Source organism: Nipponia nippon, unplaced genomic scaffold (genome assembly GCF_047370975.1).
Source record: "Nipponia nippon isolate SJK-2023a ecotype South Korea unplaced genomic scaffold, ASM4737097v1 scaffold_8, whole genome shotgun sequence".
In the NCBI taxonomy this organism is placed as follows: Eukaryota; Metazoa; Chordata; class Aves; order Pelecaniformes; family Threskiornithidae; genus Nipponia; species Nipponia nippon.
This window is the reverse complement of record NW_028262402.1, coordinates 37164905-37305091: the sequence shown is the minus strand read 5'-3', so window position 1 is coordinate 37305091 and position 140187 is coordinate 37164905. Positions and strand designations below refer to the sequence as shown.

Here is a 140187-nt window from a genome sequence, read left to right as displayed (position 1 = left end):
AAAGTTAAGAACTGGACATAAGACGTGTGGCACAGGTATGTCTCTCCACAGGCCTCTACATTATCTGTTCTTGAAAGGTGTCAGTTCCAAATCCCATACATATGCCTCTGAAATAATTTCATTACCCATAGTTATCAAACAAACCCAGCCCTGGTCCCATATCAAGAAACAAGTAGTAAAATAATAGAAGAAGGAAAAGAGGGAAGAGTGAATCAAAAGTAAAAATGTACTGTGGCAATAATTAGCAGAGATTGTTCAGCAGAGCTGTACAGAAGAAAGTGTGCAGAAGAAAGTGTACAGAAGAAAGCACAGAAATCAAAATAAATGCCAAATAAAGGGAAAAGAAAAAAAAAATTCCTAAAGAAATAAGCTGCAGAGAAGACAAAAATGGCAAAACACTCCGGAAGACTTTAAAAGTAAGGAACATGGTATTAGAGAAAACCTGGATACAATGAAAGATTAAATATTTATAAAGAGATGAAAAACAGTATGTAGAGCAGGTATGGGTCTTCATAAATCTCTACTGTCCAAATTCTGGTTTTGCTGAAGTCAGTTGTAGAAGTCTCAGAGGAGAATAAATAAGCTAAATGACAGTAAGCCTACATTTGCATTTTGGTTTGGATCAGGAGTGCACTTCTGAAATTATGTTCCTGATCATCCCCACTTACCTTCTTTGGTTCACATGGAAGAGTGACACAGGGGAGCAAAACCAGGTGCCTTTTCAATGACACTAAGACAGAAGACATACACTCGGCCTATGTCTGGTATGATCCAACCACTAATAACCATTCAGCTCTTAGAAGCAGACTATGGCTAGTCTGAAGGAACTCCCCTCTGAAAGTGTACTATGTGGGCGGTTGGTTCTCATCTTCTCACAGTGTCCTTTGGCAACACAGGACTGCACATCCAGTCCTACCAGGCTATGTGGCCTGCAACTGCAAGCACAAGCAAAGAATGACTTTGAAATATAACCAGAGGAAAGAGAAAACCCAACATAAATAGAAGGGTGTAGGAGAAGGATCAACTTGACCCTTGCATGCATATATGTATTTTTCTTTATAATGCCTAAAATATTTTAATACTGTTCTCAGCAATATTGTAAATCTATTTGAGTTCTTGTTTGACAGAGTCATTCTCTTATTTACAGGTAAAAGAAAGCAGGCAATGGTCTTGTTTTGTCAATTTAAATGTTTCACTGTGATCAAAATGTAGCATCTAGCAGTGACTTTAAGTTCTCATTTTTTCAAAAGCCTTGAGTCAGAGAAGTATTTGCATGTGTATATTACACATGAGAGAGAGTGAGAGAGAGAGAGCAAAGAGCAAAAGAAGGCAAAGACTATCATTCAACCAAGATGAAACACTCAACTTTTTCATCAGAGCCAAGTATAGCTTTGGTTTAATCTGATGACACACTGAAGCTGTTCCTAAGAGATGCCAATGTAAAGAGATACACTTTTGGCATCTAATAAGTTTAAGGAATTCAATATGTGTGTGTTTGCCTAAAGCACTTGAGATATGCTTGAAGGACGCAAACAAAGGCTTAATAAATTGCATAGTCTGGTTTACCTTAAAAGAACTAGTTCACAGTGCATGGCAAAGTGTCCAGCCCAGAATAATTTCAGAATATGATCCCATTTGTTCCTCAACCACCTGGTTACTAATTCAGAGTAAAGGTCAGGAACGGATTTCTTTCATGATGTACAGACTATTAGTACTAATACAATCTCTCTGTGAATACAAGAAATGTCCTTTCATGATTAAGAGTGTTTGTAACTCTGTTCATGGTATTAAAGACCCCATCTTTGCTATGTCTTTGCATTTTATCTGCACATGTGTACGGTGGCTTGTGATCACTCAGTATGGGCAGGAATAAATGAGGACTTAAGCTCTGCAAATATTACACAATTAATTAAGGAGGCCCTTTCTTTGTGGGCTTGAATCACTATCATGTTACTCCTGTTACACGTCAAAGCAGCACCATTGAAATTTGATGGGATGAAACAGAAGAAGAGCAATAGTTGATCCCTATGTAAATTTTGCTTATAATGTTAGTGAAGTTGCAGTCAACATTTCACAGAGAATAAAAATTAACAGGAGAAATGAACTTGCTGCACTTTCTTTCAAAGCCACTGAAAACTGACTGCTATATTCACCAACAATTACTAAATTTATATTTTATGTTTGGATTGAAACAATATTTTTCATATAGTTCTCCAAGGAAGTGGGTGCTTGAGTAAATAATGTACAACAATATCCCAGCAGATTTGAATGGGACTATTTCTTTTTCCAGTGAACTACCTTTCTACCCCCTTACACTAATGAATGCATACCTTTAATTTTCATGAAAGTATGACCAAGGAGATGCTTTTGCAGTCTTCTTGGAAAGCTATCTGTTTCAGGCAATTTTATACCATATAGAAAAGCAAGTCCTAGAAACTTGGGGTCCTTAAAGCCATTGTCTTGCCACCACCAAGGCCATCCATGCCCCCTCCCCTGCCCCTGACACACTATTTTTTTTAAGGGGGGGGAAGCTGTTGAATGTCAAGAGCAAGATAAAGGGACCCTCGGGCTATTTCACTCAAAACAATGAAGCTGTAAGGAATTCTCATTCTCTCTCAAGAAAGAAAATTATTGATAATCCTCAACTGCCAGATATCCAGGTCTTAAGACAGACAAGAGAAGATATGGAAAAAATATTTAGAGTAAGAAAGGCATCTGGCTTGGATAAGGAGTGAAAATTCCCTGATGAAGTAGGTTTTAGGAAGGAATTTGAAAGATGTGAGAGCTTGGCAGGCAAAAGGGCTCGGGGGGAAGAGAGTGGGATATTCCATCTAGGACACAAAAGATAAGCACAGAAAAGGTAAGCGCAAGAAAAAGAGGGAGAAAAGAAGGAACCAACAGCAGAAGTATAAGGAGTCTGACAAGGAATGAAAGCAAAACTAAGGATCACCTTGAGATTCTGAAAGATCTCACTGTAAGATCTCATTATAATTCTGTAAGAGTTAACATGAAGGGCTTTAATAGATGAAGTGTCCTTCCCCAGCACCTCCATCATCATGTTTGCTGTCAGATCGTATTTGTCCTGCCTGATCCTTCTGCTCTCCCTCTTCTCATTCAAGTCATGCTCCAGTTCTCTTGGTGTTAATGTTGTTTTCCATCTATTGCCCTACTGAAAAGTCAGATTTAAATAACTCCTTATTAGGAAATGTCCACTTTAAAATAAAGTAGCAAAAAAAGAGTCTCTGAAAATTTCGGAATAATAGTTCCCTGTGAACTTAGTGGGAGGCCCTAAGGACTGAATTATAACCTTTGCTATGCTGAGAGAAAAACAGTGGCTTGATGAATATACTGGTCTGGAAACAAAAGTTAAAGATCTGGAAGCACAACATAAACTGACTCAGTCAAATAAAATGCTATATATTCTTGTAGGAAGGACATAAATCACTTGTTGCATGAAAAATTGGACAGGCATAAAGATCCAATAAACAGAACTGAGTATTGGGTGGTTTGACTGTTGAAAATCTGACTTGTGAAACAGTCCTCAAAGGGCAGCAACAAAGATGATTCATGCACAGTATAATAAACTGGTTGTGCAAGAGGAAGAGACCACAGCTGCTTGTACGCATTACTAGCAGGCGTTGCAGAGAGATTTGGGAGAATTATTAACCAAAATACAATAAGGTTGTCCTTGATGGGAGTAGAATAGAAGTAGCTAACTCTTCCAAGACAAATTATTAGTACTGAGGGTTGTTTAGAAGCAAGCAAGCTAGAAAATACAGCAGCAACAAGAGGGTTTGCTTTATTATTTTAGTTTATATCCTCATATTGCTTATAGTTTTATGTGGAGTTTAAGATTATGACTAAATAATAGCTTGACAAATACAGATGCTCAATATATCCCAATCCAAGATGGCTGTGGACATAAAGAGCAATTTGACAAACTCCAACAAGCATTTCAAGTTATTAAACAAACCACTGCAACTGGGCACCATCCTCTCACTGTTAGTGCAGAAAAATCCCTTAGCACCAGTATCTCTTTGATGGACTGTTAAGAAGCTTTGATAATATAGCATGATCCATACAGCACAAATCCAGCTGTGGCAAACAGAATAACGCCTTTGTATCACCATACCTTGCCAAATGGTACAAGCTGTCAAGGCCTTACCTATGGGCTCCTTGCAGGTGGCGACTCCAGTAATATGGATTCTATATTCTTTCTGAATATAGCTCCTTATTACACATAGTAACCATGCTTAGGACCGAGGAGCACACCTTGTCGTGACAGCAAGAATAAGACTGGCAAAATTTGAGCAAGATTAGAGATTTATTGCCCTTGGAAGTAAAGAATGTCTGACAGGCTAATAAGTGAACCAAGTGAGAACAAGCAACACTGCCCACAAGTAACTATATCCAAGAAGCAAGAAAGACTTTGTATGAGTGTGAAGGAAGAAATTTGTCATGTGAACATTGTATTTGGACTATAAATATTTCCCATGCATCGACACATCAACACTTATTTTAGAACTCATTATGGAAAAACAGCATGTATTGCTAAGCGCCGTGCGTACTAGAAAGTTGACTCTTACACAAAGAATCTTTGACCCTGCTTATCCACTCTGTTGACGGAAATCTTCAAAAGACATAAGATTCTGTGGCCTTTTCCATCTCCAGAAATCCTCAAGGAAAAGAATCCATGCAAGTTATCTTCTATAAACCCTCATCATCAATCATCAGAGCACTTATTTTCAGCACAATGCATGGGACCTCATATAGCACATTGGTCAAGTTCAAACTGCAGGGAAAAATGCCAATGCATACATTTGGACAATGAATGAACACAAGAAAATTATAATCTGTCTACAGATATTTATCCAGCAGAGGAGTATGATGCATATATATACAGTAAACACTCATTGTAAATTTCTTATTCAATATTAATATACTAATTATTATTCAATATTCTTAACCTATTGTTTTCTCCTAGTGGGGAATTTCCAGGGAAAAATGGTCTTCCATGTCTTCTATGTGTACTAAGTCAAAATTTTTTAATGTCCTGAGCAATAAAGGGGTTCTGTTTGTTGAATATGGGAGGCCTTGGGCATAGGTTAACTACAGCTAGCAGAAGGAATGCAAAGTCACAGCTCCACATATCCATGTGTCATGAGGGAGATTCAGTCTGAAGGTGGAAGGAGATACAAGCATTCACCATTAATGTTGTTGTGGCTGTAGCAGTCTAAAGGCAAAACAACATAATTAGAAAGAGGTGAGACCTCTTACAAGACCAAGTTAAATAGCAGAACAACAAAGAAGCTCTTGGGTACAAAGTACGTTCTCCATGTCACGTGCTGATTGCTTGTTCTCAGGCTTGATCACAAATGAGGGGGAAAAATCACAGTCAAAGTAACAGTAAGGAAGTAGAGGAGAGGAGCACTCCCAGCTCACATGCCCAAATTCCATCTCAGCCAAAAAAAACCCACAAAAAAACCAAACATATAGCTTCTTTGTTAGTCTCCCCATATGGCATCTAATGTTCAATGGGAAAAGCAGTAAGGTTTCTACTACTTCAACCTACCTCTCTTGATGCACATACTTCCCTGTGCTCCATGGCTACCTCTTTGTTAACACTTATATAAAGGAGGTGTCAAATATGAAATTAGCTTTCTATGTTGAATGCCGTAATAAATAATTTCAATATGATTGAGAAATACAATTGTGGAGTTATTTACATGAACAATTAGCCATGGTATTGGAGAAATGGGTAAAAAAAACAGTCCTCTCTACAGAGCTAAAGAAACTTCACAGCCTAATAAACAGCAAGTTTCATATCTTGTATTTTGCTCATTTGCTGAGGAAAAGCTTAGGTTTCATTATGTTTCTCTCTAGACCTCAGCAAACAGACAGAAGCAAACAACTGGTGGCATTAACACTAAGGAGAGGTCAGTCTCCATGAGAAAGTATCCTGGGAACATAAACCTTACGCTCAGCAAAGCAAGGTGTGTGTTTCATTCACAATGTTTCCTCAGCCTCCACTGTAGCACTGTACTCCTCTTCAGAGAGATCTGAACTATCACTAACAAAAGGAAAAATATTCATGGATTACACTATTCACCGACACAACACAGATCATATCTGACGATATGTCGCTATCTCAGGAATCACCTACTAGTGTTTTCTTTTCTGTGTGTGATCTACTAGCTACCACTAAACAAGGCAGCCCTTGCAAAACCTTCAGCATTTTATCTGTCACTTTTCCCTGCCTCTGTGAATATGTAGGCTGAATAGTTAACCTCCACTGGCTTATTCACTCCTTGAAACTGGGCTACTTAAGTATGTGGCTTTATGAGCACTGCAAGACACTTTATAAACTTTATTTAGCCAAATGACTAATTTTTATGAGATGTATTTGTTGCACACATTTACTGCCTATTTGCTTCATTCTTAACTTCTTCTGTGAATACTTTGCTTACAAAAAACTACATTTAAGTACTAATCCTGTGCAAGTGATATACAAATAAGAGCCTATATGTAAGTCATTGTATTATAAAGTACATTTACAAGAACAGAACACGGCAAAATTTTGTTTCATAAAAGGAAATAATGAAAATTAAAAACTTTGACATACTGGACATATAGGAAGAAAAACATATATGCCTTCCCCTTCACACCAAACATACCTGTTCAGATCAAGGTCATAGCAGTTTCACTGTCTCCTTCTGTGCCTACTTCCCTAGCACACAAGCAGCGGCCTGGGAGGAGAGTAGGGTGAGTCAGTTTGACTCAGATTTTTGTGTGGTTTTATGTCACTTTTGCAGCTGGAGAGGAGATTCACAGCTCATTCGGAGTTCCTTCATGTCATATGAAGAACTGTATGTGAGAAGCTAGCTGTGTATTAAAGTGATCGATTCCTAACAGACTGAAACTTTCCATAACCACCAAATCTAGCAGAGTCTGACATCTTTCTTGATTGTTAAATCAAGCAGTCAGCACTGTCAATGCTGGCACTGATGACAAAGACCAACCTGAACACTCTATGGCTTGTACAAAAATTTGTCTCATCCATGAAGAGACTTTCTAAACTGAAGATTTCTCGGGGTGCCAGCTGTCACTAGCATTAATTTTGACAGCTCCAGATATCCATGTGATTCAGGTAAACATTGTCTCTAAGCATTGTTATGCTCTGAACGGAAGAACCAGTTATTCACTGTGGTCGGGTGCTTTACTGCCTCAGGGCTGCTTGCGTGACGTTACTGCTTTAGCTTCCAAAAGCATGTTTTATCTGAAAGATGCATTTTAGGTCTTTAATTTTTAAACAAACCAAATGGACATCTTTAAAACTAATCTTTCTCTTGAATGCTGCATAGAATAAATTATTTTGAAGGTGAGACTTTTAATAATGGTATTCAACCAGGGAAATGTATAACAAATGAGAGGACAGAAAAAAGAGCACACCAGTTGAGAGAATCCAGAAACAAGTTAAATATTTAAAACTAAAATTCTCATTGTATAAATAAGACATTACATGATTAAACAGAAAATATCTGTTTACTTTTTCATCGTTTTGCTCTCTGTGAGAAAACTTGCTGCTCTAAAGTACTGATGCACAAATCTGTGAATGTGCATGGTAGTGGACTACAACCACCTAGCAAAATCCATAATGCCAAGGTCAAATCTTGTTTGTAATAATCAGATGAAGGCAGAGGGACTCCAGTGAATAAGGTGGACACTATTTTATCTCCCCAGTCCTTTATGGCCTTAAAAAGTAAAGCTTGAAAAAACAATCAGGAGCAAAGATACAAAGTAAATTAAGAATCCTTACCGAGAAGGGAGAAAATATATATGCCCACAGAAAATATATGCTAGCAGAAAAGTCAATAGGGATTTGATGCAGAAAAACACACTGAACCTTTTGCAGAGACAGAAAGAGAACGTCTCATATTACGTAATAGGCTGGAAAATTAAGGCAATTATGATATTTCAACATTTTTAAGAATGAACTTTTGGTTACAGCATTTGAAAGTGACAATAAATTAAACATTCCTCCCCATGACATTTTTCGGCCATCATCTAAAAAGTCCAGCTCCTAAGCTTTATAGCTCTGCCTTAGATATTTTCTTAAGGAATACATATCCCAGAAAGCTAGAGATCAGCATATAGATGAAGAATTTAGAATTGAGAACAAAGTTACGTAGAACAAACTTGGCATAATGGACAGATTCAGTGAATTCATAGTTAAGATTAGACTTAAAATAAATACAAGTACATAAGGCAGAAGAGCCACAGTGTGGCCCTCAAACATCAGTAATATTTATAGTGATACTCTGTAGTTAGCAAAGGAGAAGAAGGCATTTGAGAACCTATGTAGCCAGGTTAGAGGAACTAATTTATTTAATTTATGTCTCAGTTTTTTATATTTTCTCCCTTCTTGTCAATACTTAAGAAATAGCTGCATAAAAAAGTGGAGTCATTCACAGATAACTTACTAATGGGTAGGATGCCATTCAGCTCAATCTTTGATGTAGTTATTAATGTGGATCTCAAGAAGGCTTTGAACAATGGTTTATCTGTGAAATCTGATTCTACTGCTATGACATTTGTGACAGATGGGTCTTGTTTTCTCTTCACAGTAAATACATTTTTCCTTCGCCATAATGCAATACAAACACTTCCTCAACAACAACAAAAATATATCTATATATGAAGAAAAATCATCTGTCAAAAGAATACCTGCAGAAGGATTTATTTAAAGGAAATGTTCCTAGTCTCAAGGAGGTGATGGCACAACATTACTTTAACTTGCCTCATCTGTCAATGAAATAAGAAACACATGAATGAACAACGATACAGTTACTGCAGAACCAGGAAGGATCCTATTTTAACCTAGGATTGAGATATTCTTTATTCCATTATCTGCCTGGAAGAAAATCATTCTTTTTATGCCACAATCTCATATAAATTATGTGTAGAGCTACACTACAATTGAGTTAAAATATTTAAAAACAAAAAAACAACTTTTTTTTTTTTTAAATTTACTCTTCATTGAAATCCTTCGTAGAACACACCTGTGAACTCCTAGGAGATTGACAAAATAGCATAAAAGTTACCCTGCTCAGGGCTGCAGTCTAACTGGAAGGCACTGTGCTGTCCACGAACATTTCCAGGAGGTGTCCTGACCTCTCAGTATCCAAGCGGGCATATTAAGAACACTGAATTGAAATCTGCAAACCTTGTATGCTAAGCACTGAGCTAACAGTGGCAAAACAGTCAAGAGTAATGGGGCGACTGAACATAGCACAGGCTAGGGGCCAGCTTCCTGCATTTGTAGGGAATAGCCCCTATAATCACTAGCCTCTGGACTCATTCTGGCTCTGTCTCTGGCACAAGCACACTTTGTTACAAGTGAAACAGGAAAAAAGGAGAAAGTGCCATCTACAGAGGAGGCTGCTGTATCGGCATTTCTTGGAGAGAGAAAAGACACTGGGAAAAGTCTGGTACCACAGGTTTGAAGCTGAAGACCTGCACAACAAAATCCATTCACCACCAGGACCCTAGGATAGATAAAGGGGAGCAATGGCCTGACTGTTCACACACTGTTAGTCATGCTCTGCAACACTTACAGGGTTAAAGCTGGTAGGGTTTAAGCTGGAATCTGAGTTTGTTAATCAGATTTAGACATATACTTGGTGACCTGGCTTTTGGCACTTGTAACAATCAAGTTTTAAGCAGGTCTATGCATGCCCTAGTAGGCATTTGGGTACAAGGGTAGCTTTGCTAGTGGAAAGATGTTTTCAGAGAAAGTTAGGCAAGGCAACAAGAAAGGGAATTTTTTTAATTCTGTCATTTTGAATATACAGAATGAAACTGGAAGTTAAACGCCTGTCTTTGTGGATTCAGCTACTGCTCCTATCTCCCAGATAGGTGCAGCTGACACAGGAAAAGTATCCACTAATTCCTTGACCATCCAGCAGACAGGTCTCAACTGAGTCACTTTGGATGGCCCTGTATTTGTTTGTAGACTAACCCTAGAAAGAGAAGCCAAACTAAAAGAGCAGTTTCAAGCAGCAGTCTCCTGCAGCCTTGCTGGGACATAACCAAAGTTCACCACATGTGCAGAGACAGTACCATGACTTGAAACGTAGCATGAGCTATGTATTGCACATCATGTGCTTTGGCACATCATAAAAAACACCACAGAAAAATAATCCTACATAAGTAATAAAATATTGCTAGCAATGAATACAGTGAAGAAAATTATCCTCATGATGGTGGTTTTGTATTCATACTTCCCTGGAGTTAGCTTTCCTTGTTTCTTGCTGTGAGATTCCTACACTATTTTAGTTTGCCTGTGACTCTTAGATGAACTTACTCTACATTGCGCAGTGGTAGCTAGAGTGAAGGTGATATTTATGTTTTCTAGCGCAATGCTAGAGGTTGTCTAGGGAGAGTATTGTTTGCTGCTATACATTTATTTGCTGTGGTTAACTGAAATACAAAGTGGGGATTGGATATACCACTGCTGTGCACAGAACCTGGCTGCCTCTGCCTTAGATTGTGTTGGAAATAAGATCCTTCCTGCACCTTCACACCTGTTTTGTGTTAGAAACCAGAAAGGTGTAGTCTGAGGTATTCTTGATCCTGTTCATTCATGATGTGGAAAAGAAGGGATAGGTACCTGTGACCTCCTGCAACGGATGTCTCAGCATTTGAAACTGTGTTGTACTTACCTAGATGAGCAATTTATGCAAGGCAGGACCATCTGTCCCTCCGCCCTATTGTGTCAAGAGCTTATAAAGGCTGTGGCTTTTTCTTTAATCATATCTCTGCATGTGATATCTCATTATTGTGGTGTTTGGACCATTACAGATGCTCCATGGTATGGAGTACTGCTGGATTCTTTGCAGACCTGTTTGCTACCTGCATTGAGGGAATAACAATTTAGAGTTTGTCCAAACATCTTTGCTTTACAAAAACTTTTCCCAGATTATTCTAGATAATGTTTTTCTACCTGAATATTATATCTATGCATTTATCCAGCAAAATGAAAATCATTACTCAGTTACTTTAAACAAGACACGTAAGACAGAGGGTATTACTTTTCCTTCCCAAATAGAGGCTCCTGAAATGAAAACTCCTTTGATGAGTTTGCAGTTTGCCTTTTCTATGTACTTATAAATAATATTTAAAGCTGACTTTTAGAACAAGCATTATATATTGTCATGTTCGAAATGAGAGAATAGATGGACTATTTTGATCTGCAAAATACCTATGGGGCAGACTATAAGACTCAGCAATGCTGCTTTTAAAAACAGAAGCCAGGAGACTTATTCCCAAGCAGTTATATTACCAGTTATTATATCTGAAAAGCACACAAATGTTGGAAAGATTATTTTTTTCACTGAATTTTCCCATGCACTATTTCAGATGGGCTATTAAATTCCTTTTCCCTTTTAGATAGTCACAACACAACAAAGTTTGTACGATTGGCATTAGTCCAAACATCGCATCAGCAAACTTCCTAGTTGATCTGAAACTCTACTAGCAGCCTAAGTTCTGTCAGCTTTTACGGGATCAAACAGTAAGGATTTTTCCTTTCCTAAGGCAGTTGCTCACATGGATGCAGGGCAATATCTTATGTTGTTCTGACCTCTGCTGGAGAAAAGGCCAAGGCACATGTTTTGGTTTTTTTTTTTTTTTTAAGGAAAAAAGGAAAGGAGAGGAAAGGAGAGGAAAGGAAAGGAGAGGAAAGGAGAGGAAAGGAGAGGAGAGGAAAGGAGAGGAAAGGAGAGGAAAGGAGAGGAGAGGAGAGGAGAGGAGAGGAGAGGAGAGGAGAGGAGAGGAGAGGAGAGGAGAGGAGAGGAGAGGAGAGGAGAGGAGAGGAGAGGAGAGGAGAGGAGAGGAGAGGAGAGGAGAGGAGAGGAGAGGAGAGGAGAGGAGAGGAGAGGAGAGGAGAGGAGAGGAGAGGAGAGGAGAGGAGAGGAGAGGAGAGGAGAGGAGAGGAGAGGAGAGGAGAGGAGAGGAGAGGAGAGGAGAGGAGAGGAGAGGAGAGGAGAGGAGAGGAGAGGAGAGGAGAGGAGAGGAGAGGAGAGGAGAGGAGAGGAGAGGAGAGGAGGAGAGGAGAGGAGAGGAGAGGAGAGGAGAGAGGAGAGGAGAGGAGAGGAGAGGAGAGGAGAGGAGAGGAGAGGAGAGGAGAGAGGAGAGGAGAGGAGAGGAGAGGAGAGGAGAGGAGAGGAGAGGAGAGGAGAGGAGAGGAGAGGAGAGGAGAGGAGAGGAGAGGAGAGGAGAGGAGAGGAGAGGAGAGGAGAGGAGAGGAGAGGAGAGGAGAGGAGAGGAGAGGAGAGGAGAGGAGAGGAGGAGAGGAGAGGAGAGGAGAGGAGAGGAGAGGAGAGGAGAGGAGGAGGAGAGGAGAGGAGAGGAGAGGAGAGGAGAGGAGAGGAGAGGAGAGGAGAGGAGAGGAGAGGAGAGGAGAGGAGAGGAGAGGAGAGGAGAGGAGGAGAGGAGAGGAGAGGAGAGGAGAGGAGAGGAGAGGAGAGGAGAGGAGAGGAGAGGAGAGGAGAGGAGAGGAGAGGAGAGGAGAGGAGAGGAGAGGAGAGGAGAGGAGAGGAGAGGAGAGGAGAGGAGAGGAGGAGAGGAGAGGAGAGGAGAGGAGAGGAGAGGAGAGGAGAGGAGAGGAGGAGAGGAGAGGAGAGGAGAGGAGAGGAGAGGAGAGGAGAGGAGAGGAGAGGAGAGGAGAGGAGGAGGGAGAGGAGAGGAGAGGAGAGGAGAGGAGAGGAGAGGAGAGGAGAGGAGAGGAGAGGAGGAGAGGAGAGGAGGAGAGGAGAGGAGAGGAGAGGAGAGGAGAGGAGGAGAGGAGAGGAGAGGAGAGGAGAGGAGAGGGAGAGGAGAGGAGAGGAGAGAGAGGAAAGGAAAGGAAAGGAAAGGAAAGGAAAAGGAAAGGAAAGGAAAGGAAAGGAAAGGAAAGGAAAGGAAAGGAAAGGAAAGTAAAGGAAAGGAAAGGAAAGGAAAGGAAAGGAAAGGAAAGGAAAGGAAAGGAAAGGAAAGGAAAGGAAAGGAAAGGAAAGGAAAGGAAAGGAAAGGAAAGGAAAGGAAAGGAAAACGGCGCTTTTTACTTCACTGTAAGATTTAAAACCATTTCTTATTATGCATTCAGGTAATAGGTTAATTCATTCGTAATGGTTAAGTACTCACACACCTAGATATTCTGTTTACCAGTAGCACTCAAAGATCCTAGTCAGATTTGGACCAGCTCTGCAGTGGCAGCCTCACAAACAGATAAAAAGGCTAAGCTACCCCTAAGAATTTACATATAGCTTAGGACATGATGCAGTCCCTAAGTTTGACAAAGAAAAACAGCTGAAAAGGAAGTGCCTAGGCAGATGAAGGCAACAGTAATAATTTTTTTTTTTCATGAGTTAACTTTAACTTGAATTCAGCAGTTATTAAAGTGAGTACACAAGGCATCCTTCAGTGAACTATTTACTAAATTCATACTTAAATGCTGGATTATGATCCCTGTATCTATAGTTTGTAGTGATAGAGTGAATAGGGTAGAAGCTAACAAGCAAGGTCCACAGCTAGCAAGGAGGAAAGGCAAAGGGCAGGATTTCAGGAGAGAGTTGAAGGTTGAAAGAAAGACAAGGAAGAATTCAGGGACACGATTTCATTAAGTTCAGATACTGATAAGAAACTGTGACATATTTGTCTTTCTTCAGTTAAAGCTGATGAACTACTGAGATAAACTATCTCCTAGTTCAAACACTCTGGAATATAAAAATACAAAAGGGATTTTAACAATCATCTAATTTGATTTAGCTTAGGGGCACCTTCTTATAAAGAAGCAGGCTAAAGGTGGGATTCAAAATGTTAATGAATACCTTTTAGAAAACATTAACATCGTGTTGGAGATATCACATAATCTTTAAAAGTAAATCTGTCCAGCCTGGACTTGCTCATGTAAAGGTCTAAATAACCCTACATATAACCAGTAGCTGTTTTTCTAATGGTATTCTGCAAAATTGCACCATGGAATTGAGTATGGGAAGTATAAGGCAGTGAGGTAAACTCGTATGTTAAGTAAGCAAATATAATTTTAGCCTCTGACTCATTTAAATTCTGCTGTGAACTGTAAAATGAAACCGTAGAAAAAGAGCAAGAACAAGAGTACTGGGGCTTCTCTCAGCTATTCATCAAGACAGGAATGAAATGCTGGATTCTACCATGTGGGAATGACATGGAGAAGATTGCAAACAAAGAAACCACTATCTAGAAAAAAGGAATTTTGAATTGTCAGAGTTTCTTCATCAAAATGCAGTCCAAAAGGAACTTTCTTTGTTGATTAAATCATACACATTGCATACAAAAGAAGGAAAAAAAAAAAAAAAAAAAGAGACCTGCATGAAATTATGTAAACAAGACCCTGAGCCCTGGGAGCTGATCCCATGTGTAGAAGAAGGAGGACTTCTGATGTCAGAAAAAGACTGCCTGGCAGGGCTGCTCTTTCAGCATTGGTTAAATACAGTGCACCTCCCCTCCTGCCTCAGCCGCAGCATGACCATCCCAACAGTAGTGCCACTACTGTAATATGCATAGCCTAACACACAGGGATTGCCAGTCTCATGTTTCACAGAAAGCAGACAGATACGTAGCATGAACAGAGAGAAAACACGAATGTGCCTTCCCTGTCCCAGGTATGGGGCCGAGTTGTGGCGTAAGGGAGTAGCAGCTGCAGGGCTGGGAAAGGGTGGGAAGCCTGTTGCCATGCTGCAAGTAGCAGTGTGGCAGTTTCAGAAAAAACAAATCCTGCCTCTGTTGGGTCAGGGTGATCCCACAGTACCTGGCCAGACCACCTTGTCACTAGAGCAGTGGGACTACAGCCAGGGCTGTCGCTAGAGCTGCACCACCACAACGCTGCACAGAGAAGGGAAAGCAAGTGACTTCCCTGTTCTTGGTAGTACCTATCTGCTCTTCATTGTGCCTGCCGCATCCTTCCACTAAATTATCATTAAAAGCCTCGTGCAAAGCGAAGCCAAACCAGAGACCAAGCAAAGGTTAGAGGCAGCTCTGTACTGACAGTGATGAGTTTGTATTTTCACTGAATGAATCTGCCAGGAGACAGCCCAGCAATAAACACAAGAATGTTCCTTGTGGCTTAGTTTCTTTTAATTTAACTCATCATTCTTCCACATATGAGTGATCAAAGCAGGAGAGAGAGAGACATTTCCTATCTTGATGCTCAGTTTGCTGAATTAGATCAAGCTCCCTCTCTGATTTAAGGCAGTATCTAGAAGACAGGGGCCTGCAAGCTGGTAATCAGCATCCTGATGTGGAGGGGATGGCTGGGGTAGACAGCAGCGGCCTTTACAACACATCTTAATCACAGGTGACTTGGAAAACCCCTGGGAGACAATACTGAAGCAGGAGAGGAAACCAGATGTTAGCACGTAACGTGCTTTGTGTTCTTTATTATAGCTGATGTCCCATTTTCTAAGCTGTCACAGAACCTAGGACGCAGACTGTTTATAAGTAGATAGGTAGATAAATAGTTAGTTAGATAGATTTATTCCTACTCTTGCCTGGTGATGAAAGTAACTTCATATTATACAGGCAGACGGCGGGCACTCAGTTTCTCTGAAAACTGCTATTTATAGTAACTTGTCACCATGTCCCAGAGTATCTCACTTCCAATCCATGCTACGCCACTTTCCTCTCTTTGTGGAAATGACAGAATATTTGCTTTTCACTGTGCAGCAAAGTTAATTTGGGGAGAGGAAATGCCAAGTGCCACAAAGCTTATCTTAGGAGACAAAACTAGTGAGTGTACAGTTTGTGATCTGAGAATACCCATCTGCATGAAGTGAATCCAGCACATGAGAGCAGCAATGGCACAGTGTCCCGATCCAATGTCGGGGGAGGTTTCGATACGATGCCAAGGACAAGATTAAGACGCTGGAATCGGTCAGATGTCGTACAACCTTTTACTTTTATTTGAGGGGAGACGAGAACGGAGGGAGGAGGGAGGGCAAGGGAGGAGAGGAAAAGAATAGGGGAGAGAGAGAGAGAAAGAGGAGTTTATTACCACCACTTCGAGTCCGATGATCTTCCGCTGGGTCTTCGGTGGCCTCAGGCTTCGTCAGAGACCGAGGGGAGAGGGAGAGGGAGAGGGAGAGGGAGAGGGAGAGGGAGAGGGAGAGGGAGAGGGAGGGGCCTTGAAGGTGCAAGAACGGAAGCAGCGGCTTCGCGCACCGCCCCCACCGCGGGGCACGTGTGCTCCTTATATAGGGCTCTCAGGCATGCGCGGATCACAAATGCGTACGTGCCGTTCGCCACGGACGTGCTGCCCCCGCCTCGGCGCTTTTCGCGCCTTTTGTCCCTGCCTCGTCTCTTTTCGCGCCTTTAGTTCCTGCGCAGGCGCACGAGGTTGTTTTTCTCAAAACTGTGGAGAAGAGGGTTTTTCTCGAAGCGCGACGCTGGATGGCGCTATAGCGGCAATGTCGAGACAAAACCGCATTTGGTACCGGTTCTCTACACACAGAGCGAGCTGTCAGTCTGCTTTTGCACACTAGGTAAGACCGAGACTGACCTTGACAAAAAGAAACTGCTTATTAAAAAAAATACACTTCCATATTTTTAGTCTAGTTGTAGCTGGAACACAAGCTGATTTATGGTCCACCAGCATCGTTTCTATGTGTGGCCATCACAAATACCTGAAGGTACCAGGCTGGTGCTATAAACTGGCAATAAGAATATGCCTTTAGAATGGTATAAGAGACTTTAGAGGCTTTCAGCCTTAGCTGTTTACAAGCAATAACAAGGCTTTCAAGGTGTTTGGAAAAATGTTCGCAACGTCTTAAGTATGATTCCTTTAAACAAATGAATGTAGCTTGCAGATTTTCTAAAAACATCCTTTATGCAAGGTATCTGGAGCTGTGGCTCTGTCTGCAGACCAGTCACTGAGTGATTTAAAAAAAAAAAAAAAGAAAAAAGAAGGAAGGAAAAAAAGAAGAAGGGAATGCTCTTGACAAAAAATAGTACGACACTGAGAATACATTTGCTTCATCCTAGCAATAAGGAAGAGAGAAAGAAAGGTAAAGGTTTTGAAATATCACATTTATCTTCAGCTAGCAAGAAATAAATCCCATGTTGATTACAATGAAATTGTGTTTCACTGTAAGGATCGAATTGTTACTTTATATAAGATATGTATTAGACTGATACCATCTTACCAGTGGATATTGGTGTTTTGCTAAACATTTGGCCTTCTTACATTGAGAACCTCTGAAACACATAAATTCTACAACCTAGAATTTATATTGATTGAAAACTATTTGCTCTAAGAACTATGCAATTTAAATATCTCCAATATAACTGTTTTGTTTCCTGCTCCAGTATTTTGAGATAATGGCTTATAAGTATTATTGAATACAGATTACATGCTGGAACTTTTTTCTGATCTAATTCCAAGAAAGAGAGGGAAAAAATATTCTGGTTCTATTTTTTAGGAAGTTCTTTGCAACAGATTAAAAGTTTGAAATATTAAAAGCTCTCCACACAGCCATGGAGAGCTAGCAGGGACACCAACAAAAGAGTCAAATGGTAAGTGATAAACATAATTTACTGCAGACCTCAATAGTTATTGTATGATAGTAATGCACACATGATAAGAATGTATTTAAGCAGGAAATCAGACACAAGTTTTGGAACTATGCCTTTCTTGTGCACTTTCAAAATTAAATAACCAATATTTTTCAAAATGTATGTCACTATGACATTAACTGCACAAAGTAGTATGTACAAATACACAAAACACCTTCCAACAAAAAATGAAGAACAAAAAAAAAACCTCAGAAAAAGTGTGCAATACTCTTTTTTTTTTTTCATTATTTTGCTAGCACTTCAGCAGATGTGGTTCACAGCTTTCTATGATTATAGATGAGTCATGTCTCATCTGCTGAGATGTCATGTCTCAAAGGAAAGAAAAAAATTCTCATGTGGTATACAAGGTCCTTTCTTTAGATCTTCATGTTAGCAGGATAAAGGAACCATACCCGTGAAGTGTAGTTCAGGTGTTCCACAGACATGTAGGGAGCTGATACATATTCCTACCTTGAAATTTTATTAATGCCAAACATATTTCAGCTGTTTACCCTAACCTAAAATCTTCTAATAGTGTAAATACAACACATAATCCACTGAGAATGTTTATACCCAAATATGATACTGGTAGTACATTTGGGTCCGAACCTTAGCAATATTTCTGTTTGCAAGCTGTCAATAGGATCTGTAATTCATGACAGAGTCTCCTCCCACAGCATTTAGTCAATAAGACAAAAACTTACTGTGATAAAAATATCTTGGTTCTGTGGCTTTTGTTAACACAGACATGTGAATTCCCTGGATAACCTTGCTATTTAGGGAAATGGCCACCTGTCATGTACAGTATACATAGGAGCTGTATGTAGGACTTGGTGGCTGCATTTGGTGGAGTACGGACATGGAGAGACAGCTTCTTGCTTGTGGTACTGAATGAAAGAAGCTAAACTAAAAGGGGACAAGAAAGAGGGGGACAAGGATGTGACTTGTTTCTTTTGCTGAGACTGAGGGAGAACAGCTGGCTGGGACCAAGGTGTGGCAGCCTTCCTTCAGAGCCCCTGCTCCTTTCCAAAACAGTTACTGCAGCAGCCAAAGCCCTGCAGTTTCACACAGTCCAGTTTCACTCAAGGAAATATTTCAGTGAGCATCTGACAAGCAACCATGCTGGCATTTGAATCTCACAAACCATTACCATGGCATCCTGGTGACTCTGACCTGGTCTCCCTTCCCTTGTGCACAGCCTTAGCATCACTGTATGAATCAGACGTGTGAGACAGAGCTCATCTGCAGACAGCTGTGGCCCAAGGAGCTGAGTCTCCCACCCCAGTGCTGCAGGGCAGCATCATTGAGCTGTCAGAGGAAGCTCTCTGAGTCTCATGCTGTAGCTTGCAAAGCCCTCTGCACTATGCCCCTCTGGAAGAAGCCTGCTGCTGAAATCACCCCCATGTTCTCTTGAGTCAGCAGGCTGAGCCACAGATGGGCTACCAGGGAGTCGCACCCTTCTGCCTCACTATTTCCTCTGACACAATGCCCTGGAAACACCTTTATTTCCACCCACCAAGTCGAGAAATAAAAAGTGAAAACGTTTGTCCCAGTGGTAGCTGAGGCACCAAAGGGCTGTAGCAGTGTCTCTCTGTGGACTCCCTGTGCTGGGGGAATGAGGACTGCATCATTTTTCTCACAAGATAGGCAGCGGGTGCTTATGTGTTTTGTTTCTCCAAATTATGCTATAGTTAGGTCCCACATCCATAGCGTAACCACAGACCTCAATGGTGAATACTGCTTCCTGATTACCAGGTGATAACTAGGCTCATGAATGCATTAGAGACACTGGCTGATCTGAAATAGATGGAGAAAACAGTGAACTCACTGGAAAGTATGCATGCCACTATTAACCTGACGTTAATAACTTGAAGTACAGCTACCACTGAGTATGCTTATAACTGGGTAGGTAACATCAGTTATACAGCGCAATCACACACAGACATTTTTGTAGTCCAGTCTTTATAGACTGTAAACATCAGGGAAAGCAGGGTTTGCCACATCCACACAGAACCTTCTGTCACGACCCCCAGGTCGTTCTTTAGTTTAGGGAAATAGTGTTTTTCATAGCTTTTTAATAACCTTGGGCATTGGTGTGCCTCAGATTATAATGGCCTTTTCTACAGAAGGTAGGGGAATATTGTTTGTGTCACCATATCATTATATTTGTGTGTGTGTCTGTCTGTTCAGTGATTTCAAGGAATTAATACAGACTGGGTATTACACTGGGTATTACACAGGGCATGGACAGCATAAAGCTCATAGTGAACTCATACAACCTCATTTTTCAACAAACGACAAACAGAGCAGATGTTACCTGCTTTTGAAGTTAATCTCTAGCCATAATGAGTTTAACAGCCTGGTTTTTCACAGAGGACTAGAAAGTGAAACAAAGGATTCAGCACAGATAAAAACTGCACCTAATTTTGTGGGTTTTTTTAAACAATGTAGAGTAATAAAATGCTTCCTTGGATTTAAACCTCTATCAGCTTTACAACAGCTCTAAATTTCCGCAGATCTCCATGGATGTTATTATTTCATGTATTATATTTTTTATTTTCAGGTCCCAGCTACCACAAATCTAGTGTTGAAAAGGATATATTATAAAAAGTCCTATCTCTCACTTGCTGTGAATTCAGTCAAGTCTGGACTTCATTTTCGTCCTTTTGCTTCCTGTTCATCTGAGAGCATTGCACAGTCCCCGGGTAGGACTTTGTCATTTAGTAAAAATATTAAGTAAAAATATTTAATTCAACAGCAAAAAGAAGATTAATAGGAAAAGAGAGATGTATTCAAAAACCATCATTTTACAGTAATTATAATTTTCACAGATCAGTGAGAAATTAAATCTTTGGCAGAGACTTCAAAATATTTTGAAGGTCCCTCTCTACCAGTACACTAATATAGTGAAGTGCACTTTTATTATGGAGAAAATTATACAAAATGCTCAGCCAAATGCTATGAAGACAGCATGTAAGCTGTGCAGAGGAAGATGTGGGACATGGTAAGATGCACTGAGCGCTGATTTCACTGAAAGTAGTTGAAGCAAGATCATTTGCCATGATTTAAATCACAGTAAGTATTATTCCTGCTGTCAATGTATTTGTTATCCATTCAGCACAGTCCAAGACTCAAACAGAGGAGTAGCTGTGTGGGTAAGTGAATGAAGGCCGCTTGAGGTGCTTTTTCAAAAAAAGCAGAGACAAAAAATTTGAACTGAAAGACTCAAAATGTAGGAGAGGTAGAGAAAGGTTGTACAGAAAGGAAATGTGACTTGAAATCTGATCATGGAAAATTATTGTAACAATCTCAAAATTACTTTTACCAAGTAAACAGCATGTTTTCTTAGAGGTGGACTTAGTATAGAACATTGAAATGTATAAGATCACATCTTGTCTGCTAAGTTGATGTTATGTTATCAATAAGATGGCAGGCAATTAAACAGAACTAAGCTAGGAAGCATTGAAAACAGTTTCATGAAATACAGTGATGAAAGACTTAGAATTACCAAAGAATAAGAACAAATATTTCGTTTTCAGTCACAGCGGTCTGATGCTGATCACAGAGCATGAGCAACATCTAGTCTTGCTGTCGTTATTCATGTTGGCTATTACATGCTCATCACAGCATATACAGGTGCATTCTGAGAACACATTTATTGTTGCGAATCAATACAGCATACAGATCTAACAAAAAGTTCCTTAGAATAATTTCAGCTGGTGGAGTCCTTGCTCTGTCTCTCATGATGTAAAGCAATCCCACAGAATGAAATGCTAAGCCTGCTAATAATGAGGAAGCCTTTAATACCCACAGAAAATTTTGAGTCCTAACAGAACAAAGAATCTTTATTAAGATGTGTGTATATAGCATAAATGTCCCTCTACATTTCAGGGAACAAGGCTGCATCAAAACCAGTTTACAACTCCAATTTATTCCAACACCCCTTGAAAAACCCAGGTGGATCACCAATCCTTAAAGCATTTTTAAAATCAGTTTCTTGACTTGTTCTATAAACAAGCTTCCTTTTTCTACGAATATCAGTATTTTCTTATTATGAAATGTTAACAAACAGTGAGCTAAAACCTCTATGCAAGTCAGTGTCTCATGGCAGATCAATCCCAGCTTGTAGAAAAAGTTATCTTAAAAGCATGGAAGCACTAGAGCTTAACTTCAGTAAGACTGCTGACAATCTTACAAGTTTCTGGGCTGAAAACATATGCAGTTTAAAAATTAATCATGTTAGAAAATTTCAAATTAACAGACAGTTTGAATTACTGTACTTTTTCCACATGTCTGAAGTCCATAGATTAGAAATCTTATCTGAGAAATATAAGACAAACAACTTAGACTGCACTTAGCTGTACTTTTTCTAATTTAAAATACAAGACTTGCTGCACCCCAGATGCAGACAGGTCTTGGGATCCAGTCTTAACTCATTTGTTCTTTCCCTTAGTAACAACACGTTTCCAGTCTGTTCACTAGAAAAGACCTTCCCTTGTAGTTATTGCAATACACTTATCTCTTGATTTGATTATCAGTGCTTAGTGTTTACATGCAGAAAAGACATGCTGGTCCTTACTAAAAGTCTGGTTGATCTAATATCTTATCTCCAGCTGGTAGCAGATGTTTATGGAAGCAGTACAAGAGCGAAGTCAAGTATAAAGTGAACTTTCCCTTGGTTTATGCTCCCAGGTTGTGGCAATTGATTTAAAGACTGCTTGAGCTGGAAATTGCATCTGGATCATTGTGTTTTATGGAGATACATCATCTATACTGGTGGGTTTTTGTAAGCTTTTTTCAATAAGTTCCACAATTTAATTACATGGAGGTTGTTTTGTGATGTCACAGACTTGACTTGTACTGAGATATGGTTAAAGTTTTTCTAATGTACCAAATGGACCTCTATTATACAGAAGGCCCCCAACAGGATTATATTTATTTTTTAGTTGACTAATTTTGTTGTTATTAATCTTGTGAGTCTTAAAATAATTACCAAGACCCAAATTCTGGATGAGGAAATAAAACCAGAACATAAAAATAAAGCTGTCTCATTGGAATAAGTAACATCAGCTCACACATGGGCTTGCATCTATCCTATGTTTCCACAAGACCTATCAGACTAAGGACCTGTTCCACCCTGGACTCTGTAGAGGTCAATACAAGTATACAATGATAAATCCACAGAGCAGATTATATACAGCACATATTCTTCTTCAATAGTAAGTGTCTCTGTGCCACAACACAATGATGGTGAGTGGGGGAAATTACTGCATAACTGTTTTATCTCTGTTCCTCAAATATGTTTTTCTTCACAGGAGATACTCTTCACTACTTTGGTTTTTTAAATTTATTTTTAGTCTTTCAGACTGTAATAAAACTATTACTAGCTAGACGTGGTACTGTAATAGGAGTTAAATTTTCTTCATAGCAACAGGCAGAATATTGGTTTTCTTTTACCTTTTTAATACTTTCCCAAAGACTTTAGAGGTAATCATGCAGCTTTTGAAAAGATCATAGTTTTCCCATGTACAGTCTGAAATCTTTGGGTAAGCATATCTGACCTGCAGAAAACAAGCTATATGCAGTGTTTAAATACAACTGACTCATACACTTTGTACAAAGCTATGTTTTCAGTGAACTGTGTTTCTAAGAAAAAGGGAAAGACGTTAGGGATGCACTTCCAGGCTTTTAAGAATATGGTCAACTGAATACAAAATGTTTTTCATTCTTCTAATAAATATCTTCCAATAAATATCCCTAAGTTTAGTAACCTATTGACACAGATAACACATTTTGCATGCCTTCAAATGCAAGACATATGGAATGTTTTCTTTTGAAGCCTCCCATCCTGCAAAAAAAGAAGTGCACGGGTAACTTCTACGCACATGAAGATCTACAACAAACACAGTGGGGTTCTGCACTTGCTGGAGTGTGTTTTGGTTTAGGACTGCTCTTCTGTCCCTCAGCATCCTTTGTCGTATCACAATGTGCTTGAGGCTCCTTATCTGTAGGTGGGAGGACCCCTGGGCATTCCTGGCTGTGCTCCAGGGAAGCGTGGGTTTCCGGGTGGATAGCCCGGCACTCCATACCCCCGGGGCCCTGGTGGCCTTGTCACAGCTATGGATGGGGGAGGAAGATTTCCTCCTCTGCTCTGTGGGGGATAGTGGCTGTTCAGGGCAGGGCCTGGATGCTGGAGTGCCTGAGAGGAGCTGGCTTCTTGCGGCTGGCCTGTCTTCTTCACTTCATTGCCACCCTGTCCTTTCTTGTTGTCTGAAATGTGTTTGGAGAACGGAATTAAAAAATGAACATGCAAACCAGAAGTTCTCTGAGAGGGAAATCCTGCAGCCACCTGTCCACTCCAGAGGGTGGTGGAAAGTCTCGGGCCTCCCCTGCCAACAGCCTGAAATCTGGGGTAATGCACCTTCATGATCTTTGCACCATATTTTCCCTCCAGTCCTTTCTGCAAGACCCCGATGGAGGAAAGTGGAGGCTTTTCCGAAGTAGCTAGATGCACTTAGATATCTTCTGTAAATGACAATGAAGGTAGCATTTTTAAAGTTAAGTGAACAGGTTTTGAGGCTGCAGACACGCCTTGCAGGTGGTTCTTTCAAAGGCAGTCATCTCTAATCTGAGTTTCTCTGCTAGGCTTGAGCCTATACTGGCTGTATGGCATGCATGTATGATGGGGAAAGTCTAGCAGTGTCCAGGGGAAAGGAAACAGCCTGCAAAATCCTTCAGAACAGACTGAAACCTGCCTGACCAAGCTAGGCTTTCTGATAAGGATTGCTACGGTACTGTGTTCTCACTATACCTTCTCCCTGTGAACCTGTCAGAGGACAAACACTGCCCTGAGCAGTCCTGGATCAACAAAGTACAATAGGAAGGTGCAATATTTGGACCTGACTGGTTTGTGATAGGTAAGAGGGCTCACTGATATTCAGATCAGAATTTAAGCGGGGTTTTTTTGCAGGGCTGGGATCTTGCGATTCATTATAGCTCTATTACAGGTTTTTTTGCTTTGGTGTTTCCTGGCGTGGAATAATATTACAGTATATCTTAAATGAGCCAAAGAGAGAAAAATGGACTGGAGATTAGGCTAATACTTGTGATTCAGTATTGTGAATATCTTTCAGGAGATTATGGCAAAGGAAGCAGTCAAGGCAGTGAGGAAGCGTATGGTCTGGCATGCATGAATTCCTCATCCTGAGGAGTTCAAAACAGTCCTTACCTTGGTTTGGAGTGGATTCGTCTTGCTTGCCTCCTTTTTGCTTTGGCTGCGGTGGTTCTGTCTCAAATGGATTTTCCTCTTGTTCATTTGATTTTTGTGCCTTTTGTTTATTTCTTCTTTTATTTTCTTCTGCTTGCTAATGATGGGGAGAGAGAGAGGGCATCTTTCAGTGAGCTGAACGGCTTCTCTTATATTTAGTAAAACCAAAAATCAATAATTCTCTATTCCTTACACTTTGTAGCTTCTTTTTAAGTTCCAAGTTAGCTTCCTTGTAGGACTTGGATGTAGCATTGAGATAATAAATACTCAGGCTAAATTTAAAGAAAAATAATTTCTCGTTAGGTAATGATTTAAATATAAAGACTCTTACAACATTCCTGTAGCAACAACTACAGTTGTGCTAACATAAAGTCTGTATCTTTTCCTTGCTTACCGTGCCTAATCAGTTGTAGTATTTTGACAATTAACAATGTGCTTCCTTACAGTATGAAGAAGGTACTGTTATTCCAGGGGAAAAAAAAAGCTGAAAGAAGTTTTTCAGTCTATTAATACTCTACATTCAATCTTATAGTAGTTAAGGAAGATGTTCCATAAAGCTATGCCTCACTAACTCTATGAAATTAATATTTTTCACCATCCTGATTTAATTAGAGAAATTGTGATATGAAGTCTTTTATTGATGTAAGCAGTAAATAATTAATCTACATATGCTGTTTTCTCTGCTTTGCCTGATTTTGCCTTGTATTTTCCTTCTGTTTTGTTTTCTTTATTTATTTTTACTATTTTTGATTTGGACCATTCCAAGAAAGGAATAGTGCTCAAAAAAAAATCAGTAGGAGTTGACCATGTATTTCAAAGGATAGTCTGGATTCTTTGTTTTTGCTAGTCAAGGGTTAAAATAGAATATGATATTAAGTGAACCTTGGCAAAATTTCACCTCAGAATTTCATTTTGCTCATGTAAAATCCTTCTGCAATTTCTATTGTATTCTGTAATCTTTTCTATATTTATTGGCAGTTCTACAATGCAGGGTTAAATCCCAACTCATCTCTACATAGAATTAACTTTTGGTTCAGCAGTATGCTAAATAATTCAATATATGTATACAACACTTTAAAATGCCTTTATAAAGCAGGACTCAATACGGTGTCTGAGAAAGACTATTCTGGGGTCATTATTCTTTACTAGGTCCTGATTTACAAAAAATCTCTACTAGCCCTATTTCATAAAGTCTCCAACACCCTGTCTCACACTCCTATCCTAACAGCATAGTTTATCAAGGAAAGGCCAAGGCACTGAGGATCAGACTCACTGAAAGTTACTGAGAAATAACTCTGCTTCATGGTGGTCATATTTCTATTGTACTTGCTAAGGATTTATGATGTGCTGTTTTGCCTACTGGACAAGCTGATCAAAGTCACAGCACTTCAGATCCCCTATAGGCTTTTGCATTTTAATAGCTTTGCCATTATTGCGGCAACAACATTTTTGAAAAGCAGTAACAGAACCAAAAAGAAAGCCATTGAACAAAAAAGAGGTGTTACCCTTTGTGCAAAGGCATATTAATTATAATCAAATAAAAGGCTCATGAATTCTTCAAGTCCCTCAACACAGGGCAATCAGCACTGTATTTAATTAGATATTCAGGCAGTGAAGATTCAGAGTGAAAGAAACTTAACAGACCTTAGATTAAGCAAGCTTTGAGTTAATATTCTATACGTACACCATCAGCAATATAAAAGGTAGGATGAGTCCAGGGTTAGAAGCATAACCAAATACCTTCCCAAACCAGGAAGGGAAGTCATGCTCCAGAGTTTCTGATATGACTTCAAACATTCTAGTCTTCCCACTATTAAACAGAAAAGTTGACAATATATCACATACAAATATTATGGCAATCTCAATGCAGTAGTATGAATATATAGGTTAATCACATCACATCAAACCTGGGAAAAAGATGATAAACAATATATTAACATTATTTAAAACTTGACACTCTGAAAGGAATATTATTTAAAATAGTATTTATGTATTTTAAGGGGGAAAATAGACACCAATATTTTTATTGTATTCTGATAGATTTTGCCTGCAGTTACCACCAAGATTACTGCTCAAAGAATCAGTGTACTGACTTGTGAAGTCCACACCACCAACCAAAGAGTGAGGTGCAATTTGAATTTTTATGAAGTCCTGGTGAAAAACTCAAATCCCATCTTTGTGTGATTTATAAGCAAAAAATGGTCTGCTGGCAATTGGTTTCTGTTCAGCACGCTTCAGCCTAATTCTCCTCTCTCTTTGCTGTGTACCAATGCTATAGAAGTCAGTGGCTGTGTTTTAGAAGACTTTTGTTATTGTTACAGCAATCTAATAACCTTCATGTGTAATTGTTCCAGTGCCAGCTTATCTAGGAAGTATTTTCTCCCTAGACCATTAAGTTTTTCTTGCAGGCGCATTTTAATAGATGTTCCAAAAGTCCCTTCCTGTTAATTTTGCTTTTGGCTGTGCCTGACAATATAGAATTTGAAGGTTTTTTACCTGAACAAGACCAGCAAAATGGGTCTTCATGTGTATTGAGACTAATTGGTAGTTTTAGTTTATTAAAAGAATTGTCACCAAATTGCCACCTGATATTCCAGTCATTGAGGTCTCCTGTCACCTCTTTTCAGGTCCTGTAAAGCATTTCTGACAACCAGGTCTTTTTCTTAACTCATTGTTCTCAACGTTTACCCTCTTCCCAGTAATGTAAAAACATTATAGGTAGAACTTGTCTTCAGACCAGTTCTTTCTCTCCACTTCCCCCACCCACCCATTGTAGATCAGATATTCCACTCTGCTCTGCTTATCTTTTCCCCAGCATGCACAAAGCTTCTTCTGTTGCAACTTTGCTAATTCTGTCCTGGCTTCCCTACTCCTGGCAGGTCTCTGTTGTGTTGTATATGTTGCCTTTAATGATGGATTAAAAAAACAAACTAACAAACAAACAAAACCAGAAAAAAAACCCGAAAGAATCAGAATTTTCAAAATAGATGAGACACTGAGTTGCCAAGAGGAAAATATTTTCTTTTTTTTAATACAGAGTCATGCAATACCAGTATTTATCCACTGGCTTCTCAACAGTAGCGTTACCTATATTCAGGTTGAATGAACCTTGATTAGTTTCAAGTTCTCCCCCATTAAAAGTTACACTGAAGATTTCACATTTTTTGTGAAGAACAAAGTATCTTTGCATTTGACAGAGAAAAAGTTGCAGGCACTATTTCTTTTGCATTTTTAACAGTAATATTACCATTTTAGTGATATCCAATTCAATAACTGCAGCTACTCAGATCTGACTCCAGATGTCTCCCTCTGTACTTTCGTTGCTATGACTCAAATAAAAACATCTTACTTTGCATCACTTGCTTCGTTATCATTGTTTCCGTAAATTCAAGCAATTTTCTGTCTCATCAGAATTTTTGGCATGTCATGCAATTCTCCCTCTTAGGTGACTGTGACTATGGCAGGTGGCTAGAAACAATCTCCCAGGTATTTTGCCTTTGGCCAAAGTTAATGCGACAAGACTTCTGCTCCTTTACAAAGTGCACTGGGGTTTGGGCAGATATCATTTTACTCACAACAGTAATGCATTATTCAAACCTTTCATTGGAATCAGGATGTCTCTTTTACTATTCTCCTACTCTTGCTTTGCTAATATTTTGTTCAAAACCAAAGACTAAAGTCTTTTAAAAATTTTAATTTCATATGTTGGCTGTTGTTGTGCACTCATTGTAGTTGTATGCCATGCTACCTGGCAAGTAAGGATAATGAAAATGGTCCCAGACTTTCCAGGTAATGTGCACATGAGGAGAAAGTGCAGCAACATCTAAGCTAGCTTGAATGCAAGGCACATGTTTGCACAGGCAACGCAGGCATAAGTTTTTAAAGGGACTAATGGACATAGAGATCTTGAAGACTTCAGAAACAGAATCAGCTTCACAGTGGTACTACAGATGCATGAAATACTGTGACAGCTGGAGGAAGTCACAGCAGTCAGAGACTGCACCACTGTATGTTTAGCATACCTCCATATGTTCTGATACGCCACTCCTACAGAGCGTATGCAGACATTTCCTGAAAGCCTTCACTCTCAAGCCAGGAGACCAGAGATGCATAACAGGTCACTGCTCTACTCCTTAAGAATAATTTCTGGCTTAATTACAGCAGTAATGACATTTTTTTTGCATTACAACTAACTAAAAGTAAAGATTTTCTGTTCTACACTTCAGATAAAACTTTCTGAAGAATTACTCAGTTTTCTACGATTCCATCTTCAGGAAGTATCTACAATGAGAAATGTGACACAATTAAACACTCAGCGTATCACGTGCTAACACTTATTATAGAAGATCTTTTTCATGAATGCATCATTCACTGTGATGTGATGAGGTAGTTCATTACATCAATAGAAAAGATGGATGTAAAATGCAAAAAACCTGAAAGGACCACAGTCAAAAGATGGTGGGATGGAGACAATGGTATACACAGCAGGCAGTGTGGAGAGAAAGAGAATGAAAAGCAGCATGGCCATGTAGAAGTTATTGGATCTGGAAGCCTTGAAGACCCTCTCTTGGGGGACATTGCAGCACATGACTGCCCAGCACTGCAGGTACATTGAAGTGTGGAGGCGGAACACGTTGATTGCTGGGAGACATGGAGCATAAAAAGATCCCATCCTTGAAAAGAAACAAAGAAAAAAATAACTACTTTGTTGTAGGACCTCTGTCTTCCTAGATATGCCACCCATTCCCTATGTCAATGTGCTTTGCAGCCATACACACTGTGCATTCAGAAATGAAGTTCATAAAACCGTCTTTATATTTTTTTACTGGTCTTGTCTCTTCAGTCTTGCTTTAAGGAGAACTGGAGGCATATGGAGAGGATTCTTCATATAAACTTTTTGTTTCAAAGTTACAAAGCCCTCTTTCTCTGCAAATTAAATTATAACCTGATGAAATGTTATCCACTCTTACTTTGTCCCTTTAGTTCATGTAGCAACTCACTTGTGTTGTACAAAAAATGATAGCCCTAAAGCTAGGTATTACCAAAATAATCTAGTTTATTCTTTATTATTTTTCTTAATATATTAGCACTATTTTAGGAAGAATATTTTTGCTTAGTTTACATTTATTTTACTTCTATTACCATGGTTATTTAGAGCTTCATTGCAACAAACTGTTTATTGATTCTGCTAAATATTGTTTTTTCCTTATTATGTACGGTTGCATGGTTACGGCAATGAAACAGTTGGGACCGTTTTATTTTTATCGCACCTTGTTTCTTGTGCCATGCTGACTGAAGAGCAATTATTTTCATTTGCCTGGACAATGATACAGAATGCAAGAGATCAGGAATCTACTTTTTCCTTAATGATTGTCCAGGTGACCAAGGCTGAGCTGCTTTGCATCTGAGTGCCTCAGTTTTTCTATTTAAAAAATAAAAAATAGATCTACATGGTTGGAAAGACCGTCCCAGTACAGAAATATTATGACAGACTCTATTATATTAATATTTCTCCTTCCTCTTTTCATATATCTTCAATGAAAAGATAAAGGGGTTGCTAGTCTACGATTGAAGGGAAAGAACACCTCATGGCCCTGTTCCATACCCTCATGGAAATCAGTTGCAAAATAATACTCCTCAATTTCAACAAGTTCAGAATCTGGGTAACTTATGGCTGTTATCGTAATATTTCAGTATAACATTTATTATATAGTAGACAAATTCTTGCCAAAGCTTATTAATACAAAGACTTGCAAATGATTTACATCCCACTTGCTTTGTGAAAACACAGAGAAAGAAAGTTTTCCTAAACGCATGGTGTCTCTCTCATACACAAAAATAAATGCACACATATATACCTCTTGAATCCTTTCTAGCTCTGTGATAGCACCAGCTCACCAGCTGCACCTGAAACTCTTTTTTATTCTGTTTCAGACAAGCACAAGCATGTGCAACAGAAGTTGTAAAGCTCAGATAAAACAGGAACCAATTTATCCTATGTATGTACTAATGATAAACATAGTTTTGGCAGTGTATGTTTATTATAAATAAAGTTTTTAGAGATAAGTTTTTTATAAGATGAGTTTTTTACTCATCTGATGTACATAGTTCAGTTTAAATCATCAGACATTATTTTGAAAAACATTACAGCTCTCATGCCTTACTTGACCCTGTAAATATCAATTAGCATGGAAATGTGGTCCCAACCCTTCAATACATAGCAAGCCGAAAGATGCTGTATCTAATAGGACCACAAAAGCACAAGTCACAGTTTCTGTGCCAGAATGTGTATATTGGGGCATGGCAGATTAGAAGCGTACAGAGTGTGTACATGAAATGAAGTATAAAAATGGTAGGTATATTTAGAAGTTTTCTTAGAGAATAATCAGGAATCAACTTCTACACCCAGTCCTCAACATCTCACAGGTAGAGAATGATTTCCAGACTATCTTCCAAAGCGTTAATTACAGCAATGGAAATTATTAGTGCCATCAATTGTGTACAAAATTCCAAGCAGAGTTTATGCTGCAGCCTCATCATTTTGATGAACAGGAGCCCGAGAAATGTTTCTTATCAGAACTTAGAATGCCAATCCTAAGGCAGATAGCAAGACGCCAGTTGCAAAGCTAAGCTGCTTTTCTAAGGTGCAGTACACAACATAGATGCCTCACATGCCATCAGCAGGGCTGGACTCCCTCCAGCCACACTCTTACAGCATGCCATCATTAGGTGGCCATAGGTGGTGCAATATAACCTCCTCCTGAGCAAGCCCACAGTGCTGTTGTCAGGGCCCTCAGTGCATCCCCCCAACAGGGTTTGATTGTGGGGGCTGCAAGATATTTACAGCCTCTTTCTTTGCCATATTTCTGTGGCATTTGTTTGACATGCACACAACACACAACCTTTGGGCTTTACAGAAGTGAGGGTTTTCTCCAAGCAAAAGGTCTGATCAGCGAAGTCATATTAAAGGTGAAGAATTAACTTTGAGAAGTCAACAGTGCTTGAGGAGGACAGTTCCTGAGGGACACTGAGCATCTTGCATGAGGACTCTACATACTAGTATTCTTTACCTCTCATGTAAAGTCCAAAAATGGGATGAAACATAGACCTCTTCTCCTCTGGAACTAAGGACTAATACTGCAGCAGTAGCATTTTATGCACATTCACATGCCTGCACAGACAAGTGTACATACATTTGTTTTAATGCCTTTTTTCACAGGACACGTGGGAAAAGAGTGGTAAGGTATTTTGAAAGGCTGAAATTCAAAGCTATACAGGCCAGGTGGTTGCTCTAGCAAGCAGACAGTCAACAAAAAGATAAGACTCATCTACACAGCTTTTTACTGGTTGGTCTTACTAGCTCATTGCAAAATCCTAATGCACCTAGTCCCATAATCTTAGCCCAGAACTAGTTTTGAAGCAGTCCCATTGATTGCAGTGTACCAGAGTTTGCTATATATGCATTACACTTCCATCAAACTAGAGCCATGGGACAGTATCAGCATTTCAGAAGAATCTTCCACAGATACAGCTAAATCCTATAGTCCTGCGATGCAACATGCTTTGCCACACCTACCAGATCATGCCTTGGTTAAAGATCAGTCCCAGCACATTTCCACTTATATCAAACTCAGAATATGATGGCTGAAAGAAATAATACAGATGCTTTCATTAGGCTTGCACAAAGGGTTTTAAGATGACTTATAGTAGATTAAAACTATTTCCAACAGCAGCAGCATACTGGCATTGTGTTGTAAGGCCTCTTGTTGCACCTTATTAGTGAATCATGAAACAAATTAATATGACTCAAGGACAACAGGCAGACTTTAATACAGCTTGCAGTATTTTACTGAAATTTTTTTTGAGATTTGTTCAGCAGAAGGTGCTAATGCAGAAATAAAAATCATTCTGTGTACTGGGCAAATTTTAAAACAACAATTCATAAATTTTCCATTGGAGTGGCTAGTGGTGGTCATCTAATGTGTCCTCCAATACAGTACAAGCCATGAGGCTGCTGTGATTAATTCCTGGTTGAACTATAACACTATCTTTCATATTTTAGGTTTAATAGTTATGCTGTTGAGGAATTCTTTTTAAGCATTGATAGATGTTGCCAATCATTGTCTTCCCTGCTTAATATGAATATCTTATTTCTAGTTTGAGTGGGTTTGATTCTAATTTTTATTTCAAGGTTCAACCATGGGGTCTCATTATTGCTTTGTCTGCTGAAGAAAGCACAGTATCATATTTTTTTTTTTTCCAGTATAGACGCATAAATACCATAAACCAATAATTCTTTATTCTTATATTTCTGAACTATTCATCTGGCCGTTTCATTCTGTTTTTCCAAATCTTTAATCATTTCCACATCTCTTCTTTTACCCTATTTATTAGTCTCTAATTCATGAATGTTTCCATCTGCAAACACTGAATGCACTGCATTTGAGCGACAATTGAAATACACTCATACATATTAGCTTGTGTGCATATGCACCGGAACAAAACTTTCTGGTAAGAAATTACATGGATGACTAATAGAGAGAGGAAGGGGCAAAAGATACAAAAATAACTATTCCCTTATGGCTGAACCAAGACAAAGTTATTCTATTAAAGTCAGCAAATAAAGTCACAATTTTGAATTGTACTATGTTAGATTGTTGGAATATTTGGAGCCCCTACACTCTTTCTGTGTAGTTTTTTGTATATGTACAGATATATATGTATATGTTTACAACAAACTGCTGTATTTATGTTGCATGTATTTATGAATTTGCTTCTATATGAGGAAAGATTAAATAGATCAGTAGTATTCAACCTGGAAAGCAGTTGACTAAGGAGAGCTGTATAGAGGGACAGAATATCATAAGTGACATGGAGAGATGAGTAGAATCATACAGAATCAAATAATGTGTGACTGTTCTTCATAACATAGGGGCTAGCATTAACAACTAAAATAATTTGAAATTTAATTTTTAAACAAAAAAGGAAGTGTTTTTCCACACAACATGCAAGTTAATCTCTGGAATTCCTTGCCAAAGGATATTTTGGTTGTCAAAAATATTTAGGATATAAAAAAAGTGTAAAAATTAATGGATGATAGGTACCTCATGACCACTAACCACAGAGACACAGGTATAGCTACTTCCTAGGGAAGATTTTAAGCTCAGATATTTCCAGAAATTTAATGATTTCCAGTTTGCAATTCCTCTTCTGACTGTTGTTTTAGGCAGCTTACTGGACCTGAGGACCATAATGGACCGGACCATTATAGCCATTTTTATATACTGCCAAATAAAAATATGAATAATAAATTGGTTTCAGCATCACCTACCAGCAGATGTGTTGTTGACACTTTGAGAACAATAATATATCATGGAAATAAGTGGCCCCTCATTGATGGATAAACATGACACAGCTTCCATTAACAGTGCTGAAGCCCTTGTGTGTGGCCTGTGAGGTTCACTCTTGCTGCTTATAGCCTCTCTCTACATTCTTTACTTTGTATATGGATGAAAGGCTAGAAAGAAGGATGGTATCTGTGCAGCACTTTAGTTCAGACCCTTAATTAAGTTCTTTCCTTTACAGGCTCTGTTCTATTGATTGAATTACTGTATTATATCCCATTGACATCCCTAATGGTAACAAAAAATAAAGAGCAAAAATTAAATCTGAAGTGTTAATGGATGAATGAATTTGTCTTGACTTTACAACTGGCACTCCCAGTTCAAGCCAAGCAGACCTACAGTTCACTGTGTGGCTCCCAACACTGGGAGACTGCAGGGATCTCACAATAAATATGTCTAGTAGCACCATCCAGCTGTTCTGGATACCCAGGGTCATCTCAAATAGCACTAGGCACCTGCGGTTGGGCTGGTCATGCAACAAGAAGTCCTGCATAAAAGGCAGCTGATTCAGAGTAAATAGCAAGACAGAAGAGGCTTTAGGAAGCCCAAAAGGAAGACAAGTCATTCTAGGTGAAAAATCTGTCCTACAGTGCTCAAAATGGCTTTCAGGCTTGCATTCTTTCAGGCTCTTCCATTGATCGTGGATATCCGGAGAGGGAAAAATCCAGGCTATCATTTCAACATCTTTGGAAAATATGATGTCTGAGCTATTTTGTGTCAGACGTAGAGCTGGTTACAGTGATTCATGTGCTCCCCACATCCAGCCTTAGCTATTGCGATGGCTGTTGAACATATGAAAATGTGAGGAAGCTCCAGCTGCAATTTAAGTACAGGAAAATACATGGTTCCACAAGCTGTGCCAGCTCTCTGCCCATGCTGTATTCAAATTCCTGCATGTGATTTTCATATTGCAAGGGTTATAACTTGTTTGTCCACAACCTGGACAGCTGGTAGTCTTTGTCTCCAGCCCTACACCAGTCCTGTTTGAGACAGAACACAGAATTATCAAGCAGAAACCTGAACCTTGCTATAAAGGCTGAAATTTCATAAGAGCCAGCCAATAGCAATGAGATTGCTATACTGGAAAATTGTTTTTTTCTATAGAAAACACCAAAACTTTATCTTCCTCTGGAAAATTATCATTTCCTGAGAGGCTACTTTTAGTAAAACAAGAAATTTGTACATGTACAAAGGTAAAGTTTTGAGAAAAGGAGGACAAAAGGAACAGCTACAATGGGTGCTCATGCAGAGGTACCCAAGATATAGCTTTAAATGACTTTTAGCTCTTTTCCATACCTTTCAGTAAGTACAAAAGAGGTTTCAGGAGCTTCACAAGCTTTGCCAGTACCCTGACTACTACTTAACAGGTGAAAAAGCAGCATCAGATCTTACAGTGTAGATATCTTAGCTGGCTAAGTTAACTTAGCTCAGACCTGTGTAAAACAGTGAAAGTCTCAACTCCCAAGTTAAGAGCTCTACACACACTTATGTGATGGGACTTACTAACTTTATTTCAGCTAAACTAATTCTATCAAAAAAAAAAAAAAAAGATTTCTAGAACGTGTTCTTTCATATTTTTCTCCACAAACACTGTGTGCTAGAAGACCCTATCCAAAATCACATAAAAATCAACGAGATTTTATTCTGTGGAACAGGGAATGAGTCTTCAAATCATAAATGTGTGAAAAATGTGGACCCGGTTTTCTTATACAATCAAATGAAAAAAAAAAAAACAAAAACCAAACATTTCCTAAAGTTACCAAAGTCTAAAGGATATGACAAATATTCAGGCATAAGAAAATTATGAGAAAAACTAACACTATGTTGTCTAGGGATTTTGCAGGTGATAAGTCTAGCCAACTGTTAAGTCTGTACAATTGAAAGAAAAACGTAATTTACTACAAAAATGTGAAGTGTTAATCTGACAAAGACATTTAAAATAGCAAATCAGACACTTACAAATCCATACTCCAAGTCCCAGCACCAGCAGTAATTGAAAAACCTAACGAAGACAGCTCTCAAGAAATCGCCAATTAGAATTGTGATGTATGTTGTCATCGTGTCAGAGACTGTCAGCCGCACAAATTCCTGTTAGAGCAATATTTTCTTTTAAGAATATATTTAAACAATTAATAATTACATAATAATGAAATACTGGACTAGATCCCTAGTTGTGCTTACCCTGCTTCAACATGGGAAAGACTCTACTCCTCTTCTACATTCACTGATTCTGAAAAATGCCAGGAGAAAAACTGCCTTTCATTTGCTAGAGGTATCCTTTACTCTAATTTGTGCTCATATTATCAGATGAGACTTCCAGGGTATGATTAGATTAGGAAAGGCTTCCAGCCAAGGTTGCTACTATAACAGAAATCTGCGCTGATATCTTAAACTGGTTTTGATCCCTTTGACTTTGGAAAGATTTAAAAAAAAAAGAAAAGTGAATGGCTTGCTTTCTCAAGGAGCACCAACTCTCAGTGAATAAGGAGAGGAAAGAAGAAAATCCTAATGGAAATCCTCATTCCTCTACTGTAATTTTAGTAAATCCCACTCAACCCTACTGTAATAGACCTTACCCCAATAGCCCAAAAGACTGTTATTCTCCCTGATCTGAAGTTAAGGAGAAAATTAGTGCAGTGATGAGCACTTGGTGTTCTTAGCTTATTATTCAGCATGAGTGAAAAGAACAGAGGGGCTGTTTTTCCTGCCTGTCTGCTCCCTGCTGGTGATTTATTCAGTCAGGTAGTGAGATTGTCAGAGTGATGGAGCAACAGCAAAAGTTGTGATTCAGTGGTGAATTCATTCTCATGCCCAAAGTAACAACAACAATGGGGTATGATCAAATAGAGGAAACGGGGATGCTAGAAAATTATTTGGAAATGACATTTTATACTAATAGGTCAATACGAATAAATGTTTAACTGAATCAAATAAAATGACTAAGCAGATTTACCATTAAATGACTATTGTTCTTTTGCATTATGTTACTTGGCTAAAGACAGAGATGCCTTCTCAAAAGCATGCTGCTATCTTACACGTATTTCCTTGTTGAGCTACTCCTTTTTTAATCTTTTTTATAGGTCCATTGTAGTCAGAAACTGATATTGCTTGATCAAAATTCTAATCAGAATTACCACATTTATTAGGGGTTGTGATGAATCCAACTTTCCAAAATTGCTAAACAGGTTATGCAAGACAAAGATGGAAAGAGGAAGAGGAAAGTAAATGAAGAGAATAGTGAAAAGGAGAGGGAAAAAAGAAATGCTTTCATGCTGTCGATTACCAGGAGAAAGAATTCCCTACTAGACAGGGTCCAAAGAAACTCAAATAATTTTTTCTCAACCTTTTAGCTGAGGAAAAAGTCCCACTTTTGCTTTTCGTTATGTTTTCCCACCTTAATGCCACTTATTAGAAGAATTAAAGAGGGATTAGATGTCATATCCTGTAACAGACTATGATCTATTTTCAGTTATGAGTTCAAAGCAGTTACATTACCTGTCCTACCATTGTTTCCCAGCACGGCCCTCTGGGGACATCTGCAGGATCCACCTGTATTGGAGGAGCAGTCGAATTTTCTGGAATAGTGCCATTGTACAGACTGGCTTCCCATATTGACATGTTATACTTGACTATCTTTTCTTCTTCCAACTAAGTAAAGAAACAAATTGGGAAAAAGAGACATGAGCTTGTTACCAACTCTCAACATTTTCTACTCCAAAACTCACATTACCAGCTCAGGCATGCACGTGATTCAGAATACAGAAAGAAAAGAACATCTTTCGCTGACATGTCTGTGACTGGCTGGAAATCCTCATCCTTGCCCAGCTACATATTAAAAATAGCGAAGGGAAGTAAATAGCTTGCCTTGAGATTGATTTCATCCATTAGGGCGATAATGAAAGTGTAGAGATTGCCAAGAAAAAGAGCAAAGATTCGTCCCAGCTGCCATCTTAGAGCTATCCGAGGGTGGTAGTTTTCCAGAGAACTGATTACATCAAATAAAGTTGGACAGAACATCCCTAAAAGTGACATAACCATGTTCACCTGAGAGGGGGAAAAGAAAAAAAAAAAGTAGTTTGCAGTGAAATGTTAGAGGCGAGTTCATTTATTATTACTGATTTGGGTGAAGGGTATATTTCCATTACTACTTTTTATTTAGTTTTTGATTTAATGAAAAACAAAATCCACTCTGGGAGTCACAAGATGTTTTCACAAAGGAAGAAAGGGATGAAAAGTCAGTTGTAACCTACTGCAGATAGATATATGAGATCTTTTTTTAATTTTACATTTCACTTAAACATCCAAAATAATCCAATGTTAGTTATTCTGACTAGAACCTACATTTTAACCAAAATTCTACTATCAGAGAACTTAGAAAAACCTATTTCTAGTACTGTTTTATGCTACATCTCTACCACATCTTCCTAATAGACACACAGATGTTCTATAAAATGCATTCCTACAAAAATACTGCACTAAATTAAATTTATCTGAGATCTCAACCAAACTTAATTGTAGATGTCACAAAATCATAGAATCACAGAATATCTCAAGTTGGAAGGGACCCGTAAGGATCATACAGTCCAAATCCCTGCTGCTCGCAGGACTACCTAAAACTAAATCATATGCGTAAGAGCGTCATCCAGACACTCCTTGAACTCTGACAGGCTTGGTGCCATGACCACTTCCCTGGGAACCTGTTGCAGTGACCGACCACCCTCTCAGTGAAGAACCTTTTCCTAATGTCCAATCTGAACTTCCACTCATGCAGCTACATTCCATTTCCTCGTGTCCTACCACTGGTCACCTCCCTTCTGCTGCCCCCTTGAGGAAGTTGTAGACTGTGATGAGGTCACCCCTCAGCCTTCTCTTCTCCAAGCTGAACAAGCCGAGTGACCTCAGCCACTCCTTGTAAGCCTTGCTCTCGAGGCCTTTCACCATCTTGGTCACCCTCCCCTGGACACACTCTAACAGCGTGATGTCCTTCTTCTATTGAGGTGCCCAAAACTGCACACAGTTGCTTGAGGTGGGGCCACACCAGTGCAGCGTGGAGGGGGACAATCACCTCCCTTGACCAACTAGCGATGCTGTGCTTGATGCACCCCAGGACATGGTCATCTCTTTTGGCTGCCAGGGCACACTGTTGACTCATATTCAACGTGCCATCAACCCAAACCCCCAGATCTCTTTCCGCAGGGCTGCTCTCCAGCCTCTTGTCCCCCAGTTTGTACCTATAACCAGGATCACCCTGTCCCAGGTGGAGAATCCGGCACTTGCTCTTGTTAAATTTCATAAGGTTGGTGATCGCCCAGCTCTCTAGTCTATCCAGATCTCATGTTCTCACTGCATAAGCAAATTGGAATCAACGCTGCTTCTTTCTGCCTGATTTTCTTAGAAACCTTTAATAAGACTAACACATCATCTGAGCAGTATGGAAATGGAACAAGTTTACTGAAAGCAAAAAAGTTTTTATAGAAAGTTTGAAATACAACATAGCTTATGAATTCTACAGTCAAGTGAGGCATTCTAGTAATGCAAACACATTCCTAAGTGATTGCTGAAAATTATTTCAAGTCTGCTTGAACTTTTTGGTTCTAATTCATTGTGTCAGCCAAAAATGAAAATAATTTAAAAAGTTTAAGAGTGCAGTTGTTCAATTTCAATTTAAAATAAAATTGCATTACAAAAACTGTGTCTTAGAGGGACTAAAAACAACAAACAAGAAACAGAAAACATTGTCTCAATCTAAGTCACAAAGGTAGTTGGAAAACACAAAGATGTTTATTTGAGATGAATCATATTAAAACAATTAAGTAAAAATAGTAGATTTAGTCACAAAAAAATGTAATTGTTCACAGAACTCTAGTCTTCTGGTTGCTCTGAAACTAGCATTTTTGAGCCATGCTGGAATCCACTTTGCTAGAACTATTATAAATTTTAATAAATTTCTAACTTTCTGTTATCAAGAGAGTTAGGCCTGCTCTTGCTTCTCAGAAACAATATGGCAGCAGAAAGACACTATGACAACAAATAAATTCACTCACAAATACATACATTCCCAAAGTTTAATCTATGAGACTGGTGTTCTTAATGAAAAGAAATAAATGGCTTTTGTTTTACTCTTTCTCTGTTCTTGGTTTTTAATGAGTTCTAGAGCTAATTACTGGATTTTTGCATTTGTAGGCAACCAGTAGCGTATTCTGTGCATGGCTTGTGGTACCCTGTAAGAAGTATGTAGAATTTTTTTAATGATTACAGGAATTCACTGATGTTTACTATGTATTTAGATAGTGTTATCTGTAACTGTGATTACCTTGTTAAAATAACAAGAAGTCACTGTTACCTCATAACACTCAAAAAAGGAACAACCAACCAAAAACTTGTAGTTATCATCCCTTGCAGCACTTGGGTTTATAACTGAAAAAGTGGAATTTATATTTGAATCTCCTGACACCTTTTACTTTATTATATTAACAGCTGTGTTGGGTTTCATACATTAATGCTTTGAATAAATTCTCTCTTATGAAAATTGTGGATATTCCTATTTTTTGGTACCTCTGGAAGGTGATGAGATGTTGGTGATCAAAACATTGGTTATTTTTTCTTCATAATGAACTATGCAAACTTTCTTATCTTAAAGTCTTCGAAGTAACTAACATAGTTTATAACACATATTGTCTCAGTCACCATTAAACCAAAGACTTCATGCCCAATATGGCCCAAGATGGTAAAGCTGCAGGAGTCAACTACAGCCAACACAACCAATCACGAGTTCTTAAAACTCAAACTTATTGTAACAGGCTGTATATCCTGTTTATCTATAGAAATGCTCAGTTCTGTTGTGATACTGCTGAATCTTAAATCAGAATCCTCACTGACTCTGGTGTCTCCTGTCCTCCTGCAACAACAAGTCCCAGGTGCAAATGTGTGCATAAGAGGAGGTGTCCTGGGTCACACCAAAGGTTGGCCTAGCCCAACAGATTCCCAGGGATGAGCAAGAGCAGGGGAAACTTATATGAATAATAAGTCCTAAACTCCAACTATATTCAGTTTGGGTACTTGTTCAGTCAGGTGTGTTTTTTATGTATCCAGTAACCCCCAGGGAATTTCTCTTTCATGCTTTAGATCAGTTTTCCTTCAAACGAATGTAAATTTTGGCATTCATAGCACTGGCACCCACCATCTACCATTCCTTCCCTTTTGCTTTTTCTGAACCTGGCTTCTACTCAATTCATTTGATGTCCCTTAGTTTTCATACTAGAAAACATAGTGAATATGTATTTTGGAAAAAGTATGTCCTTTGAGCAGTTTTAAATATAGTACCTGCTAACTTTATTGAAAGTTTCCTTATTGCTGCATGGGAGAGGCAGGATAGAAGTCACTGCTTTTCTTTCTCTTGAACATTCAATACTTTCTATATTTTTACTGTGTTCTGCCTTTTTTACCACTTAATCTGAAGCAAGCATATTCTTTCTCATTTGCTTTCTATCTGCATTTTTCCATGCCTTGACTATTCATGCTCCCTGTCTCAGGAGCATTTCTAATTCTGGAGAAAAGACATTATTAAGATAAGAGGTGAAATGAGGCACGGAAACTTGCAGAGATGAAAACTGAGAAATTATTACAGCCACAAATGCAATGTTTTACTGAGACAAAATGTAGCACATTGAGTTTTCAAAATCCAAAAACTATAATGGGTTCTATATTTCAAAAAAAAAAAATTCTTCCCCTGTTTTTATCAGTGACAATTTCACTGCTCTGTGTGACTTAAAAACTGTGGAATGATATGCCAGAAGAGGAGCAGCATGCATACATGGTAGAGTTATGACAACCAAAGTGGTCTTATACTCACTATCTGCTGAGTGAATCTCAAAAACCCTCTCTACCCTACTGAGACAGAATTTTCCCTAAGAAAGGAATAACAACCAAGAGGCACCCACTAATTATTAAAATTCTGGTTCAAAACAAAATTGTTTATCTCTCTGTGACATTAACTACTTCACATACCAAGTCCCTGTGTTACTCTCTGAAAGCTAGAAAATTACTGCTTGCACAAGCTTTTCCAGCTGCTATGAATCTGGTAAGAAATCCTGTGACTGCAGTCATATATAATCACCAGCCCCCTGGCATATTAAACTGTGCCAACACAACATTAAATATTGAACACTGACTGCTTGTTGATTAAATGATAAGTTTATTAAGGGTAAGTAGTCTAGCTAAAATAAATCATATCATCCACTAATAATGATTGCAGTAGTTATAGATTTGTCTAGCATCTGCTGCAGAAAGTACTAATAAAGACCTATTTTTCTAGTAGATACAGTTTCATTTTTAAAACAAAATTAAAATTAGAAATTATATTTCATACTAATAAAAGTTGCCTGATGATTTCTAGAATTAAACAGAGCATTTACAACATGGCTTAATAACTTCAGTATAAATGTACTCCATACCGACTACTAGGAATATTAAAGTAAATAGCAGGATATTTTTGGCAAAAGGTTTGTGGCGTTGTTTCAGCTTGCAAGACCTGAAATGGTAAAGCTATACTTTTTTGTTGCTGGAAAAAAAAATTGATGTGTAAAACTCATCTCCTCTTTGCCCAAATGTAGTTATGATTCTGATTCAGAGAAATCCGTGTGTCTCCTCGTAAGTTTTCTCTGCTTTTAAGTAGCTTTATTTTTAAACAGCACAGGAATATATTTGAGAAAACAGGGTACCTCTGTACCAGAAAGATGCTCATGCTGTCTTCTAGCTCTGCAAACTATCTTCTATCAAATGAGGAAGGTTCATTTTGTTCAGCAATTCATTCTATTTCAGAACACTTTAATAAGGGAATCAGTGACATTATTTTCCATTTTACCAAAATTTCCACAGCCATGGGGAAATTGTCACATGGTGCAGAATCATCATTCATCCATGACCAACCACCAGGCCACAGGTATGTATGAGGAGTGATGAGAAGGCTGATAAAATCCCTTAACAGTCCCAGTCTGCCTGTTTCCACTAATTTCCTGCTCTCCATGACACAATAGACAGCTTTATCTGAACTGTGATCTGACAGAACTACGTACTGCCAATATGGAGAGGGAGTTTAAAAATTTACAAGATTATGACAGAGGAAGATAGTCAGAGAGAGAAAGATCTTGTCCACAAAGTCACCAGTGGCACTTAATTAGGCTGTGAGCTTCAGGAACAGATGATATAAAATATATTTACCTTGGATTGCTCCAAGGACACCATAATCACTTGTAAATATTTTTAATCCCTTAATACATCCAGTGCGATGAAAAGAAATTTCTTACAAAAGGAGCTTAATATTTTTATGAAGAATGTCAATTTTTACGTACTGTTGCTTGAATTGTATGTAAGAGCTGCACTTTCATTTGCTCTAAGTAGTATGTTAAGTGTTTATGGTTTTTTTTTCTGATCAAAATCTCTGTTCATTTATTAATGATACAAACACAAGAGAACTTGATCTAGAAAATAATTTAAATGGTTGTTACATAGAAGCCAAATATATTTATGTAATTAAATATTAATATGCAATCAAGGGCAATATTTTGTACCTCACAAATATGTTCATTACCTGTCAATAGGGAAAATTCTTTAGCCAAATAATGGCAATGGTACCTTATCCACTCTCCTTTAGAGACACACCTGCTCCAGATCTTAGTTCTGTGATAGAGTTTCCTTAGCACTATTTTTTGTAAAGCAAACAAAAGTAAAACAATGAATATAAACATGCATGTTTAAGTGCTTTCCAGATTGCAGCATAAGCTGATATAATAGCTTTCAGTAGGACAGTTCTTGTTAGTACAAATCTGTTACCACACCTTTCAACTGAGAAAAAGCTGAATTCCTCCTGAACTGTCTTCATCTGCTAGTCTGTTGTCACACTTAAGAGCCTGTGTTGCTTTAAGTCAAGCAGTTTTGTACATGACTTTTCTTTCCCATCAGATCACAATGTAATAACTTTTATCAAGTAACTTAACCCAATCTCAACAACCCTATTTCTCTGGATTGCAGAGGTGGATTGCTGGAGTTTTTTACATTACTTTCTCAGTCAGGTTTTGGTGTTGAAAATTAAGGACTGACTTTCTTCATTCCATCATAACCCACCCCAGCAGCTTTGTGAAGCTAGCATCTTTTTGCCTTACTTTAAATAGGGTATCTACTTTACACTCCAGCTCAGATGATGAGCTTTAAGGAACAAACAGCTAATTTTACAACATACACAGCAGTGTCTTTGCTAAGAAAGTAAAACCTGCCTAGGTTTCCATATAGCAACACTGACTTCAGGTGCTTGCTGCACACTGTTACAGAAAACACAATCACTATCACTATGCATGTCTATCAGGCAGGGCTGCATCTGCTCTAGAAGAAGGCACGTTAAGCACAAAAAAGGGTATTGGACTCTTGGACTGGGCAGCTGGAACTGGAAGGCATGAGTTTCATCCTGTTGCGGCACTGCCAAGTTGTATCCATGAGGCCCCAAATAACTTTGGATATGCCCACACACCAGTCATCTTTGCTTGGGCCAGTCTCAGAAGGAAAGCAACAGGACAGAAGGCTCCTTAAAGAGATCTTGTGAGTCCATGGAGCGGCTGGAAAACAATCTTAAGAGCACAGAGGAGGAAAGGTAAAGGCCTCAAATGAAAACTAAATACAAAGGGACATTTGAAAGAACCAACCAAGGAATAATGACTTTAATGAAGCAGGAAGCAGAGACACACGAACAATTCTTTTGTTAGACATTTACCACCCACACTCAGAGTATTTAAATTCTCAGGAAAAAAAGGCAACATGCATAGTAGAGGAAAACAGTTTCAAACCACATCTATTTTAGAAATGTGCTAGCACGAACTTCATTTCTTTCCCACCACCCGTAGTTCTCCAGACCTTCCAGGGCAAATTTCTGGGATCTTCTGACAACAAAAAAGATGAGGTAGCCACTCCCAGCAAGCGTGCATAGGGCTAAGAAGTTAGCAAGAACCCTCAGGAATCTAGTCAAGTGAATATTTTCCTCTTTTCGGCTCTCCTGCTCCTCCACGATAGCTTCCTGCACTTGTTGGAAAGAAAAGAATATATGAGCACTTTAATGGTCAAGACCCCACATTTCTTCCCCAGTTGATAGAATTCAGTTAAATAAATTACGAAGATGTGAATGCACACCTCAACGTCATGTTTTGAGATGAGGTTATAGTGCCTCATAAAAACTGTTTTGGACCCTGGTGGACCCTGGGGTTTTGGCTCCCTAGAGTTCACTTTGCCTTTGTTGAGTGTGTCCCCACCGAGTCTCATTACACTTGCACTCCTGTGCCAAAAAGAAACCAGCATGTTCTGTCAGCTTGTGAGGTGCTATGAGGCTGAGTGACCCAGCATGGTAAATGTGATTAGCTGCCAGAAAAGGAACTGTCACACTTTAAAAATGTGCATTTGTGAGAAAAGAGCAAAAAGTTTTATTCTGAAAGCCAGCAATTCAGAAAGAATGAAAAGAGAGTTTAGATGTAGGAATCCAAAAAAAAAAAAAACAAATAGTGCACAGCTTCAGACTGCAGAATAAAACTTTGGCCCCACATTTACCCTTGGCCAGGACTGATAAATATTAAGACTCTGGTCTTAATGTCCAGCTCCTACTTTTGCCAGCAGAAGGAGCTTTTGCTCTGAAGTGTCCTTGTGAAAAGGGAGTTTGGTTACAGCTTCTCACTTTGGTATGGACATCAGTTGCCCAGAGGGGAAGCTGAACTCCTGCATTGTCATAATTACTTTTCATGGCTCTGCTTTTCTTATGACTTGTGTTTGTTACATAAATGAAAGGAGATTGCAGGAGCACTTGAGCAAAACTCCCACGACCTCACCCAAGCCAAGACCTCACCCAAGCCAAGACCTCACCCTTTCTCTCTGAGGTTCCTTGCTCATTTGCAAAGATCACAGCAAAGCTTCATGAGTTTATTTCTCAAAATTAAGTCTCTGTCTCAACTGATTTGAATTCTCCTTCAAATAGCTTTCAGCAACTGGCTTTAGTAGGCAAGCAGGGAAAGCTCACACAGTCTCAGTGCTTTGAGACAGTGTTTCTTCAATATTTGTTTTCCTGGGACCTTTTCTTTCTACTGACTTTGAGTGCAATTATCTTTAATGCCTACAGTTGGAAGGGTGGGCAGGGTGAGGTGGTTTATCAGCTATATCACCACTGCAGAAAGGAAGGGTGTTGTGTGTGATTGGATAGTGCAGCTAGTGTTTGATCCTCCAGCTCCCATGCTGTAGGTTGTCAATGTGGCTGTAAGCCTAGCATCTTCTTTATTACCTGGGAACAACTTGCCGGTGTATTCCCTGTACATTATTACATTGAAAATTAAATTTTCCTTTACATGCTGCACTGGTGTGTCCGAGTGACCCCAGTGCAGAAACACTTTCTTTAACATTCAACAGATAAAATATATCCCCTTCACTGTTTTCACAGCAGTGCATCTTACATCCTGCCTCAGATTCCTCGCACAATAACTCTTGAAACCAACGTACCCTATAAACTGAAAAGAGAATTAAGAACACCTTGTATTGTCCTGCAAACTGGGTTATATTTCACAATTAATGAAAAAATAAAAACTTTATATTAAGCAAGGAAAGTAACCTTTTTTTCTTACCGAAAAGCAAGTATACACTCAAAATTCTGAGGCCAATTCTTCTGACATGATGAACACCCCTTTATAGAGAATCCTAATGTTTTTTCTTATGGTATCTCTTCAGTGTAGCAAGAGAAGATGATAATGTGAGGTTGGCAAAATATCACCAGCATTTTAAAAAAAAGTTTTTCAGACAAGCACCATAGAAAGTGGAGGCCAACAGAGATGAGAAAAAGGAAAAGATTATTTTTACAGTAGAATCATTTTTCTAAAACTAGTACTGCAGTCACAGAGGACACAAAAGATGCCATTAATGCTTTTTCTTCCACAATCAAAAGGAAAAAGTTAAGATGGCAAAGCACAAAGACCCAGACTCAGAAGGGTATAGAGCTGCCAATTCTAGTTTAAGTTTCTAGGCCTCAGGCACAGCTAATACTTGACCTTAGTTCCATCTGATTCACACCAGTGTGAAAGACAAATCAGGTTACCTCTCCTTAGTGAGCTCTATTTTACCTTAAAGCTTGTTGTGATGGAGGCAAACTTATTGTCTGCTGTCTCAGGATTGCCAATCAGGTAGTCCCAGCTTGTGAACATTTTCCAGCTGAAATTAAAACTAGTATCATCCCCACCACCTTCTTCATTTGCATTCCTTGCCATGCTACAAAAGCCAGAAAGACAAAGGAGGACCTTATTAGAACTAGTTCTGCTATGTGAACATGATTTCCAAATTGTTCCTAAATTCTAACATTGTTCTGAAAAGAAAAAATATTATTACTGCAGTCAGATGTGTTATACTAAATCTGGAAAGTTCAGTCTGAAACAAGAAAGGATGGTGATTTTCATATTTAGACAATTTATGAGCTCACAACACACATTTTGACGAGAAAGAATGGATTTATTTCATTAACACCTCAGAGAAACTCTGCTGGATAAGAAACTCAATAGGAAAACAATATCAAGAAGATGTCTCAAATAGAAAGCTGCAGAGCATCCTGAACTTCAATGGATTTATTAGAGACTTCACAAAGAGAACAAAAGAATTCTAAAATAACAAGCCAGAACAATACCTGGTTATGCCATACAAAGGTATCACTAATACAGCTTTCTGTCTTCCCTTTCATCTCATGTGCACTTGTAAACAAGATTTATAACAGTATACAGAAACCTCAAATTATTTTTTCAGTGATTTGACTTAATCTTGACTACTAACTTCTCTGTTTCAAAGTGTTGTCATTCATGTAATAACAGTGGTCTTACTTCTGTATACTTTATCACTTATTTCAAGCCATTAATCATAAGGATTGAATATATTGGTAGGGTATAAACCACTTAGCCTTCAGTATTGTATTGATTTCCTGGTCAGGAAAAGGTAACACTTATTTGAAAGCTCACTAATGCAGCCGAGTTATGTTATTAATATCAATACATTCTACATATCACATTTTTAACAATCCAGTAAAGTACATATTCTCAAATCTAGGAAGATAATAGTAAGTAAATAATACAGAAAAATCATTCTGAGCTGTCATAAACCAATATCAGGGTTGTTTCTTTTGTTTTACTGCTCATATACAGAAAAGAGAGAGATCACAAAAAGTTCTTGGTAGGATCTGCCCTGCTACTGGTTTCTAGACTAACATAATTCCTTCTCAAGGGTTCCTAATGAAATAGTGAACAATCTTGTGGTTGGGTTATCATTTCTTTGACACCAGAAATGTTTCCATTTTGTTATGCACTGGAAGAGCTGCAGAGAGGAGCCCTAAATCTAAATATTTCCCCTAAATAGAATAATAGTGCTTATAATCCCTACTACCTCTTTCACATAGACATTCCCTTTCCCAGTTCTCAGTCAACAGCAGAAAAACGGTAGCACCTCCTGTTGCACTGCTTTTAGTTTCTGTGCCCACTGTGTTTTTTTCTTGAGAAACAACAAAGAGCAGAAGACTGAAAGAACTGCTCATCAGATTATGTAAGTATTGATTGGCACTAGTGTCACGTGGCCAGATGGGAAGTTAACATGTACAATGTATTTTTTCCTCAGGGATATTCCTTTGTTTAGGCCACAAGGATTTTCTGCTAGAAGGAATTTTTTGGGGGGGGTCTGGGTGACAGTCATTGAAACACAATAGTCTGAGACCAAGACTTTTCTAATCTTCACAGCTACATTATCAAAAAATATTTTAAAATATATTTTTGAGCTAAACCAATTACTTTTTTATTGCAGTAGTTTGTTCGTCCTCCAAAAATACATATTTGTAAGTGAAGACTTTTATTTTTCTTCCAAAATGCTTTTTGCCCTATGCAGGAAACCATGTAATATTTGAAAAACAGAACATGAATTAACCTAGTGTTCATGCAAGTGAAAAATACTGACTTCAGCACAAAATAGTGGAAACAGATTAACTGCAGTTTTCTCTATATTCACAGGTGCCCTTGAATCTTGACCTGCAATGCTCTGATTCTTTTCACCGTAGGCATCTTTTAAAGCCACCACTATAGCTAACTGTAATATTGTGGTTGGTAGTCACGTTCCTTGAACCAAGAGTATTAAAGATAATATTCATTGGTGGCCTATCTCCTTAGAAACTATCAGAATTATTACAGTTTATTCCAACAGTGAATTTGGCTATAAAATAATAATTTTATTTCATTTATATTCTGATCCTAAGACAAAATCCAAGTCCAGAATTTGAGAGCCAAAAGCTTAATATATCCCCAGTTGTACCACCTAGACCCTGTTTCACTTGCCCCTATGCTTTCTACTGTTTTAACATTATGTTCTTAACATTATATTAAGCATAGTTTTCACACTGCTGGAAATTATTTTGCATTCCACAGAACGTTAACCTCTTACTATGGCCAGTAGCATTAATTCTTCTACACTACTGTGCACTATAGTCTTGCTGAGAATCATTTACTGCTGACTTACTGCTGACTTTACGGCTGAGTTACACACAGAATTATTTGCCGTATGTTTGTTTCTTTCTTGTCCTCTTCCTTCATAAAAGAATTTAACTCACATAAGGTATCATTAAAGGTAGAACAATGGAATTTCCTGGATGTTAGCTGACATTCTGCTAGATGCAGAGTATAATCAAAAGATGGGCTGACAGCTCTGTTCCTTACTTGATGCATTCATTTTTCATTTTGAAGTTGCAGAAGGGAAGTGTTTTGTTATTTCAGTAAAGATTTTTTCCCACTTCCACAACACTGCAACACAGCTGCTGGTGCAGAACAATAGATAAATAAATACAGGCTGAAGGAATCTTACATGACTTTGACCTTGCACTTGATCTTGCATTGTCCTACCCTTACAATTACTACATTTTTAAAAAGATAGTCTCAGTGGTCAACAGTAGAATTATCCGCTTTTTTGAATGTACTTTATTCCAGAGCTGAGGAGAACTTACGTTCGAATGACAATCATAAAGCTGTAGCCAATAGTCCCAACTCCAACAAGGAAATACGAAAGAGGCATCCTGAACTTGAGCCATCCAATTGTCCTCTGGTTATTGTAATAACCATAGAAGAGTACAGAATACTGTGCAAAGCCCTGAAAAGTCAGTAAAAATTATAATGTCATGTCTGTCACGTAATCAGAAATTGTACCAATAACAATGTACTGAAACATTCATTTCAATGCATTCAAAACAGTTGTAAGCATCACTATAATAAATCTCACAGGATGGAAAATCTCTCCTTTCATTTAGAAAGACTTAAAATATTTCATGTCAACTTTCAAATCTTTTATCTTTAAAACTCTTCATGGGCACTCCGTCTGTGATTTAATGAGTCAAAACTTTTTCATCCACATACTTCTTGTTGTAAAGACAAAAACATTTTGGTTTACAAAATTTATTTTACAAATTACTTGCAGATAAAATGCCAGATTCTTCACTTAATTTTCTAACATTTCTAACATTTACTTGTATAGCCTATTTGATATAAAATTCTCATACACCTTCTCTGTCTAGCAATGTTGTCTGTTGTTCATTGGGTGATCATTCAATATATGTTGCAATAGTTAATTGCATTTTATGGATGATTATTCAGTATGCAGAGTTTTTTAACACTTAGACTCCAAGGCTGTACAAAGTGCAATGTAAGTGTACCTTCTTTCTCAGCAGTTCAAAGTGTATCTCCTTTTCTAAAAATCTTAATGACAATTTCCCTCTCTTCTGTGGGTCGGATTGCTGATTTTTCAAAGTAATTTACTTAGTGCCTTTTGTTAAACGTAAACAAGTCCTGGTATCTGAAATGGTCCAAATAGCTGAAGCTTCCTGATAATCCTCAGATTAGAGTAAGAACTTGCCTCCTAGAAGACTGTATCCAGAGCCTTTACAAGGACAGCTCAGCACATGCACAGTAGTATCAAAGCTCCGGCTGGATGTAATGATCTCAAGTCAAATGCAGAGTATTTTCCCATATAATTGGTAGATAGACCATGCATTATTTTGACACTAATACAGTAAACTGAGGGTTTTGTGAATTAAAAAAGCCATTTACTTCCCTTCTGCTTTTCAGTTGCTCATTTTACTTAAAATAAGTCACATCTTTCTCTTACATATTACTGTAAAACATGCACTTAATTTATTGTACCTCTTACTCTATATGAAATGAGTCACAGTGTTATCCGGAAAACCCGATTCACAATTCTAAGCTGAAAATAAAATATTAATATATGATAAAGAGAAATATTATTCAAAATATCTTGGTTTGGTCATCAACATATCTCATTTTTCTTCATATCAGACTAGCTTTGAGAGATGTTCCTATACATAACAGGTAAGAGTTTGTTTTTTCTGATAAGGGAAATATTGTTATAGAACACCTTTATTACTAATTACTAGTAAAACATCTACACCAGTCAGGACACATTCAAATTCAATAGTATGTCTTTTGCATCTTAATGCTCATTAAAGCATCCTATAATTCCATCTTAGTCCAGGTTTCAATACAGCCTTACAAGGTTCCAGAGAACCTTTTGGATCCCTCAGATTATTAAAATGCTTTTGAAGTTGCTGTGTTCTGCAAAGTCAGAGATAATTCCTCCACTGTGTGTCATTCAGCATGTTGTTTCCTGGGCTTTGCCTATTGCATTTCACCATGTGACCTGAAACATCTTTAGCTGTGTAAAGGTAGGCATGCATGGAAGATCTTTTTCACTCCTTTCTGAGCCTAACATAAAAGAGGGGTGAGATAAGAATATTGGTCAAAAGTTTATTGTAATGAGCCTTGAGAGTCTGATTTTTTTAGGTTTGGATTATTACCTGAACTGTAAAATATACGATGTTAAAACTGAATTCCAACTAAAATATATCAAAATCCAAAACTGTTTCTTTTTGCCGTGTTAGTAAAATGAGTACAATTTCAAGTGCAAAAAAACCAAAAGATATGTTAAGCTCATCTTTTCTTTACTGTCTTAAAGATTGATGGGGTTTGGGGTTTATTTAGCATGAAATAATGTTTGCTGATGTGGGTTTATTTATTTGTAACTTACTTGGTAGCATACAAGAACTGCTAGCAGATGAAAGGTACTATTTCCTGTGATTTTTAGTTAAAGGTGTCATTGTCTTCAGGAAGTATTTGTCAATCTGACATGCCTCAAGAAAATTCTCTTTTCCCCTCAATATTTCAGGGGATCCATCTCTTTAACTGCCCTATTATGTGTTTATTACCTTTGCATTTGCTCCTTTTGTTAACTGCTACTCTGTTATTTACTATAGTTTCTTCCTCAGAGCTGTCAGATCCTGTTTCTGACAGTTATAAACTTCCCCTTTCTTTTCACCTTCTGCCTTCATACATCTTTTCGCAAATACGTTTCTTTTAAAAACTTTGTTCCCATTTCCTGTATAAACTTCTTCTAGTCTCTATTCTCTTTACAAAATCACCAAGTTACTATGCCTTTTTCTCCAATATCTCCCTGATGTTTTGATTTCTCATTTTATAATGTCATCATCATTATCTAACTTCCCAGCTACATGTCTAGATATATTCTTCCTGTCACTCAAAGGTACAACTCCTGATGAACCAGACACAATGTCATTTTATGCAGCAGTCATTGCAAAATGTTACATATGTGGGTTTTTAGAAAGACCTTTCTATCCTTTTGTATCCAGGGAAGGTCCATCACTTTTTGTGGCAAAATAAAGCAGAAGTAATCTGTTCACTTTACATACCTTCATAGTCAAAAGACAGACAAACATTGTAATTTCTACCTATTATTATATTATTTTCTTTAAATTCGGTTGTCTACAGTTAATAAGCCTGAAAGATTTGCTTGTAAAAGAGAAAATGGGTATATCCAGTCAAGTTTTTTCCGACGTTCTGTCATCTTACAACCTGATTCTTCCTCCGCTGATAGCTGATGACTGAAAATAGAGACAAGGAAGGTAAATAAAGGACCAAAATCTGGCATCTTCTGAGTCTCCACATGAAGGTCTTGAGCTACAAACCAAGGGATCCTGTTTGAGATCTGCATGTCACAAGATTAGGGATCTCTCCACACTTTAGCCATGCTAAAAAATGGCAAAATTAATGAGAAGCATAGGCACTGTACCCTTTTTATGCTTTTTCAGGAGAGATAAGATCTGGCCTCCTGTTGGAAAGGGGACAGGTATGAAAATCGGCCTGTGCCCTTCCTGGGATTTCCTGTGTAGAGCTCCACAGCCTGCACAGTTCTGCCCACCAGCATGGGTGGAATGAGACTTCACATGGGTCAAACCTACATGGAGAGGCCAATTTTAGATGAATCGTTCTGCAGACAGCTGAAGAGGCTGAGCTGTAAACTGGAGGAACCTGTATCTGAGTTTAATTTTCCAAGAAATGGGTCTGCTTCCAGCATCATATTCGTGCTTGCTGTTGCTAAAACAACTCAAGTGCTAAAAGACATGTATACGCATAACTCTTTAAAAGTCTTGGTACTTCTTACAGGAGGGAAAGAGTGCAGCAGATTGAGGGAGAAATTACACTTAGTTCGACGGATGCTGCTTCCATTAATCTGAAGGAAAACCTTAACTAGATGGTTGCACCCTTTCACAGGTGAAGACTACCTTTTGATGACATTGACTGCACACCATAGAGAAACCTAACAGCCTTCTAAGCAACATATTTATCATCAGTTGATTTTATGCAAAGTTGTATCATCTTTATATAAAGAGGCCGACTACAGAGACATGCCATGTGCAAAATTAGATAAAACTGTTGTTTTCAGGAAAAAAAGCTGTATGACACAATTAGGAATATACCATTAGCTTCTCAGTACAGGAGGTACACATCCACAGGCTAGACTGGGCATCATATCAATGGTAAAGAATTGAAACATGCTTCTCAATTCAGCCAAAATATCTGCATATTCTATGAGACTGAAAAAACTGAAAGTAGCATTCTTTGTTTTAGAAAAAGCCTACAGAGTACATAATTGGAGTTTCTTTTCTTTTTTCTAATTCACACTGCATCCTCAAACTTGGAACCTTAATCATACAAAAACAGAGGATCAAATTCACCCATAAGAAATGGAAAGTCAGCGCCTAGGGATGTGAATCCAGCTTTGAGACATTTTGCCATATGTTTTTGGGTTGCTACGTATACTGAAATGTGTGTGTGGACATTGAGCTTCATTATAAGTTCTTTTGTCTGAAGGAAACATGTATACTCAGGACTTGTGAAAAAAAAAAAAAGTAAATTAATTCTTTTGCTATTTTTTCCTGAAATATTTCATATTAAGTCTCTGAATATTAAATAATGAAGTAAAACCCCATAATAATCAGAGAGTCATGTGAATATGCAGTATTGCAAGTTTAGGCACTTACACTAAAATCCCAGAGAGTAGCAAAGTTCATAGCACTTGCTTCTTCAGCTCTTGGGACAGTTTTTCTAGGTAAAGAGCCATATGGCTTCCCCATCAAAGCCTGGAACCAAAAAATGAGATCAATTTACGTTTTAAAGCAAAATACCAACAAAGGGAAGGGACAGTGGTCTGTCATTTCTTAGGAAGACTTGTTTTATGCTCCTCAGCTCCCTAGTGAGGATGACCTACTTCTCCACTTCTTTTCATTGCTCCTCACATTAATGATTGAAACTATGCTTAAAGTATGCATTAACAGTCTTTTCTAAATTTGAAGTGATGTTTCACTAGTATCAATGGATTGTCAAACTGTGCCTCTTAAATTCTGTGCTGTTTTTTGCTGGGGTAGAGTTAATTTTCTTCATAGCAGCTAGTATGGGGCTATGTTTTGGATTTGTGCTGGAAACAGTGTTGATAATACAGAGGTGTTTTAGTTACTGCTGAGCAGTGCTTACACACAGCCAAGGCCTTTTCTGCTTTTCACCCCACCCCACCAGCAAGTAGGCTGGGGGTGCACAAGAAGCTGGGAGGGGACACAGCTGGGACAGCTGACCCCAACTGACCAAAGGGCTATTCCATACCATATGATGTCATGTTCAGCATATAAAGCTGAGGGAAGAAGAAGGAAAGGGGGGATGTTGGGAGTGATGGCGTTTGTCTTCCCAAGTAACTGTTACACGTGATGGAGCTCTGCTTTCCTGGAGATGGCTGAACACCTGCCTGCCAATGGGAAGTAGTGAATGAATTCCTTGTTTTCTTTGCATGTGTGCGTGGCTTTTGCTTTCCCTATTAAACTGTCTTTATCTCAACCCATGAGTTTTCTCACTTTTACTCTTCTAATTCTCTCCCCCATCACACTGTGGGGGTCGTGAGCAAGCAGCTCTGTGGTGCTTAGTTGCTGGCTGGGGTTAAACCATGACACATTCAAAGGCAACACAGAAGTCCAAATTCCTCTGATGAGCGGTGTTTTTCTTACAGACAAGACCACAAGATTCATTTTTCTTACATTATGGATTTTATTGGGTTTTTAATTGAAATGTATGGGCAGATGCTAGGGATTTAGTTTTTGGATTCTGAGAGTCTCACTGCTGCTGGCAAGATGCCTGCTCAGCCACACTATATGTCCCCACAGGGTCCTTTCCAGGCTTTACCCTGAAAACTGTTGGGCTTTTTCTCTGCTTTGGCTTCAATGGAAGATGGATGATGCTATTGAAACGCTGTACTAGGAAGCTGCTGGAAATTCCTACCTGACTCTTTCCCATCTGCTTACTAGAAGATAAGTAAGAGGATGAGGAATAATGAAATCAGGGAAATGGCACAATACTTTTAATTCCATGTAGGTCCTCTTTTTAGGAAGAAAATAAGATTGCTCAAAGGAAGTAGAAAAATATTACCTTTCACAGAAGTGATTTCTGCCTGATTTACACCTGGTCTGAGCAGCATTATTAACAGTGATGCTGCACACAGTGAAAAACAGGAGGGGCCTCTCTCGTGACTTTACAGCCCTCTTGGGCCTTATCAGCATGTGAGTATTAAGGCAACTGAAAAGGATCCATGGTGCCTCAGAGACCTGGAATGTATCTTTCTATTGCAATGCACATTTTAGTCAAGATACTCCACTTGGCTGCTTCTTAGTCTCAGTTCCTCTCCTTAGTTCTCCATAGAAAAAAGAGAAGTTTAGCACCATCCCAGACCATGGGAAAACACTTTCAGGACACAACTCTATATACTTTTTTCTGTCGTGTCTGTTTCAAGACATCTGTCTGTAGAGACAACTGTCCACAAAGTACATCTTTACAGCCTTAGTACATCTTGATACTTTCAAATGGAGCATAAAGAGGTTATAAATTTGTTTAAAGGTCCAGTCCAATGAAATCTCACTGCAAAGATAGAAATTCATATAACAGTTCTCAATGATAATTTAAAAGATTCCCACCTCAGGCACCATTACAAGTCCAAAGGTCAGTCCAAAGAGAATCATGTTTATTCCATACATCCAGCGCAAAAATATGAAATAAGATGCTACTGATGAGCCAAAGTGACCTATGAGAACATGAGATGTGAAAAAAGGGCGGATAAGTTAGTCCTCTTATGTTATTTTACTTTAAGATGAAGATGCTCAAAGTTTATTTAAAATAAATAAAATCAGAGCAGGCTTTTCATTTTCTTTATTACCGTAATTCTAATGACTTTTTTCAAGGTTGCATACTAGCATTCACTTACCTGGCAGAGAAAACAGAAACAAAAAATATATCAGTATTATTTATACAGAGTGTTTAGGGTCATCTAAAAGCTGTGATATTTACTAATATTAGATCATCTAGCAGTAGGATTCAAAGCAAATCACACTTTTTTTTTTCTTTTTTGTCTGATGTGGATTGCAAGCATTCTTGACGTGTTAAGCCAGCACCAGCATAGAATTGGGCAATGGGAACAGTCTTTCCAAGGGCATAAGTTACTTGTAAGTGCTGTTATTGGAGTGCTCACCAGAGTTGTTCACCAGGGAAGAACAAAAAGTTCTGCAAGGGTTTGTACCTTTTCTTTCTCTTACTTTGTTATTTATGTGTTCCACCTGCACCCAGGTGTGGAGGCAATCCCATCACCAGGGGCACAAATGAAGCCTTGGATTATACTTGCTCTAGACCCCTGACCCAGACCTGTGCACAGAACTGCAGGGGAAACAGTGAGCACTAGGAGCCTGATTTGACCAACACTCTGCAAATCAGGCCAAACAGAAATAACAGTTCAGATTCAATCCCAGCTTGCTGCAGCACACCTCTGCTGAATATAGGATAGCTGGCAGTCGTGCTCATCTGTCAGAGTTAGCAAAATACCAGATTTCAGTTCTGTTATCAGTCATTCACAGGAAGAAAAGTCACCTTTCAAGAGGTTTTTCACACACAGTCTAGTTCAGGAGTTTGAGACACTCAGATGGCAAATAATGAGACACAAATCTCTGTTCAGAGAGTTTACATTGGTATTTCAACACTGTTTTGCAAGCCTTATAACAGATTCTTCCACTCTGTTTAAATGAGGTTAACATGACTGGTGCTATTTGGGGAATATATATGCATATTTTACTATAACAACAAAATCAGTAGAAAATTTAATACACTTAAACTGGTATAACCAGTATAAACAGAGACCGACTGGTAAGAAGCATTTATCAGGGCTGTGCAAAGGGAGGGACAAGCCATTCTGTCAGGGATTTCAGCATTTCAAAATCTGCTTTATTCTCAGTTCAGAATGAAACCACAATTTTGAAATTTTGCAGGAAGAAGTAGCCAATCTTAGCAGTAGCCTACATACTGGGAGGTCTGGGTAGAGGCATAAAGCAAGAGACCTCGAGTTAGTCAGTCTGTCTGTGATATGCTGATTACTCAATTACAACCCAGCTACAGCCTTTGGGGATGCTATGGACTCAAAAAAATGAAGTGAAGAAAATTAGGAAGATTTGTGATTTCAAGACACTTGTGATACTGTAGACCTCTCCATGCCGCACTAGTTCTTTTGCTCGTATCCTAATATCCCCATTCTTTTGGGAATGGCTTTTTTTCATGCATTAAGTTATAGTTCTTGTATCAGTGATCCTGATGAAATCACATGCCATCTGGAACATCTGTATTAAGGCACTGAATTGGAATTACATGCATCAGTATAGTTATTGCAAGTCACAATGCACAGGCTGCGCATGGGCTTTATTCTTTTTCACCTATGAGGGAAGAACAGAAACCTCTGATAAGTGAAAAGGCTTAGCTGGGGATGAGGATAATTTAGCTATGGATGCCCTTAACTACGTTTCCAGAGTGGGCAGGTCCAAACAGGGGGCAACAGGGAACATCATAGAAAATAGTACAAACAGCCTGCACCAGCTGTGAACAAAAACAGTCCAAGTTTTGCCAGTGTTTTGAATCCACTCTGAGGTGCAACATGTTCCAGGTATGAATGAAAGAGTAATACTTTAAAGTAGACTTTAACCATCTTTTTCTGCATCCACAGCTTCACAATACTATGCATTGGCATGCAGATAGGCATGCATAGTATCAATATCAGCAGTGGAATGAAGGGGCTCACCCTGACGCACACAGCAATGTATGTTTCCCATAGAGTCCTGTTACACAGATATTACTGAATGTCTATTCTGTAAGGAAAAGAAGTGACTCTTTTCTAAATATAAATACTTCATATATTTATCACCTTCTATCTCTCCTAAACATTAAAACCCCAGCAGCAGTTTCACCTATTTCCAACACAACGATGAAGCACAGCAGAGCTTGATGCCTGTCATTTTGGAGATGGGCTCCCTGTGCTAGAAAGTGCACTCCATGTTGATACCTGGTCTTTCTAGATAGCTGGTGACCTGAAAGAGTCAGACCCAGCCGAAGGGGGCTGTGATAAGAAGGGCCCTATTTGTTACAGTGGGGAGCACTATGAAACGAAGCAGAGGTTAAAGATGAGTTTTCTTGCTAGGGCTTAAATGTAGGTAGTACTTTCTTTTTTTCTTCTTCTCTTGATTACTCTATTTCTTTATTCTTTTATTTATTATTAATAAATGGCATTATTGATTATAATTATCACAGAAAGGAAAACTCTTTCAAGAATTTTGGTATCTAAATGTTAACAATCCCCTTGCTGCTGGTCCATAGACCCACCAGAAACGATCCCTGTATAAAGTCTAAATGTGTGGTTAATGCAAGTCTGTAGTTTAGGACACAGTATGAAAAGTTTAAAACAGGGGTGTGTCTTCTCATGCCAATATTAATAATGATTAATAGTGAATAATATTTATTTATTTTCCCTATACTCTTCTGTAGCACATCTAAGGCACAGCAGGGTGACTGTTGAATTATCTGACAATGTGGTCAAGGTCATTCTTGGGTATCTACAAGTGGCCTTGAAATAAAATCAGAGTTGTTTCTTCAAAGCAGACAGGAGAGCTTAGATTCACCTATAACATTAGCTGGTCATCTTAGATTAGTCTGACCTATCCTAAAGGAGCCCTTTGTTTATCGAAAGTATCTTCTTGAAGTCTGTTTAAATTTTCTGATCAAGCTGAAACTATGGTAACAAAAAAAGCTTGATAAAACTTGTGTCTGACACCTTGGGAGTTCCCAGGAATACCAACATAACTCCAGATACAGAGAGTTTGCTCAGTATGAAGCATTTTATTCCCAGGTCTTTTTAGTGTGTAAGTAATGGCCCAAGGAACTTTACAGTTCAGTAGCACTGCCAGGCACATGTGTGCCACTTGCCCCAGTCCAACACATTCTTCATTTGACCACTTTTTTCCTAAAGCTATACTATTTCTGTTGACTTTATGTGAATTTAGCAGTTCTGTTGTTCTCATAAAGTGTGTTTTACTTTAACGTTGCATTTCCCATTATGTTTCCTGCATCAGTTGGCAGTGGTAGTGTGGCACAGCTATGTATCCTTTTCAGTTTGCATGAGAGAAAACTTTCTATGTCATCTAACATTGTTTTACCAGTACAGTATTTCCTTTTAAGTCACAGAAATCTTCCCCAGTAGTACCTAATTGATCTTTTGCCACTATACAGGACTTTAATTCACTTTTCATTTGTAATCTGTCTACAACCCTGGCTACTTTTGAGAATGGAGCAACACCCAACAACACTACAGTATAAGCATCAGGTTTTCTAAAAACAAGCCTCTGTTATATGTTAACTCCTGAACTGCATCATAAAGAAGGAAGATCTCTGCCATGTTACTAATATATGGCTTGATCTCCTTTGCTTTGTTGAACCTCTAGATTTCAAAGTATCGTTATAGTCCTGCACTAATGGTAATTCATAGGGCAAAGATTGTTAGTGCTCTGAAACTGTTTTCTTTTGGACAAGTCATGTTTGGTTGTTCAGATGTGGTTTTTTAGAAGGACTGAAGAATAAACAGTAGTGTTTCTTAGTGGTTAGAAAATTATATTTCCTTCCCGTATTTTCTACTGTAAACAGTTACTGCCTTGTTTGCTTGGGATTTTTTTATAAAGAGCTCACTTTGAGATCAGAAAATACAAACCATCTTCAGGTAAGAGCACAGAGATGATGTACGCTGGGAAGTTAACTGGTTGGAAGCTAACAACTGTAAAGGTTTGTTGAGCATAAACTATTCCCTCACACAAAAATATTTACTCAAATGAAGAGGTTTCCTATACAGAGTAGTCTGCACATATGTGGCAGGCTTTTCTTCCATTCATGCTCCTGCTGCTTACACTTTCTTTTAGCTGGGATCACTCAAGATTCAAACAGAACTTGAAATTTCATAAATTCTTGCCTCTCTTTTATGTGCTATTGAAATGACCTCTTCTTATACCCTGTTAATGCTTATGCTTCTGTGCTTAGTGCCTGCCTTTGGAAAGAAAATACCTTGTAGCATAGTATTAGCAGTGATCATGGAGTATTATAGAAAAGTGTTACCTCTAGTTTCTTGGGGCTAAGAGGTTGCTCATCTAACTATAATCTCACCTGTTGGAAGGAGCAGAAGCTACCCACGAACATTTCATTTTCATATGTATTTACCTGGTGAATGAAATATACGAGATACTGACCTGTGTGTATGCATGTGTTCTGGTGGAAAAATTGTCACAAAAGAAACATCAGTTTAAAAATCCTAAACTGTATAGTGACATGGAAAGCAGTTGTACAGACCCAACTCTGTGGTGGAGAACTAAGCCAGCACAATTTGCATCATCAGATTTCCAAGAGTGGTCCAAACAGCCTACTTGACCTGTCACAATCTGATGTCATTTGCTGCTTGTTTCGCTGTACTGTCTCCTCCAAAAATGAACTGTCATGTAGACAGTCCTCCCTCCGATTTCCTTTATGCAACCATATTTTGCCACATGAGATTGCATCGCATGGGAACTGATGTGACTAAGGACTCAACACAAACAATGCTGTCCAACAACTGGATCTTTTTAAATATTGATCCTGGTTTTCAAGCCTAGTGTTCAACCATTTTCTTCAACCACTCCTCAATATTTTGGGTGGACTGAAGGATCCAGTGGTTACATGCAAAGTGTTGCCTGTGCCAACAAGATTCTCTAAGGTGCTCAATAATGTGCTGCATTTAGCAAGTCTTATGTAAAGTCTTAAGCAACCAAAGACACTTTTCTGCCAAATTCTTTATAGGCAGTATCAGGCACATTCTGTTCATTGTCTGATGTCACGTGTTTATGTCAGTAGTGTTACTGTCATTTTACATGGGGCTGAACTGAGCCTCAAAAGACAAAGCCATTAGTGCTAGGAGTCAAAGGGGAATCAGGTCCTTGCTCAGTTTGGAGCCATCTGGAGACATGTGTCCCCTTGCACAGTTGCTTCTTCTGCTTCTTTAACACAACTGCATGCCTGAAGACAACTGTTAAGAACATTTCACTCCCTGTAGTTCATGCATACAAGCTTGAAGCTGACTCTGTTGAAAAGGTGGCAGCTCCTCCAATATGTTCTGTATTTGGTCTCTGATCAAATCTGGAGATTTTGATCAGCGCTTGATATAAGAAATGGTTTTACAAATGATCTCATACTGACTCTGCTAACCTGAAATTTGGAGAATGCAGGGTAATCCTTGACTTGGCACCAACAGTTTGTTAAATGCCAAGAAACAGAGGATAACTCTTTCCCTTTAACTAAACTTGATACAGTAAGACCAATGTATTACATGTCCTACCTACATATAAATTTAGATAACAATTAGGTTTCTAGAAAAAGTTGAAACAGCAGGTTTTTTGTCTCTGTGACTCAAACTATCTTTATCTCTACTCTTCCCTTATACATATACTAGCTTTTTTCAATTTCAGTTACCCTCACTTCTCCTTTTAAAACCTCTTTTTTTTTTTTCTGGGACTTAGCAGCTTTATCAGCATCATCATTGTGATGACCTTGATCTTAGTACTACAAATTCACTAATATGAGGTAGACACTGAGAGCTACTGCTTGAATTAATCAGAAACAAATAAATTATGACTTAAAATTCTTTTCCTGAGCAATATTTCAGAGCTGTTCCCTTGAAATCAAGCCTTAGAGTTTTGGACCAAACTGTGGTTTAACTGTACTTCTTAAATTACTAATATTCAGACAGAGGATTTTTTCTGCAAGTAAAAGCAATTGCAGCCTGCCTTAGCAATACACTGAACAGAACAAAAATTAATAGAAGAAGAGTAAACTTCACAATCTTACCTTTTGAGGTTATGAAAAGGTACTAGCCGACTGTGATTTTGGGACCTTCCAGGTGAGAGCAAAAAAGTTACTCATTTCAAATGAAAAAAAATAAATAGATATAAAAGTAGGACTGGAGAAATGACCCTGTTCTATTTTTCCATCCTGATTTTATAAGGAAAAAAATGTGTCTGTTGGAAGTTATTACTAACAGAACAACTTATGCCAGGAGTATTCCTTTACAGAAACTTGCAGAAACGTCACTCTCACAAATCCTCAAGATGTCTATTATGTGCCCGGACCAGTAAGAGACCTGTGCATCTTAGTGCTGAGTTTGATTTTAACTACACATATGCAGCAGGTTTCTAAACTCCACCTCAAGTGAGTAGATAATCTGTTCAGCAGTCTGTAGACCACATGTTTAAGGACATTGTATAAGTTGTCCTCAAGGGTTATTTTGCAGTGCAAAACCCCACAAAATTCACAATTTATCGTTTTCTTGTTCTTCTCCTGTTCTGGTTACTGCTTTTTGATGCAACCCACAGCTTCTTCCAAAGGCAACTTCTCTAAAATCAGTTTCCATTGCACTTTCATCTGCATTTCATCAGTGGCAGAACTTCACTCAGGTACCCATGCAGTGAAGGAACATTTGCTTCAAAGAGAGGGCTGCAGTTTAAATTCATCACTGGAACTGAAACACAAAACTGACTTATGCCGAAAACCTACTCTCAAACATACGCATAGTACTAACTACACTGTTTTGTGTATATATTTATATACCTATATATATATACATAGGTATATATTTATGCCTAATATATGGGGACATCCAAGACCAGTATTGTTTTCTCTGTGTTGTATTATATGGTTGAAAATGAGAGAAATAACATGGTTGAAAATGAGAGAAATAACACCAAAATACCTCTTATGTAAGACTCAAGATGATGAAAAAACATCACAGAAATAATTATAGTATAAATACAGACAAAATAAAGTGAAGATAGGCAATAGCTAAATCCCAATTCCACTTTTCTAAGATTAACTTCAACACTGGCTCCTGAACTGTTACCTGTGTATTGAGGATCTTTATCTATAAGATGATTAACACTCTCTCAAGGAAATTTTCAAGTAGCTATAATATCAAGCTCAAGAAATATTAATGAAAAATAAATACTCATTGATTTTACACTACACATTGAACACAGACATGTATTTCTAAAGTATTGAAAAGTAATTTACCATTTTGGCATGCATCAGGAATTAGATACTAGATACTATCCTTTATTTACCTTCCATAAGTACTTACTTTCAATCTCCTTAATTTTCATTTCCCAAGGTATGCAGGCTGTCTTAAAATTCTCAAAATCTCTTTGAAATTTCATCCATTTCTGAAAAGGGTCACAGATTAAAAACCACCATCATCTCAGTGCCCAGATGCACAGTTTCCCCCTGAGCTAATGTAACCCCTTAATCATCTACAGTATCCTTTGGCAGAGCCCACTGCAATAGAAGCACTAGTTTATGAAGAACCATGTCTGCTTGTTTGTCCTGCATAAGTCTCCTACCGACTTTGTGTGAAGTCCCTATTTCTTCCACGAGAAGAATGATAAAATAGTCCCTTCCTTTCATGCCATTCATTTATTTTAGAATTGTTTCTGAGAATTTAATATGTTATTTCCTTTGCTATTCAAAATTCAGATCTGGAACTCAAGCTATGTCATTTAATTACAATTATTCTACCCAGTAGTTTACCTATTGGGTAAGTACAACTTCTGTAATTGAGCTTCCTGTGCCCAGCTGAGTTTGAAAGCCTAATTATTTTTTGTGAACATTAATGCTTATAAGATGTGGGTACACAACTGCTTGCAGAAAATCCAGTCTAACTAAAGATAAACCTGGCCATAGCAAGTAGTCCTGCCAAAAATTCTTAGCATCATTCTGCATCAGCTTTTTAGTTTGGGGCAAGAGTGTGCTTTTGAAGTGAATCTCCCAAACCATCCCAATCTACCACACTTACATTTGCTCTGTAAAGCAGTGTCAGGGGATAAAACTAAGTCAAAAGAGGTACTGGACAAGTGTACTTGAGGAGCATGCTAATCCACATCCACTGCTGTTGGGTGTTTAGTGTTTGGGGCCACACAGGACTTAGCCCAAAGAAAGACCTGCTAGAGCGTATATTGTATGTACACTGGGTCCTCAGCAACCACTGTTCAGCCTTTTGGTCACAATTCTACAGACTCATATTGCTTTCTAGGATATACATGACCTTAGAGCCTTGGCTCAGTGGAGATGCCTACAGTATTTTTGCTGTGGGGCAAAAAGACACTTGTTGATCTTTCACAGAGGGCTGCCTCAAGGCAAAGACTGAGTTTTGGATTCAGTCAACAGAAAAATCCAATGGACACCAAGAGATATTAACTTTCACAAGATATTAAACCCTTGCAAACTCTTGCAAACCAGTTGATTTTTGTTTTGATGCTGGGTCTCAATCAAACTGTGAGCTTGCATTAGAAATCTTTTCATGCAAGAGCTGTGGAAATAAAAGCATTAAAATGCAAAGAAAGACAAGGAACTCTGTTTTGGAATACGCGTACATATAGCAATACTCTGCAAAAGGCTCCCCATTTGCATTACATGAAGTTAGTGAAATAATAAATTTACCTTGGTCATCATCACTTTGTATGCATAGAATTTTTTTCCTTTTCCTTTTCCAAGAGCACCTTCAAACTTTTCAACAAAAAGCTGGGCTTCCCTGGAAAATGAGGGCAAAAGAGAGACATAGATGATGCTACATGAAATTTGATATTGTCTCTACAATAGCAATGTAATTTTTTATATGTTCTGACTCCTCATAGAGTTTTGCATAATCTTGTTCCCTTAGTAATGTTTAGAAAGAAAAGCTCTGAGATTTTGTGTTTCCCTGAAGACTAATCATATGTAGTGTAAACAGAACAAGCAACTTCAGTCATCTGCTCTAATCCAAATGCATTTGGAGTTCTGAGATCTGCCTACATCCAGTTAATGTTATCAAATATTTTTAGTCACAGTGACTTTCTTTTGCAGCTCAGCTGCTGACTGGTTGTGCCACTCACAAACTGTTATTCCTCCTGGTTCCACCTAATATAAATTGTTGTCCAGCTACCTAAGGGAATTTTATTTTCATTTTTTATTTTGGAGATATGTATACACTAAAGCCTTATTACCCCTGTGTCTACCCTTCTCAACACTAGATTTAATTCAACTCTTCAGAATTTCTGCATATATCAACTCTAACTGTACTGTTCTCAGAATCATTTCTTAGAAGTGTAGCTTCAGTGGTCCCCAAAAGACTAAAATTTTGCTTCTAAAGATATGGAATTTAAATAATACCCTGGTGGTACAAATATGAAAGGAAGATTTTTAAATTGTTTTAAAAATGCATAATGTCCATGGATTAAAACAACAAACAGATGAGATCAAGAGCATACTAATATTTCCTCCATTTCATGTAATTTTCATTTATAAGTATGACTTTCATGTGTGTCTCTCTTGAGAAAATGTGCCCTAAAGGCTAAATATCATGATCTAAACCACTGGAAAATAGAGGAAGAATTTTTAGCTGTCAGTGTGTGCACAAGACCGTATAACTATTTTGTCATCGCACTAGATGACTGCAAAGCATTGTATATTGTATTAGGTATTACTCCAAGCACTTGGGAAAAGGTAGACTATTGGGAAAATGTTAATTATGATGCAAGTCTCTCCAGAAGTGCTACAGATAAGTTCACTGAGTAAAATTAATTATCATGCTTATATCTTCTGCTTACATATTTTATGCAAGCAAGCAAAAAGATTGTGTTAAACTGCAGACTCTGACAATGGCATTGGCAGAATAGTGGTGTAGCTGTGATAAAGAAGAATTAAAATTATGTGTAAAGCTATTAGCCATGTCATAATTTCTCTTAACTCATTGTTAAAAATCTCAATATCTTTAAAAGTACTGTGTATTTTTAGTAACTGCAAATGTTTAAGGTGATCTTCATACTATCATTTGAAGACCTATAAAAACCTTTCCCCACTAGATACCCACTGCACCAGTCTCTAGATCATAGTACCAACGTCTCAAACAGCTTTTTGTTTCTATGCTTCCCAAGATGGTGTAAAATTGAGGTACTGAATTTAGCTTTCACTATTTGAGAGCTTTCCCTCTTTGAGAGCCCTCTGAGCACTCTCACCTTCTGAGTGTTCACACCTAAACCAGCTGGTGAGGCATCAGGACCAGTGCCAGTTCACCTGACCTCCCTAGGAGTTTAGCATGTATTTTGCCACCATCTGAGATTCTGTTTTCTTCTTCAAAGACACAGGTTGGCAGAAGCAAAAAGCTACACACAATTACATGACTCCCAAGTGAATCGCTCTTTTTTTTTCTTTTCCCTGTGGCACAAAGCATGCACAGATTCAGATAAAAAAGCTAAAATACCCAGCCACCACCCCAGCCACACATTCCACCTATTCATCACTTCAAAGTGTTCCTCATGGATTGAGTCGGTGTCTTTTTAAGGCTCTAGATCCCTTATTCTCAATTCTGCGCTTCTGGATCACATTTGTATTCTCGATTTTGGAGTCTGATCTTTCTGTACTTCAGCTAACTTTGACACTGATGGAGCCTCCTTTATTTTCCAAACCACTTTGAGCCCTTCAGAGATTTTCTGGTTCAGCACTCACATCTCATTCTTTCATTTTGCTTCTCAAAAAATTCTACTGTTAAATTTCAACCCTCTTAAACAAGTCAGAGAAAAGAGATTCTTTCAGCTTCATGAAACCACTGTCTGTGAGTCCCTTTTAAATCCATGTCCTCAGGATTTAAAATCTTGTTGCACTGTCAGAAGATATAGGGCAATCCCAACAGCAGATGGCAGTTTCCTTGTAAACTCAGCAGTCAGTGCTGGAGCAGTACCATAAAAGCAGCCAGAATCAATAAACTGGACATGTACCAATCTCCCAAGTCAGCATATCATATTCTGGACTTAAGAGGAAAACCTTCTACCACCACTTCTATCACTAGGTAGTTCAAGCATTGGAGCTTGTTCATGAAAAAATACTGAAATCAAAGCCTACAGAGCTGTAGAAAAGCTGTGCTTTCAGTCACTAATTGCATGCAGTTATGCTGCAGAATACGAAGATTTCAAATTGTTGTTTTCAAAGGTTGTCTTGTTTTACAGTGAAGCAGTAGAGTTAGAAATTTAAGGGGATAATATGAAAACAAACTTTAACACATAAAAAATCCTCCATAGCGGGTATGAACACATTTTGTATCTGTAGTTGAACACAAAGAATCTTCACAAACATGTTCTGCTATAAAATTAAGCTAAGCCGAAACAAGAAGGAACTTTCCACAATAAAAGTCATAAAGAGGTTTATTTGAAACTCTTAATTCAAGCCTTCTGTTCACTTGTTTGAAATGTCTTTTACAAAGTTTTCTACAAAAAAATAGTGTTTCTTATTCCTCTCTGCCTTCTGGACTCTCCATCAAGCAATCTTTCAAGTTAGAGTGTTATCAGTATTTAAGACTTTCCTCCAGGACAAACCAAAACATTGCTTTTTGAAGGTGGTGATCCAGATCTCCAGGTTTAATGCTGCTAACTCTCCTGAATGCTTCCCTGGGTTTTACTTTTCCAGTGGCTGAGGATTCCTTTCTCCCTGCATCCCTTCTTCCCCAACACTGCCCATCTCCAATGTGTGCTGGCTACAGAACTGTCATAAACTGCCCCTAAATGTTACTGCTTTATAATCTGTTTTTCTCAGATTTGCACTCCATTGGCCTGCATTGGACTAAGTTCATCATTGTGGCACAAACAAACCAGACGATGATCTGATACCAGTTAAACTTCTTACTGAGTGGTTACACAAGCAGTCAACTGAGTTCCATATGCAAGACTGGAGCACAAAACCATCGGTTCCACGCCTGCACAATATTTGTGATGCTGCTTTCATGTTTCATGAAAGAAGTATGAAGCAATTCCTTTCATTTTTTATATATTGCTTTTCTGTACTTACAAATTTGTTGTATAAATCTTGAAAAAAATCAACTCAGTCCAAATGGTGGACTTACAATATTATTTTAGTTTTCCAGTTACACTGTATTTGCATTCTAGTCTAGTTATGCTGTGATTTTTGGTATTAATAGGACTTTTGGCATTAATGCATATTTTACACTGACCATGACAAGAAGGTGTTTCAAACGTGCATTATAAACTGTGGTTATTAATATTTCCCATTCTTCTGAAGTAATAGCCATAATTGTTGCATAGTTAATAATTGTCACATAGTTAATAAAAAGTAGCACATGCTATATAGCCCAAAGAATTGTGGTCAATAGAGTTAAATCCAGTTGGTGGCTGGTCACAAGTGGTGTTCCCCAGGGCTCAGTATTGGGGCCAGTTCTGTTTAATACCTTTATCAGTGATCTGGACAAGTGGATTGAGTGCACTCTCACTAGCTTTGCAGACGACACCAAGTTGGGTGGGAGTGTTGATCTGCTGGAGGTTAGGAAGGCTCTACAGAGGGATCTGGACAGGCTGAATCAGTGGTCTAAGGCCAGCTGTATGAGATTCAACAAGGCTAAGTGCCACGTCCTGCATTTGGGTCACAACAACCCCATGCAACACTACAGACTTGGGGAGGAGTGGCTGGAGAGCTGCCTGGCGGAAAAGGTCCTGGGGGTGTTGGTTGACAGCCACCTGAATATGAGCCAGCAGTGTGCTCAGGTGGCCAAGAAGGCCAATAGCATTCCGGCTTGTATCAGAAATAGCATGGCCAGCAGGACCAGGGAAGTGATTGTCCCCCTGTACTTAGTACTGGTGAGGCCGCACCTCTGAATACTGTGTTCAGTTTTGGGCCCCTCACTACAAGAAGGACATTGAGGGGTCCAAAGAAGGGCAATGAAGCTGGTAAAGGGTCTGGTGCACAGGTCATACGAGGAGCGGCTGAGGGAGCTGGGTTTGTTTAACCTCGAGAAAAGGAGGCTGAGGGGAGACCTTATACCTACAACTACCTGAAAGGAGGTTGTAGCGAGGCAAAGATCAGTCTCTTCTCCCAAGTAACAAGAGATAGGACAAGAGGAAATATCCTCAAGTTATGCCAGGGGAGGTTTAGATTGGATATTAGGAAAAACTTCTTCACTGAAAGAGTTGTCAAGCATTGGAACAGGCTGCCCAGGGAAGTGGTGGAGACACCATCCTTGGAGATATTTAAAAGAGGTGTACATGTGGCACTTAGGGACATGGTTTAGTGGTGGACTTGGCAGTGTTAAGTTAACAGCTGGACTCCATGATCTTAAGGGTCCTTTCCAACCTAAATGATTCTATGATTTTATGAGTCAATGATTATTATGCAGTTGAAAGAATTGAAATTATTTTTTAAAACAAGAAATTATTTTGTGAAGGGAAAGAGTGAAAGTCTTCTTCAATTCTTGGAATAAATAAAATCAAGTTACCTTTGATGTTCTACAAGCATGTCTTACCTTTTGGTGTGTAGTGGATTTTACCAATAACATTTGAAATAGCATTTTCATTCTGCTAATTTAGAGAGACTAAGTCTTACAAGGGAAACCCACCACATGCAAATATACAGAGGAGTTATTAAGTGCCCCCAGCAGCCTATCTGTTAGCTGCATCCATTAATATTTGCATGACTTACTTAAAGATCTTATTTAATTAGTAGTTAAATGGAAATCTCAATAACAACTTGCTTCTCTGAAAAATTCCCACCAGAGTTGTAATGAAATATCTGAAAAGCAAATTCAGTGCAGAAGCAGAGCTTGAAAGAGGGCCTATGGGTAATGAGGCAGAAACATGTGTGCAGTTATGTGTAAGGAAGTAATACAGAAACCATAACTACCAGATGATTCTGGAGCCATCACATAGAACGTTTTCCTTCTCCCCCTCAGCTTTTCTTCCCTTAGCAACTCTGCAGCAGGTTAGTCCCACTGGGTTACTCCTGGCCTCTGTGATTTGTAGGCTTAGGAGACCTTTCCCTGACTTCTACTTAAGCTTCCTGGCTTTAAAAGTTCAGCAACAACTTGGCACCATTCAGTCAGGGAACAGGCTTGTAATGTCCTTTCCATGTCTGTGAACACATGCTCTGTTTTGTTAAATGTAATCCAATATGTTACTTAATTCACCTTTCAACCCTGATGTCTAAACTATCTCACTGTACATCCTTGCAGACTTTTGCCACGCTTTGTCCTTTCCTTCATTTCTTTTGTGCTAAAAATAAAATGTGAGGACGGGAAGAACTATCAAGCAATAAAAAGTAGTCTTAGAAACCACAACAACAACCAAAACTACATACATATATACATGTATGCATGCCTACTTGGAAGTAATGCAACTTCACTAACATGAGGACGTGTCAAAAGCAATGCAGAGCGACAAAACTGAGCTTTGTAATCACTAGTATCATGTGTTATAGGTAAATTATCTATATCACAAGATAGGCCAAAGTGTGCCCTGTTAGCTAACTGTGAATTTAAAGAAGCTTCAGAGAAACCTTATTAATTGAATTACAGACACAAGGAACTAATAAATGTTGCATGGGGCCAGGCATTATTGTCCCAGAGAAGCCTGAGTTAATTATTAATACTAGGTGTGGAGTTACACCTTCCAAAGTGCTAGGTGTACAGTACTTGGGGCACTTCAGTGTTGCAGAGAGGATGAATTACAGCTCTCAGGGGTTATTGTTAATGAATAGGATTCAAGTGGATTGTTCACATTTTTCAGTAACAGTTCAGGAAGGTTTCAGTCTCCAAGATCTAAAAACTCATTAAAAAGAAATGACATATTAATATTGATCAGACAGGACTTCTCCAAGTCTTAAAAAGATTGACTAAAAACTGACTGCAAAACAACTGTTGTCAGGCACAGCTCACTTGAAAAGCAGTTCAGCAGTAATAATGGGCAAATTATAGTGTTATTTAATACCCAGCTGGCCTCCAGGACCGCCAGTATGTCCACAGTAAGAGAGATGAAATACTGATTCACTGGAGTACAAAGAGCACATCCAAGGACGAGAAATTTCCACCATCCCACACAAGCACCTTATGTATCTTTGGGTTTTGTATACTTATAAAATATTTTGTTTCCAATTCATCTGTCTTGATGGGTAATCTAAGTCCTGTAATAAAATAAATGATGCTAAAAAATAGCGAAAAATCACCACATTATAATCTGTGCCTGGGAGATGAAGGGGAGACTGCCTTGCTCTCCTGTTTTTCTTAGAAAAACCAAAAAGTTGTCATGGCTCTCCCTATGGTCTGTATTTAATTGGAAGTCCTTTAAAAAGCCTAAGCTTGACATTTGACTGCATTTTTTTAATATATTGTCATTTCACTTGTTTTGATAGTTTGCCAACTGGTTTGTGGTACAGCTTTAAAGTGAGGCCACTGTTGGCATATTTCTGGATTCTTGTGCTCAACTATCTGATTATATGGTACCATAATAGGCTTTGCTGGTGGATATAAACTACATAGCTGTTAAAAGTCTCTGATATTTTATAGCACAAAACTTTGGCTATCTAAAGTGTTATGTGCACTAACAAGGGGAGTGAGATTAGTATGCCGGAGACCCTCAGCGGTAAATTAGGATAGCTTTCCCTGGAGGTTTTCCAGTTTGCAACAGCTGAAGCTGTGGCCCGTGAGCTTTATTTTTTGTACCTTTTTCTAATCCAAAAATCTTTTCAATAGTTTATCTCCCCTCTCTAAATTTCAGTCTTGTAAATAATGATTGGTGGTCATTATCATCTGGTGGTTCTTCAGGTAATTTTGTGCTGGCCTGAGTAGGCAATGTCAAGAGGAAATGTGCACAAATTGTCATCTCCCATAGAAAAGGCACAACAACAGTACTCACAAACCATGTAAACCAGTGGAAAGAGAATGACAAGAACAAGAAAACACTTCTGAAAGAGAATATTTGTCTTGGAAATTAGAAAAAGTCTGGACTCCAGCAACACTCATGCTCTCAACCACACAGACCACTATGTCCCCAGCCCACAGACTAATATGTCTACTGCTTAGGGCCTGGGAGAGTGGTAATGCTGTTTCCTGCTTAACATCTTTTCATTCCTCTCCGTAGTTTATTCCTCACTTTTTTCAGATCTCCAGACCTGTAAAGATCTGACTATGATGTCTCAAGGTGATGTTAGAGTCTGACAGTGCTGGTACGGCTTAACTTCAAACTACAGAGGAACACTCTGCAGAAGAGCAGTATCCTCAGTCATGGTTCTTCAGAGAATAATCAAGGGCTGTTTGAAATGCATCTTTCTAGACACAGGGATGTAAATTAGAAATTAAAGCTGATCTAAGTTACCAGTGCGGCTCTGTTAAGAATGCCATTTCAGCAATGAGTATCTCAGCCAGGTTTTGACAGAAGGCATTTCTACAGAACAACTAGTTCTACACCTGTGTTCTAAAGGTACTGTTCATTCATGCATTTTCAGAACAAAAGAATGAAGGAAAAGATTAACTATTTTACAAAGTTGTCACTAGAGCTAAGTAGAAATCATCTTTTCCACCCTATACTTTTTAAGCTATGAAAAAACACTCCCTTGGGAGAAACTGGTTTTGAATCATCAAAGTGAGGGCGTTGTTCAGTCTTGAAAATGCTTAAAAAAATGATTCAACAATTTAAAATTTCTTGTTGCTTTTTTAAAACAAAAAATTTGGTGGAAATTAAATCTTTTCCCAAAAATAGTTTGTTCTGACAAATTAACACTTCTTTTAGAAAAATAATATTTAAAATTATAAGTCCTAATCAACCCTAATATTCACTTTTCAAAATAATATGAAAAAAATATATTTTTTAGTCTTATTTTGTCATGAATATGTAACAAATCCTTGAGCATTCCTGGGGAGCAATTTTTTTCCGTTCTTGGAAAAAAATAAGTGCTAATACAGAACAAACATGGAAGTGGGGTTTGGCTCACAATAAAGAACATTTCTTATAACACTGAGAAGAAATCTGCAATGAAGTAACTCTCCATTGTGGAAGCTGAAAGACAAAGAACAGGGAAATGTCTTCTTCTACCACTAAGAAGATAGGCTTCTTTTTTTCCCGCACACATCCCATGATACTCTAAAACCTGCACAAGGGAAGAAGCAGATGACATAGGGAAATACTTGCTAATAACTTGCTAAAACTGTTGACCAAAAATTTCAACAGCAAAAGACGCTTGTATAAGAGTATTAAAAAGTCACTTGTTATTGATTTACAAGTTTAAGGTACTTGAAGCCACTGTGTGCCCATTTTCCACATGTACAAAAATAATGCCAATCTGTCAGGCTAATGATTCTGGTATAAATCTTAAATAACTTGCTAAAATACAAAACAAATACATAGATACCCTAAAATGTGCTGATATAGACACTCCTGTATTGTTATAACTACAATCATAATACAGCACCCACTGATAAGATATTACCTCTTTTTTGAAGCAGCATAGTAACACCAGGTCTTCCATTGCAACTCAGTTGAACTTAGGTTCCAAAGAGCCAATTACAAAAACAGGACTCTAGAAAACTTAGTCTATGACTGCGTTTTGGTATGTAAATGACTGGGTTTGATTTTTTCAAAGGTGCTGAGTGCTTCCAAATTCCATCATTTTCATCTAAGATGCTAAACACAGATTTAAATGCCTAATTCTCAGCTCACACATTTAAAAATGTGACCAAACATTAGTTTTTACCTTTTATTCTTTATTCCGGCTGTTTGCTGGATTTTTGTGCTTTGTCTGCAGAGATATGCATGACCCTGTGGCAATCTGAATGGGATTGCCTGGAATAGAAGGTGACTATTTTTGGCATCTTATTTGACAGAGAAACATAGTAATAAACATAATTCTTCAGTTAATAAAAGTAGATTCCAAATAAGCTAATCTGAAGAACTGTCATTTGCTCTTGGAATACACATTTTTCTAGGGCAAATAAGCTGGTAATACGCTTCCAAGCCTACTTCAGAAAGGACCATAGCAAAGCATAGGAAAAAAAAACATTGTTGCAAACTGCCATAAGAGCACATTGATGCATATTTTTTACTAAAATAAACCTTCTAATGTCAGCAAATAAAATTGAATTATTTCTAGTCTCCCAGTCTAGATTTTGTAAACATAAGAATTTAAAAGTTGATAAACCAATGGACTTTTAGGCAGAATTGGTGCCCGTGCTGAATGTACAAGGACTACTTGACCAGGAATATTAATAAAGAAATTGTTAAGATAAAAAGGCACATAACAAGGGTGGGATTTTGAAAATTTACTATTGGCTTAAATGAGAAAGCCCACCTTAGAGAATAAAAACAGCGCAATAATTTAGCATTCACTGAGGATGACTAAAACCACTCATCCAGTTACAAACACTTCATAGTAACATAGATTTTTAAGGCCAGAAAGGACTGGTATTCCCACTCCCTCTGCCCTCAAAGGATGACACAGGCTGCAGACATTCATTGAGGGGCTCCTGATTCAAACCCACAACTAGTGGCTGAGCTAAAACATATAATGTAAAAAACTACACATCTGATTTAGAGGCTGCTATCTGTATTTAATCACCATTTACCCTCACTGCAAATATGTTTGCTGGTTGTCCTCAAACACATCCTTTTACGGTGTCATATAAGCAGACTGAGAGAACCAGCTGATGTTAATCATATAATCATAGAATGGTTTGGGTTAGAAGGGACCTTTAAAGGTCATCTAGTCCAACCCCCCTGCAACTGGCAGGGACATCTTCAACTAGATCAGGTTGCTCAGAGCCCCATCCAAGCTGACCTTAAATGTTTCCAGGGATGGGGCATCTACAGCTTCTCTGGGCAACCTGTTCCAGTGTTTCACCACCCTCATCATAAAGATTTTCTTCCTTATATCCAGTCTGAATCTACCCTCTTTTAGTTTAAAACCATTGCCCCTTGTCCTATTGCTAAAGGCCCTATTAAAAAGTCTGTCCCCATCTTTCTTATAGGCCCTCTTTAAGCATTGAAAGGCCGCAATAAGGTCTCCCTGGAGCCTTCTCTTCTCCAAGCTAAACAACCCCAACTCTCTCAGCATTTCCTCGTAGGAGAAGTAAGTGTTCCATCCCTCTGATCATTTTTGTGGCCCTCCTCTGGACTGGCTCCAACAGGTCCATGTCTTTCCTGTACTGAAGACTCCAGAGCTGGATGCAGTACTCCACGTGGGGTCTCACCAGAATGGAGTAGAGGGGCAGAATCACCTCCCTTGACCTGTTGTCCCACTTCTTTTGATGCAGCCCAGGATGCAGTTGGCTTTCTGGGCTGCAAGCACACATTGCCAGCTCATGTCCAGTTTTTCATCCATCAATACTCCCAACTCCTTCTCTGCAGGCCTACTCTCAATCCCTTCATCCCCTAGCCTGTATTGATACTAGGGGTTGCCGCGACTCAGGTGCAGGACCTTGCATTTGGCTTTGTTGAACCTCATGAGGTTCACATGGGCCCACTTCGCGAGCTTGTCTAGGTCCCTCTGAATGGTATCCCATCCCTCAGGCATCAACTGCACCACTCAGCTTGGTGTTGTCTGCAAATTTGCTGAGGGTGCACTTGATCTCACTGTCTCTGTCACTGATGAAGATATTGAAAAGTACTCATCCCAATATGAACCCCTGAGGGACACCACCCATCACTGATCTCCATGTGGACATTGACCACTAACTCTCTGGATGTGACCATCCAGCCAATTCCTTATCAACCAAATAGTCCATCCATCAAATCCATATCTCTCCAATTTACAGAGAAGGATGTTGTGGGTCCTTACAAAGGCCTTACAGAAGTCCAGATAGACCACATTCATAGCTCTTCCCTTGTCCGCTGATGTAGTCACTCCACCATAGAAGGCCACTAGGTTGGTCAGGCAAGACTTGCCCTTAGAAAAGCTATGCTGACTGTCTCAAATTACCTCCCTGTCCTCCACGTGCCTTAGTACAGCTTCTAGGAGGATCTGTTCCATGAACTTCTCAGGCACAGAGGTGTGGCTGACAGGTTGGTAGTTCCAAGGGTCCTCCTTCCTACCCCTTTTAAAAATGGGTGCAATGTTTCCCTTTTTCCAGTCACTCAGGACTTCATCTGACTGCTATGACTTTTCAAATATCATTGAGAGTGGCTTGGCAACTACATCAGCCAGTTCCTTCAGGACTCTGGGATGCATCTTGTCAGGTCCCATAGACTTATAGATGTTCTGGTTCCTCGGGTGAATCTCATATTCTCTAACAGTGGGAGGGACTTTGCTCTCCCAGTTCCTGCCTTGAGGTTCATCCACTTGAGAGGTGTGGGAAGAGAGATTGCCAGTGAAGGCTGAGGTAAAAAAGTTGTTGAATACCTCAGCCTTCTCATCTGTTATTACCTATTTGCAAGTCGTGTTCATCAGGGGGTACACTTTCTTTGACCTTCCTTTTCTGGCTGACATACCTATAGAAGCCCTTCTTATTATTCTTTGTGTCCTTTGCCAAGTTCAGCTCCAGCTGTGCCTTGGCCTTCCTGACTCTATCCCTCCACAACCAGGTAACATCCCTATACTCTTTCCAGGATACCTATCCCTGCTTCCACTGCCTGTGCATTTCCTTCTTGCTCTTTAGTTTGACCAGCAGGTCTTGACTCATCCATGCCAGTCTCTTGCTGTCCTTTTGCTGATTTCTCACCCATAGGGATCAAGAGTTCTCGCGCTCTATGGAAAGTGTCCTTAAAGATCTGCTCCCTTGTTCCTGACGGCAGTTTCCCAGAGGATCCCAGTGACTAATTCCTTGAATGGCTGGAAGTTTTCTTCCCTAAAATTCGGAGTCCTGACTTTACTCTTTGCCTGGCCCATATCAGTCAGGACTTCGAACTCTACCAGTGCATAACCACTGCAGCCCAGGCTGCCTCCAATCTTGACATCTGTGATATGCTCACTTGCCTTGGTCACCAACAGGTCCAGTAATGCACCCCCTCTGGTAGGGCTGTCTATTATCTGGACTAAGAAGTTGTCCTCGATGCAATCCAGCAGTCTCCTGGATTGCCTACAGCTCGCCGTGCTACTTTTCCAGCAGATGTCGGGGTGGTTGAAGTCCCCCAGCAGGACGAGAGCCTGCAAGCGCAATGCCTCCTGCAGCTGGAGTAAGAAGGTTTTGTCAATAGGCTCCCCTTGATTGCATGACCTGTAATAAACGCCAACCACAACATTCCCTTTGTTGCCTTGGTCTCTAATTCCTACCCATAAGCTTTCAACCTGCTCATGGTTATTCTTCAGAGACAGCTCTTCACAATCCATTCTTGATGTAGAGAGCAACCCCTCCATCCCTCCTTCCTCACCTGTGCCTTCTGATCAGCCTATAGCCATCAACAGCAGCACTCCAGTAATGGGATTCATCCCACCAAGTTTCGGTAATGGCACTTGGTGGTCATAGTTTTCTAAGGTCATAGCTTTCTAAGAACACAGTGGCTTCTAACTCCTCCTGTTTGTTGCTCGTGATGCGTGCATTGGCGTAGAGGCACTTCAACTGGGCTCTCAGCCATGTCATCTTTTTAGAGGAACACACATTAATTCCATTTATGTACTTCCCCAGTGTTTCCTTGTTGTCTCCTATTACTCAGGAGCCCCTGGCTTCTCTCTGTAAGACTTCAAGAGTGCTACAGTGTATCCAGCACATCACAGAGCAACAGGCTGAGGGCCCTCGCTAGTACCCTTTCCCTCAAACCTTCATGCTTTGTCCCATGGCTTGTCATGGGTGAACCTGATGGTATCCTGTTGTCCCTTCAAGTCTAGTTTAAAGCTCTGTCAGTCAGTCCCTCTAGCTCATGAGCAAAGACACTTTTCTCCCATTGAGAGAAAAGAATCCCATCCAATACCAGCAGGCCTTGTGCCATGTAGACTATCCCTTTACCGAAAAATCCAAAATTCTGTCCGTGACACCAGCCATGGAGCCATGTATTAATACACTGGATCCATCTGTTTCTTCCAGTATCGCTGCCTGCAACGGGAAGGCCAGAGGAAAAAATTCCCTCTGTTCCAGCTTCCCTTACCAACCATCCCAAAGCCCAGAAGTCTCTTTTGATCACCCTTGGACTACGTGTTGCAACTTCAATGCCATCCACAAGAAAGAGCAATAATGGGTAATAGTCTGAGGGCTGTACCAGGCTAGAAAGTTTCCTAGGAACTAGGAATTGCTAGGAATGCTGGGGTAGAAGAATGGCTATAAAAATAGAAGCTCTGTTCATAGCGAGAATACAATGAATTTTAACTTTATATGCCTGGGGATCCTTCAATTATAGACTATGCAAAATAAAGTAATTGCTATCTGATTATCGAATATGCTTATCTACTTTTTTCTGAAATTTCTCTAACCTTCAAATGTTTCCACTTTACATCTTGTCCTGGTTTCAGCTGGGATAGAGTTAACTTTCTTCCTACTAGCTGGTATAGTGCTGTGTTTTGGATTTAGGATGAGAATAATCTTGATAACACAGTGATGTTTTAGTTGTTGCTAAGTAGTGCTTACACTAGTCAGGGAATTTTCAGCTTCCCATGCTCTGCCAGGTGCACAAGAAGTTGGGAGGGGGCACAGCCAGGACAGGTGACCCAGACTGGCCAAAGGGCTATTCCATACCATATGGCGTCATGCTCAGTATATAAACTGGGGGAGCTGGCCAGTGGGCAGCAATCGCTGCTCGGGGACAGGCTGGGCATCAGTCGGTGGGTGGTGAGCAATTGTATCGTGTATCACTTGCTTTGTATTTAATTATTGCAAAATATGCATGAAAATGCATGAAAACATGAGCTCAGTTTCCAATCAGTTTGCTTTTTCATAAGTTAAAAAAAAAATCTGAGTTTCTTTCCAAAAAGTTAGAATAGAAAGTTAAATCCTCTCTTCCCACCCCAGTAATCTTGAGGTATTCCTGAAATTGCATAATTTTTCTTAAATGAGATATTAAACTTACCAATGGAAGAATTTACCAACATTAACCTAACTGAAGAAAATTAAAGATTTTGCAGGGGGGTGTAATGGAAACTTAAAAAAGAAAAAGATTTGAGTTTTTCATATTTGATTTCAGTTCTACAGAGACAAGAAAGCACTGATCTGCAATGCCATTTACCTCCACTTCCTGTGAAAGCACATCCTGTGAAAGAGAGATCATTTGAAGTTAATTGTATCCATAGGTCTAGAAATAAAGTGAAAGTTCAGAAAAACAGTGCAAAGTGCAAAGTGCAAAACAGGATGGCATATATTCACTATGGAAATCAAACCATACTTCAGGACAGACAACTTCTTTTTCATCTTCCATGGCTTGTTTCGCAGCGTGGCAATTAGTTTCTTTTTTTCTTCTACCTCTTCTTTCAGCTTGGCCAGTTCCTCCTCTGTAATTGGCTCCTCCTCAGAGTCAGAATCAGAGCTTCAAACAAAAGTGGGAACAAAAACCATCACCAAAACTCAGAAAAAACAGAAGTTTTCACTGAAGGACATACTTGGTGTTAATTCTTGTTAACCTTGAGACCTAGATAAATGCCTTCAATGTTGCACAGAAGGGAGGACACAGCTCACTTAGACTTGTTATTAATTTTAGTATGAAAGGCAAAGCCTGCACACAAAGTGCAGAGCTGCAGCTGAACCAGCACTACCCCCAGAGCATCCCATGGAGAGTGGGCAGCACTCTTGGGGAAGCGTCTGACAGCCACTGATTGTTCCTGCAGGAGTAACCAGCCTCCTAAGAGTCCAACCCAAACTCACAATGGGCAAGTAAGGACACTATAACTGCAGCCATAAAAATGAACTTGTTCACCCCACTTCAGTGTGCCACAGGACAGAGAAGAGACACCACAGCTACAGCAAAGACAAGTTTAAACACCAGACAGCCCATCCACTGATCAAGGCAGTAACATTTCAGAGATAGGAAAGATTCAAAGCCACATTGCAGCAGGGCTGTGATGTGTCCCACTACTCAGAGTAAGCAGATGCAATAGTAATGGCATCTCGATGTGTTGTGTTTATAAGCTGAACTTCTTATTCACACACTGGTTTGTAGTATCTTTGGAAAGCATTGCTGATTAAGGCAATGTCCACTCTCCTAAAACCTGCTGTCCTGGTTTCAGCTGGGATAGAGTTAACTTTCGTCTTGGTAGCCGGTATGGGGCTGTGTTTTGGGTTTAGGATGAGAACAATGTCGATGATACACTGATGCTTTGGTTCTTGCTAAGTAGCGCTAAGCTGTTGCTAAATAGGTGCTAAGTGGCGCTCACACTGGTCAAGGACTATTCCATACCATATGACGTCATGCTCAGTATATAAGCTGGGGGAAGAAGAAGGAAGGGGGGGACATTGGGTATGATGGCGTTTGTCTTCCCAAGTAACCGTTACGCGTGATGGAGCCCTGCTTTCCTGGGGATGGCTGAACACCTGCCTGCCCATGGGAAGTAGTGAATAAATTCCTTGTTTTGCTTTGTTTGCGTGCACGGTTTTTTTGCTTTGCCTATTTAACTGTTCTAATTTATTTTATTTCAATTATTAAACTGTTCTTATCTCAACCCACGAGTTTTTTCCCTTTTAGCCTTCCGATTCTCTCCCTCATCCCACTGGTGGGGAGTGAGCGAGCGGCTGCGTGGTGCTTAGTTGCTGGCTGGGGTTAAACCACGACACCTGCATATATATTCTTTTCTGTGAGCAATCTTACAGCTCATATAATGGCATATAGCAAATCCTTAGCAAGAGGTGTCTCTTCTTATGCCACCAAACAGGAAAATGATAAAAAGAAAATCATTAGGCTCCAACTTCCTGCCCTAAAAACCTGACAGTGATGACTACCACTAAGTGAGACCTTAGTAAAAGAAGTTTGATGTGTTTCTGTGTTTCTTGTTGTATTTTCTTTTGTCTTTTCTTTTTTCTGTTTTGAATGTTTGAAAATGTACTGCGCGGGGGGGGGGGGTGTTAAAATAATTTTCTAGTTTGTTTGGGGAACAGTTCATTCAGACTTTATCAAGCAAGCAGTTTTCAGACTGTTTTGCTTATAATTTACCTTTCTGCGAGTTTGATATTCAAAATGTGATGTCAGAACTTAATGGTTCATTACCTAAGTCACCTAATTGTATAGTTTCTATCCTCTGGATAACTAAAGAATTATGAACTTTTTCTTCTACCAAAACAGATAAGACAGCTGTAGAAAGATTTGTGTGACATAAAGATCAAAGGGTTTGTTTGTGTGACATAAAGAACAAAAGGGTTTACCAGCAAGAATATTTATGAAAAGTTTCAAAACAATCAAATGCAATTAACGCAAAATTCTTTTTGCAGTACAGCAAAATACAAATTTCTCATTGGCCATCTACCTTTAGTTTTCAGGAAATACACATCAATATAGCAAAAGCTAAAGGGGATCAGTTTAAAAATTTCAGACACACAGGAGTAAGTTAGCAAAGGAAAGAAAGAGGCTTTCATAGTTATCACATAGCCTACTATTAAAGACTTAAATGCTATTTATTGAAAAGACTGTCACATTAGAAAGTTGAACCCATCAGCCATAAACTTTCAGACTTCATGTGATAAAACACAGTGTCACAGAAAATATAAATCTACAGAAAAAAAAACTGCTACTGAACACGAGATGTGTTCTGGTATTGTGATGAGCAAGTGAAGAACTATATGAAAAGTTAAGCCAAATGGATGAAGGTCAATAAAAAGATTTGTGCATACAATTTTGAGGCATTATAATGGAAAAGAGTCATGTCTTTAAGAAGAACAGAAGGATTAAAGGAGTCTGGTTTTGAGAGAGCTTTAAATTTTTATTTTTTACAATCAGCTGTTTTGCATTTTATGAAGCAGACAGCAACATGCCTAATATTGAGGATTTCCTTTGACAGAAGATTGCTGGATTATGCAAAATTGAAATTTGCAATTTTACGAGACTGCAGTGTGAGTGGTGGGAAATATGAGTGGTAGGTGCTAATGCAGTGAGCTTACTGAGGAAAGGAAGCTAAGCAGAACACAAGAGGTAAAGCAGGGATAATACTAGCTTTTGTGCCCATTGCCCACTACTGCTTTGTCTTTGCAAACACATCTCATCTTTCATTTTTCACTTCCCTTTGGAACCAGAAAATAATAAAAATTCCAAATTTCTTAAACATCTTTAAGAAATCAGTACTTTCAAGAGTGTTTACACTACACAGTCAGATTTATGCAGTTCCAGAAAATTTGTCCTTTAGCTCAAGGAGTTGAACACTATGAGATTCAAACCAGGAAATCAGAATTCTGTCTTCTGCAACCAAAAGTGGTAGCCTTTCATGAAAGGTTTTGATTCATACATTTGAAGGCCAGAAGGTTTCACTGTGACCTTCAGGCTAACACACAGCATAAAGCATCAGTAATTAATTTCACATCAAGCCTCCATCTTCTTTGGCTCAGTTTCAATGCACACAATGCATCTTTTCCTAAGTCAGGAGAGCTCTTGAAATCAATGGCACTTCCTTAAATCACACACATAATGAACTTGCTCATACTATTAATCTGTGGTTTGGTTTTATGCCCATATTGTGCCTCTGTGTTTTGGTTTTTGTTTCATCTCCTCTTTATGTATGTAATCTACTTTTCTCATTATTTTTGTAAAAGCCATTTTATAGAGGTAAAAATTAAGATGAAAATGTTTTCTTGGAGCTTGGTTGTTTTCCTTGTTTCCCTTGTAGGGAAAAGATTGATAGCTCTTTAAGAGTCAAGAATGATGAGTGAATAAATTTGACTACATTCCTTTCTATTTTTTGTGAAAATTCTATTGTTTATTGATAATCCCCGTAACATCCCCCAGCACTTAATGCTCTTCAGCAGTCTTCCTGCTAGCAAAAAGATGCAGTGACTATACTGCCTTAATCTTCCATGTACCTCTGGACTTTTTCATAAGCTTTATACTCTTCAGTAATCCCACTGAAAATCAGTTGCTTTGCTCACATATAGACCTATACAGTAAAAACAGAAATTGCACAGGCTAGGCAGAATATAAGATTCCTTTTCAGAGGATTTGTAGCTCAAGTGACTGCATATGGTTTCTATCCAAGACCAATCAGTCGCAATCAGACAAGCCAGTAAATAATAAAATAGCTTTTCAACCTAGAAATATCACAGATCTTCACAGTGAGACTATAAGGAGCAATTTATCATGAATATTTTTGGGATGATGATTATGAACAGTGTAGAGCAGGGCCTCCTCACACCCTCATTAACAGGTAAGAATCAACGACATCAACAACAAATAGCATCTAAGAGCAGATTTAAAACTTACGCAAAAATAACTCCTTTCACCATGGAATTACCCTGTGAAACTCACTACCACATATTAGCAGAGATCAAAATAATCAGGTTAAAAAAAAAAAAGATTCAACACAGAGTTTACCTAGCATTCCTTTATGTCCTTTATTGTGGAATAATTAGGGCGTAAAGAGGGTTTCCTGATTTAGGTGAAAAATAGTGGGGAGGAAGAGGGTTACAGCACCGGATTGTATTGATTTGTACTGTGACCTAGCCAAAAGGGGCAGTGTTTGTAGAGGTTAGCAAAATCCACAATAACAGCAGCAAATACAATATTATCTCCCTGTGGAATAATACCACATTCAATTGTTCTTTTCTTTTTGTTTCAGTGTTTTTTCATATTTTTTTTCTTTCTCAACGTCTTATTTTACTCTTATCATGCTTTTTCATGCTGAAGTGTCTTGGCAATTAAAAAACTACATCAGCAAGATGTACTTTTAAACAGTATGTAGTATTTCTTGTGATAGATTGTCATGGACTTGCTAGACAGGCTATATTTCTATGCGGCACCCTTCTCTTCTGTCCTGAAGGTTTGCAAATCCTTTATCTGAATCACAGCTGAACTGATTACCAGCCTATTTTCCATTGTTCTTACATTTTTTTTCTTTTAAAATTCTTTTAAAATATTCGTATATATATTACTCTGCAATCTTGTCAGCCGGTCTCCTAAAAGTCTAAAAATATAATATTCTTGAGGTATCTTCCAGTGCATCCTCAGTTTTTCCTCAGATGTTATGCTTATTGCTTCAAGAACAAAGTCTTTATCCAGGTAGCAATTTCTAATTATTTAGCCCAAACATACGTATTTTAATGTTAAGAACTTTGGAAGACAATGAAAAACATTGTGCTCTCATTCAATTTTATATTTTCAGTGGTATTTTTTTAATTAACATTCAATAAATGTTTACAATGGATGACAATAATAGGCAAAGGAACATGGATTGACACATTCATGACTGTTGTTATACAAGTACAGGAAATTGCACAGAGTGGTATAATTGTCACCACAGTGAAGAGCCAGCACAAAGAAAGATTTTAGACATTCTTGTAGTGAAGGGAAATGAAGTAGAAGTATATTGAAATGGGATCATGGACAAATTAATGCAACAGCATGTATTACTGTATTTTTTTCTTTCTTTTGACTCCTGCTGTGCTCTCCAGTGATGCCTTTGGGAACACAAGCAGCTGTAGCAAGTGCTGAATGGGGGAAGGGGAACGTCTCTCCCTCGCCACTGAGATAAGCATGCCTAGCTCCATTTGCCCCATTATACACCATTCCCAGGGGTTGTTTGCTTTCAATAGCACAAGAAGAGACAGGGAGCAAGAGAATGCAGGATGGCAGGAAAATACAAAATAATTTTCTGAAGGGCTCCGTGTCAGTGAGGTCTTCCAAAGACCCCAGATTGCATTAAATGCTTTGGAAAAGTGAATGGTAATATTTCAGAGGAAGTGAGTGGGAGACAGACTGGAAAATCCCTTCTCAGTCCTTGGTTCTGGGTTCTTGAAATTTTGGCACTGATCTTTTATAAAAAGCTGGCTCAAACCTGGCTGGAAAACAAGATCTCAATCTTGTGAAGTGTCAAGATTTTAGTTCTGCACTGGAAATAAAACTAGACCTTGGGTCTTTGGAGGGTTATCAGCTTGTGGTTTGGAGGATTTTAGTTTTGGGGAAAGGAAAAAGCAAGAAAGATTTCACCTGTTCTCACCTCTCTCTGTCAGCCCTCCTCTGTCACTTTGACTCCCTTTCTCCAGAGAATGGCTCATAGACTTATGATATTTAACTACAATAAGGGTGACCCTGGTTTGAATTCCTGTTCTGCCTGACCAGATTTGATCTAATCCTCAGGGTATCAGCAGTCGCAGAAGGGCCTGGCTGATAATTTCCTGAGGTCCCATGCTGAACCTACGACAAACCCCTGACTTTATTCCACCGAAGTGGGTATGGCTTTGTGGAAAGTTGCCATTTCACTCAGCCAGCATTTCCTCACTGCAGGAAAAAAAAGTATCTGTCCAGCTCTAATCAGCTGTAATGAGTAAGGGAGTCATACTGACTTTTGGTATTTCACAGCTACAAATGAAAGCAGATTTTATGTAAGATAACCATCATTTTATATTAAAAATATGTATATAAAAAATAATTTAATGAATTACCCAGATCCTGATTTCTTTTTGTCTTTTTTCTTCTTGTTGGCCTTCTCTTTTTTCCCTTTCTTATCAGGCTTTTGGTCCTGTTTCTTCTCATTTTTGCCTTTCCCACTTTTACCCCCTTTCTCATCTTCCTCGTCTTCATCATCTTCCTTGGATTTCTGATTTGCCTGGTTCTTCCTGGCTTTTGCAGGGTCCCCATCAGAATCACTGCCCTCATTTCCAGCTGCTCGTCCCCGTCCTCTACGGTTTCTGTGCCTGCGATGCCCAGCTCTCCTTGTCCCGTCTTCGTCATCCTCATCCTCCTCACCACTACACCTGGCTCTCCCTCTGGCATGTCCCCTTCTGGTTCTCGGTGTTGCTCTCTTGCCCCCTTTGTCTATCATGGAGGGAAAAAACCACATGAGAGAAGGCAGTATGTTAGAGGGAGACTTTCCTCCTCCTTCATTCATACAGATAATCAGAAAACATCTGAGTGTGGCCTAAAAGTTATCCACGCTACTGACCTGTTTCTTTGACACTTTCTTCATTCTCAGCTGCACTGCCATCTTCATTGTCAACATCACTGCCATCTGTGGAGTGAAAACAAAGGCCAGTGCATATGAAGTGTGAATCATTCGTTAGGAATTCACGGGTTTTAAGAAATTCTTGGCAATTACTGCATTGCACTCTCTTACACCATTTCACAAACCCAGCTTTTGGGAACATGACAAATAGTTTTCAAGAAGTAAGATGAAGATAGAAAAAGTAGTTACGCTTTCCTTCAGCACTCAAATAAGTAAGCCCCAAAGTGATGCCATGAAGAACTCCCTCTCATGGAAGAAATATGTAGGACAGGAGGACCCTCAAAAAGAAACACAATAGCAATATCCTACAATTTGAGGAAAAGAACAAGGAAGATGAAAATGCTTCTCAGGCAATTCTCAGAGATTTTCTAAAACATATGAAAGATAATCACGGGCTGAGATTAAAGAAAATTAAAATAATCATTTTCTGATTTGACTGACTGGAGGGCATGAGGCTTCATAATTGTAGCATGGCTGAAGAGTGCAATCCCAGAAAAAAGAGGAGATGTACTCTCAGTTCCAGCAACCAAATCTCTAAGCATAGTGACAAAAGTTGACCCAGCTCGCTCATATGCTATACCACAGTCCTCTTCTACCACTCAGGAGATGATAAAAGCATTGGAGACTCTACAGAGAGAGACTATTTACAGGAGCAAGTAGTATCTCTGCTCAGAAACATCTTTGGTTTGGGCGGGATCTCTTGTTTAAGTTTTTTAGTCTCAATAAGTTCAATAAGAGATGCTGTCTCTGCTACCCATCAATAACCAGGAAAGTATCCAATTCATTTGCCTGGTACACTCTGAAACTGGGATCATGCATATGTAAAGAAGAAAGAAAAATACTCCTCTCTTTCATACACATTATATCCATCATAATATTTAATTAATACGCTCTCTGCAAATATTGGTATGAACATATTATTTAATGGGTCACTCCTGAAACTGCTAGTGGTATTCACCAGCAATGTTTCTTCAGAAGCAATCCAACTAATAGCTGAGAAGCCAGGAGTTAATAGGCTCTTTTGAGGTATCTTTAAGACACATCAGTGAAATTATAGAAATATGTGGTAGTAGGAGATTAATGAGAAAACTAAGAAATATTATTATGAATAGAAATAGGCAGCTGTCATTCCACTCCTATATACCATGTATGTTCCAGATGTATGTTGTCTAATTTTCCTTCTGTACAGACAGGACAGGTGACATGTCATGATCATGTCATAGTTGCATTTTTCAGGCAAGGAGAAACTACAGTTATCTTTCTTCTTCACTCATCTGTAATACTTTTGAATTTTTCTTTATATTCTTTATATTCTTCTTTATATTCTTTTCTTTATATTCTGTCTTTTTTCACCCATGCCCTAGTTCCCTAGTTCCTTTTATAAATTTTACTAAGCCACTAATGATTCATCAAAAATTTAGACACAAATTGATTTATCTAGGGACTGCTGTAGCTAACTATCAGGCACAACTTCGTAGCTTTACCCACTACCAGGGTCTTGTTTCACTGTGTGCAATGATGGGCAAAGGGTTATTATCCAGAATTTGACAGAAATTTTAAAACTGGGACATATGCTGGGAGTCTAAGTTCCCTCCACAAAACATTTCATTGTAATTACATTTTCTATCATTTCCACAGCATCTGCACAATATTTTTTTTAAGACTATGCAAAATGTTATCAGTGGAATGTGAAAATAAGCGCTCCTTTGTTCTGTTCGGACATATGCCTTCTGCTGCTGACAGTAACAGGATCTCCATTTGACAAAGATCATTACATTGCTATTAAAAGCTTGCAAAGATGAAGACAGACACTTCTAAAGAGACACTTTGCATGCAACAATAGGGCACAGTCTTTTATTGCAGCTAATGCTTTTGCTGATCTCCTCCAGCCAAACAGAAATTCCCAGGGAAGCACTTTAATGGTACAAGATTGGCCTCACTGCAGATTCTGATGAATGCACACAACAAGCAAACAGGTTTATCACATATACTGAAACATGCATTAGCAGTGAAAGTGTATCGTGCTCGAGCTGACATCATATCGACATAGTAGTGAAAGTGACAATGGACTATGCAACACAGAGGCTTAAGCAGGGCAGAAGGTAGCTGTTGGGGTTTAATTAATTCTAATAGCATAAAGGTAACAAATGCACTAGTCTGAATCCAACATTTCAGGTAAAATAAAGTGTTAAACTAATTAATAGATTTCAGGCTGCTTGAAGAAATTACTGGGAACAATGCTAGAGAGTATCTGAATAGTGACTCCTGCATGTTTGTCTTTTTTCATCTAAATGGTCAAGCACATGAGAGATATAGAAAAGGTTTTTAAAGAAATTAAGAAAAAGCATAAAATCAAACAGAAGCATATAAAGCCTAGAAAAAATGAGCAGTGATTACATGAAATTATGCAGCTAGAAGAATAGTGGGTACTACAGACATACCCAAAGAGCATAAATGCAGCTTCAAAAGTTATTTCTGCAAAAATTTAAAATTACAGCTCCAAACTGAACTTCAGAACATTCCTGCCTCCACAGCCCCATGCTCATAACGAGATGAAACGTGTTAATATGATGAATGTTGGGGGTTTGTCCTTCTCATTCTGGTGAGAATAACAGATCTCTCCAAGGTCTTGGGGTATGAAAGCATTGTACAAGAATTTATTTTTAAAAGAAGCTGGAAGCCAAAGAGGACCCTCTGATTCTCCAGTTTCCTCGCACTCTTCTTTATGTCATGAGCTATGTCACTAGCATAAAAGCTGAAGTTCAGGGTAGAACCAAAAGTTATTCACTTGTATCAGCCATGATAGCAGTTGGTGCTGTTTAGGAGGAACAAAGTCACTGAGAAGGAGGGATGAAGGACCTTTACCACCCCTGAGGTCTGTCCTGAACAGCATATATGCATGCATTCATGTAAGATACATAGCCAGCCCACACCACACCCACATTACAGCTATCCCTGGAGAATTGTAATTCAGACAAGCTGTATTAATAATTGTCTTTTTGTGTTTGGGGGTTTTGCATATGTCATTAAAAGACCAATGTTGTTAGTTGGTTGGGTATTTGAGCAATAAGAGAGATAAATAATCATTACAATGTTTAACATTATTTTTATTATTAGAAAGCTGTTTCAGGTCATTAACTCTGTAATACTTTTTAAAGAAGAAAGCAAGAAGCTAGGCAGCTCATAACTCAGCACTTTAGCTGCTTGTGGCAAAACCTGTCTTACTGAATTATTGGAGAAGCACTTCAATGATACACAAATTACATTTTATCGTGACACTAAATCTAAATGCAGTTTAGCACTAAATTTAAATGTTGTTCTATAAACCACAATATAGAGAAACAGTAGAGTGCATTCCTCAGGCACTGTATTATCATCCTATAGGAAAACTGAAGAGCATTTTTGATACTCTGGTTTGTTAAAATAGAAATGCATAATCTTTGATGCAGGAACAAAATCATCACTATGTGTGATCCTTTTAGGTCTATATACTTGTCTTCTGCTTTTTTAAACAGATCTTCATCTAATCCCACTTATCAAAAGTTTAGTGAATCCTCCACTAAAAACTAAGTCTCACTAAAGCACCGTCTAGAATTACTCATTGTTACAGAAAAGGATTGATAGGATCTCATTTCTTCACAGTATTAGTATTCATAGGGCTAATATCAGTTTATTAGGCTTTGAGTCAGCTAACTTGAGTTTATGTTACCAAAAGCAAATTATTGCTCAGCTGTGACGTCTTCCAGGATACATCATCCTGCCCTAAGGATACACATATCATTAGGTATATTGGCAGCTATATTACATAACTCCTCATGCTCTAGGAAATGCAATCACTTTCTGAATTTTTTTTTCCACAGTAGTTTAAGGGAAACTTTCTCATCTTTCTAGACTAAGGGCAGAGAAAGTGTAATCTGAGTAGGCTATCATTTTACTTGAAGTCTTACTTATATTTTAGACTATAGCCATAAATGAGCCCACAAGACTACAGGAGGGTGTCCTGAATATGAGCTCAGGCTAACCTGCAAGTCAGAGACTGCAGTGAAGACAGAACATCAGACAGCTCAGGAAAGAGCTCAAAATGTTGACATGTTGGCTGGTGAGGAAATTAAGGACAGAAAAATAGGTATACAACCATAGGAATTTTTGCTATATGAGGTGGCTATTTAGCAGATTGTGTGGGCTGTTGTACCTTATTTTCCCAAGTTGTTTGTACACCACTTATCAGGGGGTACTACTCAGATTTCATGTTTGGGGTTTTTTTTAAACTTATTTTATACTGACAAAGTTTCATTGATTTTTCACTGTGCGAGGGATAATGATTCTCAGAACTACTCCCTAAAATATGGCCCACTGTTGCAATATTACTGTTCAGATTGCTACTATGTAAAACTGACTGCTGCTAAGCAGTTCTGCATGCTGGTGCCATAAAAAAAAAAAAATCAGTGATCTGAAAAGTAGTCTGAAATTCAAAAACTGCTATCAGAGTTTTTGTATATGTTATAAAATATATTTCTACTATATTAATTAATCATCAAACGAATGAAATGGATCATATGCAGATAGAGCCTTGCAAGCAACTATTGTGTCTTCCTCTGGACTGGCCCATGTTGGACTTTTTTCAGTGCCAGAAAGACGTCAGCCTAGATAGCTAATAAACTGGGTGCCCAACATGTAGAAATATCAGCAATGTGAGATCACGTAAGACTACAAATGCATGTGAAGTATTAGTCAAAAAGAACAGGAAGAGTTGTATAATATTCAATTCTAGGTATTTACATATGTTTCCACACTATTCTTTCTGATCATGTAAATATGAGAGTGTCTCACAACACTTCTGTGAGGATAAATGTCACTAGAAGTAACAGCTGTGAAACACACCAGAAATGGTATACCAAGATCTCACAGAAAGTTTATGGCAAGAGTGAATTGGTGCAGACTTCAACATCTAAGATTTGAGACCTTAATACTATAGACCCCATCCTCTTAGTGTATTTCCAAACAATGAGAAAAACGGCTTGGCCCACCTTGGGCACAGGAGAAGAGGGCTTGAAACACAGAAATTACAAATAAAAATTGCATTTATAGAACAACCGGAACACTTAGGATTTGAGACCATGCTTGATTTTTCTTCTATATTCTTCCTAGTTAGTGTTGCAATTGTTTCTTCCAGTAGACTAAAATAAAAATCACAACCCCCAAAAATATCCTGTCGAGCAATAGCTATGAATTTATGAAATAAAGTAATAATTCCTATTCAGTTACACTCACACTAGCAAATGTAATGCTTTTTTTTCTGCACCTGAATTGGCAAAGTTGTAAATACTAAAGTAGGCAGAATATTTATACTACAATGTCATAAAGCCACTAGTGTCTCGGGAGGCTTATTAGTCTAACATATATGCTGTAGCGTGCAGAATTCTACACTCAAAGAGTTTCTAGAAGTTGCCTGAGGGGCAATAAGCTTTGTCTCTCTGAGATTGCCACTAAAGGGAATTTGCCCAACTAATTTTAGCCCAGTCAACATTTGAAAATTACAGATGAGGACCACAGGGAACAAATGGAATCCATTCAATTCACATCCATAAATTGCTCATTTGTTTTCCACTGGTATGGAAAAATTACAAGTGTTCTACTAAAACAACAGACTGAGCTCGCATAGATCAAGTTGGCACTGTGGCTGGCATTGGGCACATCATCTGATTACACTCTTCTTTCCAGTTTCCTTCTGGTCTGTACTTACACACCACGAGGTTTGAGTGTTGTCTGTCAGTTTGTGGGTCAGGACTTCTCATAGGCAAAGTTCCCCTTCAGGGATAAATAAGTTTATTGCACAATTTCAGGGCAAGAATTTTAGGCCAAAACTGATTTTGTTTTTATAAAACCTACAGAAAGCACAGTAGGAAGATAATTCAGTTAGAACCCCCCAGTATATCATCCTCTTCAAGCAAGCATGAATAAAAGTTTTCAGGACACTGTGTCTTACACTATCTCTGTGGATACACCCACATTTCCCTACCTATGCCAGACAAAGACCTAACCATGTAGTGCTTTGTCCTACCCAGGGCTAGAGATCTGACAAGCTTGCAGGACCCGTTGGTTACTGTAATAAAACAAGGAGAAGCCACATTCGCATTGTGTTTTCATCACACAGTTGGCTTGATGATCAGCAATTTTTCATTTTCTTTGCAGCCTTTACTGCAAGAATTAGGATCAGAATATTAAATGTCCAATGCATTCTGGGAAGTGTGAGACTGCAGTAAACCATACCAATCTGACACTTCCAGGTTCTGAAATGTGATTTACTTAGCTTATTGTCATTCATTCATAGTACTGTTAACATGGGAAGAACACATGTTAATATGGAGAAAACAGTTTCTGTTTCAAGTTACAAATGTAACATTCTTAGTGGATCCGAAGTCCATTGTAATTTTTACTACCTCGTGAGAAGACAGCTCTTTTAAGGTTGATACCGACAGCTAACCAGCTCACCGCAGGTTCTCTTTATTATTTTTAGATGATAATAGGCACTTTCCATCTGATCTCTTTTAAACATCCAGTCTGAAGATTTGTGCCCTAAGTGTTCTTTTCCTGTATGAGAGGCCTACAACAATAAATTCACATTCATGAACTTAGTGTAATGAATCATACATTTCCTACTATCATAGATTTTGCAGAAGATGTTATGAAACAAGAAGACTGGCCAAACCATGTCTTCACTAGAGCTAAAGATATCAAAAAGCAAAAATGTATGGCCCTAGACTGCATTTTTGCAACTGTTGGGGTGGTCCATTCTTTGCAAGAAAATTCCTCAGGACAGTCAGCAATGATGAAGCAAAACCTCCTGTAAAGAAACTGCAACTAGATTAGTGCCTGAGCCCTGTGCTGACCACCTCCAGCCCTTGGAACATTTTAAGTCACAAGTGGACTCAGAACCACATTCTGAAATTGTCTCATAGTTACTTTTAGTGGAGCTCCAGCTTTTTAAGTCTTCTTAAGACTGAGTCTTGAATTTACTCACATGATCTGATACCCAAATAAACTTGTAGCTGTCATTAAGGTAGTTAGACTTTATTATAAATTATGTACAGGATAAATGTTCATGCAAAATGTGTCAAGGAGTGATCATGATTCTGCAACATAAAGATCTCAACCTTCTCCAGTTACAAGATGTGTGGGTTTTGTTCACTGTGGGAATGCTAACCTCTGTACTTTGAATGAATAATAAAGTTACTGAATCAAAAGATAAGTCAATTCAGTCAGATATCTGCAAGTAGAAGGCAGATATTTGCAGTAAACTTAGAATCGTGATATTCTAAGAATTTGTTCATTAGAAATGCTTATAAAAATGTGTATGTTCTATGCTCATTTTGTTTCTTACTCAGATTAAAATTCTGCTGAAGCTGGTAAGTATTTTGCCTATGCTACATTAAATTCTGTGTTTCTCCCATGTTAAAATGAGCTCCATTAGCATGTACTGCTTGAAAATTAAATTGGTCAGTAAAGGGACTTGTAGAAAAAACAGGAGGAAACAAAAACAATGAAGGTGCTCAGACAACAAAAGGAAAGAAAATAGGATGAACTTTTAAAATGAACTACATGTTATATTCTGCCGAAATACTAAGGAGTCCCTTTTGGTGTTTTCTGTGGAAGCAGAACCCATTTTATTACTATTGCATATTACAAGTGTGGATTAAAAATATAGAAAGCACTGTTTAGTAGTACCAGCCCTGGTACTTAGCAAGACCTAATGAATTCATTCAGAAACCAGTCTAGAATAAGGACCCTGGCAATTTTCTTCCATGCTGAAGGTCAGAAATGTCATGCCTGTTCCATAAGAAAAAGATCCATATTTTGGAAAGAGTAGTATTGCCTATGAGAACTGAAAGCACTTCCCAGATCAAAGAGCTGCCTTGCACTTTGCCAGAATAAGCCATGAGGCTTTATCATCCTACAAAAACATTTCTTACATCCAGAACAGTGCGGTATCAGGATAGAAATATCGTTAATCTTATGAATAATGTTTGACAATTGATACCAAATACTGAAAGCAATAAGAAAAGGAGGCATTGCCTTTGTGCAGCTTACAGAAGCCACAAAATACCCTTGTTTTCTTAATCTTCCCTATAAACTACATATAAATGTAAGACAAGTAACAGGGCTGTGGTTGCACTCTTGATTTACTAACCAGTGGAAAGTCACAGTGCCATGCTACAACTAGCCAACTTACACAGCAAAGCTGCTTTCAAAAGCCAAGTAAAATACATTTCTGAACAAAAGATAATGAATTGTGGCAAAGGAGATTTTGTATTAGAAAGAAGAAGAAAATAACACTTGCACACTGTTCAGCTACATGCAGAAAATTAGTATGTCCTTAAGATGTATAATTATAGTTGTAATTACCATTTCCTTCAATGGTGGCTGGCTTTTCATGTTTAGGCATCGTGACTATATTTCACAGGGCTGCTCCAGCTGCTACCTGTATGAGAGACCGTCTGAAGGTTGAGTGGTTCAAGATGAAGTGTACCACATCAGCATCGTCCTGTCTGTCACTGAACGGATAGCGCTGGTGAAGTTTCACTGACTGAAATATAAGAAGATACTAATTTCCTAAGTGATTAATCTTTCATGAATGTTTAGTTTACTATTTAGGGTTGGCATGCTAGGGTCAAAAGAATGGAATAAGTTGTTCACCTTCTTTATTATTATTACTGAAAAAAGAAAAACTCTCCTGCAATGTACTTACTTATGACTGACAGTAATGTTGAAATGCTCAAGTGCCTTACTGAGCAAGGATGTTGCACATTGTCCACATGGGCACACTCTGATGCTGTATACAGGTCTACACTTCAGCATGTCGAGGATGTTACGTGGATTTTTATTTTCCTCATGAAAGACAACTTTTACCTTAGACATATTTAAATTGCATAGCTTTAACAGCCTGACACTGATTTAAAACATCTTAGCAAAAGGAGCTGGATGCTGGTATGTCTGCTGATTTATATTTGCACCTCCTTGCAGTTCTGTTAAGACTCCTTGCTTCTGCCTTTATGCCGATACTACTTCCTAAGTTTACCAGTTTTACGCTGATTCACCTTGTACCTACAACACCAGACAAGCTTAATGGTGAAACAAAGCAAAAATTTAATTAACAAGACAGGTCAGGCTTGGAAGTAAAAGATTCAAAACAACTTGCTACAAATAAAACGACAAGTTACAAATAAAACAACATAAAATGCAATTCTCGATCTGTACATAACTAGATAATTCCTTCATAGCTTCCCCAGTGTTCCTCATCTGGAATTCTTTCAGTGTGACCCAGCTTGAAAAAAAGGCTAAGTATCTGCAGAATACCCCACATTCCTTGGAGCTGTCATTCAGATGTCTGACGGAAGTTTATCTGGAAGTTTATCCAGTGATGCAGGCTACCTTACCTTTTCATTTTCAAATTTTAGCATTGGTGGTTTTTTGGAAATGCTGAAAATGTGAGTGTTGTTTGGACTGACTTGAAATTCACTTTACAGACAAAACACATCCAGGTGTTTAGTCCTATTTCTGTTAGAACATTAACACCCTGTGTTTCAAATATTCCCAGAGATTAAGTCTACATATACAATCATAAGAGGCCCTATGCCTTTGTCAATAAAACATGTTTTCTGAACTACTATTATTTCCTTTACTGCATTCTCATATTAGTCATTTTATAACATCCTAGCTCTTGTGCATTTATATACTTGGGAAAGACTTCTAATGCAAAAAAGAAATGCAAGAAAACATTCAAATCATCTCTGAAAATCCATAGTTAGACCCTGTCTAATAAACCCTGGTTGTAAGAACTCAGAAAAAGAATAATCATTTTCTAAAAATTCAGTTGGTAGACTTCTGTACTTCTTTAATAGAGAAACAGAAAATTTTTAACAGAAAGAAGAACATCTTGGGAGGAATGATGAGCATGGCATTCAAGTTAACAATTCTGCTAGTACTTGCAAAAAGAAGCAGTGAAAGCATTGTAATGAGATATTTTGCAGTTGCAGTTAAATCAGGACCATAGCCTTGATGGAACTGTACAAGTCTTCATCAGAAATTTAAATTAATAATAACTTACTTTCATTTATTAACCACATTGGAAAATACTTGACTGGATATATAAAAAGGAAAGGGACATACATTGAGGGCTGTTTTATTAATCTTATCAACAGAAATGATATTACATGAATATCAAAGATGCAAAGGCAGTATTAGAAAAGATAGATAAATAAAAGCATTAAGGTCATATATGTAGTCTGAATGTGGTCTCTGGGTGAACATTTGCTATGATATAGGTGGATTGCACACTCTATTTTATTTGTTTCTCAAGGTCTCCTGACACAGACCATGATCAGATTTAGTTAAATACTTTTACCACAGTGCAACTTTTTAGTGTAGACAAGCCAGATCCAGTCTGGTTTGTGGTTTACTTTTGTGGCTGCAGGACTTAACTGTCTCCATGAGTTCCACCACTTACTGCCCTCACCGCTGTACCACTAAAACTGTCTGTGGGGCTGCCCTGTAAACTGGGTCACTAATCAAAGCAAATAATAATTTTCTTAAGTCAGCTTAGTGCAGTCATCCCATCCACAGCACAGTCCCACAAACAATTGTATTAGCACAGAAGGGGGAGTCAAATTGTGACATGATGTGGGAAAGGGCAGCCAGGGTCAGGAGGCAGAAAGAGGGTGCAAATCTTTGAAGACAGACTTGCCACTGGAGATAACACAGCACAGAGCTACATCCTATGTTTCTGTTTACCCTTGGAGACCAAATACTAAGCAGAGATTGAGGACAAACTGTACCAGTTTAACTTCATAGCATCATACTGCTTCTCTAGCACAAAGATAAATGACTGCATAGAGAGCACGGACAGTTTTAATTCACACAAAATTCTCTTTACAGCACACCAGTCTTACCAAAAAAAAAGGCCTTTAATTTAATTTAGTTCTAATTAATAGCAATAAAATCAGAACAACACAGAGTGGTTTTAATATATAATAAATGATGAAAATGGCCCCAGTGCAGATGGGTTCAGAGAACTGGGCTCATTCATAAATGAGTTTGTTGAACACTGCAAATATTTCTGTTGTTAGCAAATATGCCACATTTTTATTTCTTTGTTCAAATCTGTATCTCCTTGTCAGAGACAATTACTACATATTCAAAGTGCTGAAACACGCGTGGTACACAAAAGATGAGGATAGAAATACACAATTACCCCTTTACCACAGCAGAAACTCATGGAAAAACCTGTAATGAAGAAGTGGAAAGTATTGGTCCACATACCCTTCCTCATACCACTAAACTGATGACCCAATTGATAGCCATCTGCCAACCAGAAAAATCCATCTAAGGGAAATACAGATGACACCAAAGAATGGTGACATAACTATGTTTGGTGCAAACATTAGTGCCTCAGTAAATCTGCAAGCATCAGTTTTGCTTGTAATCAGCATGTAAGTTACCGCGCCACAACCTATTCACAAAGAAATAACCACTGTAATTTCTTTCCTGCCACTTCTGCACATCAGCTGTGAACCCTTTCTACCACAATGAAATACCCCAAAAGTTGATTTTTCCATGTTTCAAGGTGCATTTTCCATACTGCAAAACTTAGGGCAATAAATGATTTTCTGTCAGATTTTGTTGCTAAAGGTGACTCTTTTCAGGATGGGATTTCAAAATGTCATTTTGTTTTGAGGCACACAACATGTATATTCTGCCCTGTTAAAGCACATGGTAAAATCAGACAGTTCTGGAAGTAGATAGGAAAACAAGCTGAAGTCACGGCACTGTAGCTGTGCCAGTGAAAACGCCTTTTTCTATGTAATGTAATACTTACGTCGATCTTTCCCTAACCTGCTGCATCCAAATGAGTCAGATGAGCCTGAAGAGCATTAACGGGTAAGTCTGTGCCTACCATCCTCATTATCCCACATCTTTTCACAGCTCAGTACATGATTATACTGATCATGTCTGGGAGCAGCGGGAGGCTGCACGAGGAGGGGGCCGAGCTGGGATGGGGGTCAAAACGAGGGGCACCATCCTGCAGCATTGCAAGCAGAGCAGGGTGGTGAGAGTGGCACTGGGGAGACCCTGGCAAGGGTGGCCAGGCATAGTCAGATAACAAATCAGATTGATTAATTTCAGGCAAGAAAATTTCAAAAGCCAGCTCGCATCCTTTTCAAATATTAGCTCCCAAATCAACATGTTCAGCACTTGAACACTGATTAGGGAATGCTGTGTAACAGAAATACAAGTAACCTTGTTCTGATGCCACACTGGTATTCACAGAGAAAACAACTACAGTTTAAATCTACTTGCAGACAAAACCTTATTTGGGTAGAGGTCTCTGAGCAGCTTATGATAAGGAAATCTGACAGCTAAGTCAAAAAACTACACAAAATTCCAACAGACTTCTGCAATTATTGTTTCTGAAGCCATTTGTAGCTTTTCTGACATTTCTGAAATACTGTATTTCAAGTTTCTCTGAAAAACTGAAAGTGAAGCCAAAAGTACAGCAGGATGTATTTTTCATTATACTCAGGTGTTTTCCACTGTTCTGGTAGACGTGGTCACCAGGTTCAGAGGAAAAACATCAGAAGTCTCATGAAGAACCTATTTTTTTTTTCTAGTCAATTAATGTGGATCACAAGAAATTAGGATGATATATGTGATTTAGCAGAATTTATCCAAATTGCTCTTGATCACTGAATCTATCCTGCTCCATCATTAATCAGAACATTTTATTAAAAGCTCAAAACCAGCTTTAAATTCCTAAACATTCATTAAAATTATGCCAAATTAATTTTTTATTAGAAAGGGAAATACTTAGCAGTGTTTCTACATATCCATACGCTCTGTTCTTTAGACCATTTCTGAAAATTTGCAGCCGCAAGCATTTGGGAAGTTCAAGTGACGATAGGTGTATATATATTTCCTCTAATGATAATGCTACTTAGAATTAGATAATTCTACTTAGAACCATATTCTTGTCTTTATGCTAGCCAAAATGAATGGCTGACTGAATGGTCGTTAATACAGCTGCTTTCTTTAATAACAACCAATATCACACACTGCTGGCTATATCTGCCTGCTTGCAGCACCTGCTATGCTGATGAATGGGCACACTGCTCAGATAATTGCATTTGCTGCTTAGCTGTGGCTGCACGCAATGGAGCGACTCCAGATTTACTTCTTGGCGCAAGCCTTTATTGCTTATTTGTTCTAAAATGACATTTTAAAAAAACCACTAATTGTTACATGTCTTGAAGTACTTATTTGTATAGTAAGTGCAGCTGGAGCAGCCAAAAAGGGGTGAACAGAGGTCTTAGCCTGCACAGACTGGTTGAGGCAGGATGTACTTGGGAGCACTAAAATCCTGAGACTTTATGACTCCACAGTCATCAATGACCCATGTAAATGACATATCAGGTCCTCCTAAGTACCATGTCCATTTTAGTGTACTGTACTACACCAGATAGCACTTGCACAAGTCATTATCACTCAGTGAACACAACATTCAGCAGTGACTACGTTCCACTCCAAGGTTTCATTGCATTTTTCAGGCAGCCTGTTTGCAAAGGACTTAGCAGGCACATGTGGCACAGCTCAAAACTCTCCTTACCACTGTGCATGCCAGAGGAAGTGGAAAGGCTGTAATCATCTTCAGGGACTTCTTTGAACTTCAAGCATTGCACATTCTTGGAGCAGACCCGTCTGTATCTCATGAAGGCACTAGGATCAAAATGAGCTCCACATATTCCCTAACTAGCATCTGTATCCTGCTCTGGTTCCTCTGCTGTCATGGCAGGTGGTAAATGCTATAAAACCAACAATGACCCCTCTTTTTTTTTTTTTTTTTTTTTTTCCCTTTCAGGGAAATCATAGAACAAAGAGCACCAGAACCATGTTCCATCATGGTCAGGAGTTAGAAAGTAAAATCCTGAATGTGAATCTTCAGCAAAATAACAAAACCCTGGGGTAAAAAAGCAAATTCTGCAGAATGACCTAGGGCATGGTTCCTTTAGCCAGAGGAACCAGTCTATTCATACCTCTCTGTTTCACATTGCCTGTAAAATCAAGTGAATACAATACAAATGAAAGGCAGGAGTCCAGGGAAGAACAGTGCAACAAAGTCAATTCAGCGACAAATTCTTCAGCCACTGAATGAAAGTTTATTAATAACACTGCCTGTAGTCCTCCAATGCACTCAATCAGTGCCTGCTCCTAGGAGATAATAAGTATCCTGAGAGGACAAGGTCAAACAAGCTAAGCACACCAGCAGCCTTTATTGTAGTACTGGGAAAAGCCTAGTACTAGAAGAATAGAAAGAAAATTGTTTTCATGAAGGGAAAAAAAAACAAAAACAAAAACATACTACTTAGTGTCTTTTCAGCTACTTATATGGCAAAATTCCCATAAAACCCATTTGCCCCAGGGTTGTTATGAGAATATGAACATACAAGTGAAAAGTTATTTTTTAACTTCCGTACATATTCAGCCTTAGTTTTATGAGTTGACATGCCAGAATGGATGCCAATTGGTGTCAGTGATAATATCAGTGTTTGATACGTGGACATCCATTCATTAGGAAAGATTTTGAAACTGTTAACTCATTCTCTGCTGACCTTTTGAACAGCTGCTGAACAGTGATAAGTTTTATTATTTGGCAACCCTGGAAAAACTAATACAATATGTTAATGTTTTAACAAGTTAACTGCAGGCTAAGGGTTTCCTGGACTATTAACGATCTCTTGAGACACAAATCCAGGAATTCAGCTGATGAGGGAAATAAATACACTTATATCAAGTGAACACAGAACAAACCAAAGATAAAACAAGATAAAATGTTTTGAAAACAAAACATGAAGGCCTGAAAAAATGCACACATATGTACAAGCAACAATGACTGGAAAAATACTAGTATGCTCCAACCTTGGACACACAAACTGAGGCTTGAAATATATGCTTGAAACCATACAATCACATTCTCATTAAAACCAAAGCTACTAAGTTAAGCACCCTTGAAAGAATGAGTTGCAACATCAAAGATCCTTTGAAAAAATATCAGTAAAGACTGAAGCTTGTCTTAAAATTACTATGATTTGGGAAAAATGCAGATGATTAGCTACTGAAAAATTACAGAAAACTACACCATTATGACCTGCAAGTGAGCTTTTCTTCACATAAACTTTGGTAGTTGCTGAAAGACAGAGGCAATTTTGCAGGAGCTTTTTCAGAATACCCTTGTCCTTACTCCTGAACACGGCAGCATTGTGTCTTCATTTATCGAGGGAAGATACTTGGGAAAGACACAGCCTCACATTCCTGAGCAGAGACAACTCCAGCACTGCCGTGATAAAGTGCCACAGTCAAAGGCCTAAGATCAGTGACGGTCCTACTACTCCAAACCCTGGGTTAGCCTTCCAGCCATTCCCGAAGAGGAGGTGCGGCAGCTGAGCATAAGGCATGGAAAGAGCTTTCTTTAATTTTTCTCCTAATGTTTCTTAATGCCTTGGAGGTTTCAGTATCCACTTTCTGTGCCTAACATGCCGTGTTGCACAGTCCTGGCCAAGGCCACCGGGCCAAATTCCGGGAAAGAACGTGACTGGACTTCTACCACATACTTGTTTTTATTATGTGATGCAACACTCGCCCATTAATTTCAGCTTTCCACATACACACACTCATATCTGTCAAATTATATTAATTAACACCTGACTTCTCCAGAAGTAGAGAAAGAATATTAATTTACTATTTCTGTCATTCTTTGATTATCACAATAATGAAAAGTGTCAGGAAAGAGCCTTCATACATCTCCAAAACATATCACTCGGTTTGTAAAAATATGCAAAGCTAGAAACATAGGCAGTGTTGATGAATGATATGTCACATCTCTAGCTTCTAGACAGACAAATGTAGGTAGGTAGGTAGGTAGGTAGGTAGATGATAGATAGACAGATAGATAGAGGTGTTGTTAAACTATTTAAATTACAATTTACTGTGAGAAACTCCAGGCCGTGAAGACCTCTCCCGAGAAGCTGCAGTTTCAGCTGCTATCAGCAGATGGCAATGCGAGCCAGTCGCACCTTAAAGCAAGGGCTCCATTCACAACAAAACCTGCAAAGAAAGATCACCGTCTCATTACTTCAGAAAGCAGAGGACCACCCAACAGACGTTTTGCTCAGAAGCAGCAAAATAGAGAGCACGAAATTAAACCACATTAATCTTGCATCATGTCAGTTATGTTCCTACTTTCCATGACCTGTTAGATTTAAATTGATCAACCATTTGGATGGCAGAGATAAAACATGATTCTTGGTCATTTTGGCAGTGACATAAACAATGTTCTCTTCTGTTTCAGTGTGTTTGTATGGCTTAAGTGAAGCAAGTTTAAAACGACATCCAGACTGCAGCTAACTACAGGAGATAAAGGCTCTGAAGACAATTCACTTTTGGTATTACACACAAACCTCATTTCTTTGGCTGTTGTTTCTAACAGTGAATGGATGCTGACATGCACAAAATTCACCACTCAACAACGTGAACTAGAAAGAAAAGCAAGATATATATGCTTTATACCATCTCTTCTTCCATCTGGGAGAAAAAGCAGGTTTAGAAACATAATTCTATCTCCACATATTCAGGAGGCACATGAATGAAAAACCTAAATGTGGTTGTAAGACTTAAATATCTACAGATAATTTTGTGAACCTACATACAGAAACAATATGTACCAACAATCTGACACAGAGAAGACAGACCTAAATACAGAGATAGGCAAGTGGACAGGATATGGGGAGCGCAGACTTCAGGCTGCTGAAGGAGCTAATCAGTAAGGTCCCCTGCTAATCTGCTTTTGAAGATATTGGGGTCCATGAATGCTGGTCACTTTTTAAGAGCCATCTCTTCAAAGCACAGAAGCAGGCAATTCCAAAGTGTTGGAAGTCAAGCAAGCAGGGCAGAAGGCCAGCTTGGCTAAGCAGGGATATTCTTCTAGAACTTAGGCAGAAAAGGAAGGCATATGGAAGTACTGGAAGTAAGGACGGGCGATATGGGAGGACTACAGAGATGCTGTTCACTGCTTTGAGGAGAAAATGTGTGTGGCCAAAGCTCAATTAGAGTTCACGCCAGCTAGCACTATGAAGGACAACAAAAAGGGCTCTTTAAATATGTTAAATAGCAAAAAGAGAATCAGAGATAACATTGGTTCATTGCTTGATGAGGTTGGTCACTTCACAAATAGGGGCATAGACACAGCAGAGACTTTTATTGCCTCCTTCGCCTCCCTCTTCAATACCGATGATGGGCCCTGGGACCCCCAAAGCTCTGTGTTGGAAGACCATGACTGCAGAGATGATAAACTCTGAGCCAACCCTGAACTTGTTCAAGACTTACTGCTCCACCTGGATGCACATAAATTTATGGGGCTCAGTGGGATTCACCCCACAGTACTGAAAGAGCTGGCTGATGTCATCGCGGGACCTCTCTCCATTATTTTTCAACAGTCTTGAGAGTCTGGAGAGGTCCTCGTTGACTGGAAGCTAGCAAATATTATCCCAGTTTTCAAGAAGGGAAAAAAGGAAGACCCTGGTAATTACAGGCCTGTCAGTCTCACTTCAGTGCCTGGTAAAATGATGGAGAAGGTTATTCTGAGAGTTATTGAAAAGCACAAGAGACAACACAGTCATTGGTCATAGCCAGCAAGAGTTCATGAGGGGAAAGTCATGCTTAACCAACTTAATTTTCTTTTATGAAAAAGTCACCCATCTACTTGACCAAGGGAAGCCAGTAGATGTGGGTTTTTTTGGATTTTAGCAAGGTTTTTGATACTGTCTCTCACAGTTTCCTTCTGGACAAAATGTTGAGCACACAGCTAGACAAGTCCATAATACACTGGGTGAGCAATTGACTGGTGGGCCGGGCTCAAAGAGTTATAGCAAATGGGGTTACACCAGGCTGGTGGCCAGTCACCAGTGGGATGTTGTATTTCAAACTTTCTATAAAAATTAGTTATCTGGTTTTGTCAGTTTGTTTTCAGTAAACTTGTTCCATTTCCATACTGCTCAGATGATGTGTTAGTCTTATTAAAGGTTTCTAAGAAAATCAGGCAGAAAGAAGCAGCGTTGATTCCAATTTGCTTATGCAGTGAGAACATGAGATCTGGATAGACTAGAGAGCTGGGCGATCACCAACCTTATGAAATTTAACAAGAGCAAGTGCCGGATTCTCCACCTGGGACAGGGTGATCCTGGTTATAGGTACAAACTGGGGGACAAGAGGCTGGAGAGCAGCCCTGCGGAAAGAGATCTGGGGGTCTGGGTTGATGGCACGTTGAATATGAGTCAACAGTGTGCCCTGGCAGCCAAAAGAGATGACCATGTCCTGGGGTGCATCAAGCACAGCATCGCTAGTTGGTCAAGGGAGGTGATTGTCCCCCTCCACGCTGCACTGGTGTGGCCCCACCTCAAGCAACTGTGTGCAGTTTTGGGCACCTCAATAGAAGAAGGACATCACGCTGTTAGAGTGTGTCCAGGGGAGGGTGACCAAGATGGTGAAAGGCCTCGAGAGCAAGGCTTACAAGGAGTGGCTGAGGTCACTCGGCTTGTTCAGCTTGGGGAAGAGAAGGCTGAGGGGTGACCTCATCACAGTCTACAACTTCCTCAAGGGGGCAGCAGAAGGGAGGTGACCAGTGGTAGGACACGAGGAAATGGAAGGTAGCTGCATGAGGGGAAGTTCAGATTGGACATTAGGAAAAGGTTCTTCACTGAGAGGGTGGTCGGTCACTGCAACAGGTTCCCAGGGAAGTGGTCATGGCACCAAGCCTGTCAGAGTTCAAGGAGTGTCTGGATGACGCTCTTACTCATATGATTTAGTTTTAGGTAGTCCTGCGAGCAGCAGGGATTTGGACTGTATGATCCTTACGGGTCCCTTCCAACTTGAGATATTCTATGACTCTGATTAGCTGTTTTGTCATTGGTTAACTATGTGTACCTTGGAGGCAATTGATCTTCTGTCCCAAGATACCTTCAAAGGCAACAGAAAGGACAAGGAGAGGAAAGAACCACTACAAGTGAAGAACTAGGATGCAGAAATATGTATGGTGTTTGTCTGAGGACCAGCATGAAGACTTTGTAGGTCTAGGAGCCGGGTGCAGGTCTCTGGGGCTCTGGGTCCTGGGTGCAGTGGGAGATGCAGGGGTCCTCTTTGGGATGAGTGGTGAAGAACTTACCCTACAGTCCTGGATAAAGTAACCTCCACCACCAAAGCTGGCAGTGAAAGCTATTATGAAGGAGCTAATATGAAAGTGCTTGTAAGAAAAGTATGATTGTATATATGACATAGGAAACATGCCAACTCAAGGATATGTAGAACTCCTCCTGGGATTGTCAAGGACAGACAAATCTTGCTGTTGTACATGTCTATGGGTTGCTGTGCGCTGCTCTTTACACACAGGGAGAAATCTGAATCTGAATCTGCAGAGACAACTCATGATGAACTGACAGCAACCCCTATTCCCTGTCCCCCTGCACTGCTGGGGGAAGGAGGCAGAGAAATCAGGAATAAAGTTAAGCCCGGGAAGAAGGGAGGGGTGGGGGAAGGCATTTTAAGATTTCATTTTTACTTTTTCATTATCCTACTCCGATTTTGATTGGTAATAAACTAAACTAATTTCCCTGAGTCGAGTCTGTTTTGCTCGTGACGGTAATTGCTGAGTGATCTCCCTGTCCTTATCTTGTCCCATGAGCCTTTAATTATATTTTCTCTCCTCTGTCCAGCTGAGAAGGGTAGTGATAGAGCAGCTTTAGTGGGCATCTGATGTCCAGCCAGGGTCAGCTTGCCACACCATTAAAAAAGAACTTATTCATATACACACACCATTTGCAATGGTATGCACCTGGATGCTGTGCCTCTCAGAGTAATTAAATCACTACTGTCAGTAAGGCAGTCAAACTAGTGCAGGGCACATGGATAGTGTAATATTGCCAGTGATGACGTTAGACCAACTCTTAGTTGCTTTTATAGAGTGCATGCTCAAGAAAAAGCAATGTCTTCCTAATTGGCAGAAAGCCCCAGAACAAAATTGTAAGCAGGAGCTATAATTTGTGCTCTGCCTCCAGTTTCTTACGATTTAGACAGCAAACAATCCAGCACATGAGTTTTGTTTTGTCACCACAAAAAATATGAATTTTATGTCATGGCTCTCTCTTTATTTGTGCTGATTTATTGTGAGTCAATATAAACAGCACAATCATGGTAAAACGTGCTTCAGGCTAATTACCAGCTTGTGACATTATGCCAGTTAATTAACTGTACTGATCAGTGCTAGCTATAAAAAGCTCACGTGTGCTACTGTTTATACAGTGCCCCATGATTTAAAAATGGAAGTTGTCCTTCCTGGTTTTAACCACACTTATCTGTCATGTGAGAATTGTGCCGCTCTTGTAGATGATGCCAAGTCTAGCGATGTTACTCATTGCCTCATGAGCTAAGAAAACTTTGTGCTGGACTATCAATGCCCTCCCAAAGACCTCAGTTAAATCAGTTTTTGGTGAGAAAAGGTTATGGGGATCTTCTAAGGACAGTTTCCATAGCAGAGGCATGTGTGAGGGCAAATAAAGTCCTCTAGACACCTTTGTTTTTCCCCTGGAAAGAACATAGAGCACAAAGGAAGATATTCACTAAAATGCAGAAGAACAGCCAGTGAGATTCACAAAGGATGTTTATGTAGTTGGGCACTTAACACCCACTGAAGTTAGTGGGAATTAGTCAGTTAGAGGCAGTTCTCGATGACATCTTTATTTGAGCACCCAAACACTGAGCCACACTAAATCAGTGGGTTCTCATGAAAGCACTAGCACTAACAATTAACATCAGCCTCCTTGGTGAGTCACAGGTACTAAAATGTGTGGGGGAACACTTGTTGCAAAGGCAGAGACTGCCTCCAAAAACCATTCCTCCTACATTTTGTATTGTAATTTCCTTCTAACTCATGGAATTCCTAAAAAAATGTACAACTATACACTTATGACTTATGCTAAAAGCCTATACAAAAATTCTAATTTAAAATGTTTCCCCATGACAAAGGCCAATCCTTATTCATGATAGACTCCCCTCACCACCAATGTCATTATTGCTCATCTATGTATGAACATTTTAGAAACATTTTAGAAGAGTGAGCAAGAGAACAATTTTTTTAAAGATTATCAGGAAAATCAAGATCCTCTGTCATTTTTGTCATCTTCAAAAATATTCCTAGGGCATTTTTCAAAGTAACACTCCATTCTTTTAATGGCTTGTTATTTCAAAATAGGTTGTGTGCTTTGCATATATATAAATAAGAACAGCTTTTCTGGACCAGACCAAAGGTCCATCCTGCCTATAACAGTGTCCATAAGCACAAGCTATGGAAGACAGGCATCTCTCACTCTTCCCTCCAGTGCCCTCAGCTTCTAACCCTCTTCAGTTCACAGACCTCCTGAGCCTGATGTGGTTCCTGTGCATTAACCAGTCCTCAGGGGACTTCTCTTCCATGAATTTGGCCCTCAAAGCCACAAGCCACATTGGCCTGATATCTCAGACATGGCCAACCTCTGCCAAGTCCTGCCACGTGCCATGACGTGCACGGGCCAGCTGAAGGTTTGCCATTGAGTTGCCGTGGAGCTCAGTGGCAACACAGGCACGGCAGGGTGGTTTTCTGCCCTCTTCACAAACATTAGCTTTCTGAAAGTCTTTTATTTTCTAAGCGGATTATTTAATTTGCATGTAGAACTGGTAAGAGCTAGATAATAGCCATCAGCATAGATGTGAAAGAATTTCAAATGCTTTATTTTTGGAAGATTCAATTTGAGCTAATTTTGTGTGCTAGGCAGTGAATCAACAAAATTATTTCATATCAGTAAAGGAAATATTCTGAATCCAGACCTTTAATGGTACTGATACCACTGACATAGTGGCACGGTATGAGGGGAAAGGAGCTACTGCTAGTTTTCCCTGAGGCAGTAACAGCAAAATCCTGTGGGGACACACCAGGATAAGTCACCACGAGTTACAGTCAGAGATGCCTACTGAAAAGTGGAGCAGGGGCAATTTGGACCTTTGGGATCTCTGTACGGAAGCAAGCATGATTCCCAGAGCAAAAGCCAAACATTGCCACTGGGAATTAATAGGCTTGCTCTTGTGTGTTTGTTTGTTTGTTTATTTATTTATTCTTGCTGCCTTTTTTCTTTCACTGATTGTTAAAGAGAAGAAAAAACCTCAGCATCTACTGAGTCTAATGAACAATGTTCTTTTCGTCTACAAGGGGCGAGGGGGAGTTTGGCTTTTTACATGCCAAAAAAATGACTAAAACAATCTGCTTCACACTGCAACGTTTATGTGTGCTGGCAATGTGATATTTCAAAGCTCACTTCAGGCAGTCAGAGCATGCACACTGGAAAAGCTCCTGCTGCCAGGGCCCACACAGTTTCTCCCTGTCCTACTCCCATCCCTCTCTTTCGACCTTGGGTGGTCTCCCTGGCTGAGACTCAGTGGCGCAGGTACAGAGGCTCAGGGTTAGCTAAGCATTTTGAGAAGTCTCATTGACTCCAAGGAGTTGGACAGGTATTCTCAGCTGAGACTCACTGGATGGGGATAGGGCTAAGAACCTCCCACCCGTGCAGGGCCATATCCCAGCACTCCTCAGTAGGGTATAACAGTGTTCATGCTATGCATGCTGCACCATGAGGATGGAAATTAACGTCCTTACACAAGTGCTGTTACTGAAACACAGCCTCACCCTGTATCTCCTCTTGGTCTTGGCTCTCTCCCTTTTTCAACTACTGTGTACTACATGGCTAAATCTTTACCTACCCTTTCCCCTTCCCCTCCCGCTCTTCAGTTCCTCTCTCCTTTCCTTACCTTGCAATATGCGATTTCTCCATCACAGAGCTCTGATCTGCACATGCCTCTCCTCCAAGTCCAGCAAATCTTTGCCACTCTTTTGTTTTCACCTGGCCAGCATTTTTTGTGTAACAGTCACAGGTCCACTCAGGGAAAGAGGCAGGAGACACTGGAATTGCTCAATGCACTCAGGGAACGTCTGCAATCACTTGCTTCAGACAGCCCTTATGGACAGCCGAATTCTTCAGTCCACGCCATATTTCAGAAAATTTATTCACTCTCTATTTGCAGATCATTAAACCTTTCAAGACAGTCCTGCAAGCAGAAAGCAGAACGGAGCAGTTTTAAACAGGGTCCCTATACCCTCTAAGTACATTCACCCATCCATGATAAATGTAGCTTGGAGTAGCAAAGCCCATGATTCATGATGCTGCAGCATGCCTCAGATTGGTTCACCTTCCTAAAGGAAGATATAGCTACTGATTAGGGTAATTAGAATGTTCCAATTCACTGCAAGACAAATACAGGCGAAGCCACACCAGTGATTACTTTTTCCTTGTGGGGTCAGCCAGATTTCGCTGATGGGGCAGAAACTGTCTTACTGAATGACCCTCCATCCCCATCAGGGCAGTCTTAGGAAACCACAGAGCTTGCCTCAGCTGTCCTGAACAGCCATCCTTCAGAAGAAAGAAGTAGGCCCAGCAAGTTTAACAACACAACAAACGCTGTTGTGTTATTAATGGTCACAGACACCTGCTTTTCCTCTAATTCCCTTCCCTCAGGCTGCCAGGACTTGCTGCAGAGCACTGAAAAGAGGAGGGTGGCAGCTGTCTCCGCTCCTCACTCCTCAGCTCTACACAGGGCAGCACGTTGCAGATGCCAAACAGCTGCAAGGGTTGTCCTGAGCTGGACAAGTGAGCTGCTAGCATCTTGTGACTTTCACATCCATCATCTCATATCACCTGCTTGTAGCGCAGGCAGGGGGGAGAGAGAGGGGAAGTAATTTGAGATGGAGTAGCCAGCTCAGAGAAAGCTCAGAAGACAAGCACAAAAAGGTTGGGCCTAATCTGCAGACTTTGAAACCATCTTTTGGTGGGTGCAGCTCCATTTTTATTATGGTCTTTGCGCATAGTAGGTTGAACACTGTTCCTTTTCCTGCTATGTAAAAGGTAGGTGGGAAGCCCTGAGGACCTGAGATTTGAAACTTTTCAAGCCTTCCAAATCACTTGATGATGCCTAACTATTTTAAGAAAGCACTTGTCGCAAGTGCACAAGTAGGTACGCATATGTGTACAAAAACAAGTTCCCTGCCTGTTTGTACGCATGGATGCTGTAGCTCTGTGTGCCTGGAGGCCACAAAACTCTTCTTTTTGAGACTCCAGCTAGAGGATCACTCCAGTGTATGCTACACCACACACAAAAAATCCTTGAGCCGTCCCAGAGACTAACCCTACTCTCAAATACACAGGAGCGTGTTCCTCTTTGATCACGGCTGTTGCTTGTAACTCCTTAAACCAAGTGTACAACTATTCTGCATTTGTTTTTAAAATCAAGTAATCATGGAAGAAGGAGTAGCCTGGTGCTCAAATCTGCGTCAGAATTTCAAAACAAATATTGAGCAATGTAAGAAATGACTCATTCATGTTATTACGGGGTTTTTCACCGGTGCAGTTGAAGTGAACAAAAACAGAAAAAGAAGCACCAGCTGCTTTTGAACGACTTTTTCAACCCCGCGACAACAGAAGCATCTGCTGAGTCACCCCCGAAGCTGCCATCAAAGCCACACCTCGCAGTATCTTCCCAGCCAGTAAGAAACAGTCCTCTCCAACCAGCCACTTCCCCTCTCTGCTCTGGATTACCCAAGAAATTAGTCAGATGCTTACAACACTGCAGCTGCAAAGCCTGGGAGTCATTTGTTCTTGGGGAAAAAAAAGAGCAGAAAGCTGAAACCAGTAAATTAATTTAGCAGAGTAAGGACTCCAAACCCCTTTGACACTTTTTTTTATTTCTCATTCCCAGAAGATATTCTGAGTAAGGCTGTCCGGACTGGCAAGCACAGCAATCAGGTAACTAAGGAAATGTCAGGTTTCCTCCTGACCTATTTTCATACAAGGGAAATATCTTTCCCCAGAGATGATATCAGGTGATGCTCCCAGTTAGTCTACATATTAAGTAAACATGACAGGGAGGCACTCAAAGTGTCTGCTTTCCCTGCTGCTACTCTGGCTTTAAATGTATTTCTTATCAGCCGAAGCATTCCTATTTACAAATGACTGCAAAAGCAGTATGCCAGCGCTCCTCACCAAAGCAGCTATATACCTCTTTAAAGAGTGGGTCTGATTCTCCTTTCCATTACATCAGCTTTACATCCATGTAGTTCTGCTGTTTTCAACCCAGGCAATGCGAGGATTCTTCATTTCAACAAGAAAACCGGCTCTGTAGTTTGGATGAGCAGCGTTAAAATCATGAGTCATTTGCGTCTTTTGTTACCTATTAAGTCTTTACTAGCAAAATATATCTTCTTGTATCCTAAATTACAAAAGCTGAGCTCAGTGTTAACTTAAGGAAAAGCATGGTAACTGCTGCCATCCCTCCTCCCTCCTCTACACCACCTCACACCAGTTGCAGGCACTGCCGTAGCATTGAAAGGAGGCAGCGCTGCCAGACAGGGTAAGGCAAAGACACCAGCCGGGTCTCCCCGCTTGGTATCATTGGTTGAGCAGGAAGAAAAGCTGAATGATGAAAGCAGAGCTCTCTCCAAAACAGGTTATTGAACAGTAGCTGAAATAAAGGGAAAGGTTAAGACACTGAACTACACAACATGGACTTGAAGAGGGCTCTGCTGACATCAATTATCTCGGGGTGATTTAGATGAGCTGAAAAATGAGTCCAGCTGAATTCAGCAAAACTATGTAATTTTGCAGGAGCTGAAGATGCCATGCATACAGTTGTATGTCACTCATTCCACTAAGCCTGGTCCCACTGCATAGGACATCACAGGCAACCAGAGCTCAGGCACTGGCTCTTCGTCTCAATACAGTTGTACCTGAAAAGTCTACACTGTGAAAAGCCTGTTTTCAGTTCCCTCCTTTTTAAGTATTTATGCTGAATATGGCTGATACATCTGTGGTTATCTGATATACATCTTTTGGTTCTTGTGTCTTGTTCTGTGTGACCTTTTTAGACTAGCAATTCTGATTTGGAGGCCTGATGCCATTTAATACATGATTTTTATAGTGTTTGAAGAATTCATATGCTTTTGGTTTTCTTCAGCAGATCTTCAGCTATCTAATTTAGGCACTCTGCTAAGATAAAGGAGGGATAGTAGTTTATAATGTGCCCAATGTTAGGGGACAGAAAACTTCAGTTAAAAATCTGCCTGAGGCAAGCCTTCTCATAATGTTCTTAAAATACTTTCTACTTTCACTGAGATAAAGCCCTTAATTCTTAGGCAGAAGACCGAGTGCTCAGATTTTACACTGTAGTGTTACATACAAGAAATCCCCACCTACACACTAGATAGAAAAAAAAAAACAACAAACCAGGGGGGAAGCCGACACCTTTACCATATTGTTGAGATATTGTTGTGGTGGAAAGGTTATAAATTGGAAAGTATAGCAAAATGTCATGTGGTGCTCAGGCACAGGCATGAGGGGCACACAGATATCTCCCAGAGACCTTTATAGCTCTGAATCCCCTGCTTCAGACAGTTTCCAGTTGTCCCTCATCAGCTGTGTGGGAAGAGCTGACAGTGACAACAGTGACTGGCATTCCTGAGCCTGGAAAAAAGGATATTAAGAGTTTCACCTCACACTGTCCTCCTCCTTCCCATTCAATAAAAGCAAGAAAATATGGAAATTATCTAGCTATACTACTTTGCAGCTTCAAATTAGTAAGCATCTTCCACTGGTAAATATGGTTAGGGTTCTGCTTTCCTTTCACTCACTCACATCAGCCTGCTGAGGAAAGTATTCCTCCCATTAGTCAAAAAACCTTTGTCTATTTTGTGTCATATCCTTAAATGAAATATTCTACCTATACACAAAACTGCTCCACCCACTGACTCAGATATTACAGACCAAAGCTGCATCTTTGTTTTCTTGTTTTTACCAAGTCTGAGTTAATGTAAGAGAATTTATCCCCAAATTGTAAGCTGGTTTTAAAATTGGTTATAGCTGCATCTCACAGAAACCTCCAGTGTGTGAAAATATTCATACAAACGACTCGTCAGATTTCCCCAAAGTGCATTTCACAGAAATCACAGTAATCATTAAAGCTTTATCTATTTCGTAATCTCAGCCACACAAGGCGCATTTCACGAGGACACTAGCACAGTAGGGAAGTGGCACATATCTGACTGTACAGCACACCTGAGGAATAGTACATGACAATTCCAACTCGCTGTGCCACAAATGCACAACACAAGCAAGGAAGCCTTTCACACCCTCACAGTATGCTTATTTAGTATCAAAGCACCTCACGTCTTCATTATCATAGTCCTGTTGCCAAAGAAGTCACATCAAATGGGACCTAAAACTATGCATTTCACCTAACCGCATTTAAAAAACTAAACTTGTACAGAATGAAAAAGGAACAGATCATAACCATTGTTTAGGGAAGAGCAGTGCTGGATGAAGACCTATACACTTAGCTATTCTTTTAAGCCAGCAGAGAAGAATAGCTAGAAACAAAAGATATTCTCATGAATTAGAAAACACAGCAAATTTCTCATCTTCCGTTGTCAAGAGCCTTCTGAAATGTCTTTTTGTGAATATAGCTTCTGGAAAGAACACCTTTAGAAAGCTTTTATTTCAAGAATAGGATGAACTCAGTCAGTGAACTGATTTTCAACTACTGTATAGGCTTTAGAATTGGTACATGGTTGTGTGGGTAAGAATCTGTTCACAGTTTCCTGAAGGAGGAGACAGGCCGTGATTCAGACTACTTGTACCCCTTGTATTGCTGGATGTTTACAAACTTTCATCTTACAAAAGGTTCTCTCACTTACGTGTTTGGAAACACCAGATGTCACATATCTGGTTGATTTTCTTGTCATCAAACAGACACATCTGCTGGGAGGTGAAGTAAAATTCATTTAAAGAAGAAACAGAAATATGGGATAAATACTGTCCAAGTGGGTGATAGAAAGAAAACCACAGGAGCAAGTGAACTATTAGAAGATAAAGTTTCAACTTCTGAACATTAAACATTGACCGGATATTAGCTACCAAAAAAGCCCAAAAATCCTGTCAAAAGCCTGTTCTTTCAGGTTTGTCCACAAAAACACTGGTGGTTCCCACCACTCCTTTCCTATGCCCAGACATCAGGTGGGGGGTTTAGTATAGCCAGTTCCCACACTTTGTGAATCCTGCCCAAAATCTAGAGTAGTCAAGCCAGGGACAGAAGAGGGATCTTTGCAATCCAGGCTGAAATCTGTCTCAAATAACTTTGCATACTGAATTGCAAAGAGTTATATGCCACATGTCCATGTTTTAGCTAACAGAAACTCCATAATCTGATCTGCAACCTGAGGGAAGAGGTGGACACCACTCACTGAAGTGCCTGCTCAGAAAGGAGAGATTGCTGTCCACTTGTAGGGAACCAACTTTCTGGACCCTGTTAATGCCGGTAAGAGCTGAGGCAGAGCTACAAACTGCTTCAGCACCTCATCCCCGCATCCTCCTCCCTGTAATTTCTATACAGTAGTCAAGGTAAAAATTAATATGTCACTGAGCTCCATTAATTCCTTCAAAACCTGTGCTGAACAGCTGCAGATATGCTAACTGATGTCCAAAGCCATGTTGCCTTGGTGGGTAGAGCATAGGCAGACAGGAAGCAGAATAAGAAGCTTTTCATTTGAACCAAGGAGGTCTTACTCAGCAAATCCTTAGTTCCTGCTGTGTTTGAAAATTTCACCATCTGCCAATGTGGTATGACTCTCAGATGGCAGTTTGAGGCAACTTCCCTTGGTAAACCCCCTCAGGACTTTCTCTGGACCTCAGAATGATTTCTGGTTATAATGGCCGGAATCATTTAGCAATCACAGTTATTAAAAACACGGATAGAGATTTCTGTGTCTCTCTCAGCATGCAGCAAAATGAGCAAAAAATTTTCTCAAGGAGTTGTACACTGTGTCTGTGCTGTGCAATGATCTCACAATCAAATCTGAATAAAACCAGTCTAAATGCAATGCTGCATGACATCGTATGCCTGCCAAAATAGACTTATTAATCACAGAACAGAAGAATTCTTGGCAGGGTTTCAAAGCTACTTCAGAAGTTTATTAGAATGAGGCATTAACTCATGGAAGGGGGAAAAAGTCAGAGACAACAACAGCACTACTCAGCTATGTTAATCATTCTTTTAGTATGTGGCAGACAAACGGCAAAGAGGACAGGGTAAAATGAATGTGCTACAGGACTGCTGGCAGAGCAGATCCCATTTTGTAGCTTGCTGAGAATATATTAGAGTGGGTAGAACTTTTTTAGGCTTTATTTTCCCTTGGAAAGGGAAAAGCAAGTTATGGAGACACATTACAGGATGTTAAGCTTTACCTGGCATCAATAGTCTTCATAGTTCTCCATATTTCTTTAGTATCTTCCATCCAAGGATCACAAAACAAATAATAAAATGAGTATATTGATGATAACAATAAAATAAGTATACTTATATAATTACAATGATTGAAGTGCACTTTTGTGTCCATCATGATAGTCTGGCACACTATTTGCCTATGCTTGTGGCACCGAGGAGTAACACCATTTTTCTTGGCCTAAATCAGCTTCAGGAGGACACAAATCACAAGCAAACCTGCAAGAGGGGGGAGAATCAGGACTTCCTGTGCAGGTTGGACTCTGTGCTCTCTCTGTCCTGTTCTCACAGACACGGAAGTACTCGGGCCCCTGTGAAGGTCACCTCCCTTCCAAAGACAGCATGGAGGCAGTGGGACACATTGGGACAGGGTTTGGACAAGGTCCCCATTCACTCCTGCTCACACCAGAGTGGTCTGCTGAAATCTTGTGAAGTGTGTGTTGCCTATTACCTTCACTGGGCAGACAAGCAAAAAGCTGGCAAGGAAATTACATGACCACGTATTCAAAACACTGCCAATTACTATTTCAACAGAAGCATGTTGAGCTTCCAGTCAGTATCTGGTACCTACTAGGTACTCTTACCATACTTCACCAGGGAAGCAGAAATTATCCAAATCACTGTATGAAATGGGTTGGTAATGCACTTAAACCCCCTTACTAAAGTATTACGGCAAAATTCAGCCACAGGGAAATTAACCTGCTGAAGGACCTTAAAAAAACAATTTCTTTTGAAGCATCCTTGCTTCAGCTCTTCAATTGTTACAGCTCATGGAGCTGATTTACCTGTGAATTTTTTTTCTTTCTTCAAGCTTTTGTCCCAGATGAGCTCTCTAATCCAACTCACTGTACGGCCTCACAAACAGTTTGTATCTTTACAACTGAGAATGTATGTAACTATATTGAACTAAACCCATTCATAAAGCCTCATTTGGGTTGGGTACTCATTTCACTTGTGACAACGAAGGGCAGAGTTAAGGTTATTCAAGTATACCAGGATAAGAATAAATGCAAGGGGTAAGAGCCTCTAACAACAGCACCACTGATAAAAGAAATGCTCATCAAGTCACAGTAAATGATACTTTTTGCTTAATTTCCAAGGACTATTTATGAAAAGTTTTTGCTATGCAAATGTAGTCATGATCAACTGGCTAAAGAACTATGCTATTTTTTCTGTTGTTTACATGGGGTCTGTAACAGGTGGTATAAAAAAATCAGTATAAAACTTGAAATGTGATCTGATTACATACCACAAAACAACTGCAGTTATAATCTTTTCCAATCAACAACCCTGAAAATTGTTCTGCATGTCTTCTGAAAATGTGTACGTGTTTTTCCAAGTGGCAAAACTGAATATCCTCAAGTATTTCAAGGAAATGACTCTCTGAAAACACATATTGGTTTTTTTAAGTTGAAGAAAAGTGTAAAGTTATTGAGATGTTTAAGCTTCTTCTAAATATTACACATAGGACATGGGTGGAAAACATAATCTCCAGATGACCTATTATTTATTTACTCTGCAGGAAAGAGGACTGCTAAAGAAAAAGTGTGAAAATCAGAGTAAGAAAGCAATAAAGGAACGAGTAGCACCTTAAAGAGGAAAAAAGCCACATAAACGGGCACTGCAAATTGAGGGTTTGACCTCAGTTACTGCCTATCTGCTCTTCAGAAACTGAACCTAATATCATCCTGCAGAGAAAATGGGTGCTTCTTATAGCTAGTAACCCAGAAAATGTAACAATGTAAATGAATTGTTTTCCTATTGTCTGGCATCCAGTGAAATCATCTACAGCAGTTTAAAATGTCCTTGTGCCTTACATCTATTTTTTCCCAAGATACCACCAAATAAAGAAGTTCTTCCAAGAAAAACCTCCCTAATGGTGATTGGCTTCTGGGAGACAAACTTTTGAGAGAAGGTTAACATGGAACTAAGAGAGATGTAACAATTATTCCTTCTTACTCCTCCATGAGGTAATGTCTTTGTGTGCTACTGGATTGTGACATGGGACCTTTTTTCCCCCAATGTTTTAAGAAATATCTTAAAGTCATAACAAAAATATGCAGCAAAGCAAAAAAAGATAACAGACCTAAGCAGAATGAAACAGGCCAATATTGGTAACAAAAGGCCACACTTCACCCAGGGCAATATGCTGTACAGTGGAAGTGCAATGATGACAGTCACCAGCCACATTGCCCTTCCTGTTCTAAAAGAATCATCTTCCTTGCCTCTACTCATACTTTTGATACCAGCTCCTTCTGATGATAGCCTATTTATCAGGACCGTTGGGCAATGCATCTGCTTATTAACATTGACAAGAAAAGCAATGATAATAGAAAGGGCCCCAAGGTCAAACTCAGAATGGTTGGTTTCGGTGCATACTGAAACTATTGCTTCTGCTATTTGTTGTCCTGTCCGTACCCTCAGCAAAAGCAGCCTTGAGTGTGATGGTCTTTTGGAAAGTGGCTGCTTAATAAAAATGTGTCTGGCTCCATGTGGACTTCAGCTTTTATACAGTCTTTCCATCATTCTTCTAAGATTTCAAGGGCACAAATTATTAGCCTGCATTTAATTTATGCAAGCCTTGTGTTGGCAACCAAATCCATCATGAGCTACTTGAGCGTTTTACCTCAGCTTTCATTCTCAGCTTAGCTGAATATGGCAAATGCAATTAAGTATGAATATACTGCCATGAAGACTGCAAAAAATGCACATCATATGGGGACAGAAGGATCTTCTTTGGTTTACCTGACTCACAGATCCCTCAGGGAAAGCAAAAAACCAAAATAAACTAAATATTCTGGCAGGTTAGACAGATTTTTAGCTGGCAAATGGGTGTTCTGGTCAACAATTGGTTGTTACCATCCTCTGCCAGCCATAACCAGTGTTGGAAAAGGGATTACAGGAGCACTCCCTTGTCCATTTTAAAATTGCTTTATCCAGCCAGGTGGTTTGAGTTGACATACTCAACTTTTCCTGATGTGGATAACTCACAGCTCATGGGATCCCTTCTACTGGCACGAGCCTTTGCATGGTAACCTTTGCTTGGCAGATGGTAGCAAAAAGCTGGTAACAATAATCTCCTCATCTGGCAGAGAAACGTTCAGAAGTGGTCAGTCCCTGTTTTAGATGACTCAGAGATTCTGCAGATGATGGACCCCAGGAGGTACTGGCCAAAGCGCTCTACCTTCCACAAATGTCAAGAGAAAGTAATGAGAGAAAAAAGATCCTGCACAATAATATAAACCCATTTCTTTCAGATCTTTGTAGATTAGCCAAGTCCTTGAACAAGCATCTTGAAATTAAGAGGACATTATACCGCAAGCACCTCCAGAGAGTCACTTGCTATCAAGTAAACCTGGTCAGAGCACTACCATAAAATACAACAATGTAAAAATACAGGCAGGTAAGGTTAGCAGTTATTTTTTTCCATTATGCATTATTCTGTGGGAGATAAAACAGTTGCAGTCCTCAAGGCTGTGAATCCTGAACACTGAATTCACTACAGAAAAGTCCTCTGCAGAGTAGGATATATTTATAAGGTAACTTAGTCTTTGATGAAAAAAGGTTCACTAAGCCACAAAGAGATGATTATTTATAAGCATTTCAGTAGCACCACAGGTGAATATGCTACTCTACAAAGGCTTCTTTAGGCAAGAACAGGATAAGCCACAAAATCCCTGCCCTGAGGAGACCACAGTCTAAGCTCATTTATTCTTGAAAAAAATTGTGGTACACTACTGTTCTTTACATAGCTTAAAATATGTGTATCCTACTAACCATAGTCAATAAATGGCTGATTTGGCAATCCTTTCTTGTCCAGAAAGCAACAGAGTTGACCATTAGGATATGTAGCTTAGTGATATAATGGGGTGCACAAAAACACTACTAAATATTTTCATACAAGTGTAAGACTCTCATTAGGGTTCAGTTAGTTAGAACTAGTCTTTTTTTTTTTTCTCCTCCCATTCTCTCTCTCCTCCTCCCCTCACAATTTCATAATTATTTGTTCCAAAAGAATCATTCCATTCAGCAGATATTTGTAATAATAACTTAAAACTTCTAGCAAAATCTATGACAAAAAAAAAAAATATTAGGCTAGTCATAGATGCAATCAGTTAATCCAGGCATCCTTTTCTGCAGTACTTTTGAAATAAGTGGAACTAAGTCTACGTGGCAAGATGCAGTGAAGCCACTGCAATGATTCTTCAGCAGGTCCTCCTCCCCCTTCCTCTCCCACTCTCACTGAGGTACCAAAGGGTTTTCAGTTTTCTTTTTTAGTCAGTGCTTCTCACCCGCTGACATGATTTCCACTTCCATCTCTCTGCTGATCTCCCATGACTGTTAGTCCCTCTCAGACTCTATTTCCCATGTCTTGAGCTATTGTCTTGAGCTATGGGAGGAAAGCAGACTACTATACTGTTGACTTTATTCTAGTCATGTCTGAACAACAAAGCTGTTTCAAGTCTCTCCTACACCCATGTTGTCCTTCATCACTGCAAAATCGTTTCCATGGTCTTTTATCTTGGTTATACATTTGTTTGAAACTTTCCAGCTTTGCTGTGTGATGTTCAAGTACTTGCAGCCTTCACCTTCTGTTCCCTTTTCAAATTTGCTTTTGCCCCATTTCTCAATCTCTCCTGCAGAAAGAGATTACTACTATGATAGCTCTTCTTCCCCTTTCTGGCTGCACAAAACACCTTCTCTCACAGAAAACCTTTACTCCTTCATCCATGCTAGTCATCTGTTGAACAACTTCTTGAATTGATTCACATGCCTTTTCATTTCTCTTCACAACTCGCATCCATGATTGTGGCCTTATTAAAAAAAAAGAAAAAACACAACTGATAAATTTTAGACCCCAGAGGAATTACTTTCCACGCATCCTGTCTAATCTTCTTTGTCAAAGTGCCTTATGCAGTCATGATAACATAAGCAGATAGAAGTGTACAGGCTGCAAGATTGGCCTTATCTTCTAGAGCTGCAATGGCAATGGGTACAGTAACATGCAGTTAAAGAAACTGGAAGCACTTTTTTTTCTTCAGGTGACTCTGCTACATGTGTTGATTGCTCAGTGAGAAATGAATGACTAACTGTCCATTTTGTCCGTGCAGTCTTCTGAGATCTCCTTACACAGTTATGCAAAAAGTCAAGTGACGCTGAACTACAGCACTTTATTTCCTTTGGGGGTTTGGGTTAATTGTTTTTTCTCTGCACTCCCACTGCTTTAGCAATCCAAGTTTAAGCACCATTTGGTATAAAGGGGAAGGAACAAAGCCATAGGGAAAACAGGCTGCCAAGGTCACAAAGACAAAGGAACTTCAAGTAATGCACTTACTTCACTATCCCACAGACACATGGCTATGGGCCAAATGGCGTTGCTGCTGCTGCTGCTGCTGCAGCTTACACCAAAGAGTACCCACTTCCCATGGAAACCATGACAATGCATGTGGAATAAAGTGCCAGGACTAATAGCACAGAAATAAACTCTGATCCTGCAGCTGCGTAGCCCAGAGGGAATGGGACCAAAGCAGCTGAACATTGAACTGGTTCATACTCTGTCCAGGCTGCACCTCACTCTAGATCAACTAAGACTTACTTCAAAGAGAAATAAGCAAGAATGCAAAATGGAAGAAGGAAAAAGTAGACTGGAGACATCCTAAGAATACATTTAACAGCCTCAGCCTTTGAAATAAATTAAAATCCTTGTCCCTAGTTGCTTAACTGGAACATCTTTCCTCCATAGGCAAGGCCTTCACAGAATCACCTGTAAAGATGAGGAAGATAAAGATGATTCAGCTAGAACAGGAACAGCAATGTGGCCAGTGACTTGCTTGTTTCTCTTTATAACTTCCTGCCCCTTTTTTATTCCATGGCCTCTCTGAGTCCTCCCACCATACCATCCACCTCTTCTTATGTCTGGGTACCCTATCTGAAGGTGATTTGCCTCTGAGAATAAGTAAGAATTTTGGGACAATTCTGGTGATGCATTATTTGTCTTAGTGTTCTCACTATTGCTGTTACCGGTGGGACAGGACTGCAAAATGGAAATGTGTCATGGCACAGAAGAAATGAACATGTAGGTTCTGCATGCTAGATTTTATTTGCTATTTTTCCAATGTGCTTTCTTCTTCTCTGCCCGGTTTCTCCCTCCTTCCTGAAATTATGGGATTGATTGGGGTTTTTTTCGTTTTCAAGATTCTGTAAATGTGTTTCTCTACATTCATTGTCTTTCGTGTCACACCCTTCCGCTAAGCAATCACCCATGTGTCTGTGACCGCCAGTTTCTCACACAGTCATTTCTATGCCTTCTTTGATAGCCCTCCCCCAGTCCATGCATGAATGTCTCCACAGGCCATTATTATTTCCACTTTTAATTCTGTCTTCAAACCACCCCCCCAACCACGCTACCAGGGTCTTTGGGGGTTTTTGTTTGGTTTGTTTTTTCTTGTGGAGAATCTTGTTTGTTTCAATAGCAATTACCTTTTTCTTGTTCTTCCTTCCACTTCTCTGTCACTTTGTCTTCCTCTTAGACGATGACTCCTTGCACTAGAGACTCTTCTGGTGTGTCTGGAAAGTACCTAGCATGTCATTGTCACTGCTGTAAGAAAACAATCTTCTCAATGTATTCCCCATTCGATATCATGCCATGTTATTTCCTGAAATTTGTACAATCGTGTGTTAACCTGAGTCTTACCAGTCAACCCTCTAAAACATTTCAGGGGGCATACATTTGTAATAAGTTCAGTCACAGTCAAATAAAAATCGTAGTATCATAACCATCTGCACTTGAAACCAAGACTCTACCCTTTAAAACTTTACTTTTAAATTTAGAGTGTCCAAACAGGAAAAGTACTAAGAAACATCACAGTTCTATAGGGGTATGCCCTAATCTTTCATTTTTAATTTTATATAGATCTATTCACAAATAACATGCAAGAAACAGTGACTATCTGCTTCTTTAGTGGAAACAAGGTAGGTGCCTGTCAGAGTCAGAGGTGAGTTTATTGAAGAATTTTGACTTGAGGTTAGGAGGGTGTTGTGGGCCCTCAGTTTCCTTGAGACAAAAAAAGCTTTCCTGTATTCAGTGACTTGGATCATCCCTGGTATGAACAGCCCCTGCTAATAACAGAGAGTAACATCCCAACTCCCCGTTCCCTCACTGCATGTTATTCTCCTACAGTAATGCACTTTAGAAGAAATTTATTGAAGAGTCACCTGTTCTTCTGTCAACCTTTTTGTGTGTCTGAGTAAATTTTGTCAGGTATCTGAGCTTTTTGACACTACACCAGGAAATGTAAAAGTTTCTGACTCTCCCAATCTTTGAATTTGTCTGTTTGGTTAATTATCACCTCTGCTTAGCTGGCATATCTGTACAATTTGCTTTTCCCTTTGGGAGTTTGCAACCAGCCATGAATTCCCTCTGGTTTCTCATACCTTAAGTCGTTTAACCAGGAGAGACAACATTTTGAGAAAGGGAATCCTCAAACAATAAAAAAATCTGCACTCATGTCTTTTCACTTAAACTCCTACTGGCAGTGATCACGCAGGAACAGAGGGCAGAGCTCAGGAAAGGTCACTGGGCTGCAGCTCGAGAAAGATTTGATTGAAATCCCAGTGCCCTCTCTTGCCACACCGCCACTTTCTAAAACCAGATCAAGCTTCTTAAGATATGCAGAAAGTGCTTCTCACCAGCTGAGCAACTTCCTAGAAACCAGCTCCTAACAAGAATAGGAGTCCTTCTACTGCTCATGTACCCTGCTCCTGCCAATTCCCCAGCTAGTGCCTGCTGGACTGAAACGGCTCAGCAGGAGGTCAAATTGGACTCCTAGCAGCAAGCAGCTCTGGAGCAGACTACAGTGCCCACCCAGTGCCTCTTATCACATCATTTATAACCCATTTTTTTCTAAGCAGCTCACACAGTTTAATGTCAGTTGGCAAATACTGAGGGGATTGTGTGGGAGTCCCACAGGGTAGTCCCTGTCTACCTATGCATCACTTGCTCCTCATACACGTATTGCTGAAGATTCACTCAAGAGTTCAGGAAAAGTCTACTCGTGGATGACTCCAACTTGTCCATACTCATATCTGATGGGATTTGGCAACTGTTTGCAGGAAGAAAACTTCATCTTTCCATGTGCAAATGTGTACTAATTGGAGGAAGAATGGGCTGAATAAGGGTACAGACTCTAACTGATGAGTACATTGAGGCCAATGTGGGTACACCTTATCATTGCCACAAACGTAAAAAGACACAGTGATTGATTAAGGTTTGGTTTTTTTTTTAAATAATGCTTGGGAATAGAAAAGGCAAAAACTCACTGAACTATTTGTTCTTTATCCGAGTACCATACAGGCCTTCAGCAGCAGCATGTACTAGTTTTACTTTAGCACATTATATGGCAGAATATGTACTTCCTTTGCTGTTAAAGACGTGCAATTTAATGGAGGAAGTCTTAAAAAAAGATGAGATTTTAAATGCCAGTTGAAACACACAAACAAGCAGCAAAAATCTTTCCCCTGACAAGGGAAATGCTACAAAAACAACTGCCTCCAAATTAATCTAAATCAGGAGAGTATCGAAAGCCATAGACAGGCTTGAAAACATCCATGGAGTGACTTTCAAATATAAAATGTCACCTATAAAAGATCAAGCAAAGTATCTGGTTTACTTTTTTTTAAAGTGATACAACACTGGTATCAACATCTAAGGTACAAGCTAGGTTACATACGGCAGAGACTTCACTAGTTCCTTTTTTGTGAACACTTGTTTGGCTTTCAATATGTTTTCTGGAGAAAGCAACTGAAGCTTCACTTTCTATTACCAGTGTTCTTTACTTATCAGCTCTATGATGTCTGCAAAGCAACAACTGAAAAGTTTAGCCTATTAGGGCTTGTCAATTGCAATGTAAAAACTGGAAGGAATTTACCTGCTCGTATCTGGGAATGACAACTGATAAAACAGCAGCTGCAGTAAAGGAGGTGGAATGGTAAACATTCAGTTGTAACTGCTTTCTGATCTTTTTGGATCTCAGCAGGAGCAGAAGTGTGCTTTTTGTTAATTACATGGATTAGTGTAGTCTTTAAAACAGCTTACAACTTAGAAAGCTGTGCGAGAACAGCTCTTGCACAAAACCAGTTTATGTGCCTGGAAATCCAGCAAAGACTCAGGACCTTCCTAAATAACCACCCACGTTGTCATCATCAGCCCTCATGCACTAGGCTGTGAGAGTCTTACTCCATCCTCCTCCATGGGAAATGGCACCCTTTCCTCCCAACTGAGATTCCACACTCAGTCACTTTCTCTCCTGTGTTCATCAGATCCTCCCTGGAGCATTGCATCTCTCTATACTGTGAGCTTAAAGAGAAGCAATGCAAAAGTCCTGTTAGTAGACTATGCCTGCCTGCTTTTTCAGCTGGATAGATGACTTTCAACACGTTATTCATCTGTGTTGAAATTAACTAATTTTTCCACAAGTTTTTGGTTTGCACATATTGTCAGCACAATATCTTGATCATGACTTTGTGGACCTCCATGCAATCATGTTAATGATTGTATTTCTGTGAAAAACTCAGCAAGGTCTCAATGTCTTTTGGGGTGACAGAGCCCAGAAAGAATACAAATATTCATGCACATGCTGGATTGAGAAATATTCTCACTTCAGCCAAGTACAAGACAGTAGAGGAAGAAGAATATAAAGTGTCCCAGTGACCCTTCCAGTCCCTGATCCTGAACTCTAGCTTAGATCACACTCATAGTCATACCCATCACCCCATACCCACAGGAACCTCTCCAAGGATTAGAGGGAGCTCAAGGCCTCTTTTGCACTTCCCCAGATGTCTCCTACTACCTACTAACGCCTGCCAGATCCCAAATTGTCAATCAATTGGTGAGTAATTGGCTGATGGGTCAGGCTCAAAGGATTATAGTAAATGGGATTACATCGGGCTGGCAACCAGTCACTAGCGGGGTTCCACAGGGATCCATCTTAGGGTCAGTGCTCTTTAATGTCTTCATAAATGACTTGGATGCAGGTCTTGAAGGATTACTATCTCAATTTGCTGATGACACAAAATTGGGAGGAGCTGTTGACACTCTCGAGGGCAGAGAGGCCCTGCAGAGAGATCTGGACAAATTAGAGAGATGCACAATAACCAACCATATGAAGATTAACAAGGGCAAGTGCCGCATTTTGCATCTGGGCCAGGGCAACCCTGGATGTACATACAGACTGGGGAACAAGAGGCTGGAGAGCAGCCCTGCGGAGAGGGATCTGGGGGTTCTGGTCGATGGCAAGTTGAACATGAGCCAACAGTGTGCCCTGGCAGCCAAGAGGGCCAACCATGTCCTGGGGTGCATCAAGCACTGTATTGCTAGCCGGTCGAGGGAGGTGATTGTCCCGCTCTACTCTGCACTGGTGCGGCCTCATCTTGAGTACTGTGTGCAGTTTTGGGCGCCACAGTATAAAAAAGGATACGAAGCTACTAGAGAGTGTCCAGAGGAGAGCCATCAAGACAGTGAAGGGTTTAGAGGGGAAGCCGTATGACGAGCAGCTGAAATCACTTGGTCTGTTCAGCCTGGAGAAGAGGAGACTGAAGGAAGACCTCATCGTGGTCTACAGCTTCCTCACAAGGGGAAGAGGAGGGACAGGAGCTAATCTTTTCTCCCTGGCAACCAATGATAGAACCTGAGGGAATGGCAGGACCATATGCCAGGGGAGGTTTAGGTTGGATATTAGGTAAAAGGTTCTTCACCCAGAGGGTGGTGGAGCACTGGAACAGGCTCTCACTGGAGGTAGTCATGGTGCCAAGCCTGACAATATTCAAGAAGCGTTTGGACAATGCCCTCAGACATATGGTGTGAATTTTGGGGTTGTCCTATGCAGGGACAGGAGTTGGATTTGACGATCTTTGTGGGTTCCTTCCAACTCAGGACATTCTATGAACCTGCCCTTTCTGTTGGATGCAGATGGGAGACACATAACTGGCCATTTTCCAGTGTTTGCAGCTTCTCTTCTGTGTCTCTTTAGGGTAGCTTTCCTGCGTTGCCTGCCACCCAGTTTACCAGACAGGATTCAATGGTATTTAAACCAGGGCTAGGACTGATTCAATAATCTCATTTCTCCTACACTATAAACCTTGATTCTCACTGTAATGAAGCTGTAACAGTGGTAGATCTCTTGATAAATGCTGGCCTAGACAAGCCTAAATGAAACAACAGAAAGTGTTTTAGACTGTTCTGATGACCGATTTACATTCACTGGCAGAAGGGTACCGTCTTTCATTTTAGTCCTTAATACCACCATTCTTTAATCTCATTCACTGTTTATGTAGTTGAGCTCTTATCTTATCCATCACCAAAGCATCTGATCTCTCACAAGGATTAAATTAACAATAATAAATCTCTCATCTCTCCCATCAGGTAGAAGTTGGAACTTAATTAGGAATAATTTAAGCCATTGTTAGTCCTGCATCCCCCCAGGCAGCAAACAACTCTCGTTGACTGAAACATTAGTAAACAGGAATATGATGAAACGAATCATCAAAGTAAAAGAATTGGGGTGTGAAGCCCGAAGCATTTATAGAAATGCATTAGTCATATCTTGGAAATCAATCAAGAATTTGGGGAAGGGGGTGCAGAAGGATAGAGAGGCCAAGAGGTAGGCAGAACTAGCTGTAAATAACTTCCCTCAAGACAGCTGACTAACATATAGTGCATAAGCTGAAACTTGTTTATTTGAACCCTGCGAACCCCATACAGGTTTCTGCTGGTCAAATGTTTTGGAGCTGGAGGCAGATGCAAGTGGTGAAGGCTACTCCCTAGTTACTGCCATCAAAAAACCACATGCTCTTTCGCACCTTTCCACCCAGGGCTGGCACAGGGACAGCCAAGCAAAGATATTTGTCCCTTAACCCCTGGGAAACACATGCGTGGCAGGTGGGAATGGTCCTGGAGAACAGCCTGCACATCCCCTTCGGGTCATGTTTATGCACCAGACATTTGGTAGAGCCCAAGAGTAAGACAAGGAGAGGTGAGACAGGCTGTTTTGGGATTTCTCATTTATTTAATTTCCTGCAAATTTACAGCTGCTGAAGGGGAAAGAAACAAGGGGAATTGGAAGGGTATTTAGCTCTCTCAGCATCTCTCCTCCCTCCCTTGTTTTCCTTCTCTGCCCATGTCACTTTATTGCCTTGTCACTGTTGTCTTTGCTGCTGGAAATTAGTACTTTGGTGAAGACTGCAGAAAAACTAGCACTGTGTCCAGTGAAACTGCCCTGCATAAATGTAAAAAACAAACAAACAAACAAACAAAAAAACCCAAACAAAAAACCAACAACTCCCTAAAACTTCCTAGAAGGAATGCTTTAAACAGTTCTAAAAATGTAGGGTCTAATTATTTTACCAGTTTTTTGCCAGTCAGCTTCTGGGTAGTGGGGATTCAAAGATCTCAGCAACGAGATTCGTTCTTCTGCAGATATTATCTCTCTTTTAACATGTCTTCATTATTAATTTTAAGGAGAGAAACACTAGAAGTGGGCACAGACAGAAAATTATTCCACAATGTTAATGAACCTCTCACATCCTGGTACTAAAGGTGAGCTGTAATGAAAATGTCAAATTACTTAAACCTCCTGTAATGCTCTAAGCCCACCTTGTGGTCTGCTTCTGCTGCAGCACAAGTCACCTAGAATCAGCCTGCTGATGTCTGCTTCACTTCACAACTGAACTCAGAAGCTAATTCAAGTTAAAAGCTGAATTAATTTAATTCCAGTTACCTGAGACAGATCTCTTCTTCCTGAGACCAGAGCACCTCAAGACACCTCTGTTCCACTGTTAGAGTGGAAATGTTTATTCATGCAGGCAGAATCATGACCCAAATTTTAACGGGAGGAGGACAAAGGCTGTACCTAATTGCCAGCTGAAGTGAGAATGGTTTTTGAGTTCAGTGCACAGCAAAGTCAATGCAAAACCACCTTTCCACACAAACGCTCCTATCGCTACTGTATTGCCTTCTTTTCTTTACTCTCATAGTTATGTATATCACTAGAAGGAAATAAATACTCCCTGATGCTCACTCCTTATTGGAAGGGAAGGAGAAAAATAATAATTTTGTCATTTTTACAGCTGGTCTAAATTTCCTACTAAAAATTTCCCAGATTAAGTATGTAAATTCAATGAAAATGGCATTTTTTCCAAATAAAAATATTAATGCTTGATTTTTCCAGAAGAAATGCCAAAATGACATTTTTCTGTTTGAACTGCTATTTTGTCATGAAATGTCATTTGAGTATATCCAAATAGCAACTCGCAGGAGTTTTAGTACAACAAAAGCAATAAAGCTAACAGTGAAAAAAGAAGCTGTTTTGGACCGTGAACTGGCTCTTTAACAACATCCATTGCAAATTAACATTCATTACAAGACTGGAACTTTGTTATTGTTATTTCAAGGGATGATATGAGTATTAGAGAAATAACAGGTTAATATCTATAATGCAGGCTAATTCAATGAGCTGCTCCAGGAGGAATATGATAAGTCATAAACAAGTTTTGACTAATTATTAACTAGGTTAACATGACATAGTGCGTGTGTGTGTGCGCATGCACGTTGGATGGAGCTATTACTCTTACGAGGTATTATGAATGTGTCAAATCTGCAATACTGATTACTCATCTCTGCTTGCAGACAGACTGAAAGTACTTGCTGTTAAGTGTATGTACTGATTGAGTCAGTGCACCGTAATGGATTAAATGGAGAATATTGTCATACAGGGCACTGATGATTCAAATATTGCAGCTCGATGAATGAATTCTGTTTGGGTGTTTTTAATCATCTTCTGTTCCCTTGTGTTACAGTAACTTCACCTTCTTAAGAAACTAGAGCATGAGTTGGAAAACCATGTCCACAATTTAGCTAGTAGTAGCCCAGCATTACACCACAAGAGTCCTGAGTTTCTCCCCACTGCTTTTTGTGCAAAGTTTGCAGAATAAATGGCCTTGACAGCTCTCTGAGCCCACAATAGCTCCTCCCTTCGTACTTTCTGGTGTTTATCCCACAAAGGTCAAGTGACATCATGTGGCTGTGCTCACCCTTGCTCATTGTGTAGCTGTGTCATCCTCTTCTGCAGTTACTAAGCTAAACCTAAGCCCCACATGCAGCACCACCCTGCTCCCCCCATTCATATCCTGGTGATAGGTCAGACCTAGTTCCTTGCCTAGCACCACTATCAGTCAGGAGCTACAACTGGATACAGACCATTACACTCACAATTTTAAAAATGCTTTCCACTCAACTTCTACTAACAGTGTGAGGAACCACAGCAGCAGGTTAGTAGGATGTTTTTGTATTTCCTATTGCAGGAAAAATGTCCACACTTCTACAATATTGTTTCAAAACCACTAGAAGATTTTGTTTAGAGGAATTCTGCACAAAAGGAAGGTAGCAACCCTAAGGATCCTCACAGCTGTGGGTGCAGGAGTCTGTTGCCTTTCCTCTTCCTGACAGCCTTATAGGAGTGAAAAAGAGACAGATTTTTAAAAATTTGGGCAGCTATGGATGAAGTAGCAATCAGTTTTGAGATCCTCAAATTTATACCCGCAAACCAGGAGTCTGAGGGCTCAGCCAAAGACACCATTCCCAGGGCTTCCACTTCTTCCACAGAGACCTAAGTCCTGAGAGATGCCAGAATTAGGTTTCAGGAAAAGCATTTTCGTTTCTCCTGCGGATGCCTTGCACTCGGCTGAGGCAAGCCACAGGAAGAAGCTGAGATGTCCCAACTCCAGACCCGCATCCCAGGAAATGGTTGTCCAGTGCCTTGGGGTCCCCAGCCCTTGGACGACCTGCACACATGGTCAGACTACAGCCTAGATCATCACTTTTACTACATCTATTTAAATAGGAAAACTGCTAGTCCAACTAGCTGAAGATGGCAAATAGTTCCTACCAAGCGGTGAGCTCTGTTGATGGTTCATAAGGTTGTTTTAAAGGGGTACAACCTTGCTTTTACTTTCAATAGAAAAGTTCTGGATTTGAGCAGACTTCCAAAATATTTAGGACCTTAAGGACTACTTACACTCGTTGAAAATTACCTCTGAAAACCCAGGCTTTTGTTGTGGATGTTTTCCAAAAGAAATGCTCCAAATTTAAAAGTGGAAAGAGATGACTGAAGAGGTTTTCTTGCAAATTTTATAATCCTTTTCAATGTAGGCAAAATGCTGCAAAAAATGGTTGCTGACCTCTTTTGCTTTTCCACACCCTGTTGTGTCAGGGCCCAGTAAAGGTCAGGAAAAATTAAAAAATAAATCTAACAAACCTCTCTCCAGTTTTCAAACCTCAAAGGGATTCAGCTGTAATTTTATTGGGATTAAACTGGCTTTTCCTTCATTCTAACCAGAACCTGTTCAGAGCAGGACTTAAGACTGCACATCTGCAAAACCCCTGCCGTAGAGCATGGTCTCTAGACAGTGTCATGAACCTACTTTATTCATGCAAGTTATCCCATTAACTTCAATGGGACAACTCGTTTTCTAGGTTGATCTATATTCTCAAGTGTTTGCAGAGTTTGTGTTAAAAATAGCTGTCGAGGGAGAAATAAATTATTAATGAATAAGCAGCCTCAATATGCCTTCTATGTTTCACAAAGAGAGCTGGGTTTAAAGATTTAGCCTTCCACTCAGCTTATGGATAAAGTATATCCAGGACTGTAACACGCAGAAGGACAGCCTGCCACAGAAGAAGGATAGAAGGGGGAGGAAAAAAATCCACTTCTTTGCAAAAAAGGAAATAACATTAACACAGATCTTAGCTAGTGATTTAATGAGATGTTTTGTCCCCTACACAGTAAAGCTTCCTTGTGCAATTATTTCCTATTATTGTCTTTCTCCAGATGAATTTAATGATGAGATGATAATTTTAAATGCCTGGAGGGTATACCTAACATACAAACCAGATCAGCCTGGAATTAGTACGCATACAAAACTGGAAAATTTTGACATATGTATCTGCTCCAAGATGAATACAAGAGATAATCCATGGACATTGGGGCTTACAGAAGAGCCAGTAAACAAATGTATTTCAAAACCTGAAAAGTTGGCAGCTTGATGGAAGGGTAGGACAGGAGTCATCTCCACCTTAGTGACCCAGATGTCTTTGCTTACTTCCTTGGCAGCTATTTGTCCATTTAAACACCCTGTCATTGCAAGATTTTTTTGCAGCAGAGGAACCTTGGACCTGCCAAGAAAGTAAATGCTGCTTCAACATGCACATTTCCTGAATATTAACAGACCAGAATTTCTGGACGTGAGTGAAAGGCATCTCGCCAGAGACAATAAATGATTACAATGTACGTAACCATGTCTTCTTTTGTCTTAAAAGATGAAACACTACCTGTCTCTCTGGCATCTCATGTTAATAGACTGAGAAGCAAGCTGTTGAGGCTGGGCCTAGGATGTAGCCTCCCAGGCAGACATGACCCAAGCCATGTCGCACAGTGCCTATTACAACGGACTCCCAATCCCACAGGGTATCATGCAGATTAGTGTGTGGTGACAATGGTTTCTCTTCTTTGAATTGTAGGTGCCAGATGTACAAATGCCAACTAACTCTGCACACCCTCGCACACTCTCATCCCATCCTTTGACTTAATTCTTTCTTCCCCATCCCCAGATCGGCTTTGGTGATCCAGAACAATGCTGTTCCTTTCCATCAGCACAGGTTAAAATACAAGGACTGAACTGGTTGCCAGCTCAAAACTACAGCTTATATTCTGTATTTCCAAATCATGTAAAAGTCTACACCTGGGCCTATTTTGGCCTCTAAGTATCATTTTTGTGCATGCAGGTATGTGAATTGTACACCCAGAATCACATCTGAGTTTACGAGGGATATTTAGTTCCCAGTGTACGCATTTGTTATAGGGATCTTTGATATTTCTAAATGAGTTAAGTCTTTGTTGTTCCTGAAGAAGAAAAAAATAATAATACTGTGAACACTAAAAGTGTAAAGCTAGAACAAACATTCGAAGAAGCCAAAGTTTTAAAGATAGAAAAGATCTATTAGCTCATCTATCCTTCTACTGCCAGGACAGTCTTATTCCCTGCCATATATTTAGCACTGCTTTCAAGTCCTTTTATAAAAAGTTGCCCACAGACTTCCACCAATTTTTTGGCAATGCACAAGCCCAATGGCTCCCAAATTAGAAAACCTTTCTTAATATGTAGCTTTTGCCTAATTTCATGGCATTACCTCCTTGGCATGCCCTTGACAACTTCTCTATATGTTTAAGTCTCTTTCCACTTGTTTCCACTTCTGCCACATCGCTCCTGTCAAACGCCACAGCAAAGGAGCAGATTCGCAGAGGTAGCAATTTTTAGCATCCTCAAAAATTTTCAAAGCAGCTCTACACAGAACAGCATGGCTGCTGGGGTGGATGGTGAGCAGCTATAAAAAGGAATGGCAGAAATACACAAAAGTATAGGGACAGACTTCTGCTAGTGGAGGCATGACTGAACTGTTACTGAGGAACAATAGGTTTTCCTGAGTGTTGTTACATCTCACGCAGTTTGTTTATGAAATGTTAACAAGAATCTACAAAGAAAATACTGCAAGTCAAAATTTGATGTTTCCTCTTGCTGTTTAAACCTTCCTGTAATGTAAACTGAAAGATTTCTCTAACTGGGCAATTCTACATACATCCATGGGTAATGGTATGTGTTGGTTACAAGTACACAGGTATTTTCCTGATGCAGCCTTTCTGTATAATGTATTTTCTATTACGATTTCTATCTATTCTTCAGACTGAGAGTTGCAGGTCCTGCAATAAATATCCCATTTTATAGCATGCCAGTTGCTCAGTATGCCAGAAGCCCAGTTTAAAAGACCAGACTTTGGACAGCATTCTTGTATTCACTACCTTCCTACCTGCACTCCTTTACTCCCACTACAAATGTGATAATGCCACAGAAATTAGAAGCACTTGTGTGGCTTATCATTTGCCCCAAGGTGATTCAGCATTTGATTTAACTGAAACAGTTGCCTCCATCCTCTTTCTTCATGGAAAATGTTGCCTGGCACACAGGAAGGTGAGAAAAAGAAAATCTTACTATTGTAGTAGTTATCTCCCAAATTACATGGTGGCCTTGAGGCGGGGAGGGGGGGCTCAGAATGGTGGTTTATTATCTTCTGACAGTGTCAGATCACAGCACACCAACCAGTGCCAGGCAGCAGTCTGAGCATGAGTAATACACCTCGTTTTGCTGTTACTGACTGTAAGGCTGGAAATTGATGGTGAGCACTCAAAGCTTATTTTAATGGGTTAACAGCACATAGTACAGGGTCACAGAATCAGAAAAGTAAAAGATAGGAAAACAATTTTAGTTCATCTAGTCTTGTGCTAGCTCGTTCCCTAAAACATGTTTTCTAGATTGTGGCTGTCTCAAATCAGTTTCTTCCACTTTCTTCGAAGTGTTATATCCAATCTATTATCACCACCAAAGGTCTGTCAATACAGCAGTTATCACTAGTACTGAGCAGTGCCAGGGACTAAGTTTTATGAAGGATTTTCACTTTTTATTCCTTTGTACAGCCAACAACCCAAAATTTCAAAATTCTTCAGGAAGGAAATTCTAGGACCTGGGGAGAAAAGGGAAGTGTTGGAATGGTCAAACATTTTAAAATCACCCTGTATTAATGTCAATTTTTCAACTGTTATTTGCATTATATATATTATAAGGTATATTGTACACATATGTAATACTTGAAATGAAAAGTCATTTATTAAACACTGTAGATTTTCTGCTTAAATATTGATTGAGAAATCTTCATATGGTTCAAATGTTTTCCTGGTCACTTTTTTTAGAGAAGTTCCAACCAGCAAAACAGGCTTGATTTCTTCAGAATTTTGATATTTACACACTTTTACTGCACATTTTCCAACAGAAAGCTTGTCAGAAACATAGTCTTGCACGTTTTATTTTTGTTTTGTTCAGCCACAGTAAATGCCAGTCTAGATACATGGTAAATACATTCCGATTTTGTTCCTTTCATGTATACCAAAGCATGTACAGTGTGTGCCTGAGTGAACTCCAACATGTTCTGAATGTAAGTATAACTATTTTCCAATTCAGCACACGCATAAACCTGTTGCGCACAGCTCCTTAAAATAAATTTTATTTAAGAGAGAGAAAAACACATCACGTTATAGGTTAAAAGCAGGGAAGATGTGTGGGAGGGAGTTTTCCAATCAGTTCTGAAAGGAAGAAAGAGGGATGTTCTGCGGTCATTTAAAAGACACTTGTGCAAAACTGCCTGTAATTTTATAGTTCCACAGAGACTTACCACAGTTCTAAGTATTAAGCAATACTCACATTTTAATAACAATTCCCCACGGGACTGTGACAACTGTTAGGGTTCACAGAAAAATGGCACTATCACCCGTAAGAAAAGTTCAGCATTAGCACAAATGGTGCTGATGTGGTAGGTTAGGCTCACCCTTTAATTGTTTATACTTATGATACTATTTTTAAAAGAGTTCAAGCAAATCATATGATCCTGAGAGAACAGAGAGAGGCTATAGTAGCCTTGGAGAAGGAAAATTGCCCAGGGTTTTGTTTTCTCATGTTGTCAGTTCAAGGAAACACAGTAAAGGGCCCTGAACTTTGAAAATGTGTTCAGATTTAAATAAATGAACAAGTATTTTCAGACTTAGGGCTAACGTTGAATATTAACCAGATACTGCAAGTTTCTAATTGCTGTATGTCTCTCCACTCCTCCAATGGAGCCACTCATTACTGCAAGATCTTAATTGTTATACCTGCTCCCTCTTACGCAGAGAGATACATGGGGAAGATATACGGTGTCTTTATATTTTGCAAAATTAAATAACAAGGCATCAGCATACAACATAGCTTACAGAAAGCTTTGTGTCAAGACACTGTAGAACAAAGCTTTAAAGCTTGAGCTGCTAAGCTGCACAAATACAATCTGCATGCACACCCCATGCACGTGTAAAATAGATTATTGCATATTGTGTTATTTTTATTCATTTTTATTTTGGTAATGATGACAATGTGCTTGGCATGCTCTCATCACACACAGAGAAAAGACAGTTTGAAAACACACACACACACGTACTCTTCTTACACGCAGTTTGGAGAGGATTGAAATTGTGGTCTTACACAATATATAGCAAATAAGTAGGCATCAGCTAACTGTAAGACAAAAAGTAATTCTATCTCACAATTGTCAAACTCAGCAAGTGTGGCTTCTCTTTATTAAATTTTGGTTTTCATTACAAAGAAAGCTGGACAATGAAATGAAGACAAGAAAATTGTGAACAGAAAAAAGGAGTTTGCTCCCCGTTGTTACTCCCGTCTCAGCACTGGCTCCACCAGTGTTCAGAGTGGCAGCCTGGTTTTATTTTCATGCACTTAAATCGTGTTCCTCACAGACCTGCTGAGGAAAAAGAATAGTGACATTTGTGCAGTAATAATGAAGCAGTGAAATAAATGTCCTGCATTTTCCAGCCATTTGCTGACAGGCTTTCTGAATTAAGAGTTAAGGGAATTTGCAGTCTCGTGGCCCAGCAGCGTCTCTGAATGCTGCGATGGTATTCAGCAGGCCTGGCAGCTCAGCCTCCATATGCTGATATGGTCGTAACTCTGGTCTGTGGCATTTTATGGCAATACACAAATCTTGCCATTCTCTAGTTAGGCCATAACTTGGAACAGAACTGGGAGGACAACACACAACTTTTATTTAGCATAGTTAGTCTGGGATTGGTAGCTAATTCTAGGTAGTTTTTTCCCAGATATTGTGGTAATGAAATAATGTTGTTGGAGTTCACCACCAGCTTATAGCAAAAAGACTTGGTGCAAAAAGACTGTTGAATGCCCATATAATTTTCTTTGCAAAAGAGAAGCTAAATTTAAGTGTCATGGCCAGAATTATTCTAGCTTTGGAATCACATCAAACAAGTCAACACCTCTCTAAAAAGCAGTCTAGAGCAGTTTCAGTGAATAAATACAGCTCACTTGTGCAAGCCCATTTATTTCAGTGATATCAACCCAAGCCAGCCCAATACAGAAAAAGATTTAGAGCTTGCTTGCTTTATTCAGGTTACATCAAGATGATGTACTTCATTTTAAGCCTACCATCTGGACTGGCACGCAGTGGCAGCATCCTAATAGCTTTCATTTTTCCCTGCCAATTGAAGGGCAGTTGGACTAGATGACCTTTAAAGGTCCCTTCCATCCCAAAGCATTCTATGATTCTGTGATTTTACAGTGAGTTAGTGCTTTCAGACAAGGAAGGTTTCCTCTGATGGCTTCACATGCTTATAACAGTGCTGACCTTCATTCACACTGGCATTTTTCTAGTAGTTGGATGTGGGCCATGAAGCAGCTAAAAACTGCTATGCCCCACCTTGGAATCACACAAGAAAAATCCTGGGAAGTTCTCCTGCCATCTCATGATCTGACTCTTTTGAATAGCCAGCACCAGTGAACAGCCACAACCACCGCAGAAGCAACTTGTGCTTCAGTCTGATAGTCAGGCAGATGCACTACACACACGGCCTGTATACATTTGATGTGACGCTGATCACTGCAAGCTGGCCGCAAGCCATGCACTGTTCTAGTCAACAGCTGTGACAGTGGCTTTAGTGGCCACAATCACGGGTTCTTCTGTCTTATCTGCAGCTGCCCAGGAAAGAGGACAAGCATGAGGCCAAGGAAAGAGAAGAAGCCTGGGTAGATGCTTCAGCAAGGACAACACAGAATAGCTTCCTTTAGCGTGTTGTTGTTCTGGGAGCAATAAAGAGGGAGAAGCAGTTGGTGCTGCAGACCCAGAGCGACCCATGGCTGCAGAAGACAAAGATCTGTGCATTTCAGCAGCAGGAACACACACACACAGAAGACCTCCTGCAAGCACCTAGAGCAGCTGGAAGTTCATGATGCTCCATTGCTGCCTGCAGGCACTAACCAATACAGTGCTGACAGCCTGACAAGCTGTTGTGAGGAAGGAAGGCACATCCCTTGAATTGCAGATATTGCCACTGCCCTGCCCTCAGCAGTTCTCAAGATTGCTACTGACTGTTTGGATGCACAGACATTACTGTGTGTTTTCCTATCTTCTTCTGAGTCTTCCTGTTTTCTTTCAGCTACCACAGCTGACAAAGATTTGCTTATACCAAGAACTGTCTAACAGTCATCAAAGCAGCTGCACAGTAACCACAGAGTGTGCTTTGGGGAAACAGTGGTCCCTGGTGTGCAATGTCAAGCTCAGAACCCAATTCTGATGTGTTCCTGCAATATTGTCTGGAGCAACATAGGAAGCATTGCAAAGAAAGAAAGACACCGATTTTCCAGGTAGTCTGAGTGCACTAGAAGATGCCACCTCCTAAGGGAGAATTGCTGGGGATACAGTATCAGGGATGTCTCACACAGACACGAAGACATTCATTTGGCAAAAGAGGCTTTGACTAACATATTGGGTCACTTGTCCTAGCTCGTGGGGTGTGACACCACTAGCCAAGGCCCATGCCCTCCTGGGCCCATGCTTTTGCTGCGCCTGCAGTGTGCCTTATTGAGGGTACAGTGGTATGAGATACACTTACTGACAAGAGGGTGATAAGCATACCTTTGCTATGTGATCTATTTAAGCATTTTGGCCTATTGGTTCAAAGAAACAGTGGCTACTCTCTGCGGAATACCTCCTCAAATGCTCTGTAAAATGGTACTTTCTTAAAAGAATAGAAGAGCTCTCTCTGGCCAGGAGCATTTGGTTTAATGGGCAAAAGGAGAAAATCAAATCACATTTGAACAACCAGTATTTCTGTCTTCCTTAAACTGCAACTGCTTACGTGCTGTGCAAACAGTGGGAGCTCGAACTGTAGGATCAGAGAGGTCTCAGTTTGGAAACGTTAACCTTTGGATTCAAGGTTCCTTGTTGCTTCGTGGGGCCCCCTTCAGAACCCCAGAGGCTGAAGGAGTTCATGAAGCACCAGCTTCACCTCCAGAGGAATCAAAGCAACTCAGCTTCCACGGACCACTGTTTTCACTAAAGAAGGAATCACTAGCTGAAGGGTTATGACACTTCAAGGTATGTTCCTTACAGGAGGCAGATTCATTCATGCCTGTCAAAGGGAAATCCTCACCACAATTCACTGCCCAGCAGCACCAGCCCTTGTACTGGTCCTTTGCGGAGCAGCAGAAAATATCTCACCAGGCCCAAAGTTTGCTGAACCCTTTCCAGCATCCAGGTCCGTGAAGACTGCCTGTATACAGCTCTGACTTGCTATTTCCTTTGAAGCACTGCACCATATAGCTTCACCCCGATTCACTTTGTTTTTTCACTCTCTCATGGCCTCCACTCTCTCACTTTTCATGGTATAAAGAAAGGAAGGTGTTCACTAAGTGGAACAATGTCAATGTACAAGGTAAGTATTTCTAATTAAAGAAAATCCAAATGCAAACCTGATTCATATTTAGCAACAGGGATATTTCTTATCTGCTTCAGCACGCTTTGCCTATAATCTATCAGCCAGGCCTAGATGTGACAGTGGGGAGCAGGGATTGTATGTGCTATGACTGTATTGTGGGGCCCTGGATCCTTAGCAGGAGCCTAGGTGAACACCCAGAGGCACGGCCATGCCATGTCAGGATGAAATACAGCCCACAGCATCCCCTGCATCCTGCTTTCCACACAAGGGAAACCCAAGCACAGAGGTCACAATGAAGTCACAGCACTATC

The 140187-nt window shown here is 39.5% G+C and overlaps 1 protein-coding gene across 1 annotated transcript; it reads right to left on the bottom strand.

Moving 5' to 3' along the window:
* Positions 1–24960: 24960 nt before the first annotated feature.
* TMC1 (transmembrane channel like 1) lies at positions 24961–95382 on the bottom strand. The gene is given in 19 exon segments (XM_009474376.2): positions 24961–24989; positions 25088–25164; positions 26577–26702; positions 29326–29565; positions 32469–32536; positions 36256–36384; positions 37792–37944; positions 38161–38340; positions 45164–45358; positions 47433–47577; positions 50330–50472; positions 54731–54829; positions 56702–56808; positions 64237–64318; positions 65592–65682; positions 80195–80335; positions 86380–86752; positions 86880–86945; positions 95343–95382. Coding segments are annotated over 19 exon segments (2484 nt in total).
* Between the last annotated feature and the right edge of the window lie 44805 nt (positions 95383–140187).